This window comes from Lutra lutra, chromosome 7, assembly GCF_902655055.1.
Source record: "Lutra lutra chromosome 7, mLutLut1.2, whole genome shotgun sequence".
Classification (NCBI taxonomy): domain Eukaryota; kingdom Metazoa; phylum Chordata; class Mammalia; order Carnivora; family Mustelidae; genus Lutra; species Lutra lutra.
In genome coordinates, this window is record NC_062284.1 from 5405395 (window position 1) to 5546322 (window position 140928).

A 140928-nucleotide genomic window follows, 5' to 3' on the forward strand; every position below is an offset into this window, starting at 1 on the left:
GGCCCAAGATCAGGCCTTTGACTGAGACCTCAGACTTTGGCGGGAGGGGTGTCCAAAATCAATCTCCCCTTGGATCCAGTCTACTGGATCTCAGGGCCAAAGCAGTAGTTCTGCCTGGTTGGGACAGGAAGAAGGAAGCATTGAAGTCAGTAATTCAAGGTCGCTTTCTTGGCCCAGCCCCATCTGGCAGTGGGGACGGTGAGGCGACGAAGGGGAGAGCTGGGGACACAGGGCAGAAAGAGGTTGCTAGTATGTGGAGTTGGTGTGACGGGGTAAGTGGGGGCTGGGGTCAGATTTTTCTAAATAAAATCCGACCCAGCTGGTGTCTCATTTCCAGAACAGGGGCGATGAGACTTGGGTCGCCTATAACAGAACCAATCATATTGTCTTCCGCAGGCCAACAGGCAAAGATGGGACTGTTTGCCAGGGTGGATCCTGACCGCTTCCAGATAAATCGTGATAAGCACCAACCACAACCGTAGAGCCGAGGGTGTGCCCCAACACTTTTCCTTGCGTTATGTCACCCACCTCTCCTGGCAGCCCGGCTACTGTGGTAATTCCCATTTCGGACGGGAGAAAACAGAGTCTGGCGGGGCTGAAGGACTTTGAGGATTAGCAGCTTGACCTTCTGGTGAGAAGCAGAGGAGGAGAGATTTCAGCTCTTGACTCGGGTCAGTCTGCACAACTCGTGGACGGGACCGGAGTATCCGCGAGCGCGAACTTGAGGAGAGCCGACGTGCCCGTGGCCTCAGTCCAAGAACACGGAACGCGCACTTGGTTCATGCCAAGGAGTTTCAGCCCAGCCGACGCGAAGGGCGCAGGCGTTTGCTCACTTTGGGGGTTTAAGCTGATTTGTCAGCAACGGACACCCAGGTTTAAATAGGGAATCCCGGAGAGAGGGGTTTAGCCTCGTTGACAGGAGTCCTAAGCCCTCAGCTCCCGCCCCAGCGCGCGGGTCGCGGTGGGTCTCTTGGCGTCTCGCGGCAGCCCCTTGGCGCCAATGGAAGCGCGCGCTGGGCGCTGGGGCGGGGTCCCGCTCGTGAGGGGTTGGGGGGGGCGGAGAAGTTCTGCCCGGCCCGGCCCCAGCCCCGCCTCCTCCCCGAAGAGGCCCAATCGGGTGGCGGCCTCCGGCAGCCCCGCCCCGCCCCTGCCCGCGCCGGGGCGCCGGGCAGGCCTGGGCCGCTCGCAGCCAGGCAGCCGGGGGCAGCACCGGCGCTCGCATCTGGCCTGCTTGGCGGGAATGGCTGGCTACCTGCGGGTCGTACGCTCGCTCTGCAGAGCCTCCGGCTCCGCGCCGGCCTGGGCGTCGGCAGCCCCGACGGGCCCCAACTTGCAGGAGCAACCGCGGCGCCACTGTGAGTGCCACGAGGAGGGTCCGGGCGGGGCGCGTGCCCGGCACCGCGACGTGGCGGCCTCCCGGGCGGAGACCTGGGAGCCCGAGTCGGGACAATCGCAGGGCTGGGGACGGCGGGCTTGGCACACACACAAAGAGTGGGGGGCGGCGATGCGCTCCCTGGCCCCAGGCTCTCTGGCCGCGCCAGGCGCAGGGGTGGGGACTTGAAGGACGGTGGCAACTGGTGGCCCTGGCGCGGCGGGTCCTGCGGCCCTGCGCGGGCGGGGTCCCGGGCCCGGAGGGTATCTTGCCTGCCCTGCGTCCCCGGGAGGGGGACAGGCGAGCGAGTAGGGGGCCGGTGCACCCGGCCCGGTGTTCCGGTGAGAGCGAGGGTCGCGGCGCGGGCCCGGCTCAGACAAAGGCGGGGAGGAGGCATCCACTTCCCCTTCCTTTGCAGCCGGGCGCTGGGTAATCCCTCCTCACTGTCAGGCCCGCGGCCGCTATTTTTGGAGCCTTTCACGCGACAGCTGGAGGAGCGTCCTTTTTATTTTCCCTATTGTTTGGATGACCCCCACCCCCTAGCCCGCTCCGCTCCCGTCTCACTTAAGTCTCCATCCAGGGGCCTCTCCGCGGCCCGACCGCCTTGTCTCACCAGTCCGCCCCTGCACTGCTCCTTGGCACGCTCCTCTCTCCCGCCTGGGCAACTGGGCGGTTGGGCAGCGGCACCAAAAATGCCACTTTCCTGAATAATTCCTCACTGCTTATGTGGCACCCTTAACGTCCTGCTTAGGAGAGAAGACAGTAATCAGGTCAGAATAAGCAGGATTTAGCCTGAACCTCCATTACCAGCCTCGGCTGCCCCCCACCCCCAACCCTGTGGCATGTGGGCATTGGCCGGCACTGTGATTCTCCATTGCCAGCTACAAAAGGCAGGGAGAATGTGGGTCCCTTGGCCCTGTCTCTTGCCTGTTGCTACGGAAACCCCTTTCCTGACCTTGCCTGCAGCCCCTCCTAGTGAGCCAGGACAGTGAGGAAGAGGGAGTGGGGCCCAGGCAGCCTGGCCTTACAGTTAGGGTAGGGTAATCTTTAACGAGTGTGGGAGCAGCAGACCAGAATTGAGGAGGGGAGGGGGGATCGCTTGCCCACCTCCCTTCTCCTGCCAAGAAGAAAGGGGGTATTTCTGCTTTTGTATTTCTGGGATTTGTCTCCCTAAGTAGTCAGTCTTGCAACTCTCAAGGTTCCCAGTGGCCACAGGCCTCAAAACGGAGTTTCCCATATGGTACCAACTTTAGCAAAATAGAGTGGGAGTTAAAGACATTCTCCAGTTCTTCCTATTTCTCCCCTGCACTGATGGTAGGAAAGAAAGCTTTTTTAGTCGTAGGTCTTTCCAGAAGTCCCCAAGCCGTTGGTTTATTAATGGGGCCAATACGTAGTATTTGAGTTGGACAAGAGATTCCAACTGGGCTTTCTGCTAGCTTGTTACCTGGCGACGCTGCAGGAGACAGAATGATTTGGCATTCCCCTCGAGGACAGGGAAAGAATATATTTTTTTTTGGCTAAAACACTCGTGTGTCTTTGCTGCTCAGTAATTCATGCATGGCTCTAGTTTTGGAATTTCTAGGCCTCCCGTGACTGCTGGTGGTGGTTCCCATATGCTGGCTTTCTCGGCTTTTGGGAAAGTGAGGGTAGGCTCGGCCCAAGCACTCACGGGGAGAATGGTCTTGTCTGGCCTGCCTTACCTCCACTCCTCACCTGGGAACTTCTTGATTTTTCTCACCCTACCTCTTAACTTTTCAGACCTTGGTGACTTGCCTGCACTCAGATTTCAGGGAGTCACTTAATGATTGTTCAAAGTTCCGCAGACCCACCAGTGGAGGGATTTTGCTATTGTTTTTTTAAGATTTTACTTATTTATTTGAGAAGAGAGAACAGGAGAGGGGGGAGGGCCAGAGGGAGAAGCAGACTCCCTGCTGAGTGGGGGAGCCTGATGTGGGACTTGTTTCCCGGACTCCTGAGCCGAAGGCAATTATCCAACCCACTGGGTCACCCAGGCACCCCCACTGGTGGAGTTATTATGTGTTCTCTGCTGAAGCTGGTTTCAACCACAGCAGGTAGGACCGCTGCTGCCCCATCAGAGGGATTTGGGGTGGGCGTGTTTAGGCCTGGCAGGTTTAGAGGAACATCTTCCAAAAGGCCTGGGGCCAGCCCTCATATCCTCCCTGGGAGGTTGAAGTCTGTTGCGCTGGTTCCATTCAGGGTATGAGGTGCTGGACACTGCCCTCTGGTTCCTGGAAGCCAGGCTCTGTGACCTGTCCTGGAGTTTACACTAATGGAAATGCATGTTGAAAATGCCAGTGCAGGGACCCCTGGGTGGCTCAGCCCATTAAGCACCTGTCTTTGGCTCAGCTCATGATCTCAGGGTCCTGGGATCCAGCCTAGCATCGGGCTCCCAGCTCAGTGGGGAACATCCTTCTGCACTTCACCCCACTCATTGTCTCTCTCTCTCTCAAATAAGTAAAATTTTTAAAAGAATATAAAATGCCAGTGGATTGCACATTTTAACACCGTGTAAAAGTGTGAGCTTTTCCAGGGCAAGTTGCCCATTGCCTGGCAGAGATGGCCCCCATGTACATTTGTGATGGACTAGGGGCTGGGGTATAGCTCAGTGGTAGAGCATTTGACTGCATTTGTGATGGTCTGGTACAGTCTGCTGATGAGAATTCCCCAGTCCCTGTGGCTGTGCATTCCAGGATGGGGGGTGGGGGAGGGGAGTGGATTTCATCCCAACAGGAGGCAAGGGCAGGGTAGCAATTTACTATAGACCAGATTGACTGTGACTTGACATTTCATTTGTGACTTCAACAACTACTGTCTTCTCCTGTGGGTCAGGCACGGTACAGGGGATAGAGCCAGGGGTAAGAGGCAAAGATTTCTGCCCTTGGGGAGCCCGAATTCTAATGCGGGGACAGTCAGTAAAACAAGGCCAGAGTTGGCTAGTGTGGTGTAAAGTAACACGAGCTGAGGGGAACAAATCAGACAGGCAGGTGTGCGAGAAAGTTTGGATGGGACGGCGGGAAAAGACCTTGAATGAAGTCCTAAGGGAAGGAAGCAAACAACAGGCCATTTGGTTGTCTGGTGCCAAGGCCATGCTGGAGGGGACCACCTTTGCTTGGGGAGGAGTGCCCTAGGCTGACACGGAGTTAGGAGGGGTGGTTAGGGACCGATTAGGTCAGGCCTCGTGGGGGGCCTTGCATTTCTGAGGGCTTTGACCTTTACTCTGAGTGCAAGGGGAAGTTTTGGAGGGTTTTGAGAAGATTTACATTAAACAGGAGTGCTCTGGCTTCAAGGTCTTTGTAGGAGGCTTGTAGTCCTAATCTCGCAAGAGTTGGAGAAAAGAAAAAAGAGGGAAGTAGCGCTGGGGGGTGGTGAGAAGGGCTTGGATTCCGCATGCATTTTGAAGGAAGAGCCCCTCACCTTTGTTGATCTTAGCTTCTCTGCTGACCGCAGCCAAGGTGGGAAAGTGGTAAAGCACTCACTCTTCGGGGTGGCTCTCTCGGGACAGAGAGACCTTCAGCCTTGAGTTTGGAGGGACAGGCTTTGAAATCCTTACTTGGTGTTGGGTGCTAACGGTCTAGATGGGGAGGAGAATTGGCCTACTGGGCCACCTGTGGCTGCTGTAATTCCATCCCGCACTCTGGCCAAGAGGATAGCGTGCAGTATTGCATGGTAGCTGGCCCTTGGAAGCTGTCAGGGAGGCCCATGCACTCTGTTCCTTGGATTTCAGATTACTTGTCATCATTGTCTCCCAGAGAGGGGCAGATGCTAGGGGTGTCTCTGCCATATTGGCTGAACCACACACCAAGTCTTCCAGCTCCGATGCCTTGGGGCGCACGTCCTTGGAGTGTAGGTGATAGGCCTGGAATGAAGGAGAAGCTGTGCCCTGCACAGCCCATTCTAGCTGTAGGTGAGCGCCAGCTCTGTGTGGGGAAAGCAACTCATGCTTCAGGAAGAGACTGGGGGGCGCCTGGGGGGCTCAGTGGGTTGAGCGTCTGCCTCTGGCTTGTGACATTGCAGGAGTTCCTGGAAATGCCGGGTCAGGCTCCCTGCTCACTGAGGAGTGCCTGCTTCTCCCTCTCCCTCTGCCACTCCCCCTGCTTGTGCTCTCTTTCTCTCTCAAATAAATAAATAAATAAATAAAATATTTAAAAAGAAAAAAGAAGAAGAGACTGGATTTTTATGTAAAAGCTCCTGGGTTGTCTTCCCCCCCCCACCACGGGTTTAAATTTTTAAAAACTTAAAAAATCTTATTTTTTATTTTGTATCGTGGTAAACAACTACACAACAAAAATCTCCATCTTGACCGCTTTTAAGAGTGCAGTTCACTAGTGTTAAATATTTTCACATTGTTGTTGTACAACCAATCCCCAGAGCTCTGTAATCTTGCAAAACTGAAACTCTGTACCCGTTAAACAACAATGCCCCACCCCCTCCTCCCCCCAGCTCCGGGCAGTCTCAGTTCCACTTTCTGTTTCTATGAATTTGACTACTCTAGGTACCTCCTGTAAATAAAAATAAATAAATAAATAAAATATAGTAATAGCTTATTTGGGTCCTCATAATGTGCTCCAGGTTTATCCCTGTCATAGCTTGTGTCAGCATTTTCTTAATTTTTACGGCTGAATAGTCCATTCTCTATATACTCATTTAAAAAAATAGTCCATTTAGGGGTGCTTGGGTGGCTCAGTGGGTTAAAGCTTCTGCCTTAGGCTTAGGTCGTGATTCCAGGGTCCTGGGATCCAGCCCACATTGGGCTCTCTGCTCAGCAGGAAGCCTGCTTCCTCCTCTCTCTCTCTGCCTGCTTCTCTGCCTACTTGTGATCTCTGTCTGTCAAATAAATAAATAAAATCTTAAAAAAAAAAGTCCATTTGAAATTTGTTGACCTTCTGAGTAAGGTACAGGAATTGGGAAAAGCATAGGCAGTATGGTTATTAATTCCTTGCGTATTTATTACTGCTTCTAATTTCTAGTAAGTTACCTCTTACGTATGTTACTCGCAGCTGGATTGAAAGTGTTTGGGATGTAGCGGTGCTGTCTGTGTAAGTATTCCACATGATGAGTATTTCCCCCCGGCCATCCGGGGGGAAACAGACTTTGTGGAATTTGAACCTAAAGAACTTGAGCAGCAAAAGCTGTTGACTTAGCTCCAGATCCCATCCATCGCTGTCAGAAACCTTGGCAGTGCTGCCTTTTTTAGCTTCCGAGCAAGTCCATTCACATTTGAGTGGTGGGGACCCCAGTCTTGGAGAAACTTGGAATTAGGAACATTGTTTAACGTTTGGAGGGACGTTTCTCTTAACCTTCCTGGATTTGTTTCCAGAGTCTTCTTTCCAAGGCTCTTGTCACATTTTGTTCATCCATTCGTTCCTTGACAGACCCTTGAGTTGCTTCTGCCTCTTGGCTGTTGTGAATAATTCTGCTATGGACATGAGTGTACAAATATCTCTTTAAGACCCTGCTTTTAATTATTTTGGATATATATCTAGAAGTGGGATTGCTAGACAGTGTGGCAGTTCTTTTCTTTCTTTTTTTTAAGGGGGGAAGGGCAGAGGGAAAGGGAGAGAGAATCCCAAGCAGGCTTCACACCCAGAGCAGAGCCCAAGGAACCCCCACCCCCAACTCCATCTCCCCACCCTGAGATCATGACCTGAGCCGAAATCAAGAGTTGGATGCTTAACTGACTGAGCCCCCGGGGGCCCCTGGACAATATGGCCATTCTATCCTTAATTTTTTTTTTCTATCTTTAATTTTTTGAGGAACCATACTGTTTTCCATAGTGGCTGCAACATTTCCATTCTCACCAGTGTCTTACACAGGATTCTGGTTTCTCCGCATCCTCACCAGCACCTGTTGTTTTCTGTTTGGGTGAGGTTTGTTAAGTTAGTTTGTGTTTTTTGATAGTAGCCATCCTCGTGGGTGTGAGGTGGTATCTCATTGTGATTTTCATTTGTATTTCCCTAATGATTAGTACTGTGGGGTGGCTTTTCATATGCTTATTGGCCATTTATATATCATTTTAAAAATATTTTATTTATTTATTTGACAGAGAGAGAGAGAGATCACAAGTAGGCAGAGAGGCAGGTGGAGAGAGAGGGAGAAGCAGGTTCCCCGTCGAGCAGAGAGCCCAATGTGGGATTCGATCCCAGGACCCTGAGATCATGACCCGAGCCGAAGGCAGAGGCTCAACCCACTGAGCCACCCAGGAGCCCCCCCATTTATGTATCATTTTTGAATAAATACCTATTCAAGTCCTTTGCCCATTTATTAATTGGTTATTTGTTGTTATTGTTGTTTGAAATCACCTGATTTTAAAACCTTGGTCACCAATTAATATATTTTTAGAAACCCTGCCTGAGCAGTGTCTTTTTTTTGGTAAATTTTTCATGATTTTGTAATTGTTGGTGTTTTTTTTTTTTTAAGATTTTATTTATTTATTTGACAGACAGAGATCACAGGTAGGCAGAGAGGCAGGCAGGGAGAGAGGAAGAGAAGCAGGCTCCCTGCCGAAGGCAGAGGCTTTAACCCACTGAGCCACGCAGGTGCCCCATTGTTGGTGGTTTTTATTTTATTTTTTAAAGTAGGTTCCATGCCCAGTGTGGGGCTTGAACTCACAACCTTGAGATCAGGAGTTGCGTGCTACACTGACTGAGCCACCCAGGTGCCCCAAGCCTCTGCCGCTTTGCCTCCCATGGCTGCTCCCATCTCTGGCAAGTGTGCCTTCAGGGAGGCTCTACTTGTGACGTGCTTTTTTTCCCTTAAAGATTTTATTTATTTATTTGACAGAGCAAGTGAGAGAGAGAGCATAAGCAAGGGGAGCAGCCGACACAGGGAGAGGGAGAAGCAGGGTCTCGGCTGAGCAAGGAGCCCGATGTGGGGCTCGATCTCAGGACCCTGGGATCATGACCGAAGCCGAAGGCAGGCGCTTAACCAACTGAGCCCCCCAGCGCCCCACTCCTGCCTCTGTTAATAGCCCCTGCTTGCTCGCTCTCTCCATCTGTAGGTTTCCCCTTACATACTCACTCCTTGAGGCCTGCCACTGTTAGGTTTTTCTCAGTGTTTCAGGAAGAGGTACTTAACACCTGGTTGTAAATAAGTGGGCCCTGTGTTCTCTGAGGGTTTGACACCTGCTGGCACAGCAGGGAGGGCTGCCCGCTGTGATCTTGACATTGAGCCCTGGGTGCAGGGTGTCCACGGCCCACAGGTTACTGTGTCTGAAACCCAAAACTTGAGTGGAGCCCAGGTGAGGCTGAAACCTTTAGGACTGGCCCCAGATGAATTCTCCTTTGGGATTATAATTACGGTAGATTCAGTACAGTTAAAAAAAAAAAATCTTCATTCGCTCTCATGACATTAACTCATAAGAGATGCTCTTAAAAACTAAGCTGGCTGTACAACAGCCCAGTAGACTTTCTGCAGGTCCTAAAGCCCTTTTATACTCAAGCTTTCAACCAAGAATGGTGGAGGAATTTTTTAACTTGGGTCCAAAGGCCCCTTCGCGTCCTGGAAGGGGTGGTAGATCGCCACCAGCCAGCTGTGTCCGCCTTGTTCTCTAGGGAACAGAATGTTTGGAGTCTGTGTTTGCTCTGCGCTTCTCTGCATGTGACCCACGAGGGTGTCCAGAGCCGCTCTTCAACCAGAGACCTGGGATCTAGTCTGACTTCTGACACAAGCCACACTCCCTGGGTCTCATTTTTCTTCCTAAATAATCTCTCCCATTCTTTTTAGGTTAAAAAAAAAAAATGTTTGCATATCCTTGGGAGATTATTTTTAGATTAAAAAAAAATCTGTGCACATCTTTGGAAAGTGAGTCATTTTTGCTGCACATAATTCACCTTTTTCTTGGTGGGCCGGGGATGTCAGCGTGAGTCACACGCTGGTGCGTGTTGTAGGACGGTGATAGGCTTGCGGTTGTGGGGTTTTGGTCATTTCTGTTTTAAAGGTGCGTAGGTGGTCCTACTTGTTTAGTCTCAGGCCTGCTTTTCAGAGATTTCTTTCCCTTGCCAGCCTCCCAGCGGTGGTCACTTCTGATGTTTTTAAGTGAACGTCCTGGTCCCCTCTTGCTGTCTAATCTCTGGTGAGGCGGAAGACCCAGCACAGTGTCTGTAAGGATCGTGTGCAACGTAAGAGTCCGTGGGGCCTGAGTGAGGGCTGAGGCGGCTGCTGGGGACAGAGTCCCGCTCTCAGCTGTCCTCCTCCTGTTGAGCTTTCTGGTGACAGAGGCCCGATTGTAGGTTTTACATAGACCCGCTTGCCTGAGTCTGGAGGCCCTGCTTCTTCCCCGGCTGTGAGCAGAGCGACGTGCTGGAACAGGATACCTCTCTGTCTGCTACAGCTAAGGTTCCTCGAGCTCTCCCTCCAGGTAGCCTGCACTGATTGAAGGGGGTGGGCGGTTTCCTTGAGTTTTCCTTGGAATTCACTGCTCAGACTGTTGGTTTGTCTCGTGAGTCAGACTTTCCTTGGAGAGCCTCCCCCCGCTTCTCTTGTCCTCTACCATCTCCCTGGATCTTAGATGCTTCTCTGACAGGACTGGCCCCCCGAGCCAGCTTGGCTCAAGGATTCTGAGTTCTGTTCCAGGTGCCCTAAGCCTATGCTTTCCATGGATTTCGAAAGGTGTGAATCCTGGATGTGTTGTCTTTAAGCGGTATAACTGGGAACGGGGTGGTAGCGGCTCGTAGGTGTCCCTCCCTGACTTACTGCTGGATGGGGTGGCCCCAGCTGGCTGTTAGGCTCTGTGTTGGACTCTGCTGCCATCAGATCCCAGGGCAGAGGTCTCATGGGCCAGACTGGCATCCTACTGGCCAGTCCTGGGCAGCTATCCCGGGTGGGGGAATCCAGGCCCCCCAGGTGGCCGGGGAGCTGTTCCTGCGGAGGGGGAGGGAACGTGGGTAACGAGGTCCTGGGCTGACACTGCTCCCTCCTTGGTGAAGGGCAAGTCTGGCCAGGTAGGAGAAGGGCTCCCCCGTGAGCCTCCTAGAGCTGTGATCACTGTGTGTGCCTGGTTCCAGATGCCGACAAGAGGATCAAGGTGGCGAAGCCGGTGGTGGAGATGGACGGCGATGAGATGACCCGGATCATCTGGCAGTTCATCAAGGAGAAGGTAGCCCCTCCCAAAGCGGGTGGCTCTCCGCACGGCCCCTGATCCCTGTGACAGCCCCCGGGGCTCACCTGCCACCCTGGTGGGCAGCCGCAGCCCTGTTTCCATCCTTCCATCCACCTTGCTGTCATGTCCACACCATGCATGGTTTTCACGACGTCAGGCAGTGGCCCTTCCTCAGCCATCTGTCTTGTGCCGGTGCCGAAGCCTGCGTGTTTTCCAGAATGGGGGTGCACACTCAAGGCCTATCCTGTATGGTGTCCGTCTTGATGTCCCACGGTCCGATGGGCATTCTCAAGGGAGTGGAAAGAGCAGGGTGGGTGCTCACCTTTCCTGAGTGGTTCAGGGACGTTATCTGGGGTCAGGGCTGTGGTGTGTCCTGACAGCAACGGGTCTGAGGCATCATGGCAGATGGCTCCCAGCATGGCTGCTGGGCTTCTCCAGAGTCTCGTGGTCTGGATCTCCCTGGAGAGCTTGTTGTCCATGTAAAGACCCCTGTCCTGTATTGTGTGTGTGTCTGTAAGAAAAAGGTCGAGAATGGCCACTTCTGAACGGGGAAGAAGAGGGAACCCATTGTACAGAGAAATCTAGATACATCTCGAGTTGGTGGGCCATCGCATTCCATGCTAGGGGCTGGGCCCTCTGAGGGGCTGCAGCCTGGTCCGCTGGCCTCTTTCCAGAGAGCCCTGGCATCCTGACAACTTCCGCCTGGCCTCTCTGAGGAATGGCTGATCCCACCCCCCCTGCCATGCTGCCCCCTTCCCTCATCCTGCCCTTCCTGGGTGTCCTGTGCTATGGCCCTCACAAGCTCCTGAGACACACACACACTGATGCCTTGCCCCGGTCATCTGTCTCTAGCTCATCCTACCCCATGTGGACGTCCAGCTCAAGTATTTCGATCTGGGGCTCCCACACCGTGACCAGACCGACGACCAGGTCACCATAGACTCGGCGTTGGCCACCCAGAAGTACAGTGTGGCCGTCAAGTGTGCCACCATCACCCCCGATGAGGCCCGTGTGGAAGGTGTGAGGGTGTGGAGGTGGGTGGGTCAGGGCAGTGGGGGCTGTGCCATGAGCCCGGTCTCCCTGCAACAGCTCGGAGGATAGGGGAGCCCGAGGGGTTCCTGCAGATGAGGCTGGGTGGGGTGGTGCTCCCAGGTCCGTGGTGTTTGTGCTGTGCTGTGTGGCTCTGGCCGGGGTAGGGGTCATGGGCGACAGCGAGGAGGAAGTTCATGCTGATGCTGTTATAGTAAGAACAGGCTCTCTGGGCAGCCTGCCCCTCTGGCCTTCTAGACTGTTCCACAGGCAGGTTTAAGGAGACACTGGGGCCACCCCTGTCTAGCAGAGTGCTCTGTGTCAGGCATGTATCCTTGAGAGCCTCAGGGCTCTCTCTCTGGCTTATATCTCTTATATCTTATATCTCTTATATCCCTGTTTTGTGGACAAGGAAGTAGGGAGTCACCCTCTCAGTAATGTGGGCTGGACCTGGTGGCTGGAAGGGCACGTCTGCAGTGCGGCCAGGTGCTGCTGCATCCGAGCGTGATGTGGGAAAAACGGCAGATGCTAGCCATTTCTAAGTTTATTTAATTGCCCAAAGGCTAAGTGTTTTAGCAATCATTTCATTTTCCAGCTCAGGTTAAGCCACTTGCATAAAATTCACAGTTTGAGGTGGTGGAGTTAGACCCAGAAGCCAAGAAATCTGATCCCACAGCCCACACATTGGTATCCCAGATGGCCCGAGGCCGACTTCCAGGGCTCCCGTCTGGCTGCGTTCTTGCTGAGGGTTCAGATTTTGGTTGGAAGGTGGGGACTGCAGCGGGGCCACTTTGACTCTGTCCTCACAGAGTTCAAGCTGAAGAAGATGTGGAAGAGTCCCAACGGGACCATTCGGAACATACTCGGGGGGACTGTCTTCCGGGAACCCATCATTTGCAAAAACATCCCCCGCCTGGTCCCGGGCTGGACCAAGCCCATCACCATCGGCAGGCACGCCCATGGCGACCAGGTGGGTGCCAGTGAGGGTGGGCTCGCACTGGCCGGGGCACCCTCACCCGGACGCCCTGGCCTGAGCCGCGTTCTTGTCTCCGTAGTACAAGGCCACGGACTTTGTGGTGGACCGGGCTGGCACGTTCAAGATTGTCTTCTCCCCGAAGGACGGCAGTGGCGCGAAGGAGTGGGAGGTGTACAACTTCCCCGGCGGCGGCGTGGGGATGGGCATGTACAATACCGATGAGGTGAGGCCCCCGCGCGGCTCCTGAGCGCACCCCTCCCCAAGCCTGGACCCTTCTCGGGCCGCTGCGGACTGTGGGTTCTTACTCCCCCTGCGTTCGTGGCTGAGGCAGGTCTGAGGCCTGTGAGCAAATGCAACCAGGACACGTTCAGGGGAGCCCGCAGTGTGCCTGGGGCGGAGTGGGGCAGAAAGACTCCTGCTTAGCGAGCTGCCCACTCCCCGACTTTCGTGCTCCTTCTCCCGACACCCTGACCTCTTGTGCTCCTCTGACACCCTGACTTTCTGTGCTCCTTCTCCCGACACCCCAACCTTCTGTGTTCCCTCTCCAACACCCCAACTTTCTGTGCTCCTTTTCCCGACACCCCAACCTCCTATGCTCCTTCTCCCGACACACTCCCGGGGGCACGTTAGTTGGCAGCATGGTTGGCTTAGCCAACTGGATAAGCATTTCCCCTTCCCCAACTCTTGGCTTTCATGTCTTCCGTGGTTGCCTTCATTCTCTGGCTATGAGGAAGTGGCCACAAGGAACCCCAGGCTTGTCCCCTGTCAACTTCGTTGCCCTGTCAGAAAAGAGCCTTTTTGTTCATGGTTCTGGCAAGAGTGCCCGGCCTGGTCACAGGACCACCTCCGAGCCAGTCATGGAGGGCTCAGAGAGGATGAGCCTGGACACCGGTACACTCTAGAGACAGGCAGGTGGGCGGGGAGAATGAGACCCACCCCAGCCATAGGGTCTAAGAACTGGGGAGAGGAGGGTAGTTTCCCAAAGCAAACTTGAGGGGCTGCTTTCTCCCAGAAGTTGGGAGGAGGCTGCTGGGCCAGTAGAAACAGCTGCTGCTCCCTCCAGGTGTCAGGGCGGGTGGTGTGGAGGGAAGGGATGCCACTCCAGGGGTCGGGCCTGGTGCCCAGCGACCAGAAAGGGCTGGCGGTCCCCAGGCTGGGGAGCACACCAGGGACCTCTCTCTCTCCCCCTGCAGTCCATCTCGGGTTTCGCACACAGCTGCTTCCAGTACGCCATCCAGAAGAAGTGGCCGCTCTACATGAGCACCAAGAACACCATCCTGAAAGCCTACGACGGGCGCTTCAAGGACATCTTCCAGGAGATCTTTGAGAAGTAACAGCCTCTCACTTTATTGCTCCCTAAGGATTCCACAGCCTTTCTGGCCTGTCCCCCAGCCCCCAGCCTACAGGGGGGCCACTGTCCCAGTGCATTTGGCTCAGCTCTGAGCTTGCGGGGAGAGCCCCAACCTGTCAGCCTCCCGCCGTCTCCCCACAACAGGCCCCTTTGCTCCCAGGCACTACAAGACTGACTTTGACAAGAATAAGATCTGGTATGAGCACCGGCTCATTGATGACATGGTGGCTCAGGTCCTCAAGTCTTCGGGCGGCTTCGTGTGGGCCTGCAAGAACTATGACGGAGATGTGCAGTCGGACATCCTGGCGCAGGGTACGCTGGGAGCATTGTTCCCCAAGGGGGTGGGTTGTTGGTCTTCTCTGGCTGCGGGATTTTTCAGACCCTTTTTGTAGAAAACTTCTCTAGTGTGGCCCGCTGGCTCATTGCAGGGTTTCCCATGGACAGCAGGGGGCAGGAACTCTCTGACATCTGAGGGAGGAAGGCTTCCCAAATTAGGTTTGGACTAGTGCATTACTAAGGCTACTGTTAACAGAGAAGAGGAGAACATAGGAATTCAAGTTCTAAAGGGCTAGGTGTGTCAGCTTTGAGGTTGTCCCTGTCCGTAGGCCAGGTGACTGAGGCTCCGGGTTTGGGCTAGGTTTGGCTCTGGGAGAAAAATGGGATTGAGCACAACCGGGTGCTTTTTGAGGCACAGAGAATTCATTTTGCACAGTAAATCTGTTGGATGCAGAGTATTGGGGAAGGTGGCAAAGCCCCAAGCCATGGAGTGTCTTAGACAAATTGGATTGCAGTAGGAGTGTGAATGAGGCCATCAGATAGGTAGTGTGAGAACTAGCCCAGTCCTGTTGGGAACGAGAGCTGGAAAGGCTGTGGGAGTTGACAACAGGGGAAGTACAGAGAGGGAGGAGAAGCAAGGTTACAAGAGATGGGCTGAAGTCTAGCTCCTGATAAGGAGGAAAGTGAACTCCACCCAGTTTGTGAGGAAAAAGCCTAGAGGCCTGATGTTTTATAAAAACCTGTGGCTTTATTATTTCAGTAAGTGCAGTGGTGATCCTCTTGCTAGAACAATTCCTGTCTAGGATGGAAGGATGAAAAGACATAGCAGGCAAGAGAAAGGCATGAAAGTTACCCTTAAGTAATAAGGAATTGGTGAGTGTGAGGGTCCAGTAAACACGGAGAAGAGACACCTTCCCCCCAGCCACAGACATTCTTTTTTTTGTTGTTTTTAAAGATTTTATTTATTTATTTGACAGAGAGATCACAAGTAGGCAGAGCGGCAGGCAGAGAGAGGGTGGGGGAAGCAGGCTCCCCGAAGAGCGGAGAGCCCGATGCGGGGCTTGATCCCAGGACTCTGAGATCATGACCTGAACCGAAGGCAGAGGCTTAACCCACTGAGCCACCCAGGTGCCCCCTGCCTTTTTTTTTTTTTTTTAAACATTTTATTTATTGGGGCACCTGGGTGGCTCAGTTGTTAAGCCCTACTCAGTGGAGAGCCTGCTTCTCCTTCTCCCACTGCTGCTCCACCAGCTTGTGCTTTCTCTCTCTTGCTGTCTCTGTCCAATAAATAAAATCTTAAAAAAAGTTTTTTACTAGTTCATTTATTTGAGAGAAAGTGAGAGAATACAAGTGGGTTGGGGGGCAAGGGGTTGAGTAGAGGGAGAGGGAGAAGCAGGCTTCCCAATGAGCAGAGGGACCGACATGGGGCTCGATCCTAGGATCCCCCAGGATCATGATCTGAGCTGAAGGCAGACTCTTAACTGACTGAGCCACCCAGGTACCCCTTAGACAACTAGTTTTCTTAAAGAAGTTTTTTACTTTTTTGGGACGCCTGGGTTGCTCAGTCAGTTAAGCATCTGCCTTCAGCTCAGGATATGATCTCCGGGTCCGGGATGGAGTCCTGCATTGTGCTCCCTCCTCAGCAGGGAGTCTGCTTCTCCCTCTGCCTGGCGCTCCCCCTGCTTGTGCGTGTGCTCTCGCTAGCTCTCTGACAAATAAAATTAATAAAAAAAATTTTTTATAAGTTTTTGGCATTTACTCTTATTTATTTATATGACAGACAGAGATCACAAGTAGACAGAGAGGCAGGCAGAGAGAGAGGAGGAAGCAGGCTCCCCGCAGAGCAGAGAGCCCAATGCGGGGCTTGATCCCAGGACCCCGAGATCATGACCTGAGCTGAAGGCAGAGGCTTTAACCCACTGAGTCACCCAGGCGCCCCAATAAAAAAATTTTTTTTCACTTTTTTCTAATTCTTGGGATTTAGAATTCTTATTTTGGTGCCATGGGGTGCTTTTGAACCCCAGGAGACCTTGACCAAAGGAAAGGTTGACGTCTGGATTTGGGGAGATTTGGAAGTAAGTCTCAAGTTTAAAGTCACCTAAAAGAGCAGTGGATAAAAGTGATGGTTATGCAGTCGTCTGCTCTCTGCTTGAACGGGCTGTTTGGGTGTGAGCCAGGCTTGGGGGGTGAGGGGACGAAATTCTTAGGATTGGGGGCCCTGGAGGCGGGGACACAGTTGTATGTTCACAGGCTGATGAACACCCGATGCCCTGTGCAGGGCTCCGGAGACCCATGACAAGGGTAGACGAGCCAGAAACGGGAGCTGTCCTCCCAGGCAGGCGTCGTCGGGGGTCCCGAGCTGAGAGGCAGCTCCCAAGCAGGAGGGCAGGTAGGCTCAACCCATTGGTCTGCGGAATGGTGTTGGCACTGAAAGGAGGGCCTTTCCCATCCACAGGCTTTGGCTCCCTTGGCCTGATGACGTCTGTGCTGGTCTGCCCGGACGGGAAGACCATCGAGGCCGAGGCTGCTCATGGAACAGTCACCCGCCACTATCGGGAGCACCAGAAAGTGAGTGGGAAGACTATGGTCACAATCGCTTCTACCCCAGGGGCTCAGGACCCACTGGGAAGCTGGGTCTGGCTTGTCAGTCTGGGGGTGGGCACCTGCATCCAGGTGGCCCCCTTGTCGGCTGTTTGGCTCCTGAGCCCCCTGTGACCCCTGCCCCTATCCCCCCAGGGCCGGCCTACCAGCACGAATCCCATTGCCAGCATCTTTGCCTGGACACGTGGCCTGGAGCACCGGGGGAAGCTGGATGGGAACCAGGACCTCATCAGGTGAGCGGAGCGGGAGGGGGCCTGAGCTGGCCCCAGGGGGTGGGGGGGTCCGGGCCCAGGGCGGGGTCCGGGCCCAGGCTCCGTAAGCTGGGGCCTCACTCTGCCCCACCGCCTGCAGGTTTGCGCAGACCCTGGAGAAAGTGTGTGTCCAGACAGTGGAGAGCGGAGCCATGACCAAGGACCTGGCGGGCTGCATCCATGGTCTCAGCAAGTGAGTGGCCTGTGGCAGAGGGTGGGGCTGGCCTTCGGGGACCTCAGGGCTGGGTGGGGAGAAGCCCGAGGCTCCTCTTGGAGGCTGCTTCTGGAATGGGCTTCGCTGCCAAGGGCCTGAGGTGGGACAGGTCCACAGTCCTGAGGCCCAGTGAGTTTGTCCCCATCCCTAGTGGCTCGAGCTTTGCCCTCCCCTTCCGTACGAGTGCCTGCTCAACTCCTGGCCGAGGTGGGCTCCAGGCAGCCTCTGACAGGTGGCCTGGGTGCACCGCTCCCCGTGGGCCCAGGAGGGCAGCCCCCCCCCCCCCCCAGGTTCCTGAGCCCCGGCTCTGCCCTGGAAGGGCCTGATGGGAGCTGTTCCTCACGCAAACCAACCGTGTTCTTTTGGCAGTGTGAAGCTGAACGAGCACTTTCTGAACACCTCCGACTTCCTGGACACCATCAAGAACAACCTGGACAAGGCTTTGGGCCACTAGTGGGGACTGGGCCGGGCCGAGCTGGCTGCTGAGTGACCCCTCCCCCCAGGCCTTTCTAGGGGACATTTTTTATAAGCAAGATGTTTTTAATATCTTTGTTTTTTCCCCTCATGGTGATGTGAGGGAACAGCGTGTTTTACCTCAGCCCGTCAGTGTGTTTTGCATACTGTAATTTATATTGCCCTTGGAACACACGGTGCCACATTTAGCTACTAAAACACTCTTCACAAAAATCGGCTGCTGTGTTTGTGCCCGGGGGAAGGAGGCCGCCCAGCCTGGGCCCCGGAGACAGAGGGCCTCCAGGGATAGTAGGTTGTACCCAGGACAGACAGGGACACCGCAGGCCTGTGTCCCGGGCCTCGATCTGTCAAGGGCCACCTCGAGGGGAAGGGACCAGGCAGCAGCGTGAGCGTCCTGAATTCCCTCAGAGCTACCTGACAGCTGCTGGGACCCGGGGCTTGCAGGCCTCTGGGCTCCCTGGAATGACCTACCACAATCCTGTTACTGTACCCTCCTCTCTCTGCTTTGGGATTGCCATCACTTCCCGTGAGATTTTGGTTTTTTACTTTGTTGGTTCTAACCTCAACATCTCCAGACCTCTTTTTGTGGCCTTTTCTTGGTCTTCAAAATGGATCCCACATAGCAGCTGCCCCTACGTCCCCTCCACGGCTGCCTGGGGCTTGGGGCTCGGATCCGGACTGGGGGGGGGCCTACGCAATCTAGACCACTGGGTCCCAGACTCGGGTTCATCTTCACTGTTCTTTGGCAAAACCGGAAAGGTAAGATGATCAAGTTGCTGTAAAGCTGGAGAGACCGTCGGAAGGGCTGGCTTTCACGCAGGGATTGTGTTCGACTTGGTGTCTGGTCCCCTTCACTTGCTACAATAAATACTTGGCAACCCTAAGTCCATTTCCCCAGTCTCCGGGGGACTCTCCTGGCTCCTGACACTGGACAGTTGGGACCTTGGGAGCCTGGAGATGGGCTCTAGCCCCCACTCGCTCCTGTGGCCTCCATCTGGTCGAGGGACTACTTGCTCCCTTCGCCAACCCCACTGAACTCCCTGGGGCTGTAGGAGGAAAGCTGGTGTGCTAGCTCCATGTAGGCCCATCTCCTGGGGCAAAGCGCAAGGTTTCCGGCCCTTTCTTGCTCATCACAGGGAGCTGGCAGCCTCTGACTGCAGTCTGGCATCCTGAGCTGGCTTCGGTCCTGGTGCCCTGTTGGTAGGTCAGGAGGGGAAGCAGCTTTCCTCTGCAGGTGGTGGGAATAATGGGGCCTGGGCCCTTAGCTCTTGAGGGGGGCTCTGGGAACAGCTTCCGGTAGGTGCCTAGCCCTTGCAGGTGGCCATCCCCAATGAGGTAAAGGATGGTCTGGGTTTCTTCCCCTCCTTGGAGAGAGATCCCCCGGCTGTGCGGGGTTTGGGAAGCCTTGTTGCGGGTTCCTTGTGGGGGAGGGGTGAGGACCGAGTCCTCAAGAACCAGGGGAAGAAGCACTCACAGTCACCTCGCTAAAGAATATTCATTTATTTATAATTATTGCTAAGTAAACTTCTCTTTTAAACAGGAACATAAAAACACAGTAGGGCTTTGCACAAGTGGAATTTCTAAACAGGTGGTTTGTATACACGTCAAAATAAGTTAGGATGGAATTTGTCCAGGAGTTTCCAAGTCACCCAAGAGGCCGCGCGGGTGCCTCTCTTGAAAGGTCGGGGGAGGGGTGAGGACAGGAGCCTTGCCGAGACCACCCCCCAGCTCAGGTGTGTGAGTTGTGCTGTTTCCTTCTCTTCGCTTTGCCCGGGTCCAAGGCACAGGGCAGGGGGGCGTTCAAGTATCGAACCTCGCAGAGGGCCGGTGTGCTGATGGCAGGGCTGTGGGAGGAAAGGACAGCCCCACCCTGGGGGCCAGACCTTCTCCCTTGGGTTTCCACGACCAAGGCCACTGCACTGGCAGGAAAGAGGAGGAGGACGAGGAGGTACAGGGTTCTTTTTGGTACCAGGGGAGAAAGACATTGTGGGAAGAGGTAGTTTGCAGGGGGTGAGGCTTCTGCTCAGCAGGAGAAAATGTCTTCTACAGTGACGGGGTCACTGCCACCTGAGGGTCATCATGGCGGGCACCTGGGGGGCCGGGGGGAGGGCCTCGGGGTTCTGGAGGGGAAAGGCTCCCGTGAGCCCCCATCCCTTTCATCTGCTGCCTCTTAGCGGGAGGTTTAGCAGAGAAGGAAGGGGCACCTGACTGCCTGCTCCCGAGGCCACCTTGTTCTCCCCTCAGTCCTGATCACGGCCACCCTGAAGCCTGGCTTGGTCCTTCACTAAGGATACAGCTTTGGGGGCAGCTGCATTTCCGGCTGGTCCTCCCATCCTCCCCAGCTGTTACCCCTCCTTTCCTGGTTTCCGGGCTGAAGCTGGTGGCTTCACCTCCTTCGTGCCTTTGGGGACAGCCCCGCCTGCCCCTCCCCACCGAGGCCTCGGGAGGCGAGTGGGCAGGAGTCCGGGTGCCTTAGCCGTTCCTGAATGTGCTACTTCATGCCCCGGGCGGCCTGTCTTCAGTTCCCAGGGCGGGAGCTGGCCCGGGGACAGAGGCCAGGAGAGCGGGCAAGCGAGGGAGCGAGCCGCCGGCTGAGCAGAACCAAGCGGCTCCTGCCACTGGTGCCGCGCGAGTCACTGGCTGGAGGGGCCGGGCAGGGGCCAAGGGCCTGCCCGGTTCGGCCTCCCGCCTCCTGCCCCGGCCCCGAGGCTCCCTGCCGGCAGCCCGTCCCTCCGCGCCCGAGCCCTGCCCCGCTCGAGGTTGGGCAGGCACGAAGCACGCACAGCACATGAGGGAGCTTCCATTTGGAAAAAGAAAATGATCTCCATCAGAAAAGAACAGGCGACACAGAAGTGGCAAGGAAAAAAAAATAAATTACCTTCAAAATACCCCATTTGCTCAAAAAAAATTTTTTTTTCTCTATGGTCTTCATTTTCTTTTTAACTAAGTGGCTCTTCTTGGGAACCTGTTGACTCTTGGCTGTCTGCTTCCTCAACACGGATACTTGTCAATAATACAGCACCCCAGCAACCCCAAGGTGGTCCTGGGCCGCCTCTGAGGACAGCCCCTCTCGGTCCCCTGCCCCTCATTTGAGGGGCCTCCGTCTGCTTAGCAAGTGCCCAGCCAAAGGCACGTCCCTGCTCTACTCAACGTCGGGGGACCCTGGTGCAGTGACCCGTTCAGCAAGGAACTGGATGACAACCGCTGAAATCTACTTTAGGGACACCCACTTTCAAACTGCTGGAAGGTGGGGGCCTTCGGGGGGGGTTGGCTGGGGAGGACACCGGCTGGGGGCTGGGCTATACCCCGCTTTCCTGAGGCCAGGACCGGGCTGCATGCATGCCTGGCTCTGGAGAGCGTGGGAGGCACCAGGAGGTAGAAGGCAGGGGGCCCTGCCTGGCTGTTGACGGATGGGGTGGGGAAGGGGGCTCTGGGGCCTGAGCGTTTCCCAGCCCAGGGCCTGGTGGGGGGGATAGGGCCGGGGTGGGGCGGGCGATGCTGACCAGCACAGGAGCTCAGACATCCCTAGAGGCAGGAGTTGGTGGGGAAAGGAAACAAGGCCAGGCTCAAGCTGTCTTCCTCCAGTGCCAGGACCCCTGAGGAGCTATCAGGAGGCCCCGCCCACATCACTGCCCCAGCTCTGTGGGGCCTGGACAGACCTGAGGACCTGGGCCCTACTGTCTTGGCCCCATATGGCCCCCGCCAGCATTTTTCCCACTCTCCCACAGCAGCAGGCCAGGGCGACCCAGAGCTGGGCCCCTTGTGTTCTCCTTCCTTCCCCAGATGCCTGGGGCCTGTGCCTGGGTCACAGCTGAGGCCAGTACAGTCTCCATTTGGTCTACAAGTCCCTAGTGGTGCAAACGACTCGGTGGGAGGGGAGGAGGGCTTAGGACAGTGGGGCAGTAGCTTCTCCGCTGCGGGAGGGGTGGCCCGCAGCACATGGGTCTCCCCCCACGTCCCCTGCCCTCCCCGCCCCCTCTGGACGGCCCAGCACTACTATAGCACGTTGTAGTAGGCCATCTCCTTCATGGCCTGTTCGGTGAGGACGCTGGCCTCGGCGCTGCTATCCACACCGGCGTAGGCGTAGGCGTTCTCGAAGTCCTCCATCTCCTGCTGGCTGTCGAGCTCGGAGGGGTCAGTGCCCGTCAGCTCCATCATGGGGTCTGCAAGACAGGGGCACAGTTAGGCCCGGAGGCCGCCTCCCGGGAAGAGCCAGTCACTTCTACATGGACGCTGAGGGCCTTTGTCAAGAAAGGGCTTCCTAGTCATTGCTTCCAGAGGATTCTCCACGGCTTCTCTTCCTTCCTGCGCCAGGAAGCCCCAGGCTTCTCAGATGTGTCACCAGACTTGAGTGCTGAAGCTGGGGAGGGGGTGCGTGGGGAAGGGGGAGCGGTGCAGGCTTGGCCTTGAACTCTCGTTTGCCCTCCTATGCATCCTCTGCAGTGTTTTTTGCATTGGTCCCCTTGGCCACATGAAAGCCTGCGGCTCTACATCATGTTTATACACTCATTTAGCCCCTACTGCATACCCGTAACTTTCCAAACACTGTCTCCTGAACACTCACAGCAATCCCATGGAGGAGGCCAAAAGGAAGTTCAGAGAGGTTAATCAACTTGCCAAAGGGCACCCAGCTGTTGTTTTGATCCACTCTGCTGCTCTGCCTCAAATGGCCAGAGGGAGCCCTTTCTAACCTCTGGCTTTCTACCAGCCTTAGTGCTTTAAACGGGCTCTGCCCAGTGGTCTTCCTGGGCCTTACTCTTCAAGGACAAACACCCAAGGTAGGTCAACAGAGATGCACAAGGCAAAAACTCAAAGAGGCCTCTTGTAATTTAGTCAATTTGAAATCTTACTATAAAGTTCTTAGCGTCAGAACAAAAGCCAGATGGAAAGCTCCACCTGGCAGCCCGGGGCTGCCTTCTGTCAGAGGGAGGAAGGGAAGCCCGGGGTATGATCTGGGGACTCTGGGAAGCTGGCCAGCAAGGACTGTGGCTGAGTCCCAGTGCACCTAGGAGAAGTGATGTGTTTTGGGGACAAACAGACCCCGGTCAAGGGGGTGGCCCTAACAAGTCTAAGGCAGGGTTTTGGCACTATTAACATTTTGGGCCATAATTCTTTGCTGCGGGGGGCGCTAGGATGTGCATGGTACGATGGCTAGCAGTTTCCCTGGTCTCTATCAGCCAGATGCTGGTAGCATCACCGCAGGTACAGCAACCAAAAATGTTTCTACACTTGGCTAAATGTCTCCAGGGGGCACACTCACCCCCAGCCAAGAACCAGTGGTCTAAGGGCAATTCTGTCCCTTGCCAACGAGTGGTTCAGGAATGAATTCAGGCCAGTGAATCATGAGGAGAGGCCTGCTTGTGAATTTTTGGAATTCACACAATTCTCATCAGTTTCACAGAGCAAAGGGAAGAGGCTCCTACTTTCCCACTGGTTGTGCAAAGGGAAAGAAGAGCAATGGCAGCCATCTTGTGACCATGAGGAAAATCAGAGCTAATCAGAGCTAATGTTGTGAACAGACAGAGGGATCCTCGCCCTGGTGTCATTGTTGAGGGGCTCAATCAGCCAACTCTGAAGACGGCCGGGATTTCAAGTCCTCTGTGAATCTACTTCATTATTGCTTACGTCAGTCTGAGTGTGGCAGGTCTACTAGGCACGCCCACAGCATCTGACCCACCATGAGTCTTCCTGACTTTATAAAACAAGATCAGCGGTTTGAAATCTTAAAGACACTAAGGCTGTGTCTTCCTGAAAATCCTAGTGCCATGCCATCATATAATGCATTTGATTAAACATTAAAAACAAGCTAATAGCATACCACTTTTTATAAGGACATTGATCCATCTCCCAAATTATAGTTCCAGTTTATTAGATGGTTCCATCTAGAATATACACTGCCTTCCTCCTGCATCAGTGTGAAGCCCGAGCTTTTTAGACCAAGGTTGTATGTGAGAGACGGGCTGGCTTGGGTCCCAGCCATTCCAGTGCCAATCACTCCTTTACTGCCTGTCATCCGGAGCAGTCGGGAAGAAAACAGTCCTATGCGTCCCTGGTTACTGACCTCAGACAAAAAGAGTTGTGTGCCTTCACCATCCCCTGGGAGCAACGTGTGCAGGGACAGCTGTTTCCAAAAGGACAAATTCTGCTCCGGTCCCTCCTGGTTGGGTTAGGTACATGGCAGGTCTGCTAGACTGTGGCTTGTCAGACCCTAGTACACACAGAATTATCTAAAGTGCTTTAAAGTGCTGATCTCAGGCCATATGCCAGATCACTTACGTCGGACTCTCTGGAGTTGGGACTCAGGCATCAGCATTTTAAAAATTCCCCAGGTGCTTCCAATGCACGGCCAAGTTAGAGAATCAGACCTTTAGAGTCCAGATCAAAGGTTCTCCAAGTGGGGTCCTTGATTGGCAGCTTTGGTATCCCCTGAGAACTTGCTGGAAATGCAAATTCTGCAACTCTACCGCAGACCTACAGATTCAGATGCTCCGGGGGTGGAGCCCTGCCATTTGTTTTAACAGATTTCCAGGTGATTCCAATGCAAACCAAAGTTCGGGCCTCTAAAACTCTACTGTGTGACAGATTGCCCTGGGATCTTTTTTGAAATGCAGATTCTGATTCGGCAGGTGTGAGGGAGGGCTGAGTCTGCAGTTCCAGCAACATTCCAGGCGATGCTGATACTGTTGGTTCTCATACCACATTTTGAGTTGGAAGGGGCTGCACAGAGCACGTCTGTGCAGCTAATGGGGTTGCATCCTTGCTCACAAGAATAGAAAACTGAGGGCATCCGTTTCTGCCAGAAAACCCAGGCCACTCCCTGGTTAGCTGCTACAAAACCAAGTTAGGGTGCCCGCAGCCATCCCCCAACCTCTGACTGACTGCCAGTGAGTAATGCCATCCAGGCAGGTTAACTCACCCGTACTGTTCCCTGCTACTTGGTCTGAGAAGGCATGCCAGACAGTCAGCTAGCTCCAGACCGCCCAGGGAGCCTTTCCGAGGTGCCATCAGCTCTTTCTTCCAGTAGAATCTCTAAAGTCCCTTCTCCCCTCAATAAGGCCAGAGAGACTAATGTTCTTCCACAACTGATGAATGTGGAGGGCACAGGCTGTCGCTCACACTTAGGGATGTCACAACACCAGCCTATGAAACAGCTACCGACTGCAGAGGTGAGGCTCCTCCTCTAAGTGCGTGGCCTACATGGTCTTTGGCAAGCACCATGAAAAGTGTGACGGATTGTGGTCACACTTTTTGCCTTGGCCGCTGGAAGCTCAGAGCTCTCCCCGGGGCTGTCCACACACCCTCCCGTAGTTGGGACTGGGACCTCACCCAGCTTCCCTCATCTCTCCGGCTGCCCTATCCCCTTTTGTTATTTTCTTTCCCAGCCAAGCGTTTCTTTTAAATGTCACTGTCACCGTCATACAAGTGTCTGTCCTCCCCCCATGCCCAGGTGTTGTGATCCTGAGTACCTAACTTCTCTGTCCTTCAGTTTCCGCATCTGTAAGATGGGTATGATTAGCAGAGACGACCTCCCCGTGTGGAGCCCCTGAGTTAATAAAGGCCTGGCACACAGTCAGCACTCAATCAATAGTGGTTAGTATTTTTATTTATCATAGTTTACGTGAGCCCGCTGAAGTCCTCTGAAGCATACATACACGCCCCATTGCCAGCGCCACCTTCCAGGGCGCCTCCCCGCCAGCCCGCAGCCCAGCCCAGTGAGGTCTCAGGCCTGGCCAGCCTCCCCCCGCCCCTGACTGGACAGGAGGCTCCCAAGTGAGCTGTGATAGGACCGCTCTGGCACCGCCCACTGTGCGTGGCCCACCCACCTTGGCTGTCCAGGCCGATGTCCATAACACCGTGCTTGACCTTCATGTGCCGGCTCAGGTTGCCCTTGAGGTTAAACTTGCTGGAGCAGTAGGGGCACTTGAAGGGCTTGCTGCCCGCGTGCAGGTGCATGTGACCCAGCAGGTTGTACATGCGGTTGAAGGACTTGCCACACACCTGCAACACGCGGACTGGGCATCAGGAGCCTTGGGGGGGGGCCCGCCCCTCCCCCACCCCCAGCCCGCTCCCACCTCCCTGCTGGGGCTTGAATCCCATTCGCTATGGACAGTGCTCACTCTGTCCTTTCCTAGGTGACCAACCCCAGAGGCCTGAGAGTCATAGAACCAAGGTCACTGCTCCACTCTACCTGAGCCAGAGTTACCAGAAACCCAGGGCTGGGGTCTCCAGCCACACTGAGTCCCATGCCTGGGCTTCTCCCCTCTGGCTGTGCCGTGAACTTCACCCCCTCCCCACCTTCCAAAAAAATACAACCTCAACAGCATACAGGCTCTGAACACCATGACCCACAGTGACCCACACCCGCAACCCTGAGCCTACGCATTTTCACCCCAAACTGGGCTCCTCCTGCTTGGTCAGCTCTGGGGAGGTTCCAGCTGCTGCCATCATGCCCACCCAGGGCTGCCCGTGGGGACGTCCTGCCCAGTGACTCTGACAGCTCCGTACCTTGCATTTGAATGGCTTCACAGGCGAGTGTACAATCATGTGGGTCTTGAGGGTCTGCTTCTGCACGAAGGTCTTGAAGCAGATGTGGCACTGATAGGGCCGGACGCTGGTGTGGATCAGCATGTGTCGCTTCATGTTTGCCTGCAGGGTGAACTCCCGGCCGCACACCTCACACTTGAACTCCTTCACGCCCTGGAGGGGGTGGGGGGAGTAGAGATGATGGTCAGGCCACACGATGGGCACAGCCTCTGGAAGAGTGTGGGTGTGTGCGGAGGCGGGGGCACAGTGTCTGAGTGTATGCACGGCTTCCAGAAACCGACTTCCTGGGGGTGTCCCACTCATGGAAAGGCACTGGGACAATGTCGGGACAGGGCCACCAACTCCAGAAAGCCTTCCGGTTCCTACCCACACACCTGCTGTCTCCTGCCCACCTGGGCAGGTATACCTCTAGGTCTGCCCCAAGGCAAATGTGTTTACTCGTTCATTCGTTCATCCAGGAACCATCTACTGGGCAGCATCATGCCAGGCACCTGGGATCTGTGGTCAAGGAGACAGCCACAGCCTGGTGGACTGTCTGTCCTCAGGTCAAGGGCACATGTATGTGTTTCTCCCCTCAGTGTTCTGTCTCAGCGGTCCTCTGGTTCACGGATCCCCCTTGAGAATCTGATGGAAAGTATGGACACTAAGGAAAAAAATGACACTTCAGGGGCACCTGGGTGGCTCAACCAGTTAAGCGTCTGCCCTCAGCTCGGGTCATGATCCTGGGGTCCTGGGATTGAGCCCCGCTTCAGGCTCCCTTCTCAGCGGGAAGCCTGCTTCTCCCTCTCCTAAGCCCCTGCTTGTGTTCCCTCTCTCACTGTGTCTCTCTCTGTCAAATAAATAAAATCTTAAAAAAAAAAAAGAAAGAAAAATGACACTTCCGTCTGAATGCAGAGTTCTCAAACCTCTGGAGCCCATCTAGTTGACCCCTTGAGAGTTTCCCAAGCTTCCCTGGTGATAAGAACCAACCACCTTGTTGCTCACACAGCCTTTGGAAGATTCTTCCCTGGAGGGGCCGGGCCAGCAGGCCCAGGAATTTTTGGTCTCAACAGGTCGCTGAGATGATTCTTATCATTGAAATAGTTTGGGACATGTGCCCCAGGAGACAATGCTTCCAGCGGCAAAGCCTCTGGTTTGACTGTAACAGGCTTGTCCATGGTCTGGAGGGGACCCCAGAATGGGACAGGGTGTTGTGGGCACAGGGGGTCCGAGGTATTGTTGGGGGGAATAAAGTCAGGACAAACGCTGGGACCTGATCTCTCTGCTGAGCCAGTCACATAGTAGACCCCTAGTGGGACAGACATGTGTGTGTGGGGTCACAGCTGCTGTCCAGACTGCTTACATGGGACAGAGTTTTGTATTACAAGGTGGCAGCTCCTGTGTCTACTTCCTTCAGCAGACAGGGCTGTGTGTCGTGTGTCTGCACTCGGGGGACACACTGAAAGTGTGTCTGACCACCAGGGGGCCCTGCCTCAGGGCGCTGACTCCCTAAGTGCATATATGCACGCACTGTGCAAACCCAGGCTGACGACAGGCATGTTTTCCATCTTGGCGGCCTCTGATTTTTGTTCTCGGTTTTTCTTCACGGTATTATTTCTCTTTTAACACTTTGCAGACTCGTGGGGCTTTTTACTAGAGGAGAAAAATGGCACAGAGAGGGTCCGTGTGCTTATGGCTCCCACCCTCCCTCCTGCAGACATGAAGTCAGTCAGTCGTCTGGTTTCACTCGACGCACGGTCCCACTTTTATGGCCGAGCCTGGACTCAGCTTCAGAATCCTTCTTAACATCACACTCTGGGCCGCTATACCCTACTGACTGGGGAGCAGCGGCCAAAGCCTACAGGTCATTTCTGCTCTAGAGGAAGACAGTCCCCGGGTGGGGAAGGAGGGATTCTCAGGCTAGCAGGCTGTACCCTCCCAACCCCGCCACTCGCTGCGGCGTCCACTGGGAGAGGTGAGGACGCAGGCTGGACCCCGAGTGGCCTACGGCTGCCATTATGGAACCAGGGAGCTCTTGCACGTTGAGCTGCAAAACGTGAAGTTGGTTGGATTCAGGGTGGAAACGACGGTGCAGGCTGAGGGCCGAGCGAGGCTGTGGGACCCAAAAGGCCTCATTCCATCAGCCTGGACAGAAGGGCCTCTGGGAAGGGGTGACAGTGGCTAAAAGGCAGGGTGGCCTGAGGGGAGGAAGAGGACGGTGGGAGACAGTGGGTCAAAGTGATGTTTGGAGGACACAGTGGACAAGGCCAGTGTGCTCCATCTTTCATCCCTACAAACCGCTCTGCCTGTTTTGTGTCCTTTTCCATAACAGATATTTTTCCTTCTTTCGGTTCCCTTTTAAAATGAAATATATTTAAGCTTTTTCCTAAAAGGAAACCACAGGTTTGGACACAGTTCGGTAATTACAAGGAGCAAAGAAAACCTTCTCCACTTCTGACCATCTCGTCCACTGCCCCGTGGCCTCTGCCCTCCGGGAGAGCAGGCTGCTTCGGAGGTTCTCCAACTGGGTTCCCTGGGGGCCTGCCGGGGCTCCTCCAACATTTCATTCAAAAACTTCAAAAAATTAAATTTTACTGTTAAAAAAAAAAAAAGCCCTGAGTTTCAACTGTATTTTTTTTCTAATATGGCTCCAAAAGAATATGTAATTATAAACATGACAGGTTCATCTGCCTCCCGTCTCTATAGCTCCCTAAGGGATCTGAAGCAGGACTTTGGGGAGCACTGGACAAGGCCTGCAGGAGGAGAGGGAAGAGGTCAGGCCTGGGGCCAGGCCCCTGTGGGGGAAGGAGAGGCGCTGGGGAGGATGTGGGGAGGAGGGGCAGAAGCACCAGAGTAGCCCCCGGGCAGGGCTGGCAGCTAGGTCCCCTCCCCAACAGCCCCAGGAGGGCAAGTGGCTAGCGCCCCCCTCTCCCCTACCAGCCCTCCCCCCCAGTGCAGGTGACTCGGTACTCCCCCACCGGCCCCCCCTACCTTGTGGGTGAGGGAGTGCTGCTTCAGGTGGTGGATCTGGCTGAACTCCATGCCGCACTCCGTGCACACGAAGGGCCGCACGTTCTGGTGCTTCAGCATGTGGTTCTGCAGCTGGCTGCGGTAGTGGAAGGACTTGTCGCACTCGAGGCACTGGTACAGGGTGGGGCCCTGGTGGGAGGCCAGGTGGCGCTTGAGCTGCGTCAGCGTGGAGAAGTCCAGGCCGCACTCCACGCAGACGTGACAGCGGCCGCTCTCGTGCTTCACCTCGTGCGCCTTGAGCTCGCTGGGGTAGGCGAAGCCGCGGCCGCAGAAGTGGCAGCTGTAGGGCTTGACCTCCGAGTGCAGCAGCATGTGGCGCTTGAGGTGGCTGGTCTGCGTGAAGGCCTTCTGGCACACCTGGCACTTGTGGGGCCGGGTGCCCTGGTGCGTCAGCAGGTGCGTCTGCAGGTGGCTGGGCTGCTTGAAGAGCTTGCTGCAGTGCGGGCACGAGTGCGGCTTGATGCCGTTGTGGCCCAGGATGTGCGTTACCAGGTTGTACTTGGACGTGTAGGACTTCTCGCACATGCGGCACTGCCAGCGCTTCTGCCGGTCGCCCGCCTCCACCAGGTACGAGTCGTCGATCTGCACGTTGATGTCCAGCCGGTCCAGCTGCGCCTTCTTGTGGCGCTCCACTGTGGAGCCGGCCGCGTCCGCCTCGAACTCGCTGGCCTCCTGCCACACGAAGCCCTGCTCTGGCTTCACGGGCTCCGGCGACTCCAGGGCGGGGGCCTCGGGGTCGCCCAGTGGGGCCAGGTGGGGCGCTTCGAAGCCGCACTCGGAGGACGGCAGGGGCTCCGGCCCGGGCAGCGCCACGCCGGGCTCCGGGAAGCCGTCCCGGGCCGGGTCGGGGAAGTGGGGGTCGTAGGCGGCGGCGTCCAGCTCCGGCCGCGGGGCTCGGGGCAGGTGACGCAGTGTCCGGGGCTTGCGGCTGAAGGCGCTCAGGTCGATCATCTTGACGGCGCTGCTCTGCACCAGGGCCTCGCCACCGCTGCCGGCCACCTCGGCAGGGGCCTCCGGAGGGCCCACATCCTTGTCGTCACCGGGCACGGACACCTCGTAGACCTCCTGCTCCTCCTCCTCCTCCACCTTCTCAAACTTGACCTTGGGCACCAGCCGCACAGGTGGCCGCGTCTTCCGCCGGGTGTGCTTCTCGAAGGCGGCCTCCACCTCCAGCACCTCCTCTTCCACTGGCTCCTCCAGGGCCCTCCCGTTGCAGGCCAGCTGGTAGACGTCGGGGCCGGGGGGCCCGGGCTCCCCCATGGCCGTCCCGGACAGCTCGGGCCCCAGGTCCGGGTAGAAGGCTTCGGCGCTTATGGTGGCTCCGAAGAGCTCATTTTCCGAGACCAGGCCCAGCACGGCGGCCTGAGCCAAGGACAGCACCACCACGGCATCCGTCTGTGTCCCTGAGTCCATGAAGCCCTCCATCCCGTGGCGGCTGGCTAGGAGGGCATTGCTGCAGGAGGAGAAGGGAGCGTCAACACAGCCGGCTCCAGGCTGCACACAGAACAGACACACACACACACACACACACACGCGCGCGCGCGCGTTCAGCAGAGACTTGGCTAATTTGGGCTGTGTCTGTCCCTGGTGTGTTTCTCCCGCTGCCTTGGGAACAGGACACCCTTGTCATCATGGGGACGCCCTCTGTGGATCTGTCCATCATCTCCATCTCCCTGTGGGATCCCAGATAAGCTGTGCCCCCTCGCCGGCCTCAGTCTTCCCACCTGTTAACAGGAAGGTGGCATTTCCACAGTGGTTCTCAAACTATGTTCCCCAGAACGTCCTTCCAGAGAGTTCCTCCAAAAAGCTGATTTGAAATTGTAAAAAAATAAAGATTCCTCTCTTTCAAAAATCGATTTTAGAGAACCCATTTCCTCAAACGTAATATACACCTTCCCCCAGCACATTTTGTAGCCCCACTGGCTTTGTGCCCCAAGGTAATGAATTTTGCACAGACCTTGAGACCATATAGTGAGGCGTTAAATAACCATGACCATCAGTAAGGGCTTGACCATATGAATGAGCTGTTGTGGTTTTAGTTTTTATTTTTTTAAATGTGTTTTCATTATTACTACATATATATATATATATATATATATATATATATATACGTATATATACATATATAGAGAGATTATTTACTCATTTATTTGAGAAAGAGAGAGAGAGAGAATAAGCGGGCGGAGGAGCAGAGGGAGAGGGAGAAGCAGGCTCCCCACTGAGCAGGGAGCCTGATGCGGGACTTGATCTCAGGACCCCGAGATCATGACCTGAGCCGAAAGCAGACACTTAACTGAGCCACCCAGGCACCCCGTTTTGTTTTTTTAAAAAAAAATATCAACATATCTATATCTATATTGAGGTGGGGGAAAAGAAAACAAATATATGGCAAAAATAAGGTAACACAAAAAATAAATCAGGTGCCAAAGTCGATCTCGGGGACTACCACCTATCTATGATGCCTGATGCTCCACGACTGTGTCTCTCCAATAGGTGATTGTTCTGGATTAGCGAAGTATCACACATTAGATATCTAATTTATGCCGATTAAAAAAAGTACGCCTTTCCTCTGATTTGTACACTGGCGTTCCATGTAAAATGTGATCTGACAGAAGGCCCCATGATGGCTAACGCTGACGTTTGAGAGCACTGTTGGAAACAAAGACCAAGAGTTGGTCCTCAGGTTCGCAGGCACGCGCTCTGACCTGACCGGTTCTTCTAAAAAAGCCAATGCTCTCACCTGTCGGCGTCCAAACCCTGGTGCACGGGCTGCCTGCCTTCCTGGGGGCGCACTCTGGGTAACCCGCCTTTGCACATGGCTCCTCCCACCAGCCTCCCAGGCTTCCCTCAAATTCCACCTGTTCCTGGGTCTCCCTGGCCCTCCAGCGGGCCCGGGTACCCTCTCCAGGCCTCCTGAGGACTGCTGTGTGTGCCCCGGATGTGGGAGGGCCTCCTCCCCCGCCTGGGACACTCGGCCTGATTGCAAGGCCCACCCTCGCTCGGCGCGGTCCCATCAGAAGTGCTCCATAGGGAGGGAAAGATTATTGCTGGGGTGGCTCCTGGCTGCCCGGCCAGCTCTGGTCCCAGGGTCAGGGTCAGGGGTATGGCGGGCTTCGGCCCTTCCTCAGGAAACCGGCTCTGGGCCTCCTGTCTCCCTCCCCCCACAGGCCAATGGAGCTTCCCCTTCCTGAAGCCGGCTAAAAATAAAACACCCCAGACAGGAATTTAGCTTCCTTGAAATGGACACTAAAGATTAAACTATTAATCTTAAAGTCAGGCTCTCGTGGGAGGGTCAGGTGGAATGGAACCTGACTCGACTCAGGGTCCATGTGGAACAGGCCAGAAGGGCTAAACCTCATTCAGCCCTGCCCCACTGCCCCTGTTGGAAAGAGCATGGAATGGGGGTGGGCAGCTTGGCCCCAAGTCCGAGCTCTGTCACTTACGAGGGACTAAGAAAGGTCACTTCAAAGTCTCTTCTAGAAGCACCTCAGTTTCTCCATCTAAAACATGGCAATGTGGGGCACCTGGGTGGCTCAGTGGGTTAAACCTCTGCCTTCGGCTCAGGTCATGATCCCAGGGTTCTGGAATTGAGCCCCGAGTCCGGCTCTCAGCTCAGCAGGGAGCCTGCTTCCCCATCCCCCTCTGCCTGCCCCTCTGCCTACTTGTGATCTCTGCCTGTCAAATAAATAAATAAAATCTTAAACAACAACAACAACAAAAAAAAAACATGGCGATGGAAAGACCTACCCATGGAAGGATCATGAGAGCCCAGAGGTCGTAACTAGATGAAGGGGATTTGTTAATTATCAAGCCCTCACAAAATGCAAACAATTAAGCTTACTTATTCGCCCAGATCTCTGGAAGAAGAGCTTCCTGATGAAGGCCACAGAGCAGAGAGACGTCTCCCTCCCGGGGCCCCCAATTCAGCAAAGGTTGGGGTGCTTCTGGGATGAGAACCCATTCATTTCTTTGTGCCACAAATGCTTGCTAATAAAATCCCTGCTCTGGGTCCGGCCCTGTGCTCGGAGATGCGTGCTGGGGGAGGCAGTGGGTGAATCCTTAGAGACCGCTGGGCCCACCATGGCCACCCTGTGGGGCAGCATTGTCGCCTCCCCGCCCCCCCCCCCCCCCCCCCCGGGCCACCAGTCTGACACAGCACCCAGGAGCAGCCCTCATGCTGACTGTGGGTTTGAGCAAAGAACCCGCTCAGCACTTTTTCTAGACTCCTGTGAAGTAAGGGCCAGGGAGGGAGCCACTGACCGCCAGCAGCAGAACCAGTGCTGGGGACTTGGCCCTGGGTCTGGAGTTCAAAACCGGATTTTGCCCTTTCCTTGCTCAGGCACATCCCACAGCCTCCCCAGCCTGCTTCTTCATCGGTGTGGTGGGGTGGTGAAAAGAGATGAGGATGGCAGTGTGGATGTTCGTTCCCTCTCTGCGGCCCCAAAGCCGGCACCCTCCCCTCCTGGCGACCTCGAGGGAAGGGGAGCAAAGAAACCATCAGGCCTCTGGCAGCCGAAGGGGCGTGGGAGCACAGGTGGTCCCCCGTGGGGCGGGGCATCGTCCAGCTTATCATCCCTGCTAGGAGTGGCCTTTAAGAGTGCAAGGGGCTACTCCTAATGATCACACCAGCCTCTGGCTGAGCGGTAGTGCCCTGCCTCTGGGAGTGCTCACAAGGTCCCAGGGGAACCGTTCAATCCTGAAACAACCCCCTGGGGGGTTGGGCGGGACGCACTCCACGAAGCCCAGGAACCCAGGGCCTCAGTCACAGGCTCGAGTGTCCCCTCAGTCATGGCAGAGCTGGTCTGTGCAGGCCCGGGGGGCCCTCCAGCCCGGCCCCATCAGGGCCCCAGGCCTCCAGCTCTGCTCCTTTAATCTGTGCGACCTGGTAGTTCGTGGCACGGCTCTGAGCCTGGCCTTGGCTCCCAGGGGATGCCCGGTCACCCCCAGGTTCCGAGGAGCCAGCAGGTGCTCAGATGGGGGGGCCCAGGTGACCTGCAACTGGGAGGCCTCAGAGCTGTCCCTGTCCAGCTGGTCCGGGGACCCCTCCAGGGCACCTCTATTCAGACCACACTTCTTGCTGGAACCCTGCACCAGCCCCTGCCTGCGTGGCCCGTCAGACCCCTGCGCTTCCACTTGGCTAAGCAGAACACCCCCCCCCACCCCATCACTGCATGTTCAGTGGGGCAACAGGGCCAGCTATGAGTGCACGCCTGCATCTGCGTGCATGTTTCAGAGGGGCTCTGTTTGCTGAAACAGAGGCTCAGAGAAAGAAACAGAGGGAATCTAATTTACCTGCATTGTGCATGCAAGCTCTGTCTACCAGACACAGAAACAAGGAGTGCAAAGGTGGGGACTCTGCAAACCAGTGTCCCCATTTCTCTCTCCTGGGTCCTCTTTTGGGCAGCACCCCCGCCCCCCACTGGCTACAGCCCTTCTGTTTTATGCCCTAGCTCGACACTGCCCAGGCCTGGAGGAGAGCCTGCCAGGTGTGCACCACCTGTGGGCCAGGCGCCCCCTCCTCACGGCCCCCCTTGTGGCCTCCCCTCTCCACAAGGCCAGCCCACCCCCCAACTTAAATGGCGCTCAGAACAAAAGCTCACCGAGGTGACCCTGAGAAAGGGGAGCTCAGACCTTCCTGGGCTCTCTTCTGGGCAGGCTGCAGCTCAGCCTCCTGCCGGGGCACCCTGGGTTCCCAGCGTGGAGAGAAAGGACATGGCAAAGGCAGGAAAAGAGAGGAGATAGAATAGCTGGTTGGTGGTAGCTTAAACACTGGAACTGGGACTGGGACTGGGACTGGGGGGGATGGGAGGCCATGGAGGGGGTAGGGAAGAGGAGGGGGAGAAGGTAAGAGGAGAGAGAGAGAGGGAGGAGGAAGGGGGAGAGAGTAGGAGGAGAGGGAGGGAGAAAAGGGAGCAGGGAAGAGAAAGAGGGGGAGAAGGAAGGAAGAGAGGGGAAGAGGGGGAAGGAGGGAGGGGGTGGGGAGCTGTGGAGGCCAAGAAACGGAAAGTAGAGGAAGGGGAGGGAAGGAGGAGCAGCTCTACTTCCCCGGGCCAGGCATCACCCAGGCCAGCCCCCTGGGGAGGGCCCCAAGCCTCACCCTGGGGCCCAGCAGGAGGCCTTCCCTGCCTGGACAGGGACCCTGACCCCCAGAGTGCTGTCACTTCATCTACTGCTGTACTATAAGGGTTCCTGTCAACACCGACATTCTCGTCAAATGCATTAAGGGCGACTTGCTGTGTGACCCTGGACGAGTCACCTGACCACACAAGGTCTTGGTTTCCTTGTCTGTAAAAAGGGCACACGTGGCTTCTCGGAACACTGAGGGCAGGTTAATCCTTGGCCTACCTGCCTGTCCCCCAGTGTCCCCTCTGCAAGATGGGGCAGCACCTCTGTTACCCACCCCCATTGTTCTAGAAGGTGCCTTTCCTGTCAGTGAGAGCCCCTTCACGCATCCCCACTCTGAGAGCAGGAGAGGTCTGGGGAGCTCGGGGCGGCCAGTGTCCCTAGAACACAGACGGCAGGGCAGAGCTCGGGAGGAAGGCACTGGAGCCTGGTCTGCCTCAGGGCCCCTGGGAAGGAAGTGACCAGCAGGTTATTCCTTGACTAAATTCTACCACCAGGACATCTCAAAAACCAACTGACAGCACAGGATCCCCCTTTGGGATGTCCCCATGCGCCCGTGATCCACTCACTGCGATGACTACCCCGAGGGTCTAGACGGTGCCCCCGCCTGTGCCCACACACAGGCTGCAGGGGGTTCCAGGATTCTGCTGGGAGGCAGGTTTGGCCCTCGGCCCCTTCATCTTGGCCTTGAGGCACCAGGTGGCTGAGACGCTAGGTCTCCAGTCTGGCAACTGAATCACTAACTCAGCCAGAGCTCCTGGGTACCCACTAGGGGCTGGTACTGGTCTTGGTTGTAGGGATACAGCAGAGAGCACTCAAGCAGCTGCCCTGAGTGAACTCAGTTACAGTGGAAGCACCAGGATCTGGCGGGGTAGGGGAGGGCATGGGGAACAGGGGGAGTGCATTACTGGGGTGGGGTAGGGGCAGGGCTGAGGCCCCGGGGCCCAGTAGAGACGGTTCAGGGCCCCGTAGAGAGCAGAGGATGGTCTCACATCTTGGTCTGGCATTTGCACCCTCTGGAATGTGGTTCAGGCTCCCCTTTCTGCCCCCATGCTGGGGGGGGGGGGGCGGGTGGTGTGCGCATGCGCGCGGGTGTGGGCCGCTGGGCCCTCTGCCCCTGGGTGTGGAGGGGACGGGTAGCTGAGCCCAGGGAAGGAAAAAGGTGGTTACAGGTATGACCCGGGCTGTGAGCACTCCTGGACTTCAACTTGTAGCAAAACTGCCATCTGTGTCCTTGGCTGTCTTCCTCACTGCAGACTTCAAGGTGAATCCCCAGAAAGGAAGAGGAAGCAAAAGCCAGGGCTGGAGTCTTGTGCAAACCTCGGGGCTCCTTGCCACAGTCTCACTTCTGCCAGCCCGGGGCCTTTACTGGACGCAGCAGCCTAAGGCCCGAGCTGAGGGCACGGGTGGGGGTGAGGCGCAGCGGCCAAGGGGGAAGTGTGGGAGTCTCTGTCTGCCTCAGCTTCCCCTTTTCTCTAGGGACAGATTTGCTGAGCCTGCCTCCAGGAGTCGGGGTGGCTGGGCCACCAGCACAGTGTCACCAACCCACAAGCCACACAAGGGCCTGATGTACGCGTACACTGTGTCTAGCCACTTCTTTTTACAGGTGAGGCTCAGGGAGGGGACTGGCCCAGTGTCATTCAGTGAGAGCACGAGGGAAGGACTAGAGTATAGGTTGTAGGCCCTGGAGCCTACCCTCAGTCACATGGCCTGTGGGATAAAGTCCTCATGGCCTAGTGGGCTGCTTGGTGCTACGGCCAGCTGAGCTACACCTGATCCTCCCCAAGCCTTCCTGACTGCAGTGCGTGTGTGTGCACATGCACACACACACACACACACACACATGCCTGTCTCCGACCTCAGGGCCTTTGCACAGGCTGATTCCTCTGCCAGGCCTGAACCTCATCCTTTAGGGTTCAGCACAGGCACTGCCTCCAAGGAAGCATTCCTTAGCCTGAGGGCAGGGCGAGGGCCTCTTCTACAGCCTGAGGCCCTCAGGTTAATATTCCTGTAGACTTGGCTGGGCCGTGGCGCCCACTGTTTGCTCAAACACTAATCTACATGTTGCTGTGAACGCTTCTGTGGATGTGATTAACATCTACAATCAGCTGACCTGAAGTAAAGCAGACTGCCCTCCTTAATGTTGGCAGCTCTTATCCAATCAGTGGAAGCCTCCAGAGAACAGCCGAGGTTTCCCAGAGAAGAAGGGATTCTGCCCGCGTTGCCAGCCTGCCAGCTTGCCAGCCTGCCCTGCAGATTTCGGACTTGCCAGCCCCCACAATTGGGTGAGCCAATTCCTTAAAATAAATCTCTCTCTCTCTCTTTGTATATATATATCCTACTGGTGCTGCTTCTCTGGAAAACTTGGTACAATCACGCTGATTCATGACTGTATGTTTACGATCATCTCGCCAGCAGCCAGCCCACCCAGAGGACAGAGACTGTAGGGGAGCAGAGTGGGCCTCCCGGGGAGTGTCCTGGAAGAGAGGCACCAAGCCAGGGGAAGGGGGAAGGAAGAGCTGACAGCCACTGTGTAAGGTCCCCTCCTCCAGGAGGCCACGGTGACGCCTACACCCAAGGAAACAAGGGATCGAGTCCCCGTGGTGAGAGGCACAACCTTGGGCTCCCTGTATTTGTGTGACCTCGCAAACTGTCCCGAGGGCAGACATCCTGGCTTCACAGGGTCCAAAGGCCTCATTTGATTAAGAGGACCAGCACCTGGGCCTGGAATCTTCTGAGATATTTTCTTTTTAAGTTTATTTATTTTTAGTAATATCTACTCCCAACGCGGGGGCTCGAACTCATGACCCTGAGATCAAGTGTCGCACGCTCTTCTGACTGAGCCAGCCAGGCGCCCCTGGGCATCCTAGCGTTCCAAAAGCTCCCCAGCTGATCCTGATTCTCCCAGTTCATTAGTAAGATCTGACGAGCACCCTCGAAGTGACCTGGCCTCGAGGGTGAATTAGGAGTATCCTACTTTATTAATAGGTGGAATTTAAGAAACAAAACAAAGGAAAAACAAAGCAAAGGGAAAAAAAAGAGAGACACAAACCAAGAAAGAGGTAACTCTAGTGAAAACACTGCTGGTGACCCGAGGGGAGGAGAGGGGCGTGGGGGAAACAGGTGCTGGGGATTCAGAAGCGCATAGGCGATACGCACAGGGTGACGTATGGAAATGCTGAGTCACTATCGTGCACACCTGAAACTAACGTAACCCCATGTTAGGTAACTGGGATTAAAAAGGAGGACCTACCTTCTTGAAGCCACCCTGTGTGGGCTCCTTCCTCTCCCTCCCCTAAGAGAAGCTGCCCCACTCCCAGTGTGGGGTCACCCCACACAGGCGGTACCCATGGGAGCTGGACCCAGATCCTGGCCTGCTCCTCCCCATGCCCCAAATGGACTTGGGCCAGATGGGCTCCTCTCTGGAAACCTGGCCATGCATCAGGCCTCAAGCCCTCAACCACAGGGATATCCGGGGAATTCACGCAGGCACGCCGTGAGATGGAGTCAGGCCAGGTCAAGAGTGGGCAGAGCTGAGCCAGCCTGAGGCATGGGGAGTGGGAGAGGAGGGCTGGGGGCTGTGCCTGCGTCTCTGAGGAGCAGAGCCCTAGCCAGAGGTGGACTAAGGCACCTTCAGGAGAGCCTGGGGAGCCCCGTTCCCTGGATGGGCCCAATCCCTGCTTTTAGCTTGACCCCTTGCTGATCATCAACCCCCCTTGTCCTGAGATGGGTTGAGAGGGTCTCTGATCCTTATAGAAATGAGCCTGACTAAAAACGACCCAGGCATCTGAGGCAGAAATTAGGGGAGCAAATGTCATGCCGCCTGCAGAGATGCCGGTGTGGGAGTGATGCGGTGTCTCTGATCTGAAGTCACCAGGCCCCCTGAAGCCGTGGGCCCCCGGCCCTCCCACCTGATGCCCCACAGGTTCCCTGGGCAGATGCGTCTGTTTCTTCACCACAAAGGAAGAAAGCTCGGTTCTGCCACAGTGGGACAGTGGCCCTGCTGAAGGCCCTCGGCGCGCACACTCTCCCTGTGTACCCTCAAGGCTGGCCTTGGAATCTTCATTGGCAGGGCTGGAAGGAACTCTGTGGACCCTCCTGTCCACCGGCATCATTTGGAGATGTGGGAAGTCAGGTCCTGAGCCCTCCCCCCCACCTCAAAGAGGAACCTGAGAGCTCTTGATTCTGGCTACATTTCTGTCCAACCATGTCAACAAACATGGTGGTCACTCCACACTCAGGCTCCCCCTGGGGTGTCTGTTTCCATGGTCTGAGGGCCTCGAGGGTGGGCATGGTGGGCTCGGGCAGCAGTGGAGTCAACCAACCTGCAGGAAGGGTCCTGAGCTCTCGAGAGTTGGCCCTCACAGCTGGCCCTTGGCCTCCAATGCTAGAACAGTCCTAGCTTCCCACCCTGCTCAGGGTGTCAAGTGCGCCCTGTTCCCGCGGTCAAGTGCAAACACCTCCACCAAGGACTTAGAGGAACTTGCGTGATTGGTTTCTGCCCATGTGACAGCTTCGGGGCGTGCTGCTCGTCCCCTGACTTATGACCCCAGAAACATGGGCTTTTTTCATCTTTAACAGACCTGCCCGCACACAGCCTTTTCATACGCTGTTCCCCCTGAATGGAATGTTCTTTCTCATCTTTTGCCTTTCTAGGGGGCTGCCCTTCCTCAGGAAGCTGTCCCTGACTCTCCCCATGACCCCCAGTCAGGCCTGACTCCCCCAAGTTCTAAGAAGCTAGGCATGTAATACTTTCCCTTCCTGGACCTTATTAAAAATCATAATGCTGTATCTCTTTATGTAACTCTTGGCTTGCTGTCTGGCCCTGCGGTTAGCTCACCCTGACAAGGCCAGAGCAAAAAGCATGTCTGTGTGCTCCCCACCCCCCACCCCCTGGTGCATTCCCAGCAGAGTGCGCACCCAGAATGAAGGCTGTCCTTTTGCAAAGACCCATATTCAAGTGGAAAGAAAAAAAAAGAAGCCCTTTGCTGAGCCCCAGGTGGAACCAGCCTCCTCCCCTGAGCCTAGACTTCCGCTCCTTGAACTCCAGGACCAGCGCCAGTTCCCAGGAGAAGGGACAGCAGGCCTCGTGTTTCCAGAAAACTCCATGTCTTTCCTCCAGTTCCAGAAGCAAAAAGCACATCTGCTCTCCAGACAACTACCCCGTGCTGGACCCAAAGATCACCAGCTTCATGTCACAGGGAAAAACAAACAAAACTTGGGCTTACAAGTTCATGGGACAAAGATAAGAATCACAGATGATGGAACGACAGGGCATTTTATTGGGCTTGAACTCTGTCAGGCCCTGTGATGAGCGCACACAATCTCTCGGCTTCCGGGAAGCCCTGTGGGGTCGGGAGGACCATTTCTGTTGTGCGGTTGTGGAAAACGGAGGCTTGGAGAGAGGCAGCCCCTGTGGGGGGGCGGGGAAGGGGGACTGTGTGCAGCTGACTCCAGCTGGGTCTCCCTAGGACCCCGGCCAGCTCTGGGCCGGGATGAGGTGTCCAGTTGCATCTTCTGCTGACCTCAGTTTCCCCGCCAGGGCCGGAGTCAGCCGTGGCAGCCCCTCATGGCTTCCCTTCTTCCTCACCAAGCCCCGCCCTCGCGGGGACCTCAGCCTTCTCCATCCTGTCTTCCTCTCCCTCCATTCCTCCCCTCCTTCCGTTTCCGTGGCAACCCCATCCTCTGCTCTGCCGCTTGGTCCTGCGCTCCCATCTCCTCTTTCCTCTTTCATCTCTCCCCTCCGCCCGGGGTATGGTCCACATACCCCTCTGTCCTTTGCTTCTGGTCTCTCATTCCCTTTTGCTGTGCTTTTTATCTCCTCCAATGTTCTCTTGTCATCTCAGGGCGACATTTATTTATCTCTTGCTTAAGAAAAAAGAAAAAGGAGGGAAGGAGGGAAAAGAAACCCCCGTCTCACCAGCCCGGCCTCTCCAGAACCCAGAGACACAGATGCAGAGTCACCCCAGGATGGGCCCATTGCCTGCCACCCTGCAGGCTCCCCACGGACCTCACCTGCAGAGGGGAGGAGGCAGATGCATGGCGGGGAGGATATCTGGGAGGTGTCTGGGTGAGGGCTCACCGGGGGCAGGCACTCCAGGGGCCTGCACCCTGCTCTCCTGAGCTGGGGGAGACGCCGGAGTTCCCCTCAGGATGCAGCAAGGGCAGGAACTAGAGTGTGGGATGAGCCAAGTCCGGAATCCCTCCTCCGGGGAGCCCACAAAAGCCCACGTGCACACAGCCCTGCGCCGCCCGCCCCAGCCCCACATGCGAGATGCCCAATCTACCAGGTGACGTACACTCCCGCTCCAGACGGGATGGCGGATCCATTTCTTCCTCAAGATTCACTCTTCACCAAAATCCTAACCTGTCTCTGAGAAGAGGACATGTCCCCTCTGCTAACCAACTCTGCATCTCCCCAGTCTAAGGCAGATAGAAGGTGGTCGGCCCATTTCCCTCCAGCCATCATCTACCGAGCTTCTGTGATGGCCCGGGCACGTGATGCGGGCCATCCCATGGAGACGGGCATCTTAATTTTCATTTCACAGATGGGCAGACCGAGGCTTGGAAAAGCGGTCACTTGTCCAAATCACACTGTCAGTAAGAGGTGAAGGTGGGCTTTGCACTGGTTACAATCATGTTCTTCCCCAGTTAGGTCCCTTCTGCCTGTGTCCCCAGGAGGGGAGAGTCAGGCCCCCCTCCGGCCCAGCCAACCGCACCCCCCCCCCCCATCCTGCCTTCTGCATTTCTGTGTTCAATCTGGAGTGATCAGAAATGACAGGAGAAACAAAGAGATTTACCACGGAAATGACAAGGAAGCCAATTATCGCCGTGGCCCCAGCGTCTCAAAGTGACAGAGAGGATAGATAGCTCAGTGGAAAATGGTATTACTCTCCTCCGAGACCAAAATCACCTGGAGAAGAAAGAGCGTTGGATCATCGGGCGCCCCATAGGCCTGTGAGCCTCTGTGGACACTGTGACCCGTTGCTGGGCCAGGGTCTTGGGCCTGGTATTGGTTCCCTAAGTCCCGGGACTCAAAGGGTCTGCTAGAGGGGCTTCTGGCCCGCCCCGTCGGGTGCAGCTGGCAAGGCCTGCCCACAGGAGACAACAGGTCCCGGGCTCAGGCCTGCTGAGCCCACAGAGGCACGAATGACACAACAGCTCTACTTCTCCCCCAAGAGGCCGGCTTGGCACCTCAGGAACCCCGGGAGCAAGGCCGAGGAGGAAGAGACAGGAAGCAGCAAACAGGGATGGGCGAGTAGGGAGGGACAGCCCCTGGCTCTGCAGATGAACCGAGTGAAGGGGGGAACCTGGCCCTCAGGCTGGCAGGCTCGGCCTGTCCCCCTGTCTCTGCCACTTATGAGCTGTGTGACCTTGAGCAATTTCCTCAACCTCTCTGGCACTTGGTTTTCCCATCCGTAAAATGGGAGGAGGGATATGGCAAGGCCCTGCCTTAAAGCTCCTCCTTCAGGTCGGGCTTGTAGCTGAAGAGATGGTGTCTGGGAGGTGTGGGAGCCTCACAACAGGACCCACTTCACAGTGGAGTCCAGTGACCTGCCCTGAAGCCACCAGATCACCAGAAAAAGGTGGAGTTTGGGTTTCCTTCTTGGCCAGTGCTTTTAAGTGCAAGGAGGTCAGGGAGACAGAGTCTGGTAACAATGCTGGAGCATAGTAAGGACTAGGTTTCTAGGAGCTCCCGTTTGTCTTCTTCCCATCACCATCCACTCTGCTGGGCCAGGCTGGTGCAGGCTGTTGGCGGGACCCCAAGATCCCCACTCTCAGGGACCTCACAATTTGGTTAGAAGGACAAGACTAAGAACCACGGAACAGAAGAGCAGACTAGAAATGAGCCCGCAATGTGTGGTGGGTGCCACAAAAGGACAAAGTAACGTTGCCCCCCCCCATTTCAGCCTGGGGGGGTCAGTAACCTTCTTCCTTGTCATGTGGCACTTCAGGAGGCCACGGAGGATCGGGCTGCAGAGTCGGCCGTTGGTGTGAGCCTGTCTCTTCTGCAACAGGGGACCGAGGTTCCCCTTTTCCAGAGCTTTCAGGAGGTTTCCCTGAGCCAACTAAACCCAGCGAGTATGATCCCTGCTGCTCTGTATATGGACGTCGGGCGGAGGGGCAGGGAAGCCTCGAGATGGGGGAGGCTGGCTAGGAAGCCCCCATCCCCAGAGATGCAGAAGGACGGAAGAGGGTCTGCCCGGCTGGAGGCAGAGGGCGTACAAGGGACAGTAAGGAGAACAGAAGAGCAGCGGGCAGAGAAAGTGCTGGGGGATGAGGGTGGAGGAGGGAGGCCTGGGCCCAGAGCCCTCCCCTTCTTCTCCACCACCACTGCCGGTGTGAGTCAGCTCCCGGCAAGGCTGTCTCCCGATGCCCAGGCCGTAATCAACATTTATTTTGCACACCCACACACCCAACTTGAGAACAGATTTATGCCAGGAGAGGAGTAGAAAATGCCTCTCATTCACGGAAAGCCTCCATGTAGCTCCCGGGGGGCGGGGAGGGACAGCTGGCCCAACATTTCGGCTGACAGCGTACACAGGCAGACGTCAGACACGCACGCCGGCCACACGGGCCGGAATCAGCGGTGAGCGGGAGCCACGTGCAAATCCATCCATTCTTAGTCACCTTCATGCAGTGAGGGAGGGGACCCACGCAAGGGGCGGGAGCCGGTGTGCACACGCACACTCGCGGACCCCGAAGGCTGGCCGGGAAGGAATGCACGTGGGGGCGGAGGGAAGCCACATGCGACTGTGCCAGAAGAGGCGAGAGGCCGGCAGGGTGGGTGGGCTGGGCATCCCAGCGGGGGTGGGGGCTGCTGAGTCTGCCCAGTCCTGGGAACAAACTCGGTGGCCATGGCAGGCCTCATCTGCAGGCTGGAGAAGTGAGGGGAGTCCGGGAAGGTAGGGGATCCTGGGAGGGAGAGCCAGGAGGGGCCCTGGAGAGCAGGTCCCCAGCAGGGAGGCGGATCCGCAGACCCAGAGGAGAAGTGCTGCATAAGTGGCCCACTCAGCCCAGAGCGCTATCTGGTTCCCTCTTCAGTCTAGATCACAAAGGATGATGATAATCAGGGGCTCCAGAGGCCTCAGCTGCAGAGCCGTGAGCTCTGGGTCGTGGATCCCCAGGCGCAAAACTTCAAATGCATGTGGTCCCGGAACCCAAGGGCCAAAATGACTTTAGTGGAGGTGACAATCATAAAACAAACAGCTATCTGGCCTTCAGCAGGGGTGACTGAAGCTTGAAGGCTTCCTCCCCACCATCCTTCGGGATGTGGAGTCAGCTGGGCCACTGCCTGGCTGAATGGCCTTAGGTGATTCGCTTGACCTCGCAGAGCCTCAGTTTGCTCAACTGTAAAATGGGGATAAGCTGCCTGCCCTACGGAAGGGGTAGAGAAGACTAAACAGGATCACGGGGTGAAAGTACCCAGCATGCGGGCTGGCGTTTGGTAAATGGCGGGTTTTTTTGGTTTCACCACTACAATATTTGTGCACAGGTCACCTAAGACCCTAGAATATCTGGCATGTCTTTAATACTACTAAAAATACGCTCTCACCACTCCCTTGAATGAGCACGACCACGTGGGAAAAGCATCTCCTATTGTGAAGGAGAGAAAGTAGCCAAATCAGGGACATGGAGAGAGAGGCTGGAAATGAACCTGACCTCATGCAAGGTTCCAGTTTAGTTCTCAGCTCACAAAGGAGCCCCTGGCTTGTCTGGGGACCGGCATTCCCGACCCCAGGGCTTGTGGGCCGTGAGGGTCCCTTGGGCCCAGGGCCCAGAGCGGAGCCCTTGGAGAGTCAGGAAGGCCTCTCCCCACCAGACGTGGAAGCCCTCTTCACAGGTGCCAGACATCGTCTCTTTTCAGAAACATTACAACCCGGGGCGCCTGGGTGGCTCAGTGAGTTAAAGCTCTGCCTTCGGCTCAGGTCATGGTCCCAGGGTCCTGGGATCGAGCCCAGCTTCGGGCTCTCTGCTCAGCAGGGAGCCTGCTTCCCTCTCTCTCTCTGCCTGCCTCTCTGCCTACTTGTGATCTCTGTCAAATAAATAAATAAAAATCTTAAAAAAAAAACAAAAACAAAAACATTACAACCCATCAAGGCAGCCCCAAAGACCAAATTCCTAAACAAATCACAAAGCCCAACTCTCCTCCCGCAAATAGTTGATTTCTGGGATCCCTGGGCACCTGCTCAGTCTCTCAGCTGGGATGGCCCACCGTCAGCAAACAATCCTGATGGTCACAAGGTGAAGGGAAGACGCTGAGAATGACACTCCCCCGCCCCAAGAACCCGGATTCCCTGAAAGGAAAATGCCCACGAAGCTTCTTACGAGAAAACCACACTCAGGGACACACACACAGGTCAGGGGACAAGGGTCACTCTCTTCCCTGCACTGCAGCACGGGCCTGCCTCTGGGAGGCTGGGCAGAGCCCCTCCTCCAAACACCCCCAAGCTGGGTGCCAAGTGCAGGATGAACACAGGCTCTTCCGGGACTCGGAGAGCCAGGCCGCGCCGGGGAGGGAATACGCCCGCTGGGGCATGCACAGCCCTCCAGGGTACCCTGCCTCGGGAACATCTCTGCTGGGGGCCAATATGGCCTCCCTCCGGGCAGCCCGGGGTGCGGGCAGGGCCTATTCCCGCTCTACACACCAGGGATGAGGGTTCCGGCTGTCCTGGAGCTACAGTGCCGGCCCGTGCCAGCTTGAAGGGCACCACCTGACCTAGTACTGACCACTGTCTGTGTGGTTGGTACCGGTACCATCACCCCCTGTCCTACACATAAGGAAACTGAGGCACGGAAAGATTCAGAACAGCAGGGCTTGATCTCACCATCCCGAGATCATGACCTGAGCCCAAATGAAGACTGGGACACTTAACCTCCTGGGCCACCCAGGTGCCCCAGGCAGGTGGTGTTTAGAAACTTCTAGAGCAACATGAAATTGCTAGGACATCCAGGCAGGGTTGGTAAGGTGTTGGTCTGTAAGGATTACAGAGAAGAGTGGTTTTAAAAGTAGAAGCGCCAGTTTAGAGCCCATACTGGTTTCCGAAGGCCTAAGTTCAGTCCTGCCCCTGTTCACGCCCAGAGGTGTGACCATTTCTCTCTCCCAACGTGCGGTGGCATGGGCAGCCCCAGCCTCACACGCTGAAAAACGGAGCCCACAGAAGAACCCGGCACGCCTGCTGGCTGCTATTATTAGCACTCGGCACCCTGCTGGGGCCACAGCACCCCTTGATGCCAGTCCTCGAAGGGGGGCTGACCCCCGGCTCCTCTGCAACCCTGGTGGCCGGGGCCCAGGAAACACGCCTGCCTCTCAAAAGCCTTTCCACAGACGCAGACCCTCATCCCTCTGCCGGGAGCTGCTCCCTGTTCATCTCCAGGCCAGGGTGGCTGTGGGCGCCTTCCCAGGGTGTGAGGAGATGGTCCAGCCCAAACCGGAAAAACCTGCCGGGCCGCCCACACCCCTAACTCTTGCAACCTCCAGTTTTGCCAGCAGGTGTCCTGAGAGGCAGGTGGGGCCAGGAAGAGCAGAGGTGGCCTTCTGGCCAGGCGCCAGTCTCCGATCTCTCCAGCAGGGATGACACCGGCTTCCCAGGCTGCTCCATCCTTCCCTGGAGTCCAGATCTCAGACTCCCCCGGATAACCCTATTCCCTGCTACCTTTACCCATAGTCCACTTCGTCCAGTTCCCCAGACCCAGAGTGAGGACACAGTCCATGCTCCAGGCATGTTTCCTGAACAAATCACCTTTGGGGGTGTTGGGGGAGGGGTGGTGGTTCAGATCTACCTCCCCGATGCTCTTCCTCCACCTGGACCCCGGTGGCCACAGGTGAGCCGGTTCTCTGTCCCTACCTGTCCTGCTCTCTGGCTTGGTCACTAGCTGTTCTTGGCTGGGCCACCCTCCATGTCTGGTGCTGACTTGTCCTTCTACCTTCCTCCACAGACATGGCTGGAACCTTGTCCCAGTCTCCTTTGGGGAGGAGAAAGCCCCTTTCCCTCAACACCTGGTGCCCTCAAGGGGTAGGGGTATGGGGCTTTCCATCCTACCTTGCACTCAGATTTGTGCTATGCTAGAACCATCCCACATCCGTTCACGCCTCAGCAAATATTTACGAAGCCCCTGCCCTGGGCCAGAGGGCCTCGGTGTGGCAGAGGAGGGAGACACAGAGTTTGCCCTGGGCAGCCTCCCACTAGCCCAGGCCTCCCCTTGGGCCTTGTGGCTTATGCCAGCATGCTCGTTCCACATCACCTGGGTCCCTCGCACCCCAGGGCTCCGTGTATCCCCCACAGGTCACCTAGCCATTCCTCCTGGGCTCTGAGGCGGGGCAGAGGGTCTCCCAGACCGGCAGCCTGAAGCCAGCCCTCCGCGGGCAAGAAATGGACCCCCAGATCTGGCCGCTCTCTCCTGCAGGCCTGCCTCCCCCACACTCCTCAGGTAACCCACTCATAGGCCGTCCCTCTCGGGCCTCAGGCTCGAGGCCTTCACCACACCCCGGCTTCAGCCTCCGGAGGTGCCCGATTTCTTGCCTTCTTGCTACCCCCTGAGCAGGAGGTCAGGTCCCACGTCCTCCACCACTGCTTGCACCCCTGTTCTCTGTCCCCTCCACTGGACATCCGAGGCGAATGCTTCTAAACGCAGAGGCTTTGACCTGGGCCTTCCCCCTGATCTGGAGGCAGCCCTGTCATATTGTCCGGGCTCCAGGCCACTCATGGCTTCCCTCCATCTCTGCTCCTTCCTCCTGGTGGGCTCTGCTGTCCTGTCTTACCGGGGCTTCCTCCGACTCTCCCCTCTGTGCTGATGTCACTAGACCGAAGCCTCTGGTCCCCACCCCGCCATTTCCTAGGCATCAAACCTCTGCCAACCATCCCTCCGAACTCCACAGAGGGCTCGCCTCTCAGCATCCTACTCTCTGCTGTTCCAGGTTTTCAGTCCCCTCTGCAGGACTCCAGGGCCAGGCGATGCGGGACCTGCCGCCCCCAGGGGATGGGGGTCACATGCTACACAACAGAGGCAGTGCGTGCGGACCCCGCCTTCTCATGCTCAGCCCTCGCACCGGATCCCTTAAAGGAAAGCCAAGTTCTCACAGAGGAGGGTGGTTTGGGTGGTGGTGGTGGTGGGGTCTGCATCACCTGGGACCTTGACCCTCACATCGAAGTCCCGCCTAGGGCCAGGCAGAGATGGAGCTGGTCCCCAGGGCTACCTCTGAATCCTGCAGGTGGCAGGACTGGCCCTTCCCGGCGAGAACGGTCCGCCTGTGCGCAGCTCCCTCTGATCTGGCGAAGCCCCTTCCCAAACCCCCTTCCCCTCTCAAAGTGGGAGCCTAGAGGAAACCATGTCCCACACGGCGGGCTTTTTTTTTTTTTTTTTTTTTTTCCCTTTTACACATTTAGAGCAACGGAGGAAAATGAACACATTCACATTCTCCCTGCTCAAATAAACCGACTTCTCTGTTCGTTCCATCCCTTGAAAACAGAAGCACTATTCAAAAAGAAAAAGAAAAAAGAAGAAAGAAAGAGGCAAAAGAACTGAATAGAAGAGGAAGAAGGGGGGAAGGAGAGCGGGAGGAGAGTGGTCCCCGAGGGAGCCGGGCAGGGCTCGGAATGAAAGGCAGAGCGTGAAGGGAAGGAGAGCAGAGAGACAAAGCGGGAGGGAAAGACGGGAGCTTTGAAAGGAAGAGTGTGCTGTGTGAATACGGTGCAGGGGAGAGGGGGGCACTTGAAAAGGAGCAGCCGAGGCGGTGACCCCCTCATTCACACTCGTGCCAATCACGGTGACAATGCAGACCCTTTCCTTCATTTTTCCTTCTCCCCTTTCTGGGGGAGAAAGGGAGGGAGGGAGAGGCTGAGAACTGCAAGTTAATTCCTAAAAATACAAAAAATAAATTCAGTTCCATCGGAGAAGCATCAAAGGGCAGCTTGAAAGGCTCCCCCCCCCCGAAACTCACTACACCCGCGAGAGCGGGGCTCCCTCTTGGGGAGCAGGGGCACAGGCCCTGAGCCTGCTGCTTTATCTCAGGGTCCTGGGTGAGCCAAGGCGGGGAGGGCCTCAGGGTGCAAAACGCTGTCGGGGAGGCCTGGTCCCCATGGGCGGCTTGGCTCTCGTGGTCGTCCTGCTCTGGCTGAGAGCTGAGGGCCCAGGAGGGAGGGCCCGGGAGGAGGGTCTGAGTGGGGAGGCTGGGCTGTTCGGCCAAGCCTAGCGGGAGGCACATGGTACTTGTGGAGTGAATGACACTCTAGTGGCTCTGGGAATGGGGGGGGGGGGGTGTCCTCTGCAGGGACTCTGGCTGGGAGGGTGAGATGTGTGGTGTGGGATCACTGTGCTTACAATGGACGTGGCTCTGTGGCCTCTGCACAGATCAGCACTTTCCTGAGTTAGCTAGGACCCAAAGACTGCGGGATATGTGGGTGCCCCAAGGACCCCACGTCCCTCATTCCTCCCTGCAGTCAGATGTCGGTCAGGACCCAGTTATCTCCTGTGTGCTCAGCCCAGTGCTAGGCTCTGGGTAACACAGCACACAGGCCCCTGCCTACCTGCACACAGCCCTCCGTCCAGTGACTGGAGTGGCTCCCAAGGCGTCCCTCTGAGATCACGGGTGAATGTCCCCGGTCCCCCTGTCTTTGTCTTTCTTGGTCTCGCTCTCCTTGTCTTTCAATACTCAGCGAGTCATGACGAAACCCGAAATGGGGTCACCTTTATGCAGAGGTTCCTTTTTCCTTCTGATCACCCAGACGCCGGATAATGAGAAATGCCTGGGAACAGAGAGGCTGGGTGCAGGAAGACTGATTGGTTTATTGATTGATTGATTGAGGGAGTCTCACCCTCGCTCCTCTGTTGAGCAATCAGTCTGTGCCAAGCTCAGTGGCGTGGGCTGGGACTCGAAAGTGACAAGGACCAATCGGAGGGCCCCCGACACGCTTGAGGGCAATCTAGTGGGGGGTGGGGGTGGGGTGCACCATCGTGCTGGGAAAGGAAACCCTGCCTTTGCTAGCTTCATCTGGGAAGGGTTGTTAAGTTGGAACGGGCCCAGAAAGGCCTCCAAACTCAACAAGGAAGCCGAGAGATGAGGCACATGGAAAATGCAAAGGCGTGCAGGGTAGGACATTTCTCTGCACCACCAGGATCAAGTAACTACTCTTGCTTTTCAATCCAATAAACGCAAATTCCCACAAATATTTATTGAGTGCCTGCTATGTGCCAGCCGGCTCTTGTGCATTCCTTGAGAATGTGGTGAACAAGGCTTGCCCTCGAACAACTCACGGTGTAGGGGGAACAGAGGCAAGGAAACAGGTGATTACAATCTTGTGGGAGGGGGGCATGGGGGCCCCGAGGAAGGGCCGTCTTGGGGAGAGCGAGGCTGCGGGGAGGGGGGTCAGGGAAACCTTTTCAGAGGAGGGGGCCTGGAGTTATTGTAATCCGTTAAAACGAACTCGATTTTCATTTGTTTTGAGAAAGCTTTAAAGAATTTCACCAGCAAGATACCCCAGTATCTAGGAAAAAAAAAAGAAAAGAAAAGAAAAGAAATTGATCAATGAACTACGGATAAAACATCTGATAGATGTTTTCTCAATCCTTTGGTGTATTGGGAAGAATCAGAAATAGACCCAGAAAACTAAGCTGCTGAGAAAAATAATGAACTCTTTTTAAAGAAGAAATGTAGCTCAGTACTAGGTTCCACGATGAACACTGTTATTAACATTATGAATTTAGTCCCAAATTGTGATAGAATAATATTAAGCAGGAAGGACAAGAGTATGGAGGCGACAGATAATATCCAAAATTGCTAAATGGAGAAGTGGTAGGATAAACATATTGTTTCAAAATATGGAGGTGAATAACAGAGGGGAAATGAAAGGAACTGAGAATTCATTTCTGGGTCTGGAGGGCTGGAGTGGCCAACGAGGGGGGCGGGGCCTGCCGCTTCCTCCTGATCAGGCCTTTAGTATTGTCTGACATTAAAAAAAGATGCATATGGATTAGTTTGATAAAAAAACAAAATGAAAAGCGAGCAAACAAGCAAAAAAGACTTGGCACTGTAAGCCGAACGGGGATCTTTCTGGAGTACTCAGCCGAGAAACAGAAAGGGCACCATGCTTATACATTTATGAGAACAGAAATTTCTTCGAGAAAGAAGAGCACGATTCAGTGGGCTCCTGCCCAAGGTAATGCAATTAGAAGAGAAAGGGGGGAAGTACCTTGGGGGAAAAAAACTTAAGGATATTGGTATGTGGCTTTGACAACAAGATCTGGAGCACTAGGGACCCTGTCCTGGGGGACGAGGAGATCCAGAAACTGGGGTGCCGTCTCGGGCAGGGGCCTAGATCCTCAGGAAAACCGGGGTGTGTGTGACTACAGCTCACTTAGGCAAAGGCAGCATGATGCCCCTGCAGGGAGGGTGGTGGCGGGGGCACGCTGGCCTGAGCCCCGGGACCCCTGGCCACACCCCAGCCTGAGCTCACCACCCCCACCCCGATGCTCATCCTGGAGGCCACCATGTCCAAAGCTCCCTCACGCTCTGGCACGCACATGCACGTGCACACGTGCACACACACGCCCACACTGACTAGTTCCCACCAGCCACTCTGCTGTACGTCACAGTCTTTTCTAGGCCTTTTAAACTTGAATCGTGTGATAGCAACACCTCACTGTCCAGAAGTCCCTTCTCTGGCAACCTCGCTTCCCCCGAGACCAGGGACCGGTGGAGGGTACCAGCCGGCTCAGAAAGCATGGAAGTTGATCAGACTGAGGATGCCTCCGAGAGGGGTCTTAGCAGTTACACGCACTCTTCCCTCCACAGACAATGCCCCTCCCTTGCAGCCTCAGTTCTGGGCTCAGTTCTTGTTTGTTTGTTTGTTTGTTTAAAGGTTTTATTTATTTGACATGGAGAGAGAGAGAGAGAGAGAGAGAGAGAGCACACAAGCAGGGGAGCAGCGGGCAGAGGCAAAGGGAGAAGCAGACTCCCCGCTGAGCAGGGAGCCCAACGCGGGGCTCGATCCCAGGACCCTGAGATCATGACCCGAGCCGAAGGCAGACGCTTCACGGACTGAGCCACCCAGGCGCCCCTGACTTCAGCTCTAACAAGCTTGTGCGTCTGGCTTCCCAGACCAGCAGACGCAGGCCCCAGATGAGAAGGACCAGTAGGAAGGTGACAGTGTGGGACCAGTCAGGGCAGGGACGGGCAGCTCTAGCACCTCCGTCCATCAGTTCAGTCACTGAGCTCCTGACCGTCCAGACGGGTTTGGTCCTATGAGAGTACATCCAGGGCTCTGTTAAGCACTCGGGGACGCGGGGGCTGGGCCCAGGGCTGAGGTTCGGTGACATGACCTTGTACATTACCCGGTCTCCCAGCTGCCAGCTCAGTGCAGGGCGCATGGGAAGCCCCGGCGTGAGCCAGAAGGGCTGGGCTCCGGGCCAGCTCTGCCCGCCGTGGGGACCTGGGCTTGAACTCAAACTCTCAGAACCCCATCCACTCAGCGGCTAGAGAACCCTTGCCCGATCGGGCCAGGCTTGGGGTGGATCAAGTGAAATAATCTTCCCAGTTGGCTGAAACATTTTATAAATATAACGTGATATCACTAAGGCCACCTCTTCTTCTGGCGGCTGGACGGGACATCCCATGATGCACACAAGGGCAGGGGACAAAGGAGTTACCCTCAACTGTACCCTCTGCCTTCGGACTCTTTTGGACACAATGAAGCAATTATCAGGCACAGTTTCAAAACCACACAAACTTAACTTGCGCGGACGCAATCAAAGACAAAGCCAGAATCCATTCTACAAGACAGCCGGCCTGCCTGGGCTCTTCAAAGGCACCGGCTCACGCACACAAAGCAGGGGGACTGTTCTAGACTAAAAGAAACCAAAGAAACGTAACAACCAAACGCAACGCGTGAGCCTTTTTGGATCAGGAGAAGAACCTAAAAAACGTGTTCAGAGGACAACTGGGGAAGATCATCTGATTATATATATTATATTATTGGATAGCAGTCATTTCTTTAGGCATGATAACGGCACTGCAGCTATAAGGGGAAAGTTCTTGGTCCTAGAGACACCTGCCAAGGTATGGAGGGGTGAAGTATGATGCTGCCCCCAACTCACTTTCAAATGATTCAGCAAAACCATCTGAAAGAGAGCGAGATAAAGCAAACGTAGCAAAGATGTTAACTGGGGAACCTAGATGAAGGTTCTTAGCTTTTGGATTAGGCTTGACATTTTCAAAATACAAAGTGATGAAGAAATAGACCCTGCAGGTGAATTGTGACTTGTTCTTTGTGCTTTTGGGGCCCATCTTTGGTTTGTTACCCAACCTGCCCAACGCAGATTCGACTCGATGAGGACGGGGGTCACGCTCCCCGATCTGTGTGCATGGCACACATGGGGAATCCCTGGACGGCACGCAGGACTCCGCAGGCAAGGCTGCTCCCCGCCAGACTCGGCCACAGCGGGCCTTGCCCTGCTGTCAGGTGCGGGGGGCGGGGGTGCGAGGGGGAGTCAGCACCTGGGCACGGCTTCCTCTTGGGTCGGCCCCGGGGGGAGCTCATTTCTTCCCCTTCAAGCCCATCTCCTGTGTGTCCAGATTTCAATACTTTAATAATTTTTTTAAGGTTTTATTTATTCATTTAACGAGAGGGAGAGCACAAGCAGGGAGAGCAGGAAGAGTGGGCCCTCCGCCGAACCAAGAGCCAGACGGGGGACCCAATCCCAGGACCCCGGGACCACGACCCAAGCCAAAGGCAGCTACCCAATGAACTGAGCCACCCATGCGTCCCCAGATTTCAATACTTTATACCTGGGCCCATTGGCCCCCTGGATCTGGAGTTCTTGGAGGACAGAAGCCCAGATAGGGGTACCCGACGTCTGAAGGTCAGAGAAAAGGATCCAGATTGCGGGGATCACGGTGCTGATGATGCTCTAACAGGACCTCAAAGTGCCCGCTGGAGACCATTTGGGCTGGAACACACCAGCTCCGCCCTCATCCCATGCTAGCCGGGTGCTGGCAAAGGCTGGAAACCCCAGGCTCTGCTACCCAGTGGTGATGTTTCCTGGAGAGGAGGCCTCAGTTTCCCTTTCTGAACATGGCCCCTGCCAGGTGACTCTTCAGGATCTCTAACCATCCCTGCTTAGTGCTTGCTTAGCTCATTCTGGCCAGAAGCTCAGGGTTGATTGAGCAAAGCAGCCCTCCCATCGTCACGAGAGAAAAGTGCTAGCGTGTTCTCGCCGAGGCCATCTTCCGCAAGTGCTCACAGGGGATGCCCGGACTTGCTACCCTGGGGGAGCAAATGAAAACACCCAGAATGGGCCCATCCCCAGAGGTTCTGGTAATTTCCAAAGCCCCTGGGTGATTGGAATGTGCTCCGGGGTGCAGTACCATCCCTTAAGGAACCAGATCAGAGGTGAGACAGACCTTCTCTCCTTCCTGCTGCCCGGCTCAGGTCCTCTCCCCTCTCTACCTCCCCAAAGGTGGGGCTCAAAGGTCCCTTCAGCAACCCCGTGCTGCCCGCCTCTCTGGGAGGACAGGGCCCTGAAGGCACACGAGCATCTGGATGCCATTCTCAGGCATCAGGAAGCCAGAGGACGTTTTTAGGCAAAGGACCATGGTGACCCAGTGGCTGCTCGGAACGTCCTTCTGGTTACAGTGTGGCCATGGTGCAGGCAGGCTGGGACAGCGTCCACCGGGCTTATCTGGTCAACTCTTCCACTGTCCCCACCCCCCACTCCTGGCCCTCCTGGAAGCCTGGAAACTTCCATCTTTGGGAACCATGGCCAGGTTTGTCACTGGGGCACGAGCAGTATCGCAAGGAAGACTAGAGCAGGCTTTCTTTTCACTGTGGCCAGTAGGGCTGACAGCTGAATGTGGGCAGGACATGGTGAGTGACAAATGCTAACAATGAGAATTCATTCCAGGCTCCCAATGGGCAGAGACCATCTGGACGGAGCCAGAGGCCACTGAAGGGACGTCCCTTGGTGGGGGAAGGTGCTGGCTTCAGCCACTTCAGAGAGAGGCTCTGGAAATCCAAGGAGCATTCTTGCTCATTCAAAGGGGCATTAAAATCAAACAGCACCGCATGAACGGTTGGGAAATGTCACCCAGCAAACACGGGAAGGGTTTCCCCCCAGATGAAAGCAATGGGGTAGGAAGAGGGAAACAGAGCTGGAGCGAGGGGGAGGACGGCCCAGAAAGAGGGGAGGAAAGGAAGGAGGAGGAGGAATGGGAGAGAGGGTCCGGCGTCTCTGAGTTTAACCCAGGAAAGGGGAAACCGGGTGGAGGAGAAAAAGGAGAAGCGGGAGTCACTCCAGTCCTTGAGAAGAGCTGCCCAGGGACAGGGCGGGGAGAGCACATCGCAGAACTCACAACTGGGTGGAGCCCAAGTCCCTGTTCTTCCGAAAAGAAGCCCGGTGTGGCCACCCCGGAAGCCTCAGAAATCCGTCAGGCAGAGCATCGCTGACCTCAGGGTGCAGCCCACCCCCCCAACGGCGCCAGGCTCAGGAGGGTCTGTGCTTGGTTCTCCTGTGCTCTGCTCTAGCTATCTTGAAATTCTTCCTCATTTTCAAACCAGGGGCCCTCATTTTCATTTTGCAACAGCAAATTATGTAGCCGGTCCCGGCTGACCTTTCCAGAGGACATTTTTGCTAGAAAGGCAGGAGCAGGAAGGCAGTGGGCCGGCTCCGGCTGCGGCTCCATGTTTGCTAACCAAATACGCATCCTGGCCGTGTTGACTCAGCCAGCCCGTATTAGCAAGGACGGGGCTTCCCAGGCTGGCTGGAGCCGGCTGGCCCCAGATGAAGTATGAGGAGCTCTGCGTGCCTGATGGGGTGGCATCGTTCCAGAAGTTCCGAGGGTCCGCCCCACACTGGGCACAAGACAGTCGTGACCCCATCCCTCCATGGAGGAGGCACGGGTGGTCCTCAGGCCCCAAACTCAGGCTGTACACCACCCAGTCCCGGAGGCCTGCCTTCCACAGTTCACGGGCACTGAGGGTCCCCAACCAGGGACGTCTGGGCTCCTCAGCGCAGAGCGGAGACACCATGTCCATGGGTGCTGAGGGCTCCAAGAAGGGAGGCTCAGCTCATTGCCGGCACGCAGCAGCCAGAGAGCTACGGGGTTTGGGGACAAGACCATGGATTCATGTGCGGCCCCCGCACCATTCACGGGACCACCGTGCGGTCACCAAGTCTCGAAATGAACTGACAGGTGGATCCAGTCCCACACGGCGAGAGCAGGCCTGACAGCCCAGCCCTGTCCCGTGTTGCCTTCCTTTTCTCCGCGGTCCTTCACTTAAAGGCCAAGCTGCAGACCAGGGACGCCACATCCCAACACACTGGCCTCTCCCCTCTGCCAGAACTTTCCTTCTGAAAACCAAAGGCATACTCTCCAGATTCCCTTCCTACCAGCAGGGAGACCCTGGGGTCTGGTGCCTTTCTGGAGCCCCTGCCATCAGCCTCCTGCTCCGAAGGGGCAGAGGACCCCAACAGCCTCATTTCCAAGGGCCTATAGTTCAGATGATCAAAACCTCTTGTCCCCAACCTGGGGGCGAATGGAAGAAGCCCAAGTCCCCACAGGTGTCAGGTGGGCAAAGGAAACACATCTGTAGGCAAAGTCCAAGGCAGCTGCAAGCTGGGAAGCCCCACCAGAACAAAGCCGGGCTCACCAGGCCTGCAAAGGGCGTCTTGGGCCGTAGGGGACCAGAGGGCAGGAGGGCCTCATGGAAGGGGCCAGGAGAGTGAGGCAGTGAGGCAGGAGGCCAGGCCTCCCTCTCTGCCAGGGAAGGGCCCTCCAGGAACTGGATTAATCAGCAGGAAACCGATGACTGTTTCCCCCCACCAGGGGCACAGAAAATACACACACACACAGACACACACACAGGAATTCAGAAACAGGGAGGGCAGCCAGCAACTTCCTGGAGACCCACAATGCAATCCACTTCTTTCAAACAACACAGACAAAGCAGCACCGAGAACCCTCCCTTTCCCAAGTGCAGAGTCCCCCAGCGTCATCTCATTTTTATCTCGCATGGAAGCCCTTCCAGGAGGGACTGTCACTGCCCGTTTCCTAAACTCTGAGACGAAACGGGGAGAAGGAAGGCCCCAGGGCCAAAGTCCTAACTCAGTGTGCATTTCCCAAGCCAGTCGCAAGTCCTCCGAGGGACCTGGCCCTCGCTGGCCCCGGACCAACAAATCTCTCCCTCCAGGATGCCCGACCAGGCTTTCCCCAAATCTTCGAGGACGCGCAGAAGGGCTCACAACGGAGTGGCCAGCTGGTGTAGCAGCCGACCCCCATCTGCACAAACCAGCCTGTGGGGCTCCTGTGAAGAACAAGAACTAACGGGTGGTTCCTGGCCCCCCAACCCCGACTGTGGCAGGAGGCGTGTGATGCCCACACGGTCCACGCCGGGCTCGCGATGCAGCTGCCGGTCACACCCTTGGATGCTATCCTGGCAGGTGGTGCCCCGTACATTGCTAAGGCTTATTCTCAATTTCTCTGGGCTGGGTGACGCAGTGCAGAACAGCACCATCGGCCCATGGCCCATCCTTTTGTGTGGCTCTGGCCCAAGAAGGTATGACAGTGCTTATACATTTAAGAAATTAAACATAGCGGGGTGCTTGGGTGGCTCAGTGGGTTAAACCCTCTGCCTTCAGCTCGGGTCACGACCCCAGGGTCCTGGGATCGAGCCCGGCATAGGGCTCTCTGCTCAGCAGGGAGCCTGCTTCCCCCCCCCCACCTGCCTCTCTGCCTACTTGTGATCTCTGTCTGTTAAGTAAATAAATAAAATCTTAAAAAAAAAAAAAAGAAATTAAACTTAGGGGCACCTAGGTGGCTCAGACGGTTAAGCGTGTGCCTTCACCTCATGTCATGATCTCAGGGTCCTGAGACTGAGACCCATGTGGGGCTCCCTGCTCAGCCAGAAGTCTGCTTCTCTTGCTCGTGCTCTCTCTCTCTCAAATAAATAAATAAAATCTTTAAAAAAAAAAAAAAGAAATTAAATGTAGATGTGTAGCTTTCCTCTTAGGCGGACACTCCACTGCTAGGTAAGAGAGCCTCAAATTTGCCCTTTCGAAGATCATCTTGCTTGCCTCTCCTCTCTCTTAAAACAGGAAAAAAAACATACATTTAAGTTTCTTAAGTGTTCTTGGAATTTACATTCAACTGCACACGGCCTGCTGAGCTCCATGGAGCTAAGGTTTGAAGAGAATGTTCTGTCAGTGGGAAATTCACAAGTGTTCAGTCGGAGTACAAAATTTTCAATCCTTTGCCACATTCATCGCTCTGCTGGGTTCCTCCAGATGGAAATGGACTCTGGTTTATACTAGCCCAACCATCTGGAGGTTTCATCTCAGGACAAGGCCACTATAACAGTCGAGGGTTGGCCCGTGTTGGCTGCGACAAGACCGGCAGCTAGGAACCACCCGACGTTACTTTAAGGTGCGATCTCTTCGGTCCTGCCTGGATCCAGTGCACTTGGGGCTGGACGCAGGGAACTGCATTTCTATATATTTTTTAAAGACTTTATTTATTTGCACGAGCAGGGGAGCAGCAGAGGAAGAGAGAGAAGCAGACTCCCTGCTGAGCAAGGAGCCTGATGCGGGACTCGATCCCAGGACTCTGGGATCCTGACCTGAGCCGAAAGCAGATGCTTAACCGACTGAGCCGCCCAGGCTTCCCAAGGAAAAGTGCATTTTAACAATTCCCTCCTGAGCAGGGAATAATGAATGACACGGCTACTGAAGATGGCCTGGGTATGTGAGAACCCGGAGTTACGGGGCACCACGGGGCTCCTCAGAAGCTTTGGCCTGGGGAAAGCAAAACAAGCCCAAACCAACAAAGAGAAGCTGGGTTTACTGCACGGGGCAAGTGCTGGGTCAACCCCTGACGTAGAGATGCTAGTGGCATAAATCCCATTTGTTTGACGAGAAGAGCGGCCTCTCCTTCTCCGCTCAGCTGAACCTGGCACATAGTAAACACTCAACTAACGTCAGCAGCTGTTGTTCACGAACGAGGAAATTAACGCCCAGAAGTGCTTGCGATTCACTGAAAGTTAAGCTCTTGGCAAAACCAAGACCTGCCCTGGAATTCAGGCCTTGTTCCTCTGTGCCTCAGTTTCCTGATCTGTAAAATGGAGCTGATGTAGTTGCTGGTGCTTACGTAGTTGTGAAAACTAAAGGAGAGGGCGGCTTTGAGACCGTGTTTAGTAGCCTGCCCTCTGGGGAGCTCTCAACAAACAGAAACTGTCCACAGAACCAGCACTCTCAATTTTGAAAGTCTGAGAAGGCCAGAGAATCTGCTTCTGTCTGACTAGAGTTTGTTTATTCCACATGGATGTTAGCATTAAATGCTCTGGTGAAGCTGAATGGCCAAAACGGGCCCTCTGCCTTAGTGGGGGCCCCTTCTGGATGGACAAGGAGAGCTCACCACCCTGCAAACAGGCCACCCCATGACACACACCTGGCCTGGGCCTGCTCCTGGGGAGACCAGCTGGCGGAAACTCTCTGCAAACACGTTCCCGGCCCTTAGAGCTTGCCCAGTGGGCACCCGTCCAACATGCTTATTATGTCCATAACATGCCAAGCATGGTGGTGGGCACTGGAAAATACAAGAATAGCAGTAAAGAAACAGAGCAGAGCCCTCCCTTGCCGCGAGCTTACAAAACTGTAAAGTGGGTACAAGTTTCCCTCTTTTTTTTTTTAAGATTTTATTTATTTATTTGACAGAGAGAGAGATCACAAGCAGGCAGAAGGGGAGGGGGAAGCAGGCTCCCTGCTGAGCAGGAACCGGATGTGGGGCTCCATGCGGGGCTCGATCCCAGGACCCTGAGATCATGACCTGAGTCGAAGGCAGAGGCTTAACCCACTGAGCCACCCAGGTGCCCCCAAGTTTCTCTTTCTTTCTTTCTTTTTAATGATTTTTTTTTTTAAGATTTTATTTACCTATTTAACAGAGATCACAAGTAGGCAGAGAGGCAAGCAGAGAGAAAGAGAGGGGGAAGCAGGCTCACCGCTGAGCAGAAATCCCAATGCAGGGCTCAATCCCAGGACCCCGGGATCACGACCTGAGACAAAGGCAGAGGCTTTAACCCACTGAGCCACCCAGGTGCCCCCAAGTTTCTCTTTCTGATTAAAAAATTCTATTATAAGATTAATAAAACTACCCACTGCAAAGAGTTTGAAAAGGATGGAAGAGGAAAAAAAAAAAGTTAACACTCCTCGCCCTAACCCAGCTGCCTGTGTATTTCTTCTTGGTTTTCATGAGGTGTTGATGGTGGCACCTACAACCTCGTGTCGGGCTCATTTCCCCTCACCTGGGCAACCAAGCAATCGTCCACGTCATATGTTCATAATCAGTGGCCTATGTTCATAAACACAGCACGTCCACACAAACACACAGACCACCATCTGCCTGCCCACACACGCACGCAAGGACACTCAGATTGCTTCCTGTTTGTCCATACGGCCCACAAGACACCTTCATGTGTTCATGAAGAGAGAAGATAAAGGGAAGAGGCGGATGTATGATTCGATGGTGTCAGATGGGTCTGGGTTGAACAACGCCACTGTGTGCACTTGGATAAGTCACTTAACCTCTTTGAACTTCAGCTGTCCCCCAAACCGGCACAACACCTCTTTCATACGGCTGTGAAAGAGGATTAAGCTAGAGACCGTTAGTACAGGGCCTGACTTTCTTTATGCACTTTCTTTTCTCTTAAATACCAGAAGGTTGTCACTGTGACTCCAGAATGCCACCTTTTTTTTTTTTTTAAGATTTTATTTATTTTTTTTGACAGAGAGAGAGATCACATGTAGGCAGAACAGCAGGCGGGGGAGGGGAAGTAGGCTCCCTGCAGAGCAGAGAGCCCAGTTCGGGGCTTGATCCCAGGACCCTGAGATCATGACCCGAGCCACTGAAGGCAAAGGCTTATTAACCCACTGAACCACCCAGGTGTCCCTCCTGAATGCCTTCTTAAGGGCTGGGACAATCTTCAGAGACACACTTTGGAAGATGTAATCCTCCACACAGGTAGCTAAATTCCAGGAAATTTGGAATTCAAAACTGAAGTAATTCAGGAGTGTATATATTCTGCAACTTCAAAATGGTTCAGGAAAAAAAAACCACATACATGTACAGATGGAACAAATATGGCAGCAGATATCATGGCAACATCTAAACATGAGGGCATGAGTATTTACTGTACTGTTCTTTCATTTCTATTTGCAATTTTTCATTATAACCTTGGTGAAAACTCCTGCTTTAAAATTAAAGGGTAGGGGCACCTGGGTGGCTCAGGGGTTAAGCCTCTGCCTTCAGCTCAGGTCATGATCTCAGGGTCCTGGGATGGAGCCCTGCATCGGGCTCCCTGTTCAGCAGGGAAACTGCCTCCCCTCCTCTCTCTGCCTACCTCTCTGCCTACTTGTGATCTCTGTCAAATAAATAAATAAAAATCTTAAAAAAAAATTAAAAGGTAAAAAAACATGCAATACTTTAAAAACTTGCATTGAATTCATTTATTTGTTCAATAAGTAATATTCAGTACAATATCCCTGATGTAGTGAACCGAGCTGTTCTCTGACCTCACAGAGCTTACCATCCAGCATTTCTGGCATTTATTTGCTAATTTTATTGGCTGTTCACTTTCTCTTAAAGTTTCAATCCTGATTAAAAAAAAAAAAACTTATTTATTTATTTGGTGAGGGGAGAGGGCAGAAGGAGAGGCAGAGAGTCTTAAGCAGACTCCGTTCTGGGCAGAGCCCAAAAAGGGCCTCGATGTCACGACCCTGGGACCAGGATGTGAGCCAAAACCAAGAGTCGGATGCTAAACCAATTGCACCACTCAGGCATCCCTAAACCTCAATTTTAAAAACAAATATATCTATGATTCTAGTAGAATCAAAATACTAACCCTTTAGGGTATCTAATGATCAAAATCTTTTCCTCCAGGCTCTCAAATGTTTTGTAGAATTCACAGAGCAGTTACAATTTTTTTTTTTTTTAGTGTAGTCAAATCTGTTGGATTTTTTGATGACTTTTTTTTTTTAAAGATTTTATTTATTTATTTGACAGACAGAGATCACAAGCAGGCAGAGAGGCAGGCAGAGAGAGAGAGGGGGAAGCAGGCTCCCCGCTGAGCAGACAGCCAGATGTGGGGCTTGATCCCAGTACCCTGGGATCATGATCTGAGTCAAAGGCAGAGGCTTTAACCCACTCAGCCACCCAGGCGCCCTTTTTAAAGATTTTATTTATTTAACAGAGACCACAAGTAGGCTTAGAGGCAGGCAGAAAGAGCGGGGGAAGCAGGCTCCCCGCCAAGCAGAGAGCCTGATATGATGCGGGTCTCGATCCCAGGACCCTGGGATCATGACCTGAGCTGAAGGCAGAGGCTTCAACCCACCGAGCCACCCAGGTGCCCCTATGACTTTTTAATTTCTAAACTTTAGAAATGGACCTCTAGCCCAAGATTTGGTATAGAGTAAACTGTATATATGGAACGTTTACTTTTTCTTTAGTAGGTATTTCTGTTTCAGTATTACTGGGGATTCTAAAAGCAACGTTAGACAGTGAATATGATGGCGGGCCTCCTTACTTTGTTATGGGTTTCAAAAGGAACGGTTCTAGTGTTTCATGGTTAATTACAACATTGGCTATTGGTTTGAAATAGATACTCTTCATCACTCTACAAATGCACCCTTCCATTCCTTTTTTGGTGTATTGATTAGGTAGAAATGGTTGTTCGATTTTAATCAATTTTCCCCTGCATATATTGGAATCAATTTGGTTTTACTTCTTTAACCCATTAGCATGACGTAGTTACTATATAAAGCTTTCCTGATATTGACAATTGCCCCCACTGGGTTATGGTAGATGACTTGTTTAATACATTATTGAATTCTATTTCCAACATAACATTTCCATTCTTTAATATGGTCTCTGTGCCATGGTTAATATCAGGCTTATTTTGCTTTGTAGAATGAACTGGATCATTCCATCAATCTTGCGCTAAGCCATGGACTAGCTTAATGTTATCAGTATTATCAACTTTGAAATAATTACCTAGCAAAAACACTTGGGACTGGTGTCTTCTTTGGGTAAAGGGGGCAGTGCTTTGATAACAATCACAAGTTTGGGTTTTTTTCCCCTCAATTAACAACATACATATTTTCAGAAGAGCCTTCATTTACTTGAGATTTTCAAACTGAAGCCGATTGTGCCTACATTTTTATTTCTTAAAATGTCTCTATCGCGATATTCCCTTTCTCGTTCCTATTATTTTTTTCTCTTCTTTCTTTTACTTCTGAAGTAGATTTGCCAGAGGTTAGTCTACTTTATTGTTTGTTTAAAAACAGAATCAGCTCTTGAACATATTTGCTAATTTTAATGTGTTTCTGTTTTCTAATTCATTTATTTCTGGCTTTACTCTTTTTTTTCTCCCCATTTTCCTTAGGGGCTGTTTTTTATTCTTTTTTTTTTTTCCCCTAAGATCTCAGGCTAATGCTCAGTTTATTCTTTTTCTCTGTCTCCCTTCTTCATAATAAAAGCATTTAAGTCCATGAGAATAGCGCGGCTGTCTCCCAGAGGTTTGGTTATGTGGCATTCTGGTTTTCAAGGCTTTCTAAGTATTTGTCACTAAATTCTTTATTTCTTCCTTGACCAAAGAGCAATTTAGGAGAGGGTTTTAAATTTTTTCAAGTGGTTGCATTTTGGTTTTAGTCTGTTTAAATTTACAATTATTTTGGCTACGTTTACTGCACGGTGGATCAAAGAAGTCCCCGACTGGCACAATTTCTGTTGTGGGTGGAACGTGAGTTCTTACAGTTGGTTACTGGGCTGACAGAAATGTCTGCAAAGCATATGCTCGCTTGCAAAGCACAAGGCTTTTCAAAAGTTCTTGCTTGCCATAATGTTACGTCAAATGTAAGAGAAAGAGGATACAAAGTTCAATGTGCTTGTAACCACGTTTAAAATACGGTATGTTTACATATGTGCACTGCAGAAGACTGGGACCACAGACATAAAGGCACTGAACAGTGTTGGAACTTTTTACTTTGAGGAGATTATGGGCAATTTTTACTTGCCCGTATTTTCTTCTTCTTCTCCTTCTCCTCCCCCTCCCCCTCCTCCTTCTTCTCCTTCTTCTTCCTCTTCTTCTCCTCCTCCTCCCCTTCCTCCTTCCCCTTCTTCTACTTCTTCTCCTTCTTCTTCTTCTTTTTTTAAGCAGCATGGAGCCCAACACAGGGCTTAAACTCACGAGCCTGCGATCAAGATTCGGACGCTCAACCGACAGAGCCACTCTGACACCGTGACACTTTCCCGTATTTTTAAATTTAAAATTTTTAAGATTTACTATCTTAATAATAAGATTTCTCTGAATGCTCATTTGCCTACGCTTTGGTAAGAGAAATGCTTCTGCGACGGAGTGTTTTTGCAAACCGTCCCCTGGCCACGGTTAAGGAAGTCACCAAACGAACGTGAGGAATGACAGGATTTGAACTGTAATGACAATGGCAATGACACCTGAAGATGGCAGCCCTGGGGAGGGACCCACAGTCACTCTGGGGCTGGAGGTCCCCTCTGGAGGAGAACGTTCATTCCCAGGGGCACCCAGGGGAGTCACCCTCATCCTCCGTGGTCCCCACTCGCACACGAGCATGCCCTTCCTACTGGGAAGGCAGACTCGTCCTTTGAAGGAAAAAAACAGCAAAATCCAACTACTACAACGGACCCACGTGGGCTTTTATTTTTTCCCTTCCTACATGGTCTTTAAGGCCCACCCCCCAAAACCTCATTTCCAACCCCAGCCCAACTGCTAGAGTTGAACTTGAACTTGAAGCAACTCTGTCCAAACCCCCCACTGGGCCCTTGCAAATGCAAAAGGGAGCTCACCAGTGGCGTGGTGTGCCAGGAGCTCCTGTGGCTCCCCACAAAACTTCCGTTCTCCCTGCAGGCACCAAGTTCCCGCAGTCTGCTCTATGTAGCGTCTACACAGCCAGCTGAAACACCCCAATCAGAATGCAGCCAAGGACTTCCAGCCATCACCCTTTGGAAGAAGGCTCTCTAGGAGAGCCGTGTTCTCAGCCTGTCAGCCAGCAGAAGTGCTCACAGAGGGAAAATGGGAGTGAGCTCGTATTTTCGGTCTAATTTTTATCCAGAAGCCTCTCCAGTGGCTCACCCGGCCCGCCTCGGGATGTCCTGCTTCACTGTTCTGTTGTGCCCTAAGGGCTGGGTGGCAGAGTGATTCAATGGATGGAGTGTGAACTCTCAAACCTGGGTTCCAATCCCCCTACCATCCCTTACAGGCACAAGGCCTTGGGGAAGTGGCCGCCCGCGTGAACTTGTTTCCCTGCCCCTAATTAGTCCGGAAGGCTGTTTCTTGCAGGGTTATTGAATTCAGAGAGTCTAGCCCTGTGCTGGGCCCGGAGCCGGTGCTCAACAAACACAGGATCTTTTCTGCCTTCTCTTTCTCTTGCCCGGCTTCGGGGAAATCCAGCACAGAGATCTCACGCGCTCATGCACCATTTCAAAAGAGCTTCCTACATTCTCAAATCAATTTGGTAACCATAAATATGTATTAGGAACACACCTGGTGGAAAAATTTACTTGGGGTTATTTCTTGGTGAGTTTTAAGAAATACAATCAAGCATAGAAAATGCACTTTTGTAAATTATCTGTAAACAATGGGTGCAAAGCTGAAATTCTAGGGGAAAGGAGGAGGAATTCAAGCCTAAGTGCTACACTTATTCCTCTGAGGGCTTTCTCGACTCTCAGGTCAACGTTTCCACGGGGATTTACCCACATGGATTTAACTACAATATGAGTCCCAAGTCCCCTGATTGATGCCAGTGATCTGTCATGTTGCTCCTTTGCTCAGAGCCCAGGGGGACTCTGGCTAGCCTCTGAATTAAGTCCAAGCCTTTGGACACATTCCCAGGCCAGCCCCTGCCTACACCTCCAGCCCCATCTTCTACCATCTCCCCTACACATCCTACCTGCCATCTATACCAAACCACCACTGAGTCTTCAAATGTGCCGGTTCTTTCTGCCTTGGCATGTTCCAGTACCCAATGGGATGCTCCTGCTCCCCTTGTCTGCTGAGACTCCCCTAAATACCACCTCCTCCAGGCAGTCTTCTCTGCGTATACTCCTACCCCCACCATGTTCCCAACTTCCTGTGCTCTTGTTTGCAAACCCAATATTCCTTCTGGCTGAGGGCTCACTGGACACAAAGGCCCTGCTGTTTCCCTTCATGCCACAGAGTTGAGCACATGGTAGATGCCTGGTAAATGTTTGCTGCTCTGATGAAGAATAAGGAGATTCGTAAGAGAGAAGAGAACTCAGGATGGCTCTTCCCTGACTTGACGGCCCTGTGTACTCAGGTAATAACGATTTCCGTGTGTTATCCCGCACAGAGCACAGCTGTAAAAAGTAGGCTCATAAACCCATTTCATAGGCCATGAAACCAAGGCTTGGTCAGGAAGGCTGTGCCTCATCAGGGCTGGGAGATGGTGAGCCAAGATGCAGAGCCATGGCTCCCGTGAACCCGAGTCCTATGGCTTAAGGTAACGTCCTCCCCTCTGTGTCAGAGCCCACTTCCATGGGGAGCTTGTGGCAAAAAGAGCAGCTCCCTGTTTCCATAGTGAAAACACTTTCTGTCCTGCAGAGCTCCCCAGGGCCAAGACGGTGCCCAGGCAGAAGCTGGAACACACAGGGGGGCAAACCCATGACCTTGTCTCGGGTCACCCTGAGCCGGGACCCTCACCCTGGGACCCAGCACGCTCCCCACTGCTAAAGGCGGGGTTCCACACCCCCTCTAACTGGACACTAAAGTTGCCCACCGCTTGTGCCTTGGTGCGTCCAACACCATTAAAAGTGGACCCTCATCTTCCCCAGGTCTTAATTGGCTAAGAAGCGAAGTGACAGGTTTCATTCTCTGTCCGGCAGTGGAATGGGATCTAAGGGTGCATCACAAATGGGGGGGTGGGATGGTGCGGGGGAGCGAGGGTGGGATGGTGATGGGCTATTCAGAGACAAGAGGAAGGCCCGGCAGATAAGAGATCTCATCCACCAGACAGATAACAGGGCTCCAATGACAAAGGAGCTCGAAGCCGTCGCTGGTGCATCGGGAGAAAGGAAGAGCATATTAAATTTTAAACAAAGTCCACCCAGGGGAAACCTCCAGCCTCCCTCTCCCGGCCTGCGCCTCTCATTTCCAGCACAGGTTCATAGAAACTGAAACATCCAACCCTCATCTCAGGGGGCTGGGTTTTGTGTGTGTTTTGTTGTTGTTGTTGTTGTTTTTGGAACCCAACAGCAGCAGCTGGCATGCTGTGTCTCTGGGTAGGAGAGGAGCAGTCTGGACCTCCAGGAGCCCCTGTGGCCTTTCCACCAGGCCTGGGAGAGCAAGTGGGGGGAGCCAGGAAGGAGCGGTGGTGACACGCTTGAATGTGCCAGATCCGGAAGGTGGGCACTAGCCTGGGTGTCCCTGGCACAGGAGAGGAAGGAGGGAAGCTAAGAAGCAGGGAAGGTCTTCAGAAGCCCCACCGAGGCCAACCAAAACTGCCCCAAAGAACGGGCTGACATGCAGGAGGAAGAGAGCCGAAAAGGAGGAAGAGCGAGTCTGAAGCTGGAACAGGAAGGCCCGATTTAGCCTGAGCAAATGTTACTTCCTCCGTAATTCCATCAAGCCTTCCTCCAGCCCAGTGGTGCAGGAGTCAGGCTGGCGCGGCTGGAGGTCTGGGCAGACGCATTCCCCGCCCTGGGGAGGAGGGGGGGCGTTTGCATAGAAAATCCCTGGGACCTGTAACCCCAAACCCCAAGCCAGGTCCGGAGAAGCAGCCTTGGTCTCTGGCCTCAGGGTGGGATGTCTGCTTTTCGGGCATCCTCTCGGAGGAAAGACTGTCCGAGTTCCCCACCACTCTGGAACCCTCGAAGCCAGGACCGTCCCGGGCCTTCTAAGGGTGGGCACCTTGGAGGTTTCCCTGGGGAGCTGAAGGCCTGCCCAGCTGCCGGCGATCTGAGCAGACCCAGCCCTCGGGTCCCCCAGCAAGCCCAGGGGCAAGGATGGGATGTCCTACCTCATCGCTCAGCTCAGGCCGCTGCCCGGACACCGCTTTCCATCAGCACGTGCTCCACGTTTGGAAAAGTGATGTCTGAGAAACACCCAGCCAGGGCTTAAAAGAAAAGGCCTTTGGATTTACCCAAAAGGAGTAAAAATAACAGTATAACCTTCCTGGAGGGCTGTTTAGCTATCAGAAAAGAGCCTTTAGAATGCGTCCTCGGCCCAGGGATTCCCTTCTAGAAACGGATCCCAAGGAATAATCAAGGCTGTGGGCAAAAATACCCAACAACGTCCCTTAGAAGACAGGAAGAGAGAACATACTGGAAACGTAGGGAGGATGCTTAACTGTATTATGGTCCTTCTGTTCGAAAGAATATTATGCAGCCCTTTTCTTAAAAAAAATTTTTAAAGACTTTATTTATTTGACAGAGATCACAGTAGGCAGAGAGAGAGAGAGAGAGAGAGAGGAGGAAGCAGGCTCCCTGCCGAGCAGAGAGCCCAACGAGGGGCTCGATCACCAGAACCCTGAGATTGTCCCCTAGAGCCAAAGGCAGAGGCTTAACCCACTGAGCCACCCAGGTGCCCCTATTGTGCAGTCCTTTAAAGTGAGCTAGGGTCGATGAGCTCAGGAGGCATACAGAAGCTGAGTCCCTATACGTCACACCTGAAACTAATGTAACACTGTATGTTTACTCTCCTGGAATTAAAACGGGAAAAAAAATAGGGGTGCCTGGGTGGCTCGGTTGGTTAAGCGTCTGGATGGTCCAGGGGTCCTGGGATTGAGCCCCACCGAGGCCTCCCTGCTGGGCAGGGAGTCTGCTTCTCCCCCTCCCTCTGCCCCTCCCCCTGGCTCGTGTGTGTGCTCTCTCTCTCTAATAAATAAATAAAATCTTTAAAAAAAAAAACTAAGAAAAAAAATAAAGTGACTTGGAGGAAGAGATTTAACTCCGTGAAAATTTTAATCACAAACTGTTACAGAAGAGAAAAAAAAAGGAAAGAAAAAAGTAACATGAAGGTAAACATGGTATGATCTCATTTTAATTAAAAAAATATAGGCTGGAAGGGCATATAATATACTGAAATATTAATAATTATAGAAGGGTTTTGCTTTCACCTTTTTGCCTGTTTATGTTTCCTAAATTTTCTGCAAAAATCATAAATCTCTTTGTAACAAGAAAAAAAATCAATAAAATCTATTTTCTAAAAAACAAAAGGAAGAGATCCAAGAACCAAGAGACTGTTCATTCCTCGGACATTCAAACCTGAACTGGATTTGGAAAACAAACAAACAAAACCCCCAAAACTGAACAGAGACATCTTCAAACCACCTAAGAATATTTTCAAGAGCTAAGGAGTAGTTTCCAGCAAAGAGGAATTAAAATCTCTGGGAGGTCGGAGTGAGTGCAGGCAGGGTGTGAGTCATAAGCAGACAGCCACCCCCCCCACCCCAGAATACTCAGAACCCAACTTCTCTGTCCAGGTCTTTCAAATAATTGCCACCGGGAGAGGGAACCAGAGCAAGCAGTGGGGCCAAGGTGCAAAAAGGCAAAACAAACATTTCTTTTGTCCTTTGTGGAGGACGGGACAATAGCTGTCTCTTTAAACAGTAAATTCAAAAAGGGAGGTGGGGGGAGGCCAGTTCCTGAGCTCAGACGGGTTAACCTACCTGGATAGGGAATAAATTTTTTTTTTTTTAAGATTTTATTTATTTAGTTGACAGAGAGAGAGAGAGAGCACAAGTAGGCAGAGTGGCAGGCAGAGAGAGAGGGAGAAGCAGGCTCTCCACTGAGCAGGGAGCCTGATGCAGGGCTTGATCCCAGGACCCTGAGATCATGAGCTGAGCTGAAGGTAGATGCTTAACTGACTGAGCTACGCAGGGGACCCTAGAGAATAAATTTTTACAACAAAGGCATAAAAGCTCTAAGAGGGGGGTTGGCGGGGGGGCTGGATGGCTCAGTCGGTTAAGGGTCCAACTCCCCTCTGCCCCTCCCCTCTGCTCGCACACATGCTCTCTCTGTCTCTAAAATATAATAATTATAACAATAAAATAAGATAAAATAAAATTGGGGTTTGGAAGACAGATTCCGACAAGCTCTGTAACCGAAACAAAAGAACTTAGCTGATGTTATACAGAAGTTCTCCTGGAGAATGAGCTAGAACCCAGGAGGACTGGGTTCTGGAACCCAGGAGGACTGGGACTGGAACACTCGAGAGGGCATTAAGAGTACTCAGCACACGATTTATAGAAGTTGGCCTTTGCCTAACAGAGATGACCTAGAGCCCAAGGAAGGAACAGTTCTACAGAAGATGGTCTTAATTATTTTAAGCGTCAGGAAAACCCAAGGAGGAATCATGGCAGACATCTAAATTTCTCCAGTGCTCTTTATGATCAAAACCTTTAAAGTCCACCTCTAATAATAAAAAGAATTTATTCATTTGAGGAACGTATGCTGGGTGCCTCCCACCTGCTTATGCACTCAGTGAATGGCTGGGTACAAACTTTACACGGGGACAGCTCTGTGATGTTCAGGGCACTTTCACCAGCCAGACAAACACGAATGGACAGGGTGGGAGTGTGTGCCACTGGGACAGATCCCTTGTAAAGATACCAAGTAGCATCTCGACAGGGGTTGGACATGCCAGCTCAGGCCCAAAGATCCTAAAGACTTCTTACCCCCTTAATAAGTCCTCGGCCCCAAAGGACCCTGCCTCTTTCTTAAGAAATGATGACTCCAGTTCAGAAAATAAATGTGATGCCACACACGAGGACAGGTGGTGCTGGATGATTTTGTAGCTCTTAAAGACATCAAATTCTTCCCCTGGGTGAAGCTGTACCTATAAATTACAGCCTCGTATTATACACGGCCAACACCTTTAGCTTTGTTCTCCTACAGCATTTCTCCTTGACAAAAAAGAAGCTGTCAATACTCTACTTTGAAAACAGCACAGAAGACCAAAAAAAAAAAAAAGGAAAAGAAAAGCAAAGAAAAAAAAAAGGCAAGCACTTTTCCTTCCCTTTAATTAAAGGGATGCCATCCACTTGCACCTCTGGATAGAAAAATAGAAACAGAAAATTATTCTTCCAGAATCTTCTAAGTACCAAGTGCCTTTAGCCCTAAAAACTTCTCCGCCATTTAACAAAGTGAAAGCCCTGGCTTCAGGCTTCAGGCACCAGGAAGTGTTCCCTCAGCACCTGACGGCAGCTGGTACCTACCTGAGGCCAGTTCACAGACAGTAATAAAAGCTCCCTTGAAATAATGTTAAGGTTCAGACACTCTGATAAAAGCTGGGAACTTCAAAGGTAGGGCTGCAAAGCCCATCCCTAATCCTCCTCATTGTGTCTGATGTGGCTGGCTGGGCTCGGGGGCTGTCTCCACCACCTACTGCCTGAGCTCTGCCCCATAGGCATTTGAGAGCCAGCAAGCCAGCTGGGGGAGGTGGGACAGAACTTTCCACTCTCTCCCTTGGGAGGGGTGGGCCTTCGGCCATGGTGTACAGCCAGTGCTCTTTAATCAATGGGATGTCAGTTAAAAATAAGGGAGGAATAGTGGGTTAAGGCCTCTGCCTTCTGCTCAGGTCATGATCCCAGGGTCCTGGGATCGAGCCCTGCATCGGGCTCTCTGCTCAGCAGGGAGCCTGCTTCCCTTCCTCTCTCTGCCTGCCTCTCTGCCTACCTGTGATCTCTGTCTGTTAAATAAATAAAAAAAAAAATCTAAAAAAAAAAATAAATAAGGGAGGAAAACAAGAAAAAAAAATACTCGTCTATAGACAGGAGCCCAGTGGTTCTAGAGTGATAACTAGATTCAATGCCAGGTTCCAGAGCTCTCTCCGTGAACTCGAGCACGTCATTTCGGACTTGAAGCTTCAGTTTCTCTGTCTATAAAAATGGTAACCTCACAGGTGAGGGGAGTAACTAAGATGCCCTGTGTGAAAATGCAGAGCAAAGGTGAGGTTTTTCTTCCCATCTTTCCTTCTTTCCACCTTAACCTTCCTCTTTTTTTTTTTAACCTTAACTTCCTTTTCTTTTTTAAAGATTTAATTTATTTATTTGACAGAGAGATCACAAATAGGCAGAGAGGCAGGCAGAGAGAGAGAGAAAGCAGGGTCCCCGCTGAGCAGAGAGCCCGACTCGGGGCTCGATCCCAGGACCCTGAGATCATGACCTGAGCCCAAGGCAGAGGCTTAACCCACTGAGCCACCCAGGTGCCCCTTAACTTCCTTCTTTAAAAATAATTTTTTTGGGGGGGGGTTAGGTAGGATATGCACATAAGGCATAAAATTTGAGATGTATTAAAAGTAACCTTGCAGAGCTACTGCAGACAGGCAATTCTGTCCTGTCCTCTCTCATTTAAGAAAATACCTCAGTGACCAGGGCCACATGGATACACAGGGAACGTTCAGATTCTTTTTTACAGCTGCACGAACTGCATTGTATGATCACAGGTCAATTTATTTATCTGTTCCCTCCTGGTGGACATTAAGGTTTTCTTTCTTTCTTTCTTTTTTTTTTTTTTTTTTTTTTTTTTTGGCTTCTTGCTTTTACAATCAATGATGCAATGAACTGTCTTGAAAAATGCTCGTTTTGCATGTTATGCCACATACCTGTGAGAAAAATTCCCAGAACTGGAATTGCTTGTGCACTCTGGATTTTAATAAATATTGTCAAAATCCTCACTGTACAACATGCACTCTGCAGACAATGACGGGAGTATCTATCCCCACTAGGACTTCTCCAGAATAGAGTTAACTTGCATCTCTCTAATTAGCAGAGGGTTGAGCATGGTCTTACAAGGTTAAGAACCATTTGTATTTCTTATTCTGTGAACTGTCCATGTTTGTAGTCTCTTTTAAAAATTGAGTTGAGGGGTGTCTCGGTGGCTCAGTGGGTTAAAGCCTCTGCCTTCGGTTCAGGTCATGACCCCAGGGTCCTGGGATGGAGCCCAGCACTGGGCTCTCTGCTCAGCAGAGAGCCTATTTCCCACCACCCCCGCTCTGCCTACTTGTGATCTCTATCTGTCAAATAAATAAAATCTTAAAAAAAAATTGAGTTGAGGGACGCCTGGCTCCGTTGGTGGAGCATGTGACTCTGGATCTCGGGGTCATGAGTTCAAGCCCCACGCTGGCCCTAGAGCTACCTGGAAAAAAACAGATGAAATAAAATAAAACATAAAAAAAAGTTGAGCTGACTGTCTTTTTCTTAATGATTTGTAGGAGCTCTTTAGATATTAAGGAAACCCGCTCTATCTATGACCTATGTTGCAAAAATGTTCTCTAGTTTTGAGAACTAGGAGACTCTTCTGATTCCATTTATGATGATTTTAGCCACACAGAAATTTCTTACTTGTGTATAAATACGTCAATCTTTTCTTTTATGGTTTCTGGGTTTTAAGCCATAGTATCTCCTGGGTTCATTTTTTTATATTTACCATCTTTAAGCCATCTGAAATTTATAGTGTTATAGTGTGTTCATTTAAAAAAAAAGATTTTATTTATTTATTTAACAGAGAGAGGGAGAGAGATCACAAGTAGGCAGAGAGGCAGGGAGAGAGAGAGGGAAGCAGGCTCCCTGCTGAGCAGAGAGCCGGATTGGGGGCTTGATCCCAGGACCTTGAGATCGTGACCTGAGCCGAAGGCAGAGGCTTAACCCATGAGCCACCCAGGTGCCCCTAGTTTGTTTATTTTTTAAAGAAAGCCATCAAGTTGTCATCTCAAGTCACAAATTTTAAAATGCCATCTTTATTCATATCAAATTACCTTTAATTTGCCTCTGAGTCCTTTTTCTTTTTTCCTCTTCAAATCCTGCCCAGCTGCTTCAAATCATGCTCCTTCTCTCCATGGCCCTCACATCCCTCAATTCCATTTGTGAGCCAAGACTTGATCCATGTTATCATGACTGACAATCATGCAAATTGTGCCGAATCCCAGCATCTCAGAACAAGTGGAGATCTCAGAAGCATCCCTTCATTTTACAGCTGAGGATACTGAGATCCAAAAAAGTAAACTGGACTCGTCTAAGATTACGGGGCAGGTTTGTGCTTGGATTTTTTTTTTTTTTTTAATTCTATCCAAGAAGAAGAGAAGACTTGATTTTGCCATAAATTCTGCTCAATGAATAGGTCTCTATTAAGCAACTACGATGGCCAACAGTGCACCAGGTGCTGGGGTTCCAGAAATAAATGACACCACTCCGAGCTTTCCAGAAACTCAGAATGCAATGTGGGGTCTAAACACGCACATCTACAGACTAAGGGGTAAGGCAACAGGGCCAATGGATGTGGGAGAGCAGGTCGATTCTGCAAGGGATGGCTCCGAAGATACATGGTTTTTAATTGGGCCTGGCATGACCAGGACTTTGTCCAAATATGGAGAGAAACTACTTGGCAATAGGGAAATGATGAGATAAAGTAGGGTGTCTGGTCATATATAATCAGGAAGGAAGTAATCTGGTATCGTGTTGGCTATGGGTGGACTTAAAAAAAAAAAGGGCTCCTCTGAGGATCTGCGATCATTGCCAAGCCCTCGAGACAGCACACTAAGAATTATAAATCAATGGACTAATCTGAAGGGCCTTCAGGTGTCTGGAAGAAAGCACATATCCTCTGTGGAAGAAAGAAAATATCCATATTTCAAAGAATCCTCGCAGATAGAATTCCAACAAACATAAACTCACAATCAAAAATCATGAGACATGGGGCCCCTGGGTGGCTCAGTCGGTTAAGCATCTGCCTTCGGCTCAAGTCACGATTCCAGGGTCCTGGGATGGAGACCCACGTCAGGCTCTCTGCTCTGTGGGGAACCTGCTTCTCCCTCTCCCTCTGCCTGACATTTCCCCTGCTTGTGCTGTCTCTCTCTCTCAAGTAATTGAATAAAATCTTTAAAAAAAAATCATGAAGCATACAGGGACACCTTGTGGCTCACTTGGTTAAGCGTGTGACTCTTGATTTTGGCTCAGGTGAGAGCCTGCCTTGGGCTCTGTGCTCAACAGGGAGTCTGCTTGAGGATTCTCTTTCCTCTCCCTCAGCTTCTCCCTCCCTCATGCGTGCTCCCTCTCTCTCTCTCTCACTCAAATAAATAAATAAATCTTAAAAGCAAAAGCAAAAGTCATGAAACACATAAGAAGCGAGCCCTCAAGAGTGGGAATAAGCAGAAGCATCGTAGGACAGAACTGTCCCTGTAAACATTTTAGGGACTGGAATTATCTGATACAGAGTCCAAAAGTAAGTATAGTTAATGTGATTAATAAAACGGGGAATTGGGCGCCTGGGTGGCTCAGTGGGTTAAGCCGCTGCCTTCGGCTCAGGTCATGATCTCAGGGTCCTGGGATCGAGGCCCGCATCGGGCTCTCTGCTCAGCAGGGAGCCTGCTTCCCTCTCTCTCTCTCTCTCTGCCTGCCTCTCCGTCTACTTGTGATCTCTCTCTGTCAAATAAATAAATAAAATCTTTAAAAAAAAAAACAAAAAAAAAACAAAAAAAACGGGGAATTAACACAAGTAAGGAGTAAGAGATTATTAAAAAACACAAACCACCATGTGTCCTCAGAAAAGGATAAAATAGAAACAAAGAAATAAAAAAATATAATCATCCAGATTAAAAACTCAAAGGATAAGCATCAAAAATTGTAACTGCAATGGAAACATGCAAATATATTAAAATTTGTGAGTTAATATTGATACTAACGATACTTCTGTGGAAGGGCTAACCAGAAGATTAGAAATAACTAAAGAGAGAATTAGTGAGTTGGAAGACAAGTAAGATACTATCCAGAAAACATTTCAAAAAACCCAAAAGACTGAAAATGAAATGAAAGTTAAGAAACATAAAGGACAGAGTAAGATCTACCCTACATCTAACTGGAGTTCCCAAAAGAGAGACCAGAGAGAGAGAATGATGGAGAGATAACATTCTAAGAGATAACTGCTGAAAATCCTTCAGAACTGATAAAAGTCACCAATCTTTGGTTTCAGAAAACCCAATGAATCCTTAGCCAAAGAGATTCAAATCCACTCCTAAGGAAATAATAATGAACAACAAAACATACAAATGAGTGTGCATACGTGCACACACACACACACACACACCCCACCACCACCATCAACAACAACCAGGCAGAAGATAATACTTGAGAATTGTGCTAGCAATTTCTCAACATCAACAACTGGCCAGAAGACAATGGAATACTATCTTTATTAACTTTATTTTAAAAAAGATTTTATTTATTTATTTAAGAGAGAGAGAGAGAGAGTGCTCATGCACAATCAGGGGAAGAGCAGAGGGAGAGGGAGAGGGACAAGCAGGCTCTGCACTGAGCGTGGAGCCAGATTTCAGGACCCTGAAATGATGACTGGAGTCGAAATCAAGAGTCCCATGAGCGGACCACCCAGCCACGTCTGTAATACTATCTTTACATACTCAGAGAAAATAGCTATCAAGCTAATGTTTTATACCCACTAAAACAATGCGTTAACAACAAGGATGACACACGATTTTAGCCAATCAGGAACCGAAAAGTTTATGACTAAAGGTCTTCACCACATGGGGTTCTGATCTCAGAAAGTAGGTCTGAGATGCAAGGAGAAATCTAAGTAAACAAAATGGAAAACAGGTGGAAAATCAAACCAAAGGTTAACTGCACAGAACATTAAAAATAAATGCCCAGGGGGCCTGGGCCGCTCAGTCGGTTAAGCTTCCCTCTTCATTTCAGTTCAGGTCACGATCTCAGGGTCATGAGATCGAGCCCCATGTCATGCTCTGCACTGGGTGGGCGTGGAGTCAGCTCCCTCTCCTTCTCCATCTCCGTCTGCCCTCCCCTCTCCCTCTCTTTAAATAAATAAATAAGTGCCTGATTTGTGGAACTGAAAAGAGAGAAACAAGATGTATCTAAACCCCTGTGTGACAACTGAATGTGTCACAACAATGACTTTTACATAAAGCATTCCAAGGTCGTTGCATTATTTGAGAAAAGATAGAGACACCAACTACTTTTATACCTTCTACAGTCCGCATGCATTAAAAGAATAGAAACAGTGTATAACCTGCAACACAGGAGAGGAAAAAACAGAGTGAAGGGAAGAAAGAAAGAAAAAAACTTTTAATCAATCAGAAACAATGAACAGGGGAGCCTGGCTGGCTCAGTCGGTCAGTGGAGTGTGCAACGCTTGATTTTGGGGTGGTGGGTTTGAGCCCCATGATGGAAGTAGCGATTACTTAAAAATAAAGTCTTTAAAAAGTTAAAGAATGAATGAAGACTCAGAAACAGAAGAAAGAGAAAGCACAAAATAATAAGATGGCAGAAAGAAATCCATACATATCTAAAACTAAAACCAAGGTCAACCCAGCTCTGGACCGTTTACAGGACACATGAAGACAGGGACATAGGGTAAGAGAATGAAACCACAGCCATGGAAGGGAAACGAGCAGCAGTGAGCCATGGCAGAGGCACCAAACTATTGCCAGGAGAGGAGGGAATGGCAGAAAACAGTAGGATCAGAGAGGCAGGAAGAGAGCCCCGAGTGACAAGCCAGCACTCTCCATGACAGTGTCTGGTACGGAGAAGTCAGATGAGTAGAGGCCCTCAAACGGGCTGCCACGTGTGATCGGGGGGTGGGCCAGGGGCCTTTGTAAGAGCAGGGAGGAGTAGGGGGTTAAATGCTCTACTGTTTCAGAGCTGGAGAGAAGAGTGGGAGAGAGGAAGCAGGGACAGACAGGGTGAACTCTTCTCTGAAGTCCTGGGGGGGAGAGAGTGATACGGGAGTTGGGGAGAGGCAGGGCCAAAGGAGAATGTGGGGTGCACAGGCCTAGGGAGGCAGCTGGGGCAGGACACAGGGGATGTAGGGATGGGACTGATGGTAGGCACTGACGTCCCAGCTTGGGGCAGGGGTGGGCAGGGGTGTTAGGGGATGGGAAGAATTCTGAATTTCAGAGCTGACCTGCTTTTAGGTAATGGCAAGACCACAGTGAACTCGTGGTCTGTGGCTGGTGATGGGAGGTGCGGCTCCAGGATCAAACATCACAGAGTGGGGGTTAGCCTACCAGCCCTGTCAGCCCCCAAAGGGTACCTGATGCTTTTCAGAAGGCTGGAGGGGATGTGGTCCTTGTGAGGACGTTGTGATATGGTGCACAAAACCACCACCAAAGCTTGGCTCTTGTTTTTTACCAAAGGCACACGGGAGAGCCCTCCCCATCTAGAGGCCCATCCCACCACTGCCCCACTGGGAAAGGGAAGGGTCATGGATGGCGTTCAGACATGACCCAGAAAGAAGACAAACCACACATCACCAAGAGTCATCACAGAAGTTACAGCTTCCCATGTAAATCTGGAGGGAGGACCCACTCCTGCTTTCTGTGTGATCATTCTTCCCTGATTTTGATCCCCTTAAGTATTACACACTGGGGCTACAGAAGGAAAAAAGGGAAAGCAGTCCGGCCACAACATGATCCCCTACTCTCAGCTTCCGATGGCACTAAAAATCCTCACGTTTCCAACACGTCTCTCAGTACTTCGAAAATATACACACAATAGAGTGTATAGATTTAATATCAGAAACGCCTTTATGATATCAGTTGCAGAAGACAGAATTAAAACCCCCATACAGGGGCGCCTGGGTGGCTCAGTGGGTTGAGCCTCTGCCTTCGGCTCAGGTCATGATCTCAGGGTCAGGCTCTCTGCTCGGCAGGGAGCCTGCTTCCTTCCCCTCTCTCTGCCTGCCTCTCTGCCTACTTGTGATCTCTCTCTGTCAAATAAATAAATAAATAAATAAATAAATATCTTAAAAAAAAAAAAAAAAAAACCCGTACAGGTCAACCCACTTCTACTAGTCCTTTTATTCAATTTATAAATATATAGATTAGAAAGATAATACACACTGATAAAAATTCACCTAACACAGAAATGAATTAAAGAGAAAACAAAAGGCTTCTGTACTTGGGGGTAAGGCACTGGGGATGGGGGAAGGGTCAGGTCTTCGAGCTACACACATTAATTAGTAAGTAGTAAGAACCAGTCATTTTACCTTTTTGAAGCTGCTGATTCGTCATACGTTTTTGGCCCTGCTTTGGCTTCTCACATCTTTTAATCCCCCTTTTGGAATCTACCCTAGTCTCTTGCCACCAACTCACCCCTTATTCGACAGTGCATGTCTTCGAGCAGCTCCCACCCAAAGCTAGAATTTTTAATTTAGCCTGGCCATCTTGTTTTCTAATTTGTTTTTCTTTTTCTTTCTTTCTTTCTTTTTTTTTTTTCCCTGAGCAAACAAAAATGAGTTGGGCCCAATAGTGACACAGGCTCTCATGGGCTAGCCCAGCAACCTGGTATGATGTGCAACCTGTTTCCTCGGGAAAAACCTTTCTGTTTTATGCATGAGCAACCGGGAGACATTTAACCGGAAATCATAGGGACTTCCATAACCTCCACCTCTGGTTCTGCCAGAAGAGTTCTCCCCTAGTCCCACCTGCCACGTTAACGACGAGAGGCTTTGTGAGCAGGGATGCTCTGGGGCCCGACTGTCCAGTGCCAGGCCTGGTTCTGACACTTGACCTCCAGAAAGCTCTTCAACCTAAATGACCAGATATACAGAAAGTGCTTACCACGGGGCCTGGTCCTTGGCAAGCGCTGTGTCCTAAGAGAGTTGTGGAGATTAGTTAAGAAAGGCATTTGCGGGGCCCCTGGGTGGCTCAGTGGGTTTAAGCCTCTGCTTTCGGCTCAGGTCATGATTCCAGGGTCCTGGGATTGAGCCCCGCATCGGGCTCTCTGCTCAGCAAGGAGCCTGCTTTCCTTCCTCTCTCTCTGCCTGCCTCTCTGCCTACCTGTGATCTCTGTCAAATAATTTTTAAAAATAAATAATTAATTAATTAAAAAAAAAAAAGGCATTTGCCCCTAGTTCGGGGAGGCCACAGACCCCTTGGAAGCTGGCGAGAGATCTGGGCACAAAGTGCACGCTCATCCCCGTTACCCTCGGCATAGCTGCACATGCAATTCAAGTACCCCCTTGCGCCCCCGCCCTCCCGTCGTCCTCTCTACACTGATGTGGGGATCTCAGGCGCGAAACTCTGTGGCAACGCTTTAAGTCTCATGTTCACAAGCAATGGGCTATTGAGCAACTCCCCCGTTTCAGGTTCCGCTTTCAACAGAAATGTTACACCTTTCTTCCCCAAAGCCTTTCTGACCCTTGCCCGTTTTGCTCTCATTCAGGCCAGATCCTCCCTGAGTCACCTTAAGACCATCTCTCTGCGTGCAACAAAGCTGCACATGCTCTCTGCGAATCATTCTGATCCTTCCCCGCAGCCCTCGATGGGATGGTGGGGCCGCTTGTGCAGCATCTACTGACAGCAGGCCACGGCTCAGACCGTGCCTGCTGAGTCCTTCCACCCCCCACCAGGCCCCCACAGAGGTGGAAGTGGAAGACGCCCAGGCCCTTGCTCTTAATAAGCTTGGAAAGAGCGCAAACCAGCAAAAGCCAAAGATGACAGAGGCCAGGAGGAACTCATGAGATGATCTAATTCCCTCATTAACCAGAAAAGTAACTTTCCCAGTGGCCACCCCTCTCATTCACAGTCAAGCTGACAAGCTCCCGGCTCAGTACTTGGATTCCTTTGGCATGTCTCAGACTGTACCATGCAGGTGAGTTGCATAAAAATGCAGTTTCTCACTTCTAGCAGGCTCCTGGGCCGTGATGCGGATGCTGGGGGTGCCAGGACCGCTTGGAGGAGCAAGGGTTTATGTCAAGGTTAATGGACTATCCCACCCTGGCTAAAGCCTCTTCGCCCACCCTTCCCGTGGCTGTTTCAATGGCCTTTCTTCAGGAAAGCCTCCCTTCTCCTCCATCCTCCCTGATTATCGGCTCCCACGGCCTCTGTACCATTTTCCCTTTGAAGCGTTCATAACAACGGTAATTAAAGAGTATTTGTATAATTATTAGTTCAGTGTCTGTTTCCCAGGGAGACTACAAGCTGCATGAGGTCGGGCCCAGCACAGAGACTGGTAAATCATACTGTCAATGAAAGGGGAGCCCTTGTGCTGTAGGAGAGCCTGGCCCAGAATCCTGGAGTAGAAAGGGAATGTTTGGGGGCGCCTGGGTGGCTCAGTTGGTTAAGCGACTGCCTTTGGCTCAGGTCATGATCCCAGGGTCCTGGGATTGAGTCCCGCATCGGGCTCCCTGCTAAGTGGGGAGCCTGCTTCTCCCTCTCCCCTCTGTCCCTCACCCTGCTTGTACTCTCTGTGTCAAATAAATAAATAAAATCTTTAAAAAAAAAAAAGAAAGAAAGGGAAAGTTTACACCCATGGAAAACACCTTCTGGAGGCCTCAAAGGCCAACAGATGATACTTCTAGCTTTAGGATTCCCAGCAGTTTTAAATACATACCAACTAAAATTTAAGCTGAAAAGGATACTTCAAAAGAAAAACATCTCCTAAATGTTTACCAGGAGCAAAATAGTCCCAGATCTGATACTAGCCATTCTGCTTGGGGGATAGTTAGGCCTCTCAAAGAAGCATTCCCTTAACGTCTTCCTTGGGGGAATGGTCTTGGAGCACGGTGTGGGCTCTGGCTGTGGGAGCAGAGGGCACGCGCCCTGACCAGCCTCACTCTACTGCAGACCAAATGTTCCTTTCTGAGCTCTCTTGCTACCACCCTTTTGAGGAACCCCAAAGCTCTGAGGCCTCAGCTCCTTGGTGTGGGGACAGATGCCTGACCTCATAGCCAGGGAGGCAAAGTCCGAAGCCAGACAGCCGGGTTTCAAGTTTATCAGCTCTGTGCCCTGGGACAAGTGACTCAACTTCTCTGTGCTCTAGTTTCCCCATCTGCCAAATGGGAATACGAAGGGACATGACATACACATAGAGCACAAGCCCAGCCCCAGATACGTGATTATTACTGTTCTTTGTCTATGCAGTGCAATTTGAGATCTCTCTGTTGTTTTGCACAATCTCTACCCAGTGCCTCCACCTATTCTGGACCGACTCTTCCCAGCTCCTCCTGCCTTACCTGTCTGGAGCTTGTCTGAAGCCATGACTCACGGCAAAACTCTGCAGGTCCCATCAATCACCTTCCCATCCCCCCCTCTGTGTGTCACTCGTGGGTTCCTTCTGGGAGGGAGGTCTCTTTCCCAGTGCCCAGTACACTTACTCGCCAAGTAGTACAGAGGGCCCACCATGTGCCAGGCTTTGCTCTGGGCACGGGCTCAGCAACGAACACAGACTTTCTACCCTCACGAGCTGACGTTCTAGGAGGAGATCTGACTCATGAACAGATACCAGTTCAGGCCTCTTACTCTTCCTTACACCCATTCTTCACAGCAGATCAGTCCTAAATAAATCGCACATGAGTACAAAGCAAGAAGAAAGCAGGCCAGATCCCAAACTGCTGACTGTGACTTGGGGACATCCTGAAGATGAAATGCTACCCCATGGAACTGGGGGCCTTTGCTTCTAGTTCCCCCCCAGCAGTCACCGCTGGCCTGTCAAACCCTTCAGAACAGTACATGGGCAACACACCTGGACAATAAGGCGTTCTATCTACCTGTCCCCTGCAGGCAGCATACATACACCCATGGTTTCCTTATTCTCAGAGCCATGCTCTTTGGACAGAGCCTGATTCGGCACCCCCGCAGGAAGAGAGGCCATGGCCTTGTGCGGAAGAGCACTGGACATGGACTCTGGAAGCTCACATTCAGATGCTGACTCTGCCCGCAGAGTGTGGCCCTGGGCATGGAGCTTTTCTTGTGCCTAGGTGTCTCTTAGAAAATCTGTGATGTGTCTTCCAGCTCTGAAGTCTTAGGGTTGAGATCAATCATCATCATTAACAGGAGACTCAGCAGATGCACAGATGCCTTCATTCAGCAACATGAGCCTGGGACCCAGTGGTGAGCAAGCACCCTCTGAGACACACCCGCCTTCTCCTTTATTTACTCCCTTCTAACTTCAAACTTGAACTTTTTAAGCAGACTCTGATAGAAATATCTCTGGGCCCCAAGGCAAACCTAAAATAGAAGTCATGCAAAATCTCCGGTGGTCCCATTAGTCTCCCTTCCTTCAATTTGAGAACGGCTCCAGACCTTGTCTGTCTCCTTGTCTCCAGACGGCGAGCCTAAAATAAGTCTCCCTGGTAGGAAATGCCCGGTTGGAATGGAAGTGACCCCGGTACAGAACAAATGGCCTGCCGGCCACACACCACAGGACGAGGACTCACCTAGGAATCTGCCTGGAGAAGAGTGAGCACCTACCCCATTTCAACTCAATGCATCTCCCTCCATAGACAAGTGGGCAACCGGGAAAGACCACAGGAAAGAAAATGTGACCCAAATGCCCAACCACCTCCTCCCAACTCAAAAGAAAGCAGCTCTACTCCCATTGCCCTCGAGTGAGGGTAATGCAGATCCTGCAGGTGCCTGGAGCACGGGAATGCAGCTGGAGCTGTAGGTGACCAATTAGGGTCAGGCGGGTGCCTGGCCCAGGGTGATATGTGGCTCATGGGCCAGTTGATAAAGGCATCAAGAAAACTCTAGAAAACAATATTCCCTTTAAAATAAACAAGAAAGCTGGGGTGCCTGGGTGGCTCAGTGGGTTAAAGCTTCTGCCTTCGGCTCAGGTCATGATCCCAGGGTCCTGGGATTGAGCCCTGCATCGAGCCCCACATCGAGCCCCGCATCAGGCTCTCTGCTCGGTGGGAGAGCCTGCCCCCCCCCCCAACCTGCCTCTCTGCCTATGTGTGATCTCTGTCTGTCAAATAAATAAACAAATAAAATAAAATAAACAAGAAAGGTACGATCATACTGGGTCACCTCCCCAAAACTGGACAGGCCCCTGGCTTAATCACAAACACTAAAAATACATGTTCTATATCTAATGACAATTAGGGGTGGTTCTCTTCCACTCTCCCATAAGACCCGGTACTCTGAAGGCCCCCTTCCCCCCAGAAAAGCACAACAGGGATGAAGGGCCAGAGGCCCTCTACTTGGGAGAAATGAACTTTGACGTTTTTGCTTACACGTGTACAAAGGCAGAACTCAAAGAGTAGCTTCAAAGTTGGCTGGGTGACCCCCAAGGGTGCAAAGTCCTGCTTTGCACACCTGTGGGGGAATTTTTTGTGAATTTCCCAGGCGCCCACGGGAACCGTTTCCGTCCCCTCCAGGTCCACACCGGCTAGGAGTTTCCACTTTGCATAGAAATAAAGGCGCTCAGGGCGTTCTTAACAGTTAGGGCGCTCAGCCTGCAGCTCAAAGGTGGGCCACCAGGATGGTCTTTCGCGGACCGCTCAGACAGGGAAGGACGAGCACCTCGCAGTGTCCCTGTGAAAACGCACCCAGACTACGGCTCTGCCTTTGCCCCAACCAACGCTGAGCTTAGAGATACACTAAGGACCGTTTCGGGTTAGTTAAAACCCACGCCAGCACCTCCCAGGCCTCTTAAATCTTCCCAAACTACAGCTCAGACTGGAGGGAAGCAGTTGCAGCGACCATAAAAGTCATCTTAAAAGGCAAGTTGGAAAAAAAAACCCGATACGCACTAGTTAGCAAGTCTGCAGTTCGGGGGGCGGGTGGCACCAGGGCCGGATCTGTGGGATCCGCGCGCCTACAGGGGCTGCCCCGTCGGTCCCCGGGTCCCCGCGCCCACCCGGCAGCCTCCCGCCCCCCTAATCTGACGCCGCCGATCACACCCCACAGCTCCGTCCAATTAGGAAAATGACCGCGAGGAGACAGAGTGGCGACGAGGAAGGGGAAGTGAAACTAGGGAACCTAGGGACAGGCCGTGGGGACCCCGCCAGCCGGCGAGCGCCTTCAACAGGTCCCCCGCCCGGGGCGCCCCGACGCCGGCCCGGCCGGGTTCCAGCAGCGCACCGCGTGTGGCAGCCGGCTGCCCTCCGGGGCGCCCCGGATCCCCCACCTCCTCCGCGGCGGCGCGCTCGGCCCTCCCCCGCCCCCCACCTGGGACGGCGGGGACGCGCAGCAACCGCCCCCCCCCCCACGCCCCCCCCCCGCCACCCGGAGAATAAAGTTTGTGGGCAGCCGCAGGGGCGGGGCGGCGCGGCGAGGCGAGGGGGTGAAACTTTGAGTCCCGGGCCGGGTGTGGGGGGAGCGCGCGGGGTGCCGGGACACCCACGTGCGGGCCCGGGAGCCGCCGCCGCCGCCTTCCCGGCCTCCCGCTCCGCCGCCGCCGCCGCCACCGCGGCGCTTTCCTTTCATTTCTGCTTCTCTCTCTCCCTCTCTCTCTCTCCTCGCTCGCTCGCTCATTCGCGCGCTCTCCTCGCTCTCGCCCTCTTTCGCTCGCTCCCTCCCTCCCTCCCCTCCCCCTCCTCGCCCCCCCACCCCCCAGACGCCATCTCTCCCTCTTTCCCCGGCTCTCCCTCTCTCCCTCCAGCTCTCCGGCATGAGGGAATGTGGAAGTGAAAGGAAAAGACGACATGTTTGCAGCGCGGCGCGGGCCTGCGCGCGGCCGTCCCCGGGGAGAGGCGGGGGGCGGGTCGGCAGCGGCCGCCTCGACCCACCCCCGCGCCCCCCGCGCCCCCGCCGGCGCGCCGCCGGGTGCTGCGGGGCCAGGGGCCGGGGGGCCGCGCGGGACACTCACCCTGCTCCGGGCGCGGCTCCTGCGCTGGGGCCCTCGGCGGGCCGGGGCCGGGGCCGGGGCCGGGCCGGGGGCTCCTGGCTGCCCACCGCCCGGGCTGCTGCTGCGCGCCCGCCGCCCGCCTCCACGCGCGCCCGCCGCCTGCTCCTGCCGCCCTCCCTCCGGCTCCTCTCTTTCTCTCCCTCTCTCTCTCTCTCTCTCTCTCCCTCCTCTCTCTCCCTCTCCTCTCTCGCTCTCTCTCCCTCCTGCTCGCTCTCTCCCTCCCTGGAAGAAGGGAATGAGGCAGGGCTGACGTGAAGGGATGCAAAACAGCTCCTCCTAACCCAGCTCGCAGAGGAAGAGAGACAGAAAAGCAGCCCTTTTATCTCTCTTTTGTTTTCTCACTTCCTTCCACCCCCCCAGCACCCCCCTCTTGTCAGCCCAAGTTTTCTTTTCTCTTTCTACCGCAGAGAGGATTTTTCTTCCTTTCTTTCTCTTTCTTTCGGTTCAACTCTCCCACTCAAATTGAAAGCCTGGAGGGTTTTCTTTCTCCTTTTTTTTTTTCTTCCCTCTTTTCTTCCTTCTTCCTCCTTTCTTATTTCTCTAAAAGGGTTTTGTTTGCTGTGGGAGTTTCGTTTGAAAATCAAGTCACGCCTTTTTTCCTCCTTTTCTTTCTTTCTCTTTTTTTTTTTTTTTCTCCTCTCAGCAGAAAAGGGGAACAAAGATTAACTGAAGCGGGGGAGAGGGGGAGCGTCAGAACCTCGCATGGAAATGGGGGGCCCGGCCCCGCACAAAGGGGTCCGGGGGGCTGCGTGCCCCCTCCCCCCTGGGAAGCCCGGGGCGTCCTCCTGAGAGGAGGGTCGGCGGGGGTGGGGGCGGGGGCAGCGGCGGCGGCTGGGTGCCGGTTCCTTCCGAAGTGCGGGCGGGGGCCGCCGAGTCCGCCCCTCCCCAGCCAAGGGTGGAAAGCTGGGTGTGCTCTTTACTTATATATTTTTAAAGTAGGCAGATGGGCTTGGAACAAACATCCCCGCAGAGCACTGAACTGTAAAAGAGCCTTTAAACAGCTGTTTGCAGAGCCCTGGACGGCCAGGCTCGAGGGAGCGGCGCGGGTTGCGAGTGCCGGGACCGGGTTGAGAAGGGGCTGGGAGGAGGCGCTCGGAGGAGGGATCGGCCCCCCGTGGGCTCTCCCATCCCTGGGCATGGGCCTCGGCCCCCCACCCCCGACCGGGCGCACGGCTGGGGGGCGCCGAGGCGTGGCCGTTCGCAGCGCTGGGGGTCAGGGCCCAGCGCCGCCCCGCGGGGCCGCGGGCTCTGGCACAGCCTGGCCTGCCCCAGATCCCGTTCCCGGGCAGGCCGGACCCTCGGCCTCCAACGTCCGGAACGCCCGCCACTCGGAGCCGCTTCTTGACTCAGACGCTGGGCCGGTCTCGAGTCCTCAGACTGAGCCGGGCACAGCCGCCAGGAAGGGTCAATTATTCATGGGGCGCCTGGGCGTGCTCCCAAGACCTGCTCTGCCTTCAGCTTCTCCGGAGAAGTGGGGAGAAGACAAGGGAAAAGTTCCCAGAGCAAACTTGGCCACGTTTCTCATTTTCCCAAGTAAGTATTGAGCACCTGCTGGATGCCTGACCCTTGGACTGGGGCTGCTGCCAGCGGCTGGGGAGAAACGTGAGGTCTTCGTGGGCCCCGAGGGTTTCCGCAGGAAACAATGCCAGAGCGGCTGCAGCCCAGGTCCAGGTCATCGAGAGGAAGGAAAGCCTGAATCCTCACCCCTCCCTCCTCTCTTCCTTCCCCTTCCCTTCCTTCCTCCCGGCTGCTTCTCCTTGGCTCCACCCCTTCTCCTCATCAATTCCTCCCACACTTCCCTGCTCTCCCTGGCTTTTCACTGGAGGGTCCCTTCTCCCAGCGAGGAGCAGATGCTGAGCCCCATTGTCTCTCCCCAGTGACTGCAACCTCCCAGGGACAGGACCTGCCACTCTTCACCCCTCCCCCCAGCCCAGAGGCCCTGGCCTTTGGAGACTGGAGCCCCAAGGCCACTGCCCCTCGCCCCACCCTAAACCAGCTAGCTCCTGGTGTTGTGAGCAATGACTCCAGTCACTCAGAACATGGTTTGTTTCTGCCTGGGAGCGAGAAAACAGGAGCCCGAGACTTCTTTGCTTTAGCAAAGGAGGACACCGTGGTTTTCACATCAGAGTGCTGAGCCCAGGATGACCCCAGAGCATTCGCCCACTATGCCCTCTTAATAGGATAGACAGGAAGCCACATTGCTGTCATTTTATATCCTCCCACTTAGTGCACCTAAGCTGTATTCTCCAAACAAAGCAGAACACAGCTCTGATAATCAAGCATTCAATTAACAAATGCTTACTGGCTCCCTCCTCTGTGCCTACCACCGTGCTGGTTGCTGAGGACCTCGCCATCGGCAGGAGTGGCCCTCGCTTAGGCTTCGCAGCCCTGCAGGGGAGGAAAAGTGGCGAGAAGACAGGCAACCACGATGCTGTGTGATACATGCCAGGATGAACCAAGGAAGCCCCTAAGGGTACTTGGGCTGGGGTGCTCAGGGATGGCTTTCTGGAGGAGGTGGCATCTCAATGAGTAGGCCTGTGCCAGGCAAATGCGTGGGAAGGTACAGCTTGTCCAAAGGCCCCAGGGCAAAAGAGAACATTCTTACAGATTCTTGGAATTGCCACAAGTATTTGCTGTAGTGTGGAGTAGAACGGGGGAGTGGGGAGTGAGGGCCATCAGGCACACAAGTCAGGGAGGGGCCGGTGGGGAGTGTGTTAGGGCGTAAGTCGGGGAGGGGGGCCCGTATCTGCGGGAGATACAGCACATTTTAACTTCTTCCACTTGCTAGCTTCATGAACTTGGGTAACAGCAGCCTCAGTGAATGACAGACTCAAGTTTGGTCACTCCTGTACTGGGCCTTCTGTGGAAGGGCCCAGGCTTACTTGCCGCATGTCCCTGGGCAAATTGACCCAAGTTTTCTCATCTGTAAAACGAGGATGAAAGCCCCTCACAGAGTTATTGTGAGCCTTGCCCGAGCCCATGCCCAGCACAGGATCTGGGACAGAAACGCCGATATATGGTAACTTTTATTCGTTATTATAAATCAGGGAATGACTGACAGGGAGGTGCCCATACAACCTGGAAGTGACATTACATTCTGGGTTGAAACCAGAATGACTCAGGGTGTCAGAAATGTGATGTGCTCCCTGGAGGAGAAGCATTCCTTTGAAGATGGCCCCTGTCCCGGTGGGTGACTGGGATTGGGGCAACACCGATGTCTGATCAGGATGCCCAGGGTGTCATCTCCTGAACATGACTGGAATGTAGAGACCGGAGTTCCAGAGGCCTCGCCTGATCAGTGGAGTTGTATGGCCTGCCCGAAGAACAAATAGGAATCCTAAAATCCAGGAGGGCTTCTAGGAGCAGACACCTGGCTATGTTTGCTCCGTGGAGAGAAGTAGACACAGACATTCACAACGAGGGGGAGACAGGGAGAAAAAGAGATTATTGACTCCTCCAGAGCCTGAATGAAATCCCTTAAAACCTCTCAGGCCTTTGCTTGGGTTCCTCATTCCCCAAGCAACCAGCAGATGAACTTGGCCCCACCAAAATGCCCCTGGTTGGAGGCAGACCCTGGTGTTCCAGCTCCTGCATTGTAAACATTTTATATCTCTATTATTTCTTTATGACACAAGTTCATTGTGAAAGAATTTGAAAACCAGCTAAGCCCAACAGAAAAAGAACCCCCTGTAGAGACATTGTATTTTGATGGAGATCCTTGGACAATTTATACCCACATACCCGCATGTAAATGCACATCCCGGTGAAACTGTGCAGAGTGAATCTTGTTAAACAGATGAATGATGATACGTGTAAATATGTTATTTTTTAAAAAATTAACAAAAATGACATAGTGCTATGCCTACTGAATTACAACAACTTCTCTACTTGGTAATAGGCCGCAAATAATCCTTCCTGTGTATGAACATCCACGTCATCACCCACGAATGATGCCGTTCCATGGTGTGCGTGTGTCTTCATTTGTTTAAACGAATTGTTGCACTGTAGGATGTTTCCAGTTTTCCACTTTCATGGACCTGCTCCGATGAACGTACTTGTGCAGGCTCCCGAGTGCCAGGTGGATGTCGACTTCTGGTCATCATTGCATGTAGGAGGACACTGACACGCCGAGATGTTAAAGCCAACTTCCAAGGCCACAGCTGTGGTGTGGCTGAACCAGACTTGGAAGCCAGAGTTCCCATTTGGGAATTCTTTTCCGGGATGTCCGTTTTCTCCTATTCCTTTTTTTTTTTTTAAAGGTTTATTTATTTATTTATTTGACAGAAAGAGAGAGAGAGGGAGAAGTAGGCTCCCTGCTGAGCAGAGAGCCCGACTCGGGACTCGATCCCAGGACCCCGAGATCATGACCCAAGCCAAAGGCAGAGGCTCAACCCACTGAGCCACCCAGGTGCCCCTGTTTTCTCCTATTCTTTAGAACAACTGTTCCCTCCATGTACCTCCCTGGTCCTGTGACGACGGTCGGGGCAAATGACCCACATCCTTCTCTGACACCTTTTACACTTCAGGAGTGTCCCGTTCTGGGGGGAATTGGGAGGAGTAAAAGCAGTCATGTATGACAGGGGCCTCACGATGCTGCATTTTGTAAATTGTAACGCCTCCGTGAATGTCAGGAGCTCCCAGCAAGGACCTAGACGCACAGTCAGACACCAGTGCTGTTGAGCCAAATCCCCTGACCTGCCCCAGCCCAGGAAGGAAGCCTCCAGATTCACACTAGGGAGGGAGAAATCCTCTGTCCTGAGGCAGAAGCAGCCAATGGCGGCATCTCTAGGGCCTGCCATGGTTCCCCACCTAAGAGCCAAAATGGGAAGGAAGGTTTGTTATTATGAGGTGTACTCACCCTCATGGTCTCCCTGAGGGAGGACTTGTGTACGCCACAGGCCTTCCAGAATGTTCGTTGGTAATCAACATCTCTGAAAATCTGAGGAATGTTGTAAACTGAGAAAAGGGATGAAACACAGCTCTTCCAGTGTTTCAGTTGATGTGTTCACCAGAGTAATGGCTTGGAGATTAGCAGGTAAATATTAAAATCTGTTTCTTTAGGTTTTTTTTTTTTTTTTTTTTTAAGATGTTACTTACTTATTTAAGAGAGAGCATTAGCAGGGAGGAGAGGAGGAAGCAGTCTCCCCACTGAGCAAGGAGCCTGATGCAGGGCTCAATCCCAGAACCCCAAGATCATGACCTGAGCTGAAGGCAGATACTTAACCAGCTGAGCCCCGCAGGCGCCCCTAAAATCTGTTTCTTTCATTGACCTTTTAAAACTGACCTTTTAAGGACGCCTAGGTGGCTCAGTTGGTTGGGCAGCTGCCTTCAGTTCAGGTCACGATCCCGGCGTCCTGGGATTGAGTCCCACATCGGGCTCCTTGCTCAGCAGGGAGCCTGCTTCTCCCTCTGTCTCTGCCTGCCACTCTGTCTGCCTGTGCTCGCTCGCTCTCGCTCCCTCTCTCTGACAAATAAATAAATAAAAACTTTACAAAAAAAATAAAACTGACCTTTTAAAAAGTATGATGGTCACTTTGCAGTATTTAATATTGGATTTTTAGTATCAAGCCTCCTACTGGAATCTGGTCAGTGGAGGGTGTCAGACCCCAGGGTTGAACTAAAAAGAGCTGTGGGAAGCAGAGGTACGTCTGAGGCCCCACAAGGACTGGCTCAGTGGCAGGAGACCCAGAAATGGCAAAGAATCACTGAGAACTAGGGAGGGGACCGGGGTCCCACAGAAGGTGGGCAATGACTCAAAATCCTCAGAAGTATAGCAACACAATTTGGGAATAACCAGGGTTTCCAGAGCAAACCCAAAGAAAAGCAAAAGTCTGCGTGGCTAGATGGGGTGAACGTCTAACATCTTCAGATTCTTTTTCCAGGAGTAATGACAGGTACATCAGATAATCCAGCCCCCCGACCCCCTTCTTGTGACCCAGGTTGCATGTCTGCCATGAGTTCATTCCCATCGTGTAACTTAACTGGCCTTATTTGCATAAATATAAGAATAAAAATATGCCCAAAGAAACATGGCCACTGACCATAAACAGGAAACTGCCATTATCACCAAACAGTTAAAAACAAATAAATACGTAAAAGCCACAGTGATGACAGGTATTGCTATGGGAGGGCTAATTAGTACGAAGCCTGGAAAATTTACTGATATTAGAGATCAAGAGTTTAAAAGTTACTCTGATTCAGTAACTTCGATTCTAGAAATCTGAGAGAAAGACAGCAAGGTGAACAAAAATGCATGTGAAGGATGTTTATCAAAGTGTTACTCATGTTGGCAAAAGTTACAAACAAAAAAAAGGAGAAGGAAATAATCCAAGTATTCAACAATGAGGAAATTTTTAAAGAAGTTAGGGCATGCACATTTGATGTAGTACTATATAGCTACTAAAACCATGTTTTTTTTAAAAAAGATTTAATTGATTAACTAATTAATTAATTAACTTAGAAAGCATGGGTTGGGGGAGATGGAGAAAATCTCAAGCAGACTCCCCACTAAGCACGGAGCCCAATGTCGGGCTCCATCCCATGACTCTGAGATCATGACCTAAGCAGAAACCAAGACTAATGGTGAGCCACTTCTAAAAACCATGTTTTTGAAGAATATTTAATGACCTGGGAAATGTTTGTAACATCGGGAGCAAGATACAAAATTGGATCTGTGTCAGAATTATATTTTAGTACAATTTTATGTATACATACATATTTATCCCCCGAAACACATATTTATATGTTTTACACATATAAATTTAAATATTATAAATTTTATTATAAATTTAACATAAATATAAATAACATAAATATAAATATGTGTAAATAAATAAAATTTATTTATCCCCCAAAACACATATAAAATACTAGGAAGGAAATACAAGTTTAAAAGAGTTATTCCTGGGGACACCTGAGTGGCTCAGTGGCTCAGGTCGTGATCCCAACGTCCTGGGATCAAGTGCCACATTGGGCTCCTTGCTCAGCAGAGCCCAGTACCAATACCTTCCTCTACCTCTGCCTGCTGCTCCCCGGCTTGTGCTCTCTCTTTCTCTCTCTCTCTGGCAAATAAATAAATAAAATCTTTTAAAAAAAAGTTATTTCTGTTTTGGGAATTATAGGTGATTTTTATTTCCGTCTTTGACTCTTAGCCTATTTGACAACTTTCTATGTTGATGATACTATTTTTAAATAATGACCGATATTTGGAGAGCAAGATCTAGGCTTCTTACCCCCTCCATAGTCAATGGCGAAAAGACCCAGTCCAGGCCTTCAAGAAGCTTCTACTCCGCAGGAGAAAACAGTCAAGCAAACAGCAAGTGAATTCTGCAGAATGTAATTCTACCTCCTCCCTTGGAAATGTTCGAGGACCTAGGAGGAAAGAGGAACCAACGTTTTGGTTGCTGATGATTTGGGCTCTGGGTTGAATAGACTATCTGTTGTGAAAGTGTATTGTGCAAAAGGAGAATGGGGCTTTTTATGAAGGGAGATAAAGAGGGCCCGGGGTGGAAACTGCTAGGCTGGGGGAGGAGGAGGCAGGCCTGGACAGGGCGGGTGGACTGTGGGCAGGGCTGCCCTGAAGGACCTTCCAAGTTGTCCTCCTCATCCTACACCTGGGTCACAGTGTCCAGGGCCTGCCGAGTGCTTGGCGCTCTCTTCGTAACAGGGGCTCCGCCAATGTGTACTGTCCCCAAGAATGGATGAACGAATCAGCGTATGACATCGGGGACCACACTCACACGTTTCCTTTAAGGCATCAACTGAACACGTTGTCTGGAAAAGAAAGACACGATTGTGAGGCCATGACGATGAGCGGGACAGGGGAGGAACTGATACTCTTGACCAAGGCGGCGAGGTGTGCGTGTGTGTCTGGGTGTTTGTGTGTATGCGTGTGTTGGCTTTAATGTCAGGAGGGACCCGAGTTCGAGTTTGAACGTGGCCACAAATGGAGTTGAGGAGCTCTTGGCTGTGGCAGCTTGCCTGTGTGACCTGGGCCAGACCCAGTCTCGGAATGCTTCACTGCCTAGAAAATGGGCTTAGGACAACCTACGTTCCTGGAGATCAGACAAGATAACTATGCCTGCAAGAGAATGCTGTGTAGACCGCAAAGCACTCTGCAAATGGGACGAGCTTTTAATGTCAGTATGATTACCTATAACCCCCCAGGCATCACCTGCTCGGCAGGGACTGGGGAGGGGTAGGGACCATAGCGTGACGGCTTCGCTGTGTCAAATCTTCAGACATGAATTCTCTTTTTGGTCTCCTGCTTTTGCCTTTAATCTTTGCTTCATCAACAAACATTTACTGAGAACCCACAAAGTGCCCGCCGCCCTCCCAGGCAACAAAGGGTGACACGGGTAAGACTAGTGATGACTTATACGAAGAACAGAAGAGGCGGACCCAGCTCTTATCTTTGGGGAGACTTTCTTAGAAGTGGTGACGTTTAAGATGAGTCTTGAAAGAAAAGCGGGAATCAGCTCAGGGAAACAAGCCGGGGACATGCTTTGAACAGGGGAACAGACTTTAGGAAGTTCCTTATGCTACAGTTTCCCAGTCTGAAGCCTTGTCCTATCCTACTGCTGAACGAGATGATACACGCCAAGGGCCTCGCACAGAGCCTGGCCTTCGGTTGTTACTGTAGAAAAAAGCCAGTTCTTTGTCCTCTTGCTATCAAAATCACTTCCCCTTTGAAGCTGACTTCCTGCTCACATTTTGCACTTTCCCCCCAGCTCCTGAAGATATTTTGCCTGTTGGCTGGGGCCATAAGTTAGACTCAACCTATTTGCCAGGATCCACAGAATAATTTTAAAAGTGGAATTTTCGACTATAAAGAAAAATCCCAGTAAATTTGAAATACAGACCTCGTATGGATCACATCCCTTATTCACAATATGCTGAAACTAGAAACGAATGGCAATTGGTTCTTCAAAATTCTCCAGAATTGCTTTTAGATAAAAGAGAAAAGGATAAAGAGTTAATTTGGAAAATAACCCAAAGACGAACCAGATCTATGAAAACCAATGGTGTATGTGAAAAGTTCTACTAAAAAAAAAAAAAAAAAATTTTTTTTTTAAAGATTTTATTTACTTATTTGACAGAGAGAGAGAGATCACAAGTAGGCAGAGAGGCAGGCAGAGAGAGAGGAAGGGAAGCAGGCTCCCCGCTGAGCAGAGAGCCCAATGCGAGGCTCGATCCCAGGACTATGGGATCATGACCTGAGCCGAAGGCAGAGGCTTAACCCACTGAGCCACCCAGGTGCCCCTCTACTCAAAAATTTATTTAGCTTTATTTATTTATTTGAGGGGGTTTGTGGAGGGAGGAGCAGAGACAGAGAGACAAGCATAATCTGCCTCACGAGCACAGAGCCCAATGAGGGACTCCATCTCACAACCCTGAGATCATGACCTGAGCTGAAATCAAGAGTCAGACCCTCAACTGACTGAGCCACCCAGTTGCCCCCAAAAGTTGTTTAGCTTTTAAGATGATATTACCATTAAAATCAGAAGAAGTTAAACAAATAAAATATTCACTACATAAATTTAGAAATATCAGAAAACAAAACCCCAAATAAAGATAAGGAGGGAAGGATGCCTGCGTGGCTCCATGGGTTAAGCATCTGCTTTTGCTCAAGTCAGGATCCTGGGATCCTGGGATCGAGTCCTGCATGGAGCTCCCTGCTCAGCGGGAAGCCTGCTTCTCCTTCTCCCCCTGCCTCTCCCCGTCTGCTTGTGTGTGCACACTCTCCCCCTCTCAAAAGATAAATAAAGTCTTAAAAAAATAATAATAAGGAAAGAAGAGATCAGGCAAAAAGCAGAAAAGAATAAATTAGGACAATGGAAAACAGTCCAATTAATGCGTGTGCCTTTGAGTCGGTTCTTTTTGCAAAAACGAGGTCTAGATAATACAATGGGCAAACGTAATGAAGAAAAGAAAGCAGAAACAGACACAAGCCGAAATGGTGGGAATAATGGAAGCAGAGAGACTTTAAAAATAAAACTCTAAAAGGATAGTATGGGACATTGCTGACAAATTTTGAAAACTCCCATGAAAAAGGCAATTTTCTGGGAAAAAGAAGATAGAAAAATTTCCCTGTGTGACAGAATCAAAAGGAGAAAATCTGAAGTGCCTCCTTCGGTTTCTGCTCAAAAGCACCCTGGACAGAGAGACTTCCCCAACCAACTTTCCAAAGCCCCGCACTCCCACCCCACTGTGTTTCCATTTTCCCGGGAGCACTTCACACCATCTGATATGACATATGTCTAATTGCTTCCTTGTTTCCCTTCTTCTCTCCCCCCTGGAATAGGAGCTTCCTGAGAAGAGAGATTTTGGTTTTTTTTTTTTTTTTAATTAAACTTTTTGTTTTGACATAATTGTGTTTTTTTAATTAAATGTTTTATTTTGAGATCATTCTAAGAAAACCGCTTGGCTTGCTGCTGTATACCTACTGCACAGACCTGGCACACAGCGCGCTCTAGAAATAAATACTAGTTTAATGAATAAGGGAATTGAGGAAGAATTTAAGGGAGAGATCGAGAACACTTCCGCCCAAAGTTGTCAGTCCAGAGGGTTTTACTGCGGAGGGGAGGGTGGATGTCTTTGAAGTTTATGGGGCATGAGTAACCCCATGTTCTAGAAATTAAACCTAAATATAGCATTTTCTCAATGAAGAAAACTGCCTCGCCCCCCGCCCCCCAGAGAAGACTTGAATAAGGAGAGACCCATCCTATGCTTGGGGTAAAGGTTAAATAATGTATAGGTAGAAAGGTGAAATGAATTTAATGGCTTAGTGCAAACCCAAATGTGACTCTTTTTCAGACTTTTGCAAAAAAAATAAATAAATAAAATTCATTTAGCAATATAAACAATTTCAAAGAAAATTTTGTAAAATAAGAGGAAGGATGGAGGGAACTGATCGATATATAAAACGTACTACAAAATTATAATATTTAAATATACTAGAAAATTATAATATTTAAAATTGTGTGGTATTAGGGCAAAGATATACAGTTATTTTCTGTTTTATTCATCTTATTTTAATTAATTAGTTGTTTATTTTAGGAAAGAAGGGGGAGAGAGAGTGTGCCGGTGCTGGGGGGAAGGGAGGGACTGAGGGAGAGGGAGGATTGTAAGCAGCCTCTATGCCCAGCGCAGAGCCCAGCTCAGGGCTCCATCTCAAGACCCTGAGATCATGACCTGAGCTGAAATCAAGGGTTGGTTGCTTAACGGACTGAGCCACCCAGATGACCCTATTTTTCTTATCTTTTTGCGTTTTTTTTTTTTTAAATGATGTGCAGTTATTTTAATAGATTAAAATAGATAGCTCAAGGGGCGCCCAAGTGGCTCAGTCAGTTGAGCGTCTACCTTCGGCTCAGGTCATGATCCCAGGGTTCTGGGATCGAGTCCTGCATCGGGCTCCCTGTCCAGCGGGGAGCCTGTTTCTCCCTCTGCCTGCTCCCCCTGCTTGTACTCTTTCTCTCTCTCTCTCTCTCTCACTGTCAAGTAAATAAATAAATAAAATCTTTAAAAAAAAAGATTTTATTTTTGGGCGCCTGGGTGGCTCAGTGGGTTAAGCCGCTGCCTTCGGCTCAGGTCATGATCTCAGGGTCCTCGGATCGAGTCCCGCATCGGGCTCTCTGCTCAGCAGGGAGCCTGCTTCCCTCTCTCTCTCTCTCTCTGCCTGCCTCTCCGTCTACTTGTGATCTCTCTCTGTCAAATAAATAAATAAAAATCTTAAAAAAAAAAATTTTATTTTTAATTTCATTTTTAGAAAAGACCTATTTATTTATTTCAGAGAGAGGGAGAGCAGGAGCACGAGGGCGGGGAAGGGGCAGAAAGAGAGGGAGGGAGAGAAGCCAACTGCCCGCTGGGCGTAGATCCAGTCATGGGGTTCGATATCACAACCCTGAGATCAGGACCCGAGCCCAAGTCAAGAGTCGACACCTAACCGACTGAGCTACCCAGGCACTCCAAGATTTTATTTTATTTATTTTATTTTTTATTTTTTAAATTGAAGATTTTATTTATTTATTTGACAGAGAGATCACAAGTAGGCAGAGAGGCAGGCAGAGAGAGAGGAAGGGAAGCAGGCTCCCTACTGTGCAGACAGCCCGATGCGGGGCTCGATCCCAGGACCCTGGGATCATGACCTGAGCCGAAGACAGCGGCTTAACCCACTGAGCCACCCAGGCGCCCCACCAAGATTTTATTTTTAAGTAATTCCCACACCCAACATGGGGCTCGAACTCACAACCCGGAGATCAAGAGTCACCTGTTCCACCGACTGAGTCAGCCAGGTGGCCCTAGAAATGACTTTTTAAGCTTAGACTCAGTGGAGGAAATCAAGAGTAAAAAGAACATTTTGGGTGATGTAAATAAGTCAAACCTTACTATGTTAAGAAAACAAAAATTATCTCCAAGAGCTATAAAGTGAACAAATCAAGTTGCAGTTAGGATAATGTTCACGTAAGGAAGAAAAATGTACACAAAACAAAGCTATCTATTTTTGTGTGAATATACCGTGTGTGTAAATATCTAGGAAGTGGTGAGATACTGACATACTAGTATTTGGAGTGTGGAATGGACTGGAGAAGACGGTGGGCCGAGGGGACCTTTATTTGAAGTGTATGGTTTAAAACTTTTTACATCAAGAATACGCCCATGATCACTTATACCATTTTTTCTTTTAAAGATTTTATTTATTTATTTGACAGACAGAGATCATAAGTAGGCAGAGAGGCAGGCAGAGAGAGAGGAAGGGAAGCAGGCTCCCTGCTGAGCAGAGAGCCCGATGCGGGACTCGATCCCAGGACCCTGAGATCATGACCGGAGCCGAAGGCAGCGGCTTAACCCACTGAGCCACCCAGGCGCCCACTTATACCATTTTAAAAGGTAAAGTGGTGACAAAAACAAAAAGGCAGAGTGTGTTAGACATTTTTAAATATTTCAAAAGCCGTCTTTAAAAATTATATAAACAGCGGTATAAATTTCTTTTTAACTGTAAAATCCCAACAGGTAACTGATCAAAAGATACCCTAAGTCAGGTCACTCAGGAGAAAATAACCAGAAAACAAAACGACAAGAAAATGTTCATGCTCACAGTCATTTAAATAAATCCCAAGTGGAAGCCGGCATGGAGGGTTCAGATTCTAGCTTCCCTTCTGGGGCCCAGTACAGGCTCCCTCCTGGGGGAGCCCACAGCCCAAGAGGGTCCCTGCCCAAATGCTCCTAGCTGGAGGTTTTGCCAGCGCTGCCCTCCTGTGGAGTGCGTGGCCCTGTCCTGCCCCGACAGGGCCCTCCGGCCCTTTCTGCGGCAGGACCCAGTGTGAGTCGAAGGAGATCTGGTGGGATGGCCCAGCTCAGACATTGCTGAGACCTTTGCTGGCCGCTGAGCACTGGAGCATGGGGAAAGGTTAGCATTAGGGCTTCCCAGAGCTGGGAGGAAACCAGGAGATGAGGTGGGCAGGACGGATGAAAACAAAGGGAGATTTTTTTAAAAGATTTTATTTATTTATTTGACAGAGATCACAAGCAGGCAGAGAGGCAGGCAGAGAGAGAGGAGGAAGCAGGCTCCCTGCTGAACAGAGAACCCGATGCGGGGCTTGATCCCAGGACCCTGAGATCACGACCTGAGCTGAAGGCAGAGGCTTTAACCCACTGAGCCACCCAGGCACCCCGAAAACAAAGGGATTTTAAAGCTCACAGAGCAGGGGCCCCGGGGTGGCTCAGTCGGTTAAGTGTCCAACTCTCGTTCTAAGCTCAGGTCTTGATTTTGGTGTCTTGAAGGAGCCGTGTGTTGGGCTCCCTACTTAAAACTCTTGAAGCAGAGTGGAAACCCTTGGGGACAGGGACCCTCTGCTCCAGTGTCTGGATCCCTAGTGTCACTGACAGTGTGTGGGCCCCGTGTGTCCACTGTGAGACTGGAGAGTGCTCATCCCTCTGGATCTGGACAACTTCGGTCAAAATCCCAGCTCTACCAACTACTTACTTGATGCCAGGAAAGTGAACCTTCCTGAACTCCTTTTTTACTTTCATGCATTGAGGATAAGAACAGAGCTCCAGGGGCACCTGGGTGGCTCAGCTGGTGAAGCATCTGGCTTCCACTCAGGTCATGATCCCAGGGTCCTGGGATCAAGCCCCATCAGGCTCTCTGCTCAGCAGGGAGCCTGCTTCCCCCTCTCCCTCTGCCCTAGTGGTCTCTTGCTTGCTCACTGGCTCGAGCATGAGCACGCTCTCTCTCTTTCTCTCTCAAAGAATAAATAAAATCTTAAAAAAAAAAAAAAAAAAGAACAGAGCTCCAGGGGTGGTGGTGGGGGGGGAGGGTTCACCCGGAGAGCCAGCGAGGTGCTCAGCAGGAGGTCAGGCACAGTAAAAGGCTTGCCAGCGGGCCAGTGAGGGCTGGTTTATCATTCTCCAGAGGCCTGACGGCTCATCAGTGTGAAGTGGTTCATGGATATGGACTTGTGGGTCTTGTGGCTGTGGGCCATCTCCACTCACATGGTCTCTACATGTCACTTGTCCAAAACAGAGCTCCTTATCCCCTTCTGGTCTTCATACTAAACCTGTCCCCACATTGGGCTCCTGTCAATGGCACCACCGTCCATCCAGGGTCAACCAGAAACCTGCCGTTCCTTCTCTTTCACCCCTGATGCCCATTAATCGCTGGTGGTTGATTTCACCATGGAAAGACTTCTCAGGCACTCATCAGCCTTTCCTCTCCCATGGGCCTGGTCCAGCTGCCAGTATGTCCTTCCCCTGTGCCAGCCTCTGGCCGCTCTGGGTCCACTCTGGACCCCTCTGACCTCTTCTTCAAAAAATATTCTCTTAATGACTTAAACCCTTTTATTTATTTATTTTTGTGAGAAAGAGAAAGAGAGAGAGAGCGAGCAGGAGCGCAAGTCGGGGGAGAGGGGCAGAAGGGAGAAGAAGCAGACTCCCGGATGAGCAGGGAGCCCAACGTGGGACTCGATCCCAGGATCCTGGGATCATGACCAGAGCCGAGGGCAGACGCTTAACTGACTGAGCCATGCAGGTGCCCAACTTAAACCCTTTTATTTTATTTTATTTTATTATTTTTAAAAATATTTTATCCATTTATTTGACAGACAGAGATCACAAGTACACAGAGAGGCAGGCAGAGAGAGAGAGGAAGGGAAGCAGGCTTCCTGCAGAGCAGAGAGCCTGACTCAGGGCTTGATCCCAGGACCCTGGGATTATGACCTGAGCCGAAGGTAGAGGCTTTAACCCACTGAGCCACCCATGTGCCCCAACTTAAACCCTTTTAATGGACTTCTATTGCTCTTAGGGTAAATCAAAATAAAAAGCTCTATTTACTAAGCAGCTACACTATCCCATGCTCTGTGATTTATCTCCTTCAGCTCTCGAAACCCTGTTAGGTAGTTACCATCACTTCCAGCTGGCTGGGTCACCTTCAACAAATTCATTTAGTGCCTCAGTTTCATCATCTGCTAAGTGGAGATAAAAACCTTACCTCATTCGGTTATTGTGAGAACCAAACTAATTCTATCACGGACACTGCTCAGAATATGCTCGGCATGTAGTATGTGCTCATTAAACTGAGCTAAGTGTTGGAGAAGATGCACTGTGTGGCAGATAGGGAAAGAGAAACAGAGAGGTTAGAAAACTCACCCAGGGGCTCCCGGTGGCTGAATGGCCATCACTGTGCTGATCTTCAGGGAGTGTCCAGTTGTCCTGCCCGTTGCTCACCATGCCTTGTTAGGGTTTCTGGGCTTTATCTTTTAAGGCAATGATTTCCAGGGGCGCCTGGGTGACTCAGTGGGTTAAGCCTCTGCCTTTGGCTCAGGTCATGATCTCAGGGTCCTGGGATGGAGCCCCACATCAGGCTCTCTGCTTGGCGGGGAGCCTGCTTCCCGCACCCCCCCCCCGCCTGCCTCTCTGCCTATTTGTGATCTCTCTCTCTGTCAAATAAATAAATAAAATCTTTAAAAAAAAAAAAGACAATGATTTCCAAAATGTGTCTGTTAAATGACAATGCATAGGAAGGTTGTCTATGCCAGAATGGGCAAAGGATTGATGGAGAAAACATCAAAACAGGTCCTCTACTGAATGATTCCTCGGAGCCTTTACTTTGTCATTATGTGTCCGGATTCTCTAAGAGTGTATATGCCATAGAGGGTTTCTTAAACTTATTTGACCCAAGAATAAGGGCTCTGAGGTACACACGGAAGGCTATAAGAAATGCTGCTGTCGGTCCCGGGAAAACTTGAAAGGTTTTTGGAGGGTTGCAAAGGATGGGATCAGATTGGAGTTTTAGGCAAAGAAATTCTGTGACATGGTTGCCACTGTGGAGAGAGCATATGGGAAAGGAGAGGGAATCTCGTTCTCGGGGAAACAGAAGCAGCAGAGAATCACCTTCCCAGGCCAATGGGCAGGGGTGGGATGATGCTCTGCGTTGGCTCAGCTGGGGTGCTGTCCCCATACTTCTAGATGGTCAGAGAGGGGAAAGCCTGAGGGCTAGCGAGACATGGATTTGAACGCCCCTGGGGCTGAGACTAGCACCTCTCTTGTGTATTTCCTCCCACAAACCCGGGTCATTCTTCTGCAGGTCCAGCCTCCCCCTGTAGCCAGGTCTCCTCCCTCCCAGCATCTCCTCCCCCTGCCTTACCACCTCTTGCCCTGGTGCTGCAGAACCACCACCTGGACAGGTAATGGGACCATCTCCTTTGGATTCCATTCGTGGGCCCAAATCATGGTGCAATCGCGAAGACCCGCATCTTCCAGACATCCCTGTTAAAAAAGATGTCAGACGAATGTTCTCCTTGATCTACGTCAAGAAAAAGGAAAACCGTAACATGTGAGGGGAAATTCAGCCTAACAGGGAGCCCTGCTGCCAACCTCCTGAGTCCTTGGAAGGTGGAGAAGCCCCCTTCAGATCCTTACAGGAGTCTCCATCTGCTAGCTCGTGCTCATTAATTAGTGTCTTTTTCTCAGGCATCAGCACTCGCAGCAAATAATGACAAGGTTTCAGATCCAAAATCTTTTTTATTTATCTCCCACTGTTGTAAGCTTTGCTTTCTATTTTTCATTGCAAATAGCCAAGCATTTCCACTATATTATGGATTGTATTTTACAGTGTTAGGCAAGTTGGGGGAGTTGACAATAAAATATGCCCCCTCCCCTCTCCCCACATGGGTAAAAATGTGCTAAGTTCGAAACTGATTTACAAATGATTTTTTGGAGCATAATCTGTCTGGAAGCTATTTGGCATATCTCTGTAACCACAGAATTGTGGATCTGATTGTGAATTTGCTCACCCCAAGGAGACTTGCTTTCCTTTCTTTTCTTCCTTCCTCCCTCCCTTCCTTCCTCCCAGCAACCCTCTTTGTCTCTCCCGTTCTTTGTGACATTCAAAGCAACCCCCCACACCTATCCCTCCTGCTTCTTGTGATTTTCCCTAATGCTACTTGGAGGGTACCACCCCTCCTCTGCTCTAAGTTCAAGTCTGGGCAGGTGTTGACCTCACCGAAAGGTGGCCTATGCCCAGGCCCAGCCAACCAACACAGCATGTTTCCCTGTGTCCGTGCTGAGCTGAGTCAGGCCAGCTAGAGCCAGTGAAACTCTCTTAGTTTTATGGGACTAGCCTTTCCCTTTTCCTGAGAGGGTAAGAGCTGTGACCGCCATCTTTCCATGACCAGAAAGTGAGGCCAACATGGAGGAGAGCAGAGCTGAGAAGTCTTTGATCCTCTGATAGGCTCAGGGGAAACTCCACTGACACAGGGGGCTTTTGCCCTGTAAACCACTAAATCCACTTGGCTTAAACCAATTGGGGTTGGGTTTTCAGTCACTTGGTAACCAAAAGGGTCCTTATTGGTTCCCTCGCTCTCTCACGTCCAGTCACCTCTTCTGCATTGGCGACCCTCAGGGCAGGTTCCCCGATCCCCCAGTGTGGATCACAGCACACCGCTCTTCTCCCTCTCTTTGCAGGGTGAGCAGTGCATACGTGTCTTGCTGAAAGAAAAGGAACCGTTTTTAAATATTCTGAGCTTCAGTCTGCTCTGTACCTGCAAATAGGCAAGTCACATATGTTCCCAGGGCTCCAGCAGACACTAGCTGTCCTCTGGCAGCCGGCCGGAAGCCCGGAGCAGTTCTCCTGCAGGGAAAGGCAGCCAGCCCGCAGGCAGAACCAAGGAGACATGAACTCAGGGTGTTTTGAGTCTCTTGATCCAAACTGACCAGACTGGCCTCTCCTGCACTTCTCTGGAGGCAGAGAGAATTTGTGCCATCTTTGGAAGTGTAGTAAACCTGGCTGTTAAGAGGAAAGAAATGTGGTTAAAGGCATCAGCCAGATCTGGGTCCAAAACCTCATCTCACGGCTTGCAAGCTGTGTGCTGCGGCAAGTGACTGAGCCTCAGTTATCCCATCTGTAAAATGGGGTTAACAGTATCCACCTCATTCGTGGGGCAAAGCATCATGCTTGAAGTAAGCAGCCCATATATGAAGGGAAATCATGGTTCTTAATATCATTAGGTATCTCCAAGCCTGGTCTCCCCTGAGTTTGCTGAATGAAGCATACTGTTAACGGGGAAGGTTCTAAAGATGGAGAAGGTGGACAGTGGCTATGGCTTGGCTACTCTTCAGTGGGAGTCGTGGGCTAAATAACATGAACTTTAGCTTTAAGGATGGCTTAAGTTCAAGTCTGGCTCCATCACTTATGAGCTGTACGACCTTGAATAAGCTACGAGTGACTTTTCTGAGCCTCCATTACCCCATCTGTAAAATGGGCAGGTGGAAGCCTATCTCAGAAGCGCGTGAGGAGGCGATGAGCTAGGGCGTGCACCTGCCTGGCACGTTGTTTAAAGCTCAGTAAGTAGCGGGGTACAGCTCCAGTGTGTCCAGAGGCCGGCTCTCCCAGTGATGGTCCATAATTATGTAAGCACAGCAACGAGGCTGCTGGTATCTTTATTTAAGCGGAATTAATTATTCCTTAGACAAGGGATGTAATTTACGGTGAGAGACAAGGAAGAGAAGCAAAAGGAGGAAGGATAATGAGAAAAACAGCACGTGTGAGGGAGGAAGAGCTCTGCGAGATGGCGCTGTCTGGAGATCTTCCCGCAGACTGCTGCTCTCTGCCAGCCAATGCCAGCAGCACTGGCCCAGGTGTTGGAGAGCTGGGGCCCAGCCTGCGCTTCCTCCTCCGGAAACTCGCATCGCCTTGGCTTGAGCGGAGATGCCTTCCTTAACTGTGTGACTTTGCACGGGTCACAGCTTCTCTGAGCCTCCTGCTCTCTCTGTGAGATGAGGGTATTGACGCTTGTCTCTTTCACAGGATGGATGTGGGGATTGAAATGCGGAACGCGGACGCACTTTTAAAATTCCCTAGAATCCTCTTAAGGGCCCAGATGGACTAAACAGTCTATGGTTTGGAGCTTGCCATTTTCCAATGCACATTAAACACTTTGAACATGCTTTTCCTTTTTCTTTTCTTCCTTCCTTCCTTCCTTCCTTCCTTCCTTCCTTCCTTCTTTCCTTCCTTCTTTCCTTCCTTCCTTCCTTCCTTTTTATTTTTCTTTTTAAAGCAGGGGAGAAACAGAGAGAGGGAGAGAATCTTAAGCAGGCTCCATGCCCAGTGTGGAGCCCGACACTTACGACTCTGAGATCATGTCCTGATCCGAAATCCAAGAGTCCGACACTTCACAGACTGAGCCACCCAGGTGCCCCGAACATACGTTTTCCATGTCTGTTTCATGCCCTGGAGGATGGGTTTGTGCCTGTACCTGTACCTGCAAATAGGCGAGTCACATATGTTCCCAGGGCTCCAGCAGACGCTAGCTGTCCTCTGGCAGCCGGCCGGAAGCCCGGAGCAGGTGGGAAAGGCAGCAACACAGAATCTGGCTGGGGCTGGGTTCTTGCTGGAGGAGGTGATTGGGATGGGTGTGGCTGTTAAATGCAGCATGGGCGGAGGGGGCACACAGGAGGCAAGGCTAGGTACTTAGGCATCAGACAGACCTGAACCTGAATCCTGGCCTCCAGCTGGGAAACACTGGGCTGATCTTTTATGAACTTTCCAGTCTCCCTTTATTCATGGGCATGAAAGCGTTACTGTGAAGACAGAAAGAGAAACGTGTGTCAAGCGCTTAGCGTGGTTCCTGGCACCTTTTCCATCTCCGTGAGTTTTGTTTTATTCCCCAAAGAGGAGAAACAAATCAGAAACTCCGGAACCCCTGAATCCAGCCTGGGTTAATTCGGAAATGAACACTCGACCCTCCAAGGGTGAGTCTGATTTTCAAATGCACTTGTCTTCCTTCACTTAATACTGCTTGATTGGCTTAGAATGGCAGAGTGGGGACTCTTGCAGTCAGAGGGGATATTAGCCAGGGCTTGGAGCCATGGCCTCAGGAATCTGCAGAGAGCTGTGTGGATGCCAGGAAAGCCCAGTAGGCAGGGTTCCAGGAGCCGGCTGTTGAAGGTGGTTTGCAAACCCCACAGCCCCATGCTTGAGCCCATCACAGTGCTCCTTCTGGGTGGCTGAGGTCCTTCTTGAAGAGTACCGTCACCGTAGACATTATTACCTCTCTCTACTGCGGCAGGAGTCTATTGTCATCACGGTCATCCGTGTCCAATTTTATTTTTGTTTTTTCAAGTTTCAGAGTTTTTTTTTTGGCAGTGTAAACCCCAACACAATACACCAACATGATTTCATGCATTGAGAGAGGAAATCTTTCCTGGATAAAGAGGGAAATTATGCAGATGACTTCGGCACGACCTCCCTCCCTCTTTCATTTAGAGATCTGGCCCTTCTTTCTGCAGTTTGATGTAATGTACATTCACCGAGGAAAACTTGTACTGATCAGGGGCACCAGGGGGCTCAGTGGGTTAAACCTCTGCCTTCAGCTCAGGTCATGATCTCAGGGTCCTGAGATCCACACTGGGCTCCCTGGTCAGTAGGGAGCCTGCTCCCCGCCCCCCACACCTGCTGCTCTACCTGCTTGTGATCTCTCTCTCTCTCTCTGTCAAATAAATAAATAAAATCTTAAGAAGAAAAGCGTATTGATCATGGGGACCCAGTGTGTTCCAGGGTCCTGGGTTATTTTTCTCATCCTGACATCTGGATTGAACAAGGCCAGGAGCAAGACACTGCGCACTGCTCCAGTACCTTCCCCTCCAATAAATACAAAGAGAGAGATCAAGCTTGGATGCTTCTTGGCTGGACCAAGGATCTGGAGAAACAATGGTGGCGGTAGGAACCTTGTGTCCAGAAGAAGAACAGATCAAATCTGCAAGTCCCTACACCCTGTGTTCAATTTTAGATCGATTTCCAGAATTCTCCAGCATCACCCACCAGGAGCTCCAGAGTTCTGCCTGCTAGGCCCCCTTGAGCATGAGCTGGGGTGCTGAGGCTCGGTGCTGAGCACAGATGGGGGAGGGAGTCCAGAATGCTTGAGAACTCAATCCTTTCCGCAGGGGAGGTGAAGGTGAAGTGTTTGGAGGCCAGAGGCCAATGAGACAAAGAACACTGTCCTCTTTGAAACCTTAGGCTGTCATTAATATAATCGAGGCTTCAAAAGACATCCCATCATTCTAATAAAAAATGAAAGCCGGAGAGGCTCGGTGCCCAGACTGGCCAGCATACACGTGCCAGGCCAGGCGCCTCCAGCAGAGGGCGCACGCAGGGATGGGAGGTGCCCCCAGACCTGGTGCCATCTGGTCCCGCACTGCCAGAGCAGAGCAGGTACCTGGAGACGCACCGCCCCAGGGATACGAGTCATTCCAGAGGAGAGGCCCCCGGAGTGCTGGGGGCGGGGGAGATAGAGACTGGGGCACTTGACCCCAACCTTGCACCCCAACTTTGCTCATCTGCTTGTTACGCATTTGTCACTCCTTTGGCGCTCATTGGGTTTCCACCTAGTGCAAGGCACAGCCACACACTGCTTCCAGATTCACCTGCTGAAGACTCTGCTCGAATCGCGTACTTCCGCTCCAGGACCTACAATGACTCCCTATGTCCACGGCTTCATGTGATGTCTGCCTGGTGTCAAGGCCTCTGACGTTCTGCGTCATCTCTCCGTGTACCCTTCCCCTTGGGCAGGCAGACTGGTGCCCTCGCCCGCTCCCCCTAAACTGCCACCTGATTTCTCCTCTGTAAAATGGCCCTGGTAGTGCCCCCTGTCCCACATAGAGTCGCTGGTGTGTGGATTAGGTGAGAGAACACGTAGGCAAACAGTAGGCATCATGATAAATGTTTTTGGTGATAGTGAGGCTGTTTCTCAAGGAATTCCTTCCTTTACAACATCCCCCACCGCTTTGCCCAGCCAAGACGTCTCTGTCTTTCACAGCCCCGCTGAACGCTGCTCTTCTTTCCAGAAGCCGAACAGGGTCCCTTGGGGCCAGTAGTTTGCAAAGCTGGGACTCACCCGAGAAAATCTGTTTTTCTTTTGCATGGCTTAAAATGTGTTCTTTTGGGGGTAGAAGCACATAACATAAACTTTACCACCTTAACCATCTTTAAGGGTACGGTGCTGTCGTGTTGAACATATTCACACTGTTGTGCAACACAGCTTTTGAACCTTTTTATCTTGCAAAACCAGTACTGTACACGTTAAACAAAAACTCTCCATTTCCCGTTTGCCTCAGCCCTCGGCAACCACCCGTTAACTTTTGTCTCTATGTATTTGACTATTTTAGATACTCAGTATAAGTGGAATAAGGCACTATTTGTCTTTTTGTGACTGGCTTCTATCACTTAGCATGATGTCCTCAAGATTTTTCTATGTTCAGTATGTGACAGGATTTCCTTCCTTTTTAAAGGCTGAATAACGTTCTACCATATAGTGTATATACATAAATACATATACATATTTGTGAACCACATTTTAAAAAAGAATTTATCTCTTTATTTGAGAAAGAGCAAGAGAGAGAGAGAGAGCATGAACAGGGGGGAAGGGCAGAGGGAGAACCAGGCTCCCCACTGAGCAGGGGGCCTGATGTGGGACTCCATCCCAGGACCCTGAGATCATGACCTGAGCTGAAACAGGAGTCTGCTGCCTAACTGACTGAGCCACCCAGGTGCCCCACCATAACTGTATTTTTTAAAAATTAACATATAATGTATTATTTGCCCCATGGGTACAGGTCTCTGAGTCGTCAGGCCCACACACTTCACAGCACTCACCGTAGCACATACCCTCCCCAATGTCCGTAACCCCACCACCCTCTCCCTACCCTCCTCCTCCCGGCAACCCTCAGTTTGTTTTGTGAGATTAAGAGTCTCTTATGGCTTGTCTCCCTCCCGATCCCATCTTGTTACATTTTTTCCTTTCCTACCCCCCAAACCCTCCACTTTGTCTCTCAAATTCCTCGTATCAGGGAGAGCATATGATAATTATCTTTCTCTGATTGACTTATTTCGCTCAGCATAATACCCTCTAGTTCCATCTACATCGTTGCAAATGGCAAGATTTCATTTCTTCTGATGGCTGCATAGTATTCCATTGTGTATATATACCACATCTTCTTTATCCATTCATCTGTGAATGGACATCTAGGTTTTTTTCCATTGTTGGGCTATTGTGGACATTGCTGCTACAAACATTCGGGTGCACATGCCCCTTTGGATCACTACATTTGTATCTTTAGGGTAAATACCAGTAGTGCGATTGCTGGATCATAGGGTAGCTCTGTTTTGAGGAACCTCCATGCTCTTTTCCAGAGTGGTTGCACCAACTTTCATTCCCTCCAATGTGTAGGAGGGTTCCCCTTTCTCTGCATCCTTGCCAGCAGCCATCGTTTCTTGACTTGTTAATTTTAGCCATTCTGACTGGTGTGAGGTGGTATCTCATTGTGGTTTTGATTTGTATTTGATTGTAGTTGATTTGATTTGTATTTGTATTTGATTTGATGCCGAGTGATGTGGAGCACTTTTTCATGTGTCTGTTGGCCATCTGGATGTCTTTCTTTGCAGAAATGTCTGTTCATGTCTTCTGCCCATTTCTTGATTGGATTATTTGTTCTTTGGGTATTGAGTTTGATAAGTACTTTATAGATTTTGGATATTAGCCCTTTATCTGATATGTCATTTGCAAATATCTTCTCCCATTCTGTCAGTTGTTTTTGGGTTTTGTTGACTGTTTCCTTTGCTGTGCAAAAGCTTTTGATCTTGGTGAAGTCCCAATAGTTCATTTTTGCTCTTGCTTCCCTTGCCTTTGGAGACGTGTCTAGCAAGAAGTTGCTGTGGCTGAGGTCAAAGAGGTTGCTGCCTGTATTCTCCTCAAGGATTTCGGTGGATTCCTTTCTCACATTGATGTCTTTCATCCATTTTGAGTCTATTTTTGTGTGTGGTGTAAGGAAATGGTCCAGTTTCATTTTTCTGCATGTGGCTGTCCAATTTTCCAAGCACCATTTGTTGAAGAGACTGTCTTTTTTCCATTGGACATTCTTTCCTGCTTTGTTGAAGATTAGTTGACCATAGAGTTGAGAGTCCATTTCTGGGCTCTCTATTCTGTTCCATTGATCTATGTGTCTGTTTTAGTGCCACTACCATACTGTCTTGATGATGACAGCTTTGTAATAGAGCTTGAAGTCTGGAATTGTGATGCTGCCAACTTTGGTTTTCTTTTTCAACATTCCTCTGGTTCTTCGGGGTCTTTTCTGGTTCCATATAAATTTTAGAATTATTTGTTCCATTTCTTTGAAAAAAATTGATGGTATTTTTTTAAAAATTTTTTTAAAGATTTTTATTTATTTGACAGACAGATCACAAGTAGGCAGAGAGGCAGGCAGAGAGAGAGGAGGAGGAGGCAGGCTCCCTGCTGAGCAGAGAGCCCGATGCGAGGCTCGATCCCAGGACCCGGGGATCATGACCTGAGCCGAAGGCAGAGGCTTTAACCACTGAGCCAGCCAGGAGCCCCAAAATTGATGGTATTTTGACAGGGATTGCATTAAACCTGTAGATTGCGGGGGGGGGGGGTTAAAAAAATAAACATGTAGATTACTTTAGGTGGCATGGGTATTTTCACAATATTTATTCTTCCAATCCATGAGCATGGAACATTTTTCCATTTCTTTGTGTCTTCCTCAGTCTCTTTCATGAGTACTTTATAGTTTTCTGAGTACAGATTCTTTGCCTCTTTGGTTAGGTTTATTCCTAGGTATCTTATGGTTTTGGGTGCAATTGTAAATAGGATCAACTCCTTAATTCCTCTCTCTTCTCTCTTATTGGTGTATAGGGATGCAACTGATTTCTGTGCATTGATTTTATATCCTGACACTTTACTGAATTCCTATACAAGTTCTATCAGATTTGGAGTGGAGTCTTTTGGGTTTTCCCAAACCCAAAAGGGGTGTCATATCATCTGCAAAGAGTGATAGTTTGACTACTTCTTTGCTGATTTGGATGCCTTTAATTTCTTTTTGTTGTCTGATTGCCAAGACTAGGACTTCTACTACTGTGTTGAATAGCAGTGGAGATAGTGGACAGCCCTGCTGTGTTCCTGACCTTAGCAAAAAAGCTCTCAGTTTTTCTCCATTGAAAATAATATTCACTGTGGGTTTTTCATAGATGGCTTTGATGATATTGAGGTATATACCCTCTATCCCTACACTTTGAAGAGTTTTGATCAAGAAAGGATGCTGCACTTTGTCAAATCCTTTTTCAGCATCTATTGAGAGTATCATATGGTTCTTGTTCTTTCCTTTATTAATGTATTATATCCCATTGATTGATTTGTGGCTCTGGAATAAATCCCACTTGGTCGTGGTGAACAATCCTTTTAATGTACTGTTGGGTCCTATTGGCTATTATTTTGGTGAGAATTTTCGCATCTGTGTTTGTCAAGGATATTGGTCTGTAATTCTCCTTTTTGATGGAGTCTTTGTCTGGTTTTGGGATGAAGGTAATGCTGGCCTCATAAAATGAGTTTGGAAGTTCTCCTTCCATTTCTACTTTTTGGAACAGTTTCAGGAGAATAGATATTAATTCTTCTTTAAATGTTTGGTAGAATTTCCCTGGGAAACCATCTGGCCCTGGGCTCTTGTGTGTTGGGAGATTTTTGATGACTGCTTTGATCTTCTTACTGGTTATGGGTCTGTTCAGGTTTTCTATTTCTTCCTGGTTCAGTTTTGGTAGCTTATATGTCTGTAGGAATGCAACCATTTCACCCAGATTGTCAAATTTGCTGGCATATAGTTGCTCATAATATGTTCTTATAATTGTTTGTATTTCTGTGGTGTTGGTTGTGATCTCTCCTCTTTCATTCATGATTTTATTAATTTGGGTCCTTTCTCTTTTCTTTTTGATAAGTCTGGCCAGGGGTTATCACTCTTATTATAATTCTTTCAAAGAACCAGCTCCTAGTTTCGTTGATTTGTTCTACTATTCTTTTGGTTTCCATTTCATTGATTTCTGCTCTGATCTTAATTATTTCTCTTCTCCTGCTGGGTTTAGGCTTTCTTGGCTATTCTTCTCCAGCTCCTTTAGGTGCAGGATTAGGTTGTGTACTTGAGACCTTTCTTGTTTCTTGAGAAAGGCTTGTATCACTATGTACTTTCCTCTCAGGGATGCCTTTGCTGTGTCCCACAGATTTTGAACAGTTGTGTTTTCATTATCATTTGTTTCCATGAATTTTTTCAATTCTTCTTTAATTTCCTGGTTGACCCATTCATTCTTTAGTAGGATGCTCTTTAGCCTCCATGTATTTGAGTTCTTTCCAGCTTTCCTCTTGTACTTGAGTTCTAACTTCAGAGCATTTCAGGTCTGAAAATGTACAGGGAATGATCCCCATCTTTTGGCACCGGTTGAGACCTATTTGTGACCCAGGATGTGATCTATTCTGGAGAATGTTCTATGTGCACTAGAGAAGAATGTGTATTCTATTGCTTTGGGATGGAATGCTCTGAATCTGTGTTCTGAATATATCTGTGATGTCCATCTGGTCCAGTGTGTCATTTAAGGCCTTTATTTCCTTGTTGATGTTTTGCTTGGATGAACTGTCCATTTCAGTGAGGGGGTGTTAAAGTCCCCGACTATTATTGTTTTATTGTCGATGTGTTTCTTTGATTTTGCTATTAATGGGTTTATATAGTTGGCTGCTCCCATGTTAGGGGCAGAGATATTTAAAATTGTTAGGTCTTCTTGTTGGACAGACCCTTTGAGTATGATCTAGTTTCCTTCTTCATCTCTTATTATAGTCTTTGGCTTAAAATCTAATTTATCTGATATAAGAATCACCACTAGCTTTCTTTTGATGTCCATTAGCATGGTGAATTGTCTCCCCCCCCTCACTTTAAATGTGGAGGTGTCTTTGGGTCTAAAATAAGTTTGTTGTACACTGTATATTGATGTGTCTTGTTTTTTAAATCCATTCTGATATCCTGTGTCTTTTGATTGGGGCTTTTAGCCCATTTACATTCAGGGTTACTATTGAAAGATATGAATTTACTGCCATTGTATTGCCTGTAAGGTAACTGTTACCGTATATTGTCTTTCTTCCTTTCTGGTCTGTTACTCTTAGGCTCTCTCTTTGGTTAGAGGACCCCTTTCAACATTTCCTTTAAGGCTGGTTTGGTGTTTGCAAATTCTATTAGTTTTTGTCTGTCCTGGGAACGTTTTATCTCTCCTTCTATTTTCAATGATCGCCTAGCTGGATATAGTATTCTTGGCTGCATGTTTTTCTCCTTTAGTGCTCTGAATATATCATACCAGTCCTTTCTGGCCTGCCAGGTCTCTGTGGATAGGTCTGCTGCAAATCTAATATTTCTACCATTGTATGTTACAGACTTCTTGTCCTGAGCTGCTGTCAGGATTTTCTCTTTGTCACTGAGACTTGTATGTTTTACTATTAGATGAGGGGATGTAGACCCATTTTTATTGATCTTGAGGGCAGATTCTCTGTCCCTCCTGGATTTTGATGCTTTTTCCCTTTGCAAAATTAGGGAAATTCTCTGTTATAATTTGCTCCAATATATCTTCTGTCCTTTTCATTCTTCTTCTTCTGGGATCCCAATTATTCTAATATTGTTTCATCTTATGGTATCACTTATCTCTTGAGTTCTCCCCTCATGATCCAGTTGTTGTTTGTCTCTCTTTTTCTCAGCTTCTTTATTCTCCATCCTTTGGTCTTTTATATCACTAATTCTCTTTTCTGCCTCATTTATCCTGGCAGTAAGAGTCTCCATTTTTTACTGCCCCACATTAATAGCTTTTTGTTTTCAACTTAGTTAGATTTTAGTTCATTTATTTCTCCAGAAAGACAGTTTATTTCTCCAGAAAGGGATTCTCTAGTATCTTCCATGCTTTTTTCGAGCCCAGCTAGCACCTTGATAATCGTCATTCTGAACTCTAGTTCTGACATCTTACTAATGTCTGTATTGATTCATTCCCTAGCAGTCAGTACTGCCTCTTGTTCTTTTTTTTTTTTTGAGGTGAATTTTTTTCCGCTTTGTCATTTCATCCAGGTAAGAATAGGATGAACGAGAGAACAAAATACTAAAAGGGTAGCAATGACTCCAGAGAAATATCAGAAGAGACCCAAAGCAGGGAGAGAAGAAAGGAGGGGAAAAAAAGGAATATATATATATATATATATATATATATTAGACTGGTGAATAGAACAGAGCCACATACTTTATTTTGCGTGTATTTTGGTCTGTTAGAAGAAACTGCCTCCCAAAATTTTAAAGAAAAACATATATATGTACAAAAGTAATGGTAAACACAATGAAGGGATGGAATATGACTGTAAAGATGAAAATAAAAATGATTCTAAAAATAGAATTGATAAGATCAGAAGTGGGTTGAAAAAAGAAAAAGAAAGAAAAAAGAGGAAAGAATGTTATCAGGCTCTAGACTAGAACAAAGTCATGTGTTAGATTTACAGTGTATTTTGATCTGTTAGAAGAAACTGTGTCCCAAATTTTTAAAGAAAGAGAAACCTATATGTATACAAAAAATAAGGTTAGGGGCACCTGGGTGACTCAGTGGGTTAAAGCCTCTGTCTTCAGCTCAGGTCATGATCTTGGGGTCCTGGGATCGAGCCCCGCATTGGGCTTTCTGCTCAGCAGGGAGCCTACTTCCTCCTCTCTCTCTGCCTGCCTCTCTGCCTACTTGTGATCTCTCTCTGTGTCAAATAAATAAATAAAATCTTTAAAAAATAATAAGGTTAAATATAATAAAGGGTTAGATATTACTGTAACAATGAAAATTTAAAAAGATTTTTTAAAAAAGTACTGATACAATAAAATAGTTTAAAAAGGCTAAAATAGGAAAGAGGAAAAATTATAAAACAATAGGATAAGAAAAAATAAGATTAATAAATTTAACTTTGAAAGACTAAAGAACCAGGGGGAAAAAAAAGCTATGAAGTCTATGTGTTGCATTCCCCTAGCTCTGGAGTTCCTCAGTTCTCATTTATTGATAAACTTGTTCTTGGCTGGATGTTCTTTTTTTAAATGATTTTATTTATTTATTTGTCATAGAGAGTTCAAGCAGAGGGAGCAGCAAGCAGAGGGAGAGGCAGTCTCCCTGCTGAGCAAGGAGCCCGATGTGGGACTCAATCCCAGGACCCTGGGATCATGATCAGAGCCAAAGGCAGATGCTTAACCTACTGAGCCACCCAGGTGTCCCTTGGCTGGATGTTCTTGCTGATCTTCTGGAGGAGGGTCCTGTTGCAGTGATTCTCAAATGTCTTTGCCCAAGGCAAAATTGCACCGCCCTTGCCAGAGGCCAGGCTGTCTTCTGCTCAGATTTGCTCTGGGGAGCTTTTGTTCTCTGAGCACTTTCCGTAGAGCTTTGGAGGACAGGAATGAAATGGTGGTATCCTGGTCTCCCGCCCATAGGAGCTGGGAGCTCGGGGCCCTGCTCCTAGTGTGCCCTCAGAGAAAAGCCATCAATCCCTCCCATCTCCCTGGTCTCTGGCCGCACTCTGACCTCACCTGGCCTGTGACTGAGTGTTTCTATCTCTGGCACATGGCCCTGTTTGGAGTCTCTAAACCCATCAGATTCCTGCAGCACAGTCCCACGCCCCTCCTCCCAGAAGAGAAAGGAGGGAGTGTCTCCAGATCTGCCACTTGTGGGGTCCCTGCTCAAAGAGCAGTGGCCCCCACTGTGCCTCAGATCATGGTTTAAGGTAACCCTGAGCTAAGAGCCCCCTCCTTGGCTCTGTCTCTGCAGCCAGCCTCTGCACTCTGATTCCTGGGAGCTCTGCCACACTCAGACAGCCCCAGTCTTTCTGTGACCCCATGGGTCCTGAGACCACATTGTTCCCAGGAGGGTTCTACCCCTCCCCACTTAGCCTCTAGAGCAACATCCCTCAATGGAGCAGACTTTTAAAAGTTCTGATTTTGTGCTCCGCTGCTCTACCACTTGCTGGGAGCCGGCCCCTCCCTGCCAGATCTCTCTTCCCATATTTCGTCTCGGATTCACTTCTCCACACATCCTACCTTCCAGCAAGTGGTCGCTTTTCTATTCCTAGAATTGCTGCTCTTCTTCTCTTTGATCTCCTGTTGAGTTTGTAGGTGTTCAGACTGGTTTGATAACTATCTAGTTGAACTCCTGGGACCCCACGATATTTTGGTCTCCTACTCCTCTGACACCTTGCTCCTCCCTCCCCCCAAAGATTTTCTTTTTAAGTAATCTCTATACCGAATGTGGGATTCAAACTCACAACCCCAAGGTCAAGAGTTGCATGCTCTATGGACTGAACCAGCCAGGTGCCCCTACTTTCTGCTATTTTAATTACTATGTGTCTTGGTGTGGGCATCCTTGGATTGATTTTGTTAGGAGTTCTACTTCAGACTGGCAGAGAAAACTCCACAACTAAATGTGGACCAGTGCCACCTTATTGATTTATTTGAAAGAGAAAGAGAAAGGGAGAGAGGACACCAGAGGGGAGGGGGCAGAGAGAGAAGGAGAAGCAGACTTCCTGCTGTTCAGGGAGCCTGATGCCTAATGCAGGGCTTGATCCCAGGAACCCAGGATCATGACCTGATCCAAAGGCAATCCCTTAATTGACTGAACCATCCAGGCTCCCCTGTGATCATTACTTTAAATTCTTTTTCAAACATATTATTTATCTCCATTTTCCTTAGGTCTCTTCCTGTGGTTTTTGTCCTGTTCTTTCATTTGGGACATATTCCCGTCTCTTCTCATTTTGCCTAACTCTCTGTGTCTGTTTCTCTGCATTAGGAAAGTCAGCTACATCTCTTACTCTTATAAGTAATGGGCAGAGCAGGCATTTTAAATAAGGTGGCCCTGGTTCTTTTCCACCGGGGATGCACAGCCCCTGAGGAGACCAGTGTAGCCATGGTTGCTCCTTGAGATGCTCATGGGGGCGGGGAGATGGTGAGGTTGTCCTCCTCAGGAGGTTGGGAGATGCAGTGTGGGCAAGGTTTGCACTTGTCTTCGGGGGTGGAGGGGAGACCCGCAGACCTGGGACTGTGAGGCAGGTCTGGCTAATGGGGTCAGGGCACAGTGTAAGCACATTAGGTGGTGAATGCCTTGCTGCACTGGTTCCTGGAGGTGGTTGTGTGTTTATGCTGAGAGACAGGGGAAACGGTGCCTGCCAACTCCTTTGTTCCTGGAGATGTCCCCTAGGGAACTCTGAGATTAGTAACAAACTCTCCTTCCTGTACGCTCCAGGCATCTTCCAAACTGCTGCTTCTAGGCTGTATCTCTTCAGGCTGTTTGTTGTGCTGTCTCTTTAAGGGCGGGGACTCAGCTTCCTAGCTCCCCCTGGGCTCTCCCAGAGCCAAACCTGCTGATTTTTAGAGTTCCAGGCTTTATGTCTCGCTGACTGAAAGAACTCAATGAAATTTGGCCCCTCTGATTTTCAGCACCAAATGCTATGTGGATGTGTCTTCCCTGTGCAAGCTCCCTGGTGGGATAGTCTGTTTCTCCTCCTTCTCTGAACCCATGGCTCCTTCTCTCCTCTGGTCAGATCCATAGGACTTAGCCATCTCCACAGCATGTCTGTCCTGCCTACCTTCTTCAGTGTGGCCTCTTTTCTACATTTAGTTGTTTTGCTAGTCTTCAGGTCTTTTCCTGGGTTATCTGCACTGATGTGAATGTTATCTAGTTATACCCACGGGAGGAGGTGAGTTTAGGGTCCTACTACTGTGCCATCTTCCTGGAAGTGACCCTTTTTTTTTTTTCCCATTCCATAACTCTACGTGTTTTGATTGGAGTGTTTAGTCCATGTACATTCCAAGTAATTATTAATAGGTATGTATTTGTTGCCATTTTGTTACTTGTTTTATCATTGTTTTTGTAGTACTCCTCTGTTCCTTTCTTCTCTTGCTCTCTTCTCTCACGGTTTGCTGGCTTTCCTTACTGATACACTTGGATTCCTTTTTCTTTATGTTTTGTATATCTATCACCAGCTTTTGATTTGTAGTTACCATTAGGTTTGTATATAACATCTTCTGCATATAGCTGTCCATATTGAGTTGATGGTCCCTCAGCTTAAACCCATTCTAAAAGCACTAAATTTTTAGTCCTCTCCCCTTCGTGTTTTACATATGTGGTGTGATTGTTGACATCCTTTTATTCTGTCAGTCTATTTTATAGATGTACTTAATTTTACAGCTTTTGTGCTCCCTACTTTTTTTTACTCGTGTTTATGGTTCTTCCTTTCCACTCTGAGAGTCCCCTTTAACACTTCTTGTAAGACTGGTGTAGTGGTGAAGAATTCCTTTAACTTTTGTTCATGTGGGAAACTCTTTTTCACTTCTCTTTGTCTGAATGATAGCCTACCAAATAGAGTATTTTTTTTTAAGATTTTATTTATTTATTTGACAGAGAGAGATCACAAGCAGGCAGAGAGAGAGGAAGGGAAGCAAAGCAGGCTCCCTGCTGAGCAGAGAGCCCGATGCGGGACTCGATCCCAGGACCCCGAGATCATGACCTGAGCCGAAGGCAGCGGCTTAACCCACTGAGCCACCCAGGCGCCCCAAATAGAGTATTTTTGATTACAGGTTTTTCTTTTTTCTTTTTCTTTCAGTGCTGTGAATGTATTATGCCATTGTCTTCTGGCCTGCAAAATTTTTGGTGAAAAATCAGGTGATAGCCTCATGGGATTTCCCTTGTGTGCAACTGTTTTCTGTTGCTCCTTTTAAAATTCTCTCTTTACACTGTTTTGTTGTTGTTGTTGTTTTTTGCCATTTTTATTATTACTATGTGTCTTGATATGGATCTTCTTGGGTGGATTTTGTTGGGGGTGGGAGAGGGTCTCTGAGCCTCCTGGATATGGATTTCTGTTTCCTTCCCCACTTCAGAAAGTTTTCTGCTATTATTTATTCAGATGAATTTTCTGTCCCCTTTTCTCTCTCTTCTCCTTTTGGGATGCCCATAATGCAAATGTTATTACACTTGATTATGTCACTGAGTTCCCTAAATCTATTCTTATTTTTTATTATCTTTTTTTTTCTCCTGTTCAGCTTGATTGCTTTCCGTTACTCTGTCTTCTAGGTCACTGATCCATGCCTAGGCTTCCTCTAGCTTAACTTAATTTTAGTTATTGAGTTCTTCTTTAGTTATTGAGTTCTTTTTTTTAAGGATTTTATTTATTTGCCAGAGAGAGAGAGAGAGAGAGTACACACAAGCAGGCAGAGAGGCAGGCAGAGGCAGCGAGAGAAGCAGACTCCCTGCCGAGCAAGGAGCCCGAAGTGGGACTCGATCCCAGGACCTTGGGATCATGACCAGAGCTGAAGGCAGTGGCCTAACCAACTGAGCCACTCAGGCGTCCCTCATCTATATTTTTAAAAAATGTTTTCTATCTTTGTTCAGAATCTCATTGAAATCCTTCACTCTTTTCTCAAGTCCAGTGAGTATCTGTATGATCATTACTTAAAATTCTCTATCAGGCTATTACTGATCTCTATTTTATTAACTCTCTTTCTGTGATTTTTGTCTTGATCTTTCATTTGGGACATATTCCTCTGTCCCCTCATTTTGTCTGACTCTCTGTGTTTGTTCCTGTGTGATATGAAAGTCAGCTACGTCTGCTGCTCTTGAAAGCAGTGGCCTAATGGAGAAGAGGTCATGTAGTACGCTGCAGTGCAGTGTCCCCTGTTCACCAGAACCTGGTACTTTAGGGATGTCTCCTAGTTGTGTGATGTGCACCCTACCTTTGCAGATAAGCCACATTTGCCTTCAGTCCAGTCACCTGCAGTGGTTCTCTTTGCCTGATTTGGTCCCCATGTTGTTAATAGGCCAGTCTGGGTTTGCCTTGGGCTTACATTGGGTCAGAACAAGCATTTGCCAGAGCTGGGTGGCACCAAATTGAAGGCACTCTTCCTGTGTTGTCCCCCTGAGAAGCTTTCAAAGATTTATTTATTTATTTGAGGGGGAAGGGGCAGAGGGAGAGAGAGCAGACTCTGTTCTGAGCACAAAGCCTGATATGGGGCTCAATCCCATGACCCTGAGATCATGACCTTAGCCAAAATCAAGAATTGGACGACTAACGGACTGAGCCACACAGGTGCCACATGCCCTGAAGAGCTTTCATTGGTGGGTAGGGACTATAGTCAGACCAGATGTTCATGATCCAGTGTTGACAGATGTGTATTTTTAGGAATTTATCCATTTCCTCTGCTAACCAATTTGTCGATATACAGTTATTCACAATATCCTCTTATATTATGTTATAAAGACATAAAAGACATAAAGACATAAAGACCTTAAGGTCTCCTCTTCCATTTCTGATTTTAGTTATTTGAGTCTTCTCTCTTTTTTTCTTCATTAATCTAGCTAAGGTTTTGTCAACTTTGTTTATCTTTTCAAAACCCAACTTTTAATTTTGTTGATTTTTTCTTTTTTTTCTATTCTCTATTTCATTTATCTCTGCTCTAATCTTTTATTATTTCCTTCCTCTGCTAGCGTGGTTTTACTTTGTTCTTTTTCTAGTTCCTTGAGGTATGAAGTTAGGTTGTTGATTTGGGACCTTTCTTTCTTTCTTTTTAATGTAAACACGTACAGCCAAAAGTTTCCCCCTGCTTTCACTGCATCTCTTAAGATTTGGTATGCTGTGTTTTTGTTTTTGTTTGTCTTAAGGTATTTTCTAATTTCCCTTGTAATTTATTCTCTGGTCCATTGGTGATTTAACTACATGTTATCAAATTTCCACAAATTTGTGGATTTTCATTTTCCTTCTGCTATTGATTTCTAGTGTCTCCCATTGTTATTGGGAAAAGATACCTTCTATGATTTGAATCATTTAAATTTGTTAAGACTTATTTTGTGGCCTAACATGTGGTTTACCTTAGAGAGTGTTTTGTATGCACTTGAGAATATACATTCTGTTGTCGTTGGGTGTTCTGCATACACCTGTTAGGTCCAAATAGTCTATTGTATCATTCAGGTCATGTATTTACTTACTGATCTTCTGTCTGGTTATTCTATTTCTTTTCTTTAAAAAGATTATACCATCCCTTGAAAGAAATCAGTTTCTTGGCTCTTTTGCGGGGCTTTAAACAAAATACATATTTCTGGGGCTCTTCCCAGAGTTTTTGATATAGTAGGTCTGGGTAGGGTTCTGAAAAACTGTACAGGAGGTTATTCTGTTGCTCCAGATTCGAGGATTACTGCTCTAATCATCTTTCACATAAATGAACATGTGGGTCAGGCATTTTATTGAAAAAGACTAAGGCACAGAGTGGGATGGGCTACTCAGGATAGATAATTGAACGGAAATTTTCGAAGAACAAGAGGCCGTCAAAAAGAGCACTTTGCAGCTGGGCAGTGGTGTGGAGGAAAGGCTGGTCTGGAATAAGGAGTCCAGGGTTCTCGTCCCAGATTTGCCACCAATTTGGCGGGATGTTGGACACAGGTCAGTGCCCTTCTCTGTCCTAGGTTTCCTACCCATGAAGTGAAGAGATTGGACAAGATAGTCTCCAGAGTCCCCTTCCCTACAGCTTTAACATTAGGGGATTCCAAGCCTCTGCTTTCCCATAACCCATCCATGGGCTTGTCAGTGTTTCTGAATGTTTGTCTCCATAGTCGTCGTTCCCTCCCTCCCTCCCCAAACATGTAGTGAGCTTGAAGTGTGAGTTGTATTTTCTGTGAAGAGCATCTGGAAAGGGGATCCTAGGCAGAGGGGTTAATGTGTGCATGGATACATGGAGGCAAGAAATAGCATGGCCACTCCTTGGAGGGGGGGGGCTGTATCTGGCTCAGCATAAGTACGATGGGGAGATTAGGAAGTGTGTCCCGGGCACCTGATGGGAAGTTAGGAGGGTCCAGGCATTAAGAGCCTTGTGAGCCAGTCTAACGAGTTAGGGCTCTGTTCTAGAGGCAGTGAGGAGGCCTGAAGATTTTATATTGGAGAGTGATTCCCTCTAATTTAATTTTAGGAAGACTACCCGAGCACAAATATGGGAGGCAAACTGGAGGGAGGCAATACAAGCATAACGGAGACCAGGCAGGAGGCTATGGCTGAAATCTGAGCAAGAAATCCCCACCACATGAATTTAAACAGTGAACTTGGTGGGTGCCTGGGAGGCTGAGTTGGTTGAGTGTCCGACTTTGATTTCAGTTCAGGTCACAATCTCGGGATCCTAGGACTGAGTCCCATGTCAGGCTCCATGCCCAGCATGGAACTTTCCCTCCCTCTGCCCTGACTCGGGTTCTCTTTCTCTAAAGTAAATGGATATATCTTCATAAATACAGAAATAACCAGCGAACTTGAAAGAGTAGATGGATTCAAGAGACAATAAGAAGAAACGATCAATGGGGTTGGTAACTGGTCAAGACGGTGAAAGAGATTTTAGTGATGCCTATCTTCTCTGAGCCTTTATGCCACTGAAATCATCTTAACTATTAAAAAGGCTTTATGCAAAAAAAAAAAAATGTTGATTCCACTGTTACTTTAAAAAAAAAAGATTTTTTTTTCATTTATTTATTTGACAGAGAGAGAGACAGCGAGAGAGGGAACACAGCATGGAGAGTGGGAGTGGGCAAAGAAGGCTTCCCGCCAAGCAGGGAGCCCGATGCGGGGCTTGATCCCAGGAAGGCAGACGCTCAGCGACTGAGCCACCCGGGTGCCCGATTCCACTGTTGGTTTTGACAGAAGATTAGAACCATTCTGAGCTGCCTTTGAGGTATGTTCCCCCTCAGGCAGCCTGTGGGACTGACAGCTTGGAGGGGCAGTGACTCAGTGAGGTCCCCACTGCTGACTTCTAAGGGGGAAGAGAGCTTGAGGAAGATGGTACAGGGCCACCTAAGCTCTTTGAGGGTCAGAAACATGTCACCCCAGGTCACATGAAACATAATAAAATGCACCTGCCCCCACAATTCAGTATCATTTGAATCTAACTACATGAGAGTCGCATTCCACTTGCCTGTTTGACAAAGGTTACATTTTGCAGGCAACATTTATTGTGATCATGCTATTTTTAGTCTTGGGAGTCAACCTCTTTTGTTTGCTTGTTGGTTGCTTTGTAGCTTGCAAACGTTTTGCTCAGCCTCAGTGACGCGTGAAGGGACCTGGGTGCACTGAGGCCAGCGGATGGCAGTTTCGGGGAGCCCCGCTGCATCCACGGAAGGAGCTTTCTACTCACGAGAGAGCTGCTCCACCAGAAGAGCTGCCTCTTCCTGGACATAATTTTATTTCAGGCCAGCTAACCTTCATTTAGCACCTGGTACATGCCGGGCACCGTCCCGCCATCAGACCTGTGGCAGGAAGGGTTTCTGGCCTTTATGGGGAACCGGAAAGCACGGTCTCTAGAGTCCTTCGTGTTTAATGATTTCATGGACATGAATGCACTGTCCAGCGGCCTGCCACTCACAGTGTGATTCCTGGTCCAGCAGCGTTGGCTGGGAGCTTGTTAGAAATGCGGATCTCAGGCCCTGCCACGCCTCCCACCCCAGCCGTAGGAATCAGGATTCACCTTTTCACAAGCTCCCAGGTGATTCGAGTACATGGGATTGAGACGTGCTGTCCTTGTGGCCTGGCAGGCTCCACTGGTGACGACCACACATGCATCCCCAGCCAGCAACTCTGGGCCCCCGTGGGAGTGCCTAGAGGCTGTGGGCTGTATAGAAGCTCATGGGGTTCGCTCAGGCAGTGGGGCCGCCGCCTGGGCGAGGAAGGGGCCTGCTGAGGACTCCCTGCCAGCCTCAGGGTCCCCTCCTGTACCCGCAGAAGCCCGTTCTGTCTTGTACGAGTCTCCTCGGCTGACCTGGGATTGGCATGGGGCAGCGTGGGGCTCTCCTCAGCAGGCGGACCTAGGCGGCCGCTGCTATGAGAGGTCTGTCTCTGGGGAGAGCAGAGCAGCGCCTGCAGGCACCCTGGGCAGCCTAGAATTCTGATTTTCTGTCCTACCACCTGGGGGTTGGGAGGCCACTCAGTCCCTTACTCTCTAAGCATTTGCTAAGCACCCACTGTGTGCCAGGTACTTTGCCAACATCTGGTTAATCTGTGCCCCCAATATCTCCCGATATCTCCCAAGGAGTGGCTGGGAGCCGAGGCTCAGCCTTGTGAGGCGACTGGCCTAGGCTGCCTGGTGGGCTCCTGTGCAGGCCCACACTGAGGAAGCCACGGTGCGGGGCCTGGTCGTGGGGAGGGGAGCAAGCAACGAGGGAGTTATGGGTCCGGCGGGGATTGAAGCGTACGGAGCCCAGCACCAGCACCCATGGGGTGTGCAGCCCTGGGAGTGTTAGGACAAATGCCCCCGTGACTCTGAGGTCGGGTAGAGGATCCCAGAAGGTGGAGCCATGGCTACTGTGTGGTCACAAAGTACCAAGAACCAGCTACTCTCTTCCAGAGAGCCTGTGGGAAGCCCCAAGCTCACAGGATTATGATGGAGCCAAAGGCAGATGCTTAACCGACCGAGCCACCCAGGTGCCCCTGCCTACTGATTTCTAATGTCCTAGCTCGTTCTTTTTTTTTTTTTTTTTTTTTTTTTTTTGAGTGTATCCATTTTATTATATGGCCTTGTATTGTTCCCAATTATTTTTCTCTTTTAAATGGCCTCATTTTACCTTTTCTCCTCTCCAACCTTTTAAGCCTTCTGGTTTCCTTTCAGAGCTCCTCTTTAGTTATCTGTTTTTATTGTGGTATTTCCCTCCAATTAAAAAAAAAATCATATTTTCCTGACTTGAAAGTGTAATGCATTTTTATTGCTAAATGTTTGGAAAATATAGGAAAAGGGTATAAAGAAGAAAATTAAACTATCCCATTAAGCTCTCCTCTAGGGATAATAAGCACTGTCGCTTTCTTCTCGTCTCTTCAACTACCTTTCTAGCCACACACGCTTACACATACTGCTGTAACCCTTTGTCCACCATTGCGCTGTAAATATTTTCCCACGATTTGATGTTTGTTGAAAAAGAGTCTTTATTTCCTCATAGCGTGAATGGTCTAGAGCAAACAGTGCACCCGCCCCTTCCTCCACACCCACACCCCTGCGCCTCAGAAGACCAGCCCAATGTCAGGACAAGATGCTGTTCCTCTAGAATTTGAAAATGCATTTTCATGTATGTTTTAAGCAAGAATTGTATTAGACACGCGGTTCTGCCTTTTGCTTTTCCCCTCAACAACGTGATAGGTGTCTTTCCATGTGAGCCCCGAGTGGGGCAGAGATGGGCTTAGCAGAGGCTCTACCAGGCAGGGTGGGGTTCACCGCCCCGAGTCAGATAACCCCGGAAGGCCGCACTGGCCCATCTATCACCAGGGATGTTCCCGAGGGAGCTCATGTTTGCGGCCCATAAGCCAGAGAGGATCAAAGCACCATTCATTTCATTATTAGCAGAGCAAATGCATGAAACCGGAGAGGCCTGGGTTTGAAAACAGGCAGGCAACGTGCCTCCTGGCGCTTCCCGGTATTCCAGCAAGTGCAGAGCAGGAGGCCAGCCCGCCAGCACTGCTCAGCGGGCACAGGCTGGGGGTGTGGGAGGAGGTGGCTTCTCCAGTTGCCTGGTTCCCACTCAAGACGAGGTGCGAGGGTAGCCAGCTGTCCAGGCTGGAGCCCTGCCTGAGCACCGGCTTTGCTGTAGTCTGTTGGATTCTATCGTGATGATGCTAGCAACACGGAGTGACTGCAGGCCAGGCAAAGCTCCGAGCCTGCTTCTTATCTCCTAACTCTTAATCCTCATGAGCACTCTGGAAAGCAAACACGATATGATAGTATTTTCGGATGATAATGTTTTTCAGAGAAGAAATCCGAGGAACAGAGTGGTTAAGTAACTCGTCAGTGGTCACACAGCTGGCTAGAAGTAGACTCTGGATTTGAACCCAGACAGTGTTCCTAACTTTGATGCTGTTCTAGTTTAGTTTCTAATGGCTCTGAGGTATTTACCTCATCCGGCATCTGGGTCCCTGAGTTAACCTCCTACAGCGCAACGCCACATGAGGGTGGTGCCCTCCCTCTCTCGTGGGAGAGCGATAAGTAGACATTGAGGCAGTCACACTGCACCCGTGTGAGCACGTGTCCTCGTTCATCTTCTGGATCAGGAGGCCCAGGAGCCACACCTCACACAGGACTCACAGGTAGAAGTTGGTCCGCGGCGCATAGCCAGGCTGAGTCTGGGCATCTGGGCAGCCCCAGTGTAAGGGAACCTGAAGGAGATCTCCAGAACCCAGGGTGAGGGACAGCCAGGATGCCCCAAGGCAGCCCAGAAGCTATGAGCCCCCAAAGGTGAACTTGGAGGGCAGCCTAGGGAAGAGCAGCCATGGGCGTGTCCATTCAACACGGTGACCTCACCCCTGCTAGACCAGGTCTGATCAAAGCCTAATAACTCCTTCTCCAGGCTTGGGGTGTGTTGAGAGGAAGTGGCAGAGCAATCTTCCCTGCACGGAAAAGTACACGCCGAGCTGACACATTCTTTTTAACCACGGCACATCATGCCGTCAGGAGGCTTAACCTACTCACGAACATTTAGCCGCGTGCTCCCTCTCTTTAAACATAAGTGAAGCTCGGGGAGTAAATTCCACTCCTTCTGCTGAGTTCTCCGTTTTCTCTGAGCTGCTTTTATGTCCTCCAGCGAAGTTGTATAGTTTTTGTCACATAGGAATTTTACATTTCTTGTTAAGTTTATTCCTAGGCATTTTACAGCTGTTATTATTTTGAACTTAGGGTGTTTAAAGCATGCACACACACACATATATATACGTGTGTGTATATATATGTATGTACCTATATATATATGTATTGTGCTTGTATATTGCCAAATATGCCCACCTTTTCCTTGGCACCTGCCAACTCTGATACCAGCCTAGAAAGGTCTTCCCCATTCCAAGATTATGGAGCCATTAGCTTAGATTTTCTTCCAAAACTTTCATATGGTTGTTAGCCAAATTGTTAGCCAGTAGAACCAATGTAATGTATTGAGTTACCCATCTTTTCCCCACTGATTCAAAATCACACCTTTATCACACATCAGATTCTTATATCTAGTGAATCTTCTCAGTTTTGTGTTCTGTTCTATTGATCTGTTAGTTTACTCCCAGGCCGATACTATGAAATGACTTTATTTCTTATTAGAAAAGCAATAAAGGCTTATTACAGAAAGATCAGAAAATATGCAGACAGAAACAAACAAAAAACACTCATGATTGTATCCCAGGATAACTAACATTTTACTCTGGTGTTTTTCATTCTAGATCGTTTCATTTATATAAACATGTGTAAAGATATATTCATATAGTAAAATTAAGACAATGTACAGTTTCATAAACTTTTTTCATTGTATGATACTTCAAGAATGTTTCCTTGCTAATAAATACTCTTTTTTTAAGAGGGAGAGAGTGTGGAAGTGGGGGCAGGAGCAGAGGGAAAGAGAGAGAGATAATCTGAAGCAGACTCCGTGCTGAGTGTGGAACCTGATGTGGGGGCTCGATCTCCCAACCCTGAGATCATGACCTGAGCTGAAATCGAGTTGGATGAGCCACCCAGGTGCCCCCTGATAAATACTCTTTTAAAAACATTTTTATTGAAAAGTATAACATGCATGCAGTATGGTACACAAAACACACACATTTAACTCAGTGATTTATCACAAAGTGAACACCCATTCTCTTTCACTATCTCAAATAAAAAAAACCTTTTAAAAAAATAAAGATTTTATTTATTTTTTTTTTTTGAATGAGTGAGAGAGAACAAGGTGGGGAGGGGAAGGACAGAGGAAGAGGGAGGAGCAGACTCCCTGCTGAGCAGGATGCCTGACATGGGGCTCGATCCGTGGACCCTGAGATCATGACCTGAGCTGAAGGCAGATGCTTAACTGACTGAGCCACCTAGGTGCCCTGAGAGAGAATCTTAAGCAGATTCCAAACCCAGTGTGGAGCCTGATGTGGGACTTGATCTCATAACCCTGAGATCACAACCTGAGCCAAAATCAAGAGTTGGATGCTCAAACAACTGAGCCACACAGGCGCCCCTGTTTTCCTCTTGTTAATTTTTTTTTTCAGTCTCATTTGCAGAGTCCCAGCCAGTGAACCTAAGATGGGTAGAGGAAAAACTCTTCCTCTCCTACAGTTTGGGCAACTGTGAAGGGCCAGTAAAAGCCTGGGAGGCCCCACTGGTTCTAGAACCTACAGATGAAATCCTGGAACAATGGATAAAACTTGGCAAGAGGTAAGAATCTGTTTTTCATGTCAACCTCCTGGATGTCTGTTTGTGGTAGCTGGTTGCAAGACGAAGGTAAAAATTCCTCCTTGTCCTCCCCCGCCCCCCAAATTTAGATTAATAGGAGAAAATATTTGTGTGAGATAGTTCTTTGGGTTTGTGCTGTTTTTGCTATTTGCTATTGATCTGATTCTCTCCCAAGGGTAGACATAATTTTTCTTTGTCTTGGTATTTTGTGTCATTTGTCATAGTGGGGAGAATCATAAAACGTAAGTCTAGGTCCCGTAAGCCCCTTGTTTGAGTTAGCCACACAGATTGGTGAGCTGACTTCTCCCCAGAATGATATCTATTTGGACAAATTTTGCTGTGGGTCACCAATAAAAAAAAGAGAGAGAAATGAAATTCTCCTTCTGTTTCATTTCATGTCTTGAGGGTTTGGCTTGGATCTCGTGAGTGTATACTTTCCTTGTTTTCTCTGCCTCCCCAGGAGTACAGATTGTTGGGGGTCTGCCTCCATAGGTGATGAGCCATCAGGCTGGGCATCTGAGACACTTCCTTACCAACTGTGCCAGCAATCAGGAGAATTTATCTGGAGAAGGGGTCACAGCCTGTAAGAAGTCTTTGTTGTCTTTAACCCTCTCTGCCTTGGCAGTGCTGGGAAAATCCCATCCGAGCATTGCCTCCCTGGTACTGCAGGTTAGTGGGTCTGCACTTAAAGACATCTAACTTTTGTTGGATGTTGGTGTTTCCTTATTGCATGTGACAACAAAGGTCTTTGCTTTCTTTGACAATCTCTGGGAGTGACCTTTTTGGATCACAGGGGCTACACCATCTACACTTGCTCTGGGGACCCTGTTTATACCCATAGTAAAAATTTATTCTGAGCCTGGAAAGCTGTCTCTGGGTTTTCCCTTAAAAAGGTTTTCTGGGCACCTGGCTCAGTCAGTGGAGTGTGTGACTCTTGAACTTGGGATTGTGAGTTCGAGGCCCATGTTGGTGTAGAGATTACTTAAATGTAAAATCTTAAAAAAAAAAAAAGGCGTTCTTGTTTGTGCTACATTTAGAATGAGTATACCTTTGGGAAAGCCTACCTATTGATGGCCAGGTAATAGTTTTTTTTGTTTTTTGTTTGGTAATAGATCTTTTGATTTGAAAACATTTTTATACATTAATGGATTTTTAGAGAGATCTCATTCAAAGTAAGTATCATATTGAAACCTATGGAAAGATGGCATTATAAGGAGGGCACATGACACAAGGCTGTACCAATAGTCTAAGGGACTCCCTTAAATTAAAAGGCAAAAGTCAGACGTTAAAAGTCAAAGACAGAGAGAAAACTTGGAAATCAGCCAGAGGAAAGTGACCTGTCACATACAAGGGAGTGCCCATAGGTTCCACTACCCAAGATCCTGTGGTATTAGTGAATATATATCAATGAAATAGAATAGAGAGCCCCTAAACAGATCCACGTAAATCTAGTCAACTGATCTTTGACAGTGGAATAAAGATGATGCAATGGAGCAAAGATACAATTTCAACAAATTGTGCTGGAACTACTGGACATGTACACACAAAAAAGTGATGTAGCCACAGACTTCATGCCTTCCATAAAAATTAACTCAAATGGATCACAGATCTAAGTGTAAAACACAAAATTATATAAACTGACTCTGTGAAAGACAATGTCAAGAGAACAAGAAGACAAGCTTCAGACTGGGACACAGTGTCTGTGAAAGCACATCTGATTAAGGACTGTTGTCCAAAATATACAAAGAGCTCTTAAAACCCAATGATAAGGAAAGAAACAGCCTGATTTAAAAACAGTCCAAAACCTCAACAGGTACTTTGCCAAAGAAGATAAACAGATGGTAAATAAGCCCATGAAAAGATTCTCAACATCAAGGAAATGTCTCACTTTGATAAGACAACAGTGAGATACCACTACCCACACCTGTTAGAATGACCCAAATCTGTTAACAGTGACAATACCAAACAGCTCCACCTGTTGGGGAGCAACAGGAATTCTCATTTTTGCTGGTGGGAAAGCAACATGGCAGACTCCCTTTGTATTTTCTTACAAAAATAAAAATACTCTCATCCTATGATCCAGTGATTGTGCTCCTTGGTCTTTCTCCAAGAGAGCTGAAAACTTCTGTCCCTAAAACTCCTGAGCAAGGATGTCTATAGCAGCTTTGTTCATCACTGCCAAAACCTGGAAGCAATCAAAATGTCCTCCATTGGGTGAATGGATAAATAAACCATGGGGTATCTAGATAATGGGATATTATTCAGCACTAAATAAGAATGAGCTATCTAGTTGTGAAAAGACATGGAAGAAACTTAAATGTGTTGGGGTTCAGGATACACTACCCCCCAAATATGGCACACCTTGGGATGTTGAATATTTTAAGCTGAAGGAGCTTGAGAAAACAGCAGAAACAGGAAGGTCTCTGTGACCTCCGCAATCCCTTGTTCTTCTTCCTTGAAACGCATCATAAAACAGTCACGTGAGAGGTACCCTCCCTTTAGGTGGAGGAAAGGAGCATCCTTATCTATAGGACTTGGAGAGTTCCTCCAGTTTACTACAATTAGCGGATACTCCTAACCTAGCATACTTTGCCCCTGCAGTCTTTTTTTCAAACCTACCATAGTAACACAGAAGTTTTCATCTCCTTATAAAGGCTCATGTGTCGGGTAACACTCACCTTAGATCATTTTGTTTACCTTTCTCTTATTAACCTGTCTTTGTTGGTGTAATTGTCAGACCCAGTCAGGGACCCTCGAGGGGGTCAAGGAATAACTTTTCTTCCCGTACAAATGCATATTACTAAGTGAAAGAAGTCGATCTGAAAAGGCTGTATATTGTAGGATTCCAACGATGGGACATTCTGGAAAAGACAAAACTATAGAGACAGTGAAAAAAAATCAGTTGTTATCAGGGGTTTGGAGGGAGGGAAGGATAAGTCATGAATGGCACAGAGGATTTTTAGGGTAGTGAAACTATTCTGGATGATACTGTAATGGGGGAGCATGTCATTGTACATTCGTCCACTCATGCAGAATATACAATGTCAAAAGGAATTCTAGTGTAAACCATGGACTTGGATGACGATGATGTGTCCATGTAGGCTCATCAGTTGGTCCAAATGTACCCTCTGCTGGGTGATATGGATAATGGGGGAGGCCGTGCATGTGTGTGGACGGAGGCTACATGGGAAATTACCTTCCTTAATTTTGCTGTGAATCTAAAACTATCTAAAAAATAAACTATATTAAAAAAATTTTTTTAAATGACCCAAATCCTCCTCACCAACTGTAGGAACTTTCTTATTTATCTTAGGACACTGCAGGTACTGGAAAAAGCCATGACTTTGGAAAAACAATTGTCCTGTGGTAAGCATACAAGGGAGGGAGGATTAAGTAGTAACGGCCTTAGATTTCCGATACTAGGCCCCCTGAATTCTTTCTCAGAGAAACCCTACATCCTTTCTCTGTCCCTTTGAGATTTAAATTTTACTATACCTTTGAAATATGAACATCCAAGGAGGTAACTTTTGGCTATGCAGCCACCTGAGTGGGAAGAAAATAAATATGGACAAAAAAAGAAGCATTTGGACATAAGTCTCCACTTGGTGTTTCCAAAAGGGTCCCTGGCCCAAAATGTAGTCCACACTCTCCGTAATACTGCATCTCGGGGCAAATAAAAATCCTAAAACTCTCCACAGGTATTGGTAAAAGCTTTAGCCCTCATTGAGCAGGTAATCTTAACTTGTTCTGTCTGCCAGAAACAACTCTGATTAAAACCAAAATAAGACTAGGATGAGAATCAACTCATAAAAGTTAGCAAAATTTATGTTTCTATTTTTATACCAAACTCAGCAAAAATTTAGAATAAAAGCTTTAAGATCTCTATTTGCATTTGTATGTTTAGGTATTTAGGTTGTGTACATGTGATATTATTCTAAGTCCGGATGGTATTGCCCAAATTAATTTGTAAGAAATCTCCATTAATTGACTTTTTTAAAAAAGATGTATTTATATATTTATTTGAGAGAGAGAGAGAGAGACAGAGCGAGTGAGCACGTGCGAGTGTGGGGAGAGGAGCAGAGGGAGAGAATCTTCACGAGAGCTCCTTTCCATGAGATCATGACCTGAGTTGAAACCAAGAGTTGGAGCTTAACTGCACCACCCAGGCCTCCCTCTATTCATTGAGTTTAAAAAATAAACATGTGGGGGCACCTGACTGGCTCCATCGGTGGAGTGTGGGACTTTTGATCTCAGGATTGTGAGTTCAAGCCCCATGTTGGGTGTAGAGATTACTTAAAAAAGAAAAAAAATCTTAAAAAAAAAAAAGTAAGTGCTCATATAAATTAAGTCTTTCTAACACTTTAAAAGAAAATAAAAATTAACCTCAATGTTTTCCAAGTTCCCATGATGTGGGATAATCTTTGGCAAATAATTTGGTTAGTTTACAATTGTAAACTAATTGTTTAACTAAAAGTAAGTATGTCTTTAGAATTGACAGCATTAGACAGAATGTAGACATAAAATTTTATTCTGTCTGGGTTTACAAGTCAAGCTTCTCTTACATGTCTAAGATTATAAAATTATCAATTCAACCTAAGAACAAAAGAAACAATAAAGATGAAGGGCTTGATGTATGTCAAACATGGCAGTAAAAACAGAAACGGGGGAGAAGGGAGAAACATATGTTTAACTTTTAGGTTTTTTGCTTCTGTGACATTTTTTTTAATAGCTGGATTTATCAACAACCACAAAAAGTCAGGATGATGGTTAGCTTTATTTAATGTCTCACGGAGCTTTCAAGAGCAATCCAAACATAGTTGTTAAGGCAAGCAAATTAAATAAATGTAAGTGGGGAAACGTATATAAATGAACATTTATTTATTTAAAGTAATCTCTGCAACCACCGTGGGGCTCAGACTTACAACCCAGAGATCAAGAGTCGCACCGTCCTCCGGCCAAGCCAGCCAGGTGCCCGGGAATGAACTTTTTTTTTTTTTTTTAAGATTTTATTTATTTATTTGACAGACAGAGATCATAAGCAGGCAGGGAGGCGGTGGGGGGGAGGCTGGGGGATTGAAGCAGGCTCCCTGCTCAGTTTGATCCCAGGACCCCAAGATCATGACCTGAGCCGAAGGCAGAGGATTTAGCCCACTGAGCCAACCAGATGCCCATCCGTAAATGAACTTTTTAACAGTAATTATGTTTTATAATATATCCACTTAAAAATAGTTTCCAAAATCTTTTTGGTAACTTGAAACCTTAAAGTTATACTTTTAATTAAATGATAGATATTCAGTAACTATTTAGATCATTTAAAAAAATACTGAAACATTAATTGCTAAACATAAATATAAGTTTATCTACTTTGGCTTCTCAGTTTTTACAGAGAGGTAAAAGATACTTGGATCTGTTAATAAACATGTCTTTTTTGCCATACTGAAAAATTATACGATGGAAAATTATGTAGAAATTATGAAATGGGATATTAATAAATTTACTAATTTGAAGAATGCTGATCTACGACAATTCACAATTGCCTGCTCCCTAATTTTCTCCAGAAATTAAGGTCAGTAAGACTTAAGAATTCTAAACAATATATGTAAATGAGTTACAAGAATACTACGGGTAAAGGAGAAAACCCTATATGCACAGTGTGCAAGGAAAGTGAGACAGGTTTTTAAGGGAAGATGTAAGGAATGACAGGTGCATTTTCTTTTTTTTTTGGATTTTATTTTTAAGTCATCTCTGCACCCAACATGGGGCTCGAACTCACAACCCTGAGATCAAGAGTTACACGCTCCACCCACTGAGCCAACCAGGCACCCCACAGTGGGTACATTTTTGTTAAGGGAAAAGGAGAGTAATTTTGTCCTCATTTAAAGGTTATTTAAGGTTGTCTCAGGATAAGAAAGAGGAAAATAGAGGGCAAAATCCTAAAGGGTATAGAAAGTTAAAAAAAGAAAGAGAGAATATCTTACCTCGTGGTGTCAAGCTGGCTAAAGTTCATGGATTTATTATAAGGGTATAAAGAAGCTTTAATATCAATAGAATACCAATGCAAAAGTAGAATTTGATTTTTCTTTCTCTGTTAAAAAGATAGTTTCCTAGGATTATTGGTCTGTTCTTTTTTTTTTTTTTTTAAGATTTTATTTATTTATTAGAGAGACGGAGATTACAAGTAGGCAGAGAGGCAGGCAGAGAGAGAGGAGGAAGCAGGTTCCCGCCTGAGCAGAGAGCCTGATGCAGGGCTTGATCCCAAGACCCTGAGACCATGACCTGAGCCGAAGGCAGAGGCTTAACCCACTGGCCACCCAGGTGCTCCTATTGGTCTGTTCTTAATAAAAAATTATAAAAGCTGTTTGTTTTTTAATCTACGGAGTAATATGTCTAGGAAGCAGATTGCTTTATCAAAATAATTTCCCACACTTCACGTTATCTCTATCAAGTCTTCGATTAGTTAGGAAAGCGAAGTCTTCTCAATATTAACACAGCTAAATCCTTTTTGTTTTGTTTTTCTTTTCCCCTCAGCTATGTTACTTCCTACATTTGTTTTTGAAATCTTTTATTACCACGTCGGTAAATGAATAAGTAAGTATTGCTTCATAGTGATCTGTAATTCTATCCACAGATCTTCCTCCATTTACGATGGGGTTATGTCCTGATCAATCTACTGTAAGTGGAAAATCATAAGTTGAAAATGCATTTAGTGCACCGAAACTACTGAACCTCGTAACTTAGCCTCGCCTACCTTACATGTGCTCGGAACATTCACATTAGCCTAAGCTGCGGAAGATCGTCTAACACTAAAAGCCTCTTTTCATAATAAGGTGCTGAGTATCTCATGGAATTTTTGAATACTGCCCTGAAAGTGGAAAACTGGAATGGCTGTGTGGATAGACAACGGTTTTAAGTGTGTTTGTCTGTGTTCACCCTTGTGATTGAGAGACTGAGTGAAGCAGTGGCTTGCTCTCGCTGCCCAGCACCGTCAGAGATTACTGGGTATTACTAGCCCTGGGAAAAGATCAAAATTCATGATTTGAAGTATAGTTTCTATTGAATGCATACTGCCCCTGCGCCGTTGTAAAGTAGGAAACCGTCTGCCATCAAGGGCTTAAAACTTTCAGTATTTTCTACAACCTTTACGAAACCCAATTCTAAATAGTCTTTGACTTCAAACTAACTTTGAGGTTTATTTGTTTTTGTTTTTGTTTTGAGGGTCCTTGGGAAATCACCAAGGATTTGTCCTCTCACCTGGTAAAAACAGATGTTAAGCTGATTAGGTTTATTTTATATGTTAAATTACACAGGAAGCATTAGAATAAAAAGTGGTTAAACTTTCTTTAGGTTGTAATTGTATGGACATATGTTAATAATGTAGGTGTTCTAGCAATTGCATTAAATTCCCAGAATTGTGTTAATGTTCTTATTATCCATGTACTCAGCCGTAATTTCAATTAAAATCTTGTATGCCACAGAAGTAACAAAATTTCCTTGTCAATTACATTACAGTGAACTCTCATCAGACATTTCACTGTGACATTTTAAGCCTTTTGTCATTCATAGACAATTATTGTTTTACTCTGACACTTCCCAGAGATCTTTTATAATAAGCAGCAATCCGAAAGTACTTACTCCTCAAAGTTCATGGAGAACCCTCTGACAGATTCTCTGGAGCAAAGGTTTCTGATAACTTTGAAAGCATACCACTTGACTGGGTAAGAATTTCCAGAACTCTAGTAAAGAAACAAATAAAACTGTTGGCTCAAGGTCAGATAGAACAACATTGTCTACAATGGCCAAATTATGGAAGCAGCCCAAGTGTCCACTGATAGACGAATGGAGAAACACGATATGGTGTATATATGCAACGCAATATTACTCAGCCACAGGAAGAATGAAATCTTGCCATTTGCAATGACATGGAGGGAGCTGGAGAGTATAACGCTAAGCAAAATAAGTCATATATGGAATTTAAGAAACAAAACAAATGAGCAAAAGGGGGGAAAAGAGGAGAGAGAGAAGGACAAACCAAGAAATAGACTCTTAACTGTGGGGGGGGGGGACTGCTGGTGACCAGAGGGGAGGTGGGCGGGGGATGGGGGAAACAGGTGTTGGGGATTAAGGAGTGCACTTGTCCTGATGAGCAGCGGCGGATGTACGGAAGTGTTGAATCACTCTGTTGCACACCTGAAACTAACATAACACTGTATGTTAACTGACTGGTATTAAAAACTTAGAAAAGATCAGGCAGAACAAGAATTAATTATATAAGATGAAGATGGTTATACATTTTTAATGGCCTTTTTGTTTAAATTATTATTATTTTTTAAAGATTTTATTTATTTATTTGACAGAGATGAGAAGCAGGCTCCCTGCTGAGCAGAGAGCCCGATGCAGGACTCAATCCCAGGACCTGGAGATCATGACCTGAGCCGAAGGCAGAGGCTTAACCCACTGAGCCACCCACTGAGCCACCCAGGTGCCCCCTTTTTGTTTAAATTCTTGCTGGCTCTTTTAACGTTCTATTTTCTGGATATAGGAAACCCTTTTTCTCTTTTCTCATAAGCTATTTGCAACTTACAGCAATGCATAAATCGTATCTTTGTAAACAGAAATAAAATGTTAATTTTTCTCCCAACCTGAAAGACTGGGGTTCCCAGTATGCTGGTATAGGGGGGTGAGTCCTGGGGAGGCGATCAGGTCATGAGAGTGGGGGCCTCATGAGTGGAACTAACTAGTGCCAGGACCTGAGAGAGCTCCCTCATTTCTTCTGCCGCCTGCAGACACAGTGAGAAGACAGCGGTCTGTGAACAAGGAAGATGCTTCTCCCCAGATGCTGAATCTGCCGGCAACTTGAGCATGGACTTTTCAGCTTTCAGAAAACTGTGAGAAGGGGCGCCTGGGTGGCTCAGTGGGTTAAAGCCTCTGCCTTCGGCTCAGGTCGTGATCCCAGGGTCCTGGGATCGAGCCCCGCATCGGGCTCTCTGCTCGGCGGGGAGCCTGCTTCCTCCTCTCTCTCTCTGCCTGCCTCTCTGCCTACTTGTGATCTCTGCCTGTCAAATAAATAAATAAAATCTTTAAAAAAAAAAAAAAAAGAAAAGAAAACTGTGAGAAATAAATTTCTGTTGTCTGTAAGCCTCCTAGTCCGTAGTGTTGTTATAGCGTAGTCTGAATGGACGAAGTCACTGACTGATCCCTCCAGAATTCAGAAATTCTTTTTTTTTTTTAAAGACTTTATTTATTTGTCAGAGAGAGAGTGTGTACAAGTAGGTGGAGGGCACGCAGAGGGAGAGGGAGAAGCAGACTCCCTGCCAAGCAAAGAACCCAACGGGAGACTCGATCCTGGGACCCTGGGATCCTGACTCAAGCTGAAGCCAGACGCTTAACTGAATGAGCCACCCGGGTGTCCCCAGAGTTCAGAAATGCTTACTGAGCCTTGTAACCAACCTACCGTGGCAACAGTTGAGTTGCAGGATTTCTGTGGTTGGGTCACGAGAAGGTTTGCCGTTCCTGCCTTGTTCCGTGTCTCCAACACTCTCTGTGGCAGCTGCTGTAGGAGAAATCTGGCTACCCTGCTGGGAGGACGATGTGGAGGGACCCTGGGACTACACCTGAGAGGGACAAGGGCCAAACTGAGCCGATATTTTCAGCTATTCTCCCCAAACCACTAGGCACATGAAGAAAGTCTTCTTGGGCCTTTGGGCCCAGCCCAGCTGCCAGGTGAAGACCATCCAGCAATGCTTGTCAATGTCATAAAAGCTGAAGAATCAGCTTTGCCCCAGTTCTTGATCAAAAATATTGTGAGACATTTAAAGGGCTTTATTATTATTACTATTATTTTATCACTAAGCTTTGGGGTAGTTTGTTACGTGGCAATAGCTAGCTGAGACAATATTAATACATGTCAAATACCTTCATTCTCATTATTTATTTTATCCCAGGTACACAAAATTCAGAGTTTCTTCCTCATTGGTCTGTGCAAATTCTCTTTTATTGTATGATTTTTTTTTTCTATTCTTCTGTCCTTGTAGGAATTTAATACAGGTATTTAACATGTGCTTTTCCAATCTTCCACCTCTGTTTATTTTGATAATATGTCTCTTCTTAAAAAATATAGCAAGTCCCATTTTTTGTATATACCTTTAAAGTTACAGAATTGTACCATCAATGATGTTCTGTTTTTTACTTTTTTTTTCTTTTGCATTCAATTTATAAATTTCTGAGATCTCACAATATTGTGTCATGGAATCCAGGTTGCTTTTCCTGAGTGCTGCATAACCTTCCACCGAAAACACACGCCGTCTTCTCCTCACGCATCCTGCTGGTATGGGAAGGAGCGATTTGTTGTGACACACAGTTGCTTTGTTGTAAAGGTGACAAACTTTTGCAAGATAGTGTTTCCCAAGAAGTAAGGAGGAGGGGAAGTATTGCTATGTTGCAGGGAGTGTGTGTTCTTGATTTCACTAAGTGCTACCGTGTGGCTCCCCGGAGAGCTGCCCTGCTTTAGAATCTTATCAGTAAGATTGCGGGGGGTGGGGGTGGGGGGTGGGGGGGGCTTTTTTTCCCCACCTTCTCCAGAACTTGATAACATCTCACTTCCTGGTTTTAGTGAAGAGGTATCTGTTGTTTTGATTTGCATTGTTCTCATTACTGGTAACGGTACCAGTCCCCTTCAGGGACTTATCTATCAAATCCTTTGCCCATTTAAAAAATTGGGTTTCTTGTAAAAAAGAAAGAAAGAAAGAAGGAAAGAACTCTGTTTCTTGTCTTTTTCTTGCTGATCAGCGGCTCTTGAGTGTTCTAGCTATGACTCTATTCTTGGCTTTTTGTACAGATTTTGCTCAGGCTGTCATTAGTCCGCTCCCTTGTTGATGGGGCCACTCTACGGAACTCAAATCTTTAAATGGTCAAATCCACTGATTTAAAAAAAAAAAAATTATGTAATTTAAAAATCTAGTTTAAAAGATCCTGCCTCCCTCCCCACCCAAGGTGATAACGTTGTTTTTCTGTTTTCCCCTGATAGATTTTTATCCCTGAACCTGCCACAGTGCCATCTGAGACTCAAAGCCTTTTCCCAGCAAATTCTCCAGCATTTTCAACCTTTCCTCTGAAGGCTGCCCTCACCCTCACCTTCTTGCTCTGGAAGAGTCCTGGCTTTCCCTGGGGGATCCTACTGAACTCAGGGTCACGGACTCAACTGTAGAGTGCTATGGGGTAAGTTAGAAAAAGGCAGCCCTTCTGGATGTCAGAGCCCCCAGGCATAGGGATGGTGAGGGGAATGTGGACCAGGTCTCCTCCCCTGCTGGCACTTTCCCTGCACACCCCCTGCGGGGCACACTCCTGGCCGAAATGTGGTTTTATCCTTGTCCTCATCCTCTCTCACCTCATAAGGCTGAATTCTTGAGGTGCCTGGCTGACTCAGTTGGGAGAGCATGTAACCTGCTCTTGGGGTTGTAAGTTCAAGCTGCACACTGGGTGCAGAGATTACTTAACAATAAAATCTTGACTCAGAAAAAGCTCAGTTCTTAAGCACTGTCCTCTCTGCCCACCTCCTCGCATACTTCCTGTTGCATCAATTCCCCAAGCCCTGTGGGAACCTCCAAAACACCCATGACCACTTTCTCAGGGTGCACTCACCATTCCCTCTCTGGACTCCTCCCTCCCAGCTGCCCAGTGACACAGTGTAGCCCCCACCATCACATCATTATAACCATGCCCTTGTACCTCCAACTTGTCTGGAAAAACTCTGTCCCAACTTACCACCAACCTTCCACTAACTCTGTGGCAGCACCTGGACTAAGGGCTGAAAAGTTACGGTCATGCTGAATTAATCTCACTTCTAATTAATGACCAAACATCTCCATGTCCTATTGACTGTTTCTTCCACAAGGAATGGCCCGCCACCAGAGGTTGAATGGTTTTCTCCATTATTTAACTTAGGTCTCTGCTCGGATCACCTCTTTGGAAAGGCCCTTATCATGTGATCTAGACTTCCCCTCCCCCAGGACTATCTAGTCCCTGTGACATGGCTTTATTTTTCTTCATAGCATGTACTATCTCCTAATAATCTTTAATTATTCTCCTTCCCTCACTTGAATGGAAGCTTAGTAAAAGTGACTTGCCTATTCTGTTCTGCGTCATTTCCCCAACCCAAAACCCTCAGGAGGCATTTAATAAATATTTTTGAAGTGAATGAATGATGGCTGGCTCCAGGATGGATGTCCCCAAAGTATTAAGAACACTGATATAGTATCTGACATATTTCATAGAATTGAGAGTTTTGGAGTTCCAGTAGAGAATCTGGGTATATATTAGCAATAGGCACCTAGAAAAGCAAGCAAATTTAAAGATAAACCAATTACTAATTGCAGGGGGATAAAAACAACAAAAGGTTGTTTCCAGAA

The 140928-nt window shown here is 50.1% G+C and overlaps 2 protein-coding genes and 1 long non-coding RNA gene across 9 annotated transcripts; 2 read left to right on the forward strand and 1 right to left on the reverse strand.

The window, feature by feature from the left end:
* The first annotated feature begins 1162 nt into the window (after positions 1–1162).
* Positions 1163–17875, forward strand: IDH2 (isocitrate dehydrogenase (NADP(+)) 2). The gene is made up of 11 exons (XM_047735582.1): positions 1163–1355; positions 10396–10487; positions 11343–11508; positions 12329–12489; positions 12575–12718; positions 13689–13825; positions 14007–14158; positions 16578–16690; positions 16859–16956; positions 17075–17167; positions 17558–17875. Exons 1-11 carry the CDS (start codon positions 1241–1243, stop codon positions 17640–17642), a joined length of 1356 nt encoding a protein of 451 aa, XP_047591538.1. The 5' UTR covers positions 1163–1240; the 3' UTR covers positions 17643–17875.
* A 1272-nt stretch (positions 17876–19147) lies between these two features.
* On the reverse strand, positions 19148–86612 carry ZNF710 (zinc finger protein 710). Of its 7 annotated transcripts, none has more exons than XM_047735577.1 (5): positions 85931–86612; positions 29177–30668; positions 26168–26359; positions 25486–25660; positions 19148–21825 (listed from the first exon to the last, which is right to left on the reverse strand). In XM_047735577.1, the coding sequence occupies exons 2-5, from the start codon at positions 30638–30640 to the stop codon at positions 21659–21661; spliced, it is 1998 nt and encodes a 665-aa protein (XP_047591533.1). In that variant the 5' UTR covers positions 30641–30668; positions 85931–86612; the 3' UTR covers positions 19148–21658. The 7 variants fall into 7 exon arrangements, with proteins under 7 accessions (XP_047591533.1, XP_047591534.1, XP_047591532.1 ...); XM_047735578.1 differs by lacking the exon at positions 85931–86612 and adding an exon at positions 82353–83136; XM_047735576.1 differs by lacking the exon at positions 85931–86612 and adding an exon at positions 41106–41233.
* Positions 86613–122877: 36265 nt separating this feature from the next.
* Positions 122878–136233, forward strand: LOC125105566 (uncharacterized). The gene is made up of 3 exons (XR_007128943.1): positions 122878–123031; positions 128355–128506; positions 136034–136233. It is a non-coding gene; the product is annotated as an uncharacterized LOC125105566 (long non-coding RNA).
* Positions 136234–140928: the final 4695 nt, after the last annotated feature.

Coding starts and splice junctions, on each gene's coding strand:
- ZNF710 (XM_047735575.1), bottom strand. CDS start 32,032: ATGTGCAAAGGCGGGTTACCCAGAGTGCGCCCCCAGGAAGGCAGGCAG. Junction 30,669..31,955: donor CAGGGTTTGGACGCCGACAG/GTGAGAGCATTG, acceptor CTCCTCCTGCAG/CAATGCCCTCCTAGCCAGCC. Junction 21,826..25,485: donor CATCGGCCTGGACAGCCAAG/GTGGGTGGGCCA, acceptor CCTGTCTTGCAG/ACCCCATGATGGAGCTGACG.
- IDH2 (XM_047735582.1), top strand. CDS start 1,241: ATGGCTGGCTACCTGCGGGTCGTACGCTCGCTCTGCAGAGCCTCCGGC. Junction 10,488..11,342: donor GGCAGTTCATCAAGGAGAAG/GTAGCCCCTCCC, acceptor ATCTGTCTCTAG/CTCATCCTACCCCATGTGGA. Junction 12,719..13,688: donor GCATGTACAATACCGATGAG/GTGAGGCCCCCG, acceptor CTCCCCCTGCAG/TCCATCTCGGGTTTCGCACA.